At 31.8% G+C, this 121,244-nt stretch overlaps 2 protein-coding genes and 1 long non-coding RNA gene across 6 annotated transcripts; 2 read left to right on the top strand and 1 right to left on the bottom strand.

Annotated features, from left to right (window-relative positions):
- Positions 1–2,072: 2,072 nt before the first annotated feature.
- On the bottom strand, positions 2,073–9,417 carry LOC127711197 (acid-sensing ion channel 2-like). Its single transcript, XM_052217168.1, has 5 exons — positions 9,316–9,417; positions 6,884–6,947; positions 5,579–5,689; positions 4,444–4,519; positions 2,073–2,891 (listed from the first exon to the last, which is right to left on the bottom strand). Exons 1-5 carry the CDS (start codon positions 9,359–9,361, stop codon positions 2,487–2,489), a joined length of 702 nt encoding a protein of 233 aa, XP_052073128.1. The 5' UTR covers positions 9,362–9,417; the 3' UTR covers positions 2,073–2,486.
- Positions 9,418–45,987: 36,570 nt separating this feature from the next.
- Positions 45,988–47,148, top strand: LOC127711209 (uncharacterized). The gene is made up of 2 exons (XR_007986597.1): positions 45,988–46,388; positions 46,991–47,148. It is a non-coding gene; the product is annotated as an uncharacterized LOC127711209 (long non-coding RNA).
- Positions 47,149–48,955: 1,807 nt separating this feature from the next.
- LOC127711193 (NAD(+) hydrolase SARM1-like) lies at positions 48,956–100,171 on the top strand. 4 transcript variants are annotated; one of them, XM_052217163.1, is made up of 9 exons: positions 48,956–49,035; positions 51,594–53,232; positions 55,322–55,498; positions 58,083–58,207; positions 59,146–59,378; positions 60,707–60,851; positions 67,988–68,177; positions 70,369–70,490; positions 95,972–100,171. In XM_052217163.1, exons 2-9 carry the CDS (start codon positions 51,598–51,600, stop codon positions 96,141–96,143), a joined length of 2,799 nt encoding a protein of 932 aa, XP_052073123.1. In that variant the 5' UTR covers positions 48,956–49,035; positions 51,594–51,597; the 3' UTR covers positions 96,144–100,171. The 4 variants fall into 4 exon arrangements, with proteins under 4 accessions (XP_052073123.1, XP_052073122.1, XP_052073120.1 ...); XM_052217162.1 differs by having other exon boundaries at positions 58,080–58,207; XM_052217160.1 differs by lacking the exon at positions 95,972–100,171 and adding an exon at positions 73,800–81,648.
- Positions 100,172–121,244: the final 21,073 nt, after the last annotated feature.

Here is a 121,244-nt window from a genome sequence, read left to right as displayed (position 1 = left end):
AATCTGTTTTTCTAGGGTTATTAATCACACATAACCTGGTAATGCCAAGAATCACACATAATCTGGTAAAGACCAAAGTAAGATCCTACGCATTTTATGGGTTTTGTTGACCAGTTTGTATAACATATTTATCTCTACCAGGTTTTTAAAGTTTTTTTTTATAATTTTCTAGCCTGATGTCTTATATTTTATCTCTGTTCAGTTTTTGTCAAATGAAGGGTCACTGTAATTCTTGCTTTGATGTGACCAAAACAGGCTGTGTCTTCCGCTTAATGGCCTCACTTTAACTACGTGTTTGATTCAAAAGCTAAATAAAGACAACATCCTAGTTACCACAAACGTGCGTTGTTATGGCAAGATATTTGGCCGATTGTGCGTACGTACTTTTCACTAATTCATGTATTGTATTGTCTATTCTAATTTGATTACAATCTATACTGTTGGCTTGGCTTAATCTACAAGACAGAATTTCTTCAGCCATCACGAAGAGGACACTGACAGGATAACCTGAAATAAAATTCTATAGTATTTGCGGTTGCCCTATTGTGGAATGTAGATGAGTGTAGTCAACATTTTCAGCGTTTAGCACCACACGAACTGAATTCCAGGACTAATACTCAATATATTGAGAAACCATGATCCTCAACACATTTAATTCTAGATATTACATGGGCTTTTCCAGAATTATTTATCTTTATTATTTATCTTTCCTCAATCTTTTCACTTATATATGTGTCCGAATTTTTTTATTTATTTCTTCATCATTAACTTTTAGTTTTTTTCGTCTCTTACATCTTACTCTGTCTTTAAATCTTTAGTAGATACTCTTATCATAAGCAACATATTTACTATATTATATTTCAGTAGTAATGAGTTATTTTTAAATGTATTTGGATTATCAATATTAACTGTATGATGACTTTTAGATGTCTTTTGGTTATTTATTTCGTTTAGTTGCTGTCTTATTGGGATGTATCCTTAATCATATACCTTTGTTGGCTAATATATTTGTAATGTTGTCACATAAAATGTTTACACTAATCCACATCACTTTATATATAAAATAAATCAATAAATGCCACATTTTGCAAAATAATACATTTCAATCATAGTTCACAAATAGTTCGCAATATAAACAATAAATTTGTTTGCCCAACCAATGTCAGCTTTCAACGTAACATAATGTCTCCTTAAAGAGAACGTTGTTATGGACCACATCGTTATGCACAATGTTACAATGATTTTGTAAAACGTTATACATAAAAATATAACAAAAATAGCGAACTCATTTAACGTACTGTTTTAACCATATAAATTTAAGGCACAATGTGAAAAGCACGTCCTCAATACGTAACAAATGTGTTGTCAAAAAATAAATTAAGCATCTGTTTTATGTAAAAACAAAATTTATAATTACATTTTGTCCTATCCTAAAACAAGATATTATTTCTTTGTTTGTCATTCTTTTTTATGAAACAAAGTTGGACTAAATCTTTCTACCTGTCTTCAAGTCTAAAGTGAGCAATACTAGTGTAAAAGAAAGAGAATATGAAAATAAGAAGTTGTGGTATGATGCCAATTCTCCACCAGAGACCAAACGTCGTCACAGTATGGCCTTCAACAAGGAGCAAAACCCATACCACACAGCAAGCTTGAAGAGGATCCAAAATGACAAAGGTAAAACAATTCAAACGAGAAATATAACGGCCTGATTTATGTACAAAACGATAAACGAAAAACAAAATTGATATAGAGCACCCAACAACAACCATTGAATAAGAGTCTCCTAACTTGGGACAGACACATACAGAATGTTGTAGAGTTTTGCATGTTAGCGGGCTCCTAACCCTCCCCTTAACCTCGGACAGTGGTGCAACAAAACACCACAAAAACAAACTGTTCAGAACAATAGATGAAAAAAAATATGATAAACGTATATAAATGCCAATCACTCAAATACATGCTCCAAACTAAGGACAAACACATATAGAATGTGGCTGGATTAAACATGTTTGCGGGAACCCCAACCCACCCTCCCCTAATCTTGAATAATTGTGTGATACCACATCATAAGAACCAACTACATGTATAAAAATCAGTTGAAAATGGCTAAACTCATCAGACCGATACAAAGCATAAAAACAACTAACTAAAAACAGAAGACACAAAATACATATCTAAGAGTACAATTGTTTTTTCCGTAATTATACTCTTGACTTCGCCTCTCTCATTCACCTTTTCTCCTGAATGGTATATATTTTGTACTTTTCTAAAATGTCTAAATGCAAAGGGTTTTAGTCATTGTTACTTTCGACGAACTCCTTCTTATGTTAAGCAAATCAAATCAGGAAAAATAACATACAAGTCTTTTCTAACTGAAATATCTGACATATTTAAACATTGTTTATGAGTCCTTAACAGTGCATGAGTTATATATCTATACATATAATTAATATAACTATATATATGACATGTTCATACTTCCACTACAGCACGTGATCTGCAAACACATTGTACTGTTCGGGTTGAACGTTTTTAACCACCGAATCACTATAGTTACCATTCTGGTCATTTTCGCGTGATTGTTGCTCTGAAGTAAGAATATTGATGCTATTGATAATTTTATTCAAACCATCATTAAATTCAGTTCTCCCTTCTTGCTGTATCTCGTCATTCATATCATTAAAACCTTTTATGATCTGATTCAAACCATCATTCAGTTTGTCTTCAGCTGCAGTTCTTTTCAATTCTGTAGTAAGCAACCGGACACTTCGCTTCTTAATGAATCGTAAAATAAGAATTCCAAGCTCTAGAATTTCACCAAGGCTAATTACAGACATGCCGACCCATAGGCCAAGAGATCCTCCAATATCTGACCAAAAGTTCTCAACCTATCAAACATCATGACAATATAATTTCAAAAAAGTTTATTCAATTTTACATGTCTCGATACATTACAATTATAAATACAACAGATAGAAATTCAAAATACAAGGTATACACCTAAACTTAGAGTTTTTAATGAAAGACCGAATGTAATCTCTGTTGGTGATACTAATGCCGTCATTCTAGGATTGTTAAGGAATACATGTGTACATGAACATGGATGTGCCCCATTTGTCTTAAGCTCAAATAGTCCGCCTTTTTTGTGCGTGATTTTAAACGAGCTTTACAATGTATTTCCCGACTGGATTCTACCAGTCATATTGACAACACCTTGGGTCGAACCAGATGTACAAGTTCTACCTACCTAACTGGGACAACTCATACCTAGTTTTTGTGGAGTCCTGATGCACTCTCTACTAAACGCTTTTTATTTGTCGCGTCGATGTTTTTTAACCATAGAGTTGTCGGTCCTTTGTGAACTTATGCATGTTTTCTTCATACTTTTTTATCAATGGACGTTTGTTTCTTTAAATTTAAATGACACGTTCTTGTACGTACTGTTTGTTAGCCCATTGATCATGCAAAAGTTAAAGGGAGTGGATTAAAATCTCAAAACATTAGTTTTACTGATTTCTCTATATACTGTTTCCAACTCAGTGCATATAAAACAAAATCATTGAAAAAGAACAAAAATATGCAGTTTCTACCTGCCATTTTTCTATATGAAAAAGAGCTGGAAGATACCAAGGGATCATTCAAAATTCATAAATCGAGGACAAATGGATGACAACGTTCGTCTAAACTGTATTTAAGAAAGACTACCACCTTAATATTAAATGCGTTATAATTAAACTCGAATCAAGGAAATGTTTACTATTTCATCCCAGTCCCTTAGATAAAGGGGCTACTTTAGATAATGATTCTGTTGGTTTATGGACTCAAACACACTACAAAGTGAGACAGTTAGTTCTTAATAAAAATGTTATGTCACTTTCAAAAGATGTCGCAACATAACTAGGCTCTTAAGCGTATGATAAAACAACAAAACGATAAAAGATATAATAAGTTAAGACTGTGAAGTAAAAGAAAAATTTCGTATACGAAAGTTCAAAATCTTTCAGTAAAGTTTGCATAAATATGGAATTGAATTATGTTTGTGAGTAAATTCTAAACAAATCCTATTTATTGCAATGTCTGATTTGACTTAAGTGTCAATTTGAATTTTTCGTTTTCTCATTTGTGCTACATGTGGAGCAGGATATGCTTACCTCTTTGGAGTACCTGATATCACCCCCTCTTTTTTGATTGGTTCGTGTTGCTCAGTGTTTAATTTTCTATGTGTGTTTTTGTGACTTTTATTTGTCTAATCAGTGTTTAATTTTCTATGTGTGCTTTTGTTACTTTTATTTGGTTTTTTTTTCGCTTTTTTTTTTTTTTTGCCATGATGTGGTCGGTTTCTCTTCAACATGTAATTTTTTATTCTCCCCTTGGTAACTTCCCTCTATATATAATGATATTTTACTACAGAACACTCTAAGTATTAAAAATAAGATATACCGTATACGCAAGTTCCTCTTCGGTTATTTCCTCTTGGAGGGAAGAAAAATATATGTTGATAAATAATAGGCTTTCCCTGTATAAACAAAACGTTTTTTATTAAAACACTTCAGTTGTCAACAATGATAACAAGATCTTTATAAACTGGTTTCAGTGAAGAATAGTACCGCTGTTAACATCTTACAAAATTTTCATTTTAGTAGATTTTCTGAAAGCACATATATCGAATTAAAATTTAGGAAGGATATTGGAACTGCTATTGTATTGATGATGTTCTATAATTTGTTTTCTCAATGCTACAAATACTTAACTAATGATTTGATTAATGAGTGTAAGATGGTATGGTTTTACGATACAATGCAATGACTTTCGCACAAACAATCATATACCGAGTGGGTAGGAGTGCTGAACTAACAGCATAATAGATGCAATTTGTTCTTCATTTTGAGAAATCCAAAATTAGGAGTCTCCGAGATATCTTTAATTTGAGTTTGTAATCTTTCCCATGTGGCTATATATTTTTTACGTAAATGTGTAATTTGCACATTGAACATCTACGGAATGTCTTAAAGACTTTATGGAGGTATCATATCGATGAAATTGAGCACCGCACATGTTCCCGGATTATAATGATCCCGAAATACATTTGTACCCAAATAACCTTCATATTCTATAACAAAAATTGTGTACGGTTTCTTACTACAGAAATATGATTACACTTACAAGTCTTTAGTTTTCTTTGTTTTAAAATGTGTTCCGTTGTGTTTCTTTTCGGTTTTTGTCCTTGTGAGCATGGCTTTCATCGGTTAATAGTTTTAATAGTCCTATTGGCTTTTTAATATTTAGGTGTAAGCGTTCCTGATGAAGACAAATCCAGACACAAATGCTTCGAATGACAAATAAAATGAAGGGTACCTATCAAATATTTACTTGACATGTAATAAGCCACGCATTTCCAAAAAATATACTCAAATATCTCTTCGGAATCATCAGCCTCTCTTTTAAAAGATTTTTTTCTCATTTTATTTTCTTTCCTAATGGTGACCCAAATATGTATTTTAGAGACCTTCCCAACTGTTCATGGAGTTATCGATTTTGGTGCTATTGTTCCTCACATAATTTTAATATTATTAACCTCATATCCTGATACGCCACACCTCTCTGTTTAAGAATTGCATCTAGTACTCCTACATAACTTTTTCCTGGCCATGTTGTCATGGAACGGAATGTAGCATATTGTATTTCGCTGTAATGTAAAAAAAAAAAGTCATGTCAAAGACATTATTTGTTCGCCTACATATGTTAAGGTGGAGTTCCTGGTATAAAATAAAATGTTTTTTATTTTTTTATTATCACATGATTATATCAGAATAATTTGAAATTCTTTTTGAATAAATATTTATACATTTTAAGAAACTTATTACCTATAATTGTCCAACATAGCACTCAATCCAACACCTGTAAGTTTATAATGAGTAGTTTGTATATCATTACAAATAAAAAAAAAATGATGCATACATGTAAGTAAAGGCCCTCCTTCTTTAGCTCATCAGTCAAGACTCAGCTGCTCTCATGAACTATCATCGATAAGATTCTGTTTTGTTAATAAACTATATTTTTTCTACCCAAGGTATAGATGGTTGTAAAGAGATTCAGCACACCTTTCCAGAATTTTTGATTATCAATGTTTTTCCAACATGTAGTGGATTTGGTACTCAAATATATATATCGTTCAATATGCGAAATTCATTTCAGCTTAACGGCAACGGTAGCATTTTTATCAATAGTTATCAATAGTTGTTACTCCTTTATTATATGGTGCTCTTCAAATCAGCACAAATGGTTAGGCTCAGTCACTTGTTAATAGGAACTTGTCCAATATCACTTTATCTTTTATAGATTTTTTGTTTACACTTTATAATTGACCTACCCAATTTGAAGCGCATTAGTAATATTGACCCAGCATAAATCTACATACATTTCTGCCACATCGAAGTCACGAAGAGAGATTAAGGTGTCATCCATGCCCTAATAAGAGCCATAAAATATTTCTACCACCTAAAACCATATTTCCATATACATGTACCATCTATAAAATATCTCAAACTATTCATGATAGGATAATACGACCAAAAAAACAAAAAAGACAATAATTCATTTCTATTATAGAATGGTTAGGTTTTAACACAGTTAGTAAACAAAAAAATCAAAACACTACAAAGTACAGTTATCCCACATGGAGAAAATTGGAAGATCGAAGATGTTCGTGTAAACAGAACAAACAAACACACAAAATATCCACATTCGATTAATAACATTGTAATGCGTCTTCGGTGAATGCTTCATCAGATAGGGAAACAATTTAACACAACATAGATATCTGGTAAATTTGGAAGTAAGTTTGTAAATGGCTGGACTTATCTAATGGTCTTAAACATACCTGCAAGGGTCCTTACAGCTGCAGTTCTCCGTACCCTTTTCAGCATGCGCCATACACTGTAGCTCTTTAAATATATAAAATTGTTTACACTCTCATGTACATTTGTATGATTTTGAGACGTCAATCTATAGACTGCCAATTTTTAACTGAACAGTTGTTAACTATGAGACAACATATATTTGTATGCTACTGTATATCATTAATTGATATCAGCTCCTTAACAGAACAGGCATTGCTATCTGTCATAAAATGTTTTGGAAAAACAAACAAATCCTCATAAAAAGAGGAGAATATATCAAGATCAAAGACGAAAATACAAAAAACACAATGACATCGCTGCGAAAACAAACCTTAGGACAAAATGAAACAGACAAAACATACGAGAAAACATATGTTCTATGAAAGGGTGAAATCATAAAAGATATAAGGCTTACAATTTAGTATTCGCGATGCAAAACTCAGCATAAATGATCGAATCAAAACAATTGTAGGGCAGTTAAAAAGCATTCATAACCAAATATTCCATACAATTTTGCTAGATCGGGCTAAGCAAATCTTTGCCTAGAGGTATGCAAACCTTTTTTATCGATATTATACAATAATCATAAACGACGAACTCGCAGGAAATGATTGTATCACTTATAATTCACGACAGCACATCAGTGCTGACTACTGAGTCGGTGATTCCCTCAGAGGCCAAAACGTCCACCAGCATCTACCAAGGGGGTGTAAAAACTCACCTCAGATATCACGCGCTTGATTAAGTACGCCCGACGTACGTGTCGTTTACACAAGATTATTCAGTGGCGAAATATGGTTAGTTTTACTCAATTTGGCCACATCGTGGTATGTGTACTTTTTTCAATTGGTATTTGTTTAAGTGAGATTTTATTTTATATCGGTAAATCGTAGTCCGTTTTGATTAAAATGTGTTGTTTGGGCGTAACAAAGATGTGCAAAGTTTCCAATGCAGATAATCACATTTTTACACAAAAATAGTATGGATAATGAAATGCAGTTTGTCGATTGGGTAATATTTAAGGACCATTTCTAAGAGGAACATGTAACCTTCAATTATCCCAATGTCCCAATACCCATTTTTGATAAGGTAACACAATTCAGTAATTACAAAAATTATCTCATAAATTCCTTGGACATAACAATTACACATATTACCAAATGGCTACACGGGTACGATATTAACAAATAGCCATGTACAAAAAATATCTACTAGTTGTTAAGTGAAGTAATGATATGTATATATTGAAGGATTGTAGAAATCTGCTGCTAACCTCTAAAGATTAACTATTGGACAATTTCGCACTTAAGTATTTACAAGATAACATATTTATTACATACCTATACTTCAGAGTGTGAACCGAGACTAAACCCTACGCTCCTTATCTTATTCGAAAATCAATCAGAACTGGCACTATTCCCCTAGTAAAAAGTAAAATAACAAAAATACCGAACTCCAAGGAAAATTCAAAACAGAAAGTCCCTTATCAAATGGCAAAGTCAAAAGCTCAAACGCATCAAACGAATGGAAAACAACTAATATATTCCTGACCTGATACAGGAATTTCCTTACGTAGTAAATTGTGGATTAAACCTGGTTTTATAGCTAGCTAAACGTCTCACTTGTATGAGAGTCGCATATAATTCCATTATATTGACAACGATGTGTGAGCAAAACAAACAGACATAGGTAAAAATGTCAAAAATTGGGGTGCAGCAGTCAACATTGTTATAATCTAAATCATAAGTGAGAAACTTCCGATAATATCGATACATTCGTTATGTCTTATAATGTTGACATTGTCAACAATTGCTCATGACGTATAGGCAAAACCACTTATTAATCACTGGATCTGGCTATAAAACTTAAAATTTAAAAAAATGAATGCATTTTGCGGTGAGAAAATAAAGGGATACTAACACTAAATGGTTTTCATTAAGATGTATTCGAACATGACTGTAGAAAGATATTGTTAAGTTGTTAATAAAATTCATGAAGGAATATGCCTCTGACTTTTGTTGCTCATTTGTGATTAAATAATTTTGAAGTTTTGCACTTGATTATTGAAAAGATCAAAATTCTACAAATGTTTTCATTCCTAAATTGCATAGAGCTATAAGATAACAACGCCTAACCACCGTCTATGCAAAATGAGATCGAAATATCCCTGAAACCTACAGCCTAACATGCATTCTCCTATAACTAACTTTTTCTCATATTGATAATTTACTGGTTTAATGTTGTTACATTGTAGCTATCACGAGTATTGCTGCCAAGGTCTTATGAGTTACAAACAAATACTTATACCCAACTTACCGTGACTACTGGACTAATGCACAAGAGGTGTTTTACATGCAACAACAATGTTTAAAGGGATAAATCAAGTTATATTAAACACATGTATAAAATATACCTTCGATTTCATCGCAAATCCAGAGTCCTAGATTAACATTTGACATGGTAGGCGAACAATTACAATTCTTTTCCACAATATTTTCTATACATAGTTCAAAGCAGGTCTACAAACAATTCATAATATGAACATCTAAACATTTGGCTACAGTTAATTATAATAGAAGATTTATATGTCTGCCATATGATGACTAGACATCTTAGCATATATATAGCCTAGACTATTTTAATAAATTGTGATTGCGATACATCAAATCAAATGGGAATATGTTACGGGATTGGAGATTTTTATTGACATCATAAAAATATGTCTCTAACAATGTGTGTCTGACACTGTGTAAAAATCCATCATTGTTTGTATTGTTGAATCCTAACAAAAACTTTGGAAGAACTTAAGTGCAATAGGAGCAAAAGTACTTCCTGCACGAACAGTATTATGCGCTGTGGCAATTGAAACGTTGATACGTCGTATTCTTGAACTATAATCTAAACATAATAACTCCATTGTCCGTAAGATGTAAGATTTCCTACAACCATAGATTGTATATAGGTATATATTTTATCATTTTGTAAATAAATGTAACAATAAAGAGATGTGGTATGATAGCCAATGAGTCAGCCATCCACTAGAGTAAATATTGACGTGGACGTAAGCAATTTTGTATGTCAATACTAAATGTAATGTGTATATAATGTTCTGTCTCGTGTGTGTGTGTGTTTTGTATTTGGTGTTTAGCCATGAACGAGGAAAGACAAACGGGAATTCATCCCTGACAGACGTAAACAATATTATGTGTGACAAAGATTGTTTGTAAACTTTAACTGTTTCATGATGACGTCTATACAAAATAATAAATAAGTGAAAGAATTTACTTGAAAACCCAAACATACTCAAACAAAATTTAAGGTGAAATACTGATCAATCATAACTTTGTTTCCTGCTTTTTTGAATTTAAACTGAAGACAACAAACTGAATCCTTGTTCATTCTACTGGATACCAAAATTGCGCAAGTGTCTTGATAGACAACGTAATAATTCTTGGTTGTCTAAATGCTCCACGAAACCTCGTTTTAAAAGTCACGTATAATGCTTAATGTTGAATAAATTGTTCCCTTACATTATTTGTACCAGGTCAAATAATTTTAGATGAGTCTTAAATGACTTTTCGTGCAAACTTAAAGTATTTGTCATTCATTCCTATCAATAGATAGGAAACAATAATAATAATACGCATAATAACAAACATTTCTGGATTTCGTCTTGTATTTCTTTTAATTCAGTGACAACTTACATTTCAACTTCATTCGAACTTTTCAAGATTAATTCCGTCGTGTACATTGCAGATTAACTGTCATATTTGCCACCGAACATATAACAAAAACAGTCAATGAAATAGATTAGGTTACGCATTTCTTTTGAATATGAACCGCGCCTAATATTTAACAGGAGTATTATTTTGATTTTATCCATACCACTATAGTCTATCTCTTAGTAGTGTACAAACATTATGACATTAAGATAAGACCGTCTTTTCGACAATTTCAGTTTTAATGAACTATTTGTTTTAAACACAGTATGATTGTAGAAACCAGCAAGTTATGCTTGAGTGTATTAACAATAATATTGTATCATGTACACCAAGGTATTTGTTTTTCTAATTTTCACTATTCAATCATGTGATGTTACAAGTTCGTTACCTCTTCGGAAGCTTACAACAAGTGTTGTTTCAATTTCTACAGAATTATATATAATTATATTATGCTATTGGCACAAAGTACTAGTAGATCAAAATTTATCGAGTTACTCAATTGCGTCTCTATTATCATTTAGGTTTTCAAATTGGTCTTTTTTCCAGTAAATTATATGTATCGCATTGTATTTTATTTCAATGTACGAATACCCTCTCTTGTTTTAGGACCATTTGATGTTCTGTCCATACACATTCAAATACTATCCATTAACTGAGTCCGTAGATTTTTTACAGAGGGATTCCGAATAATGTTGATTTGTACTGTGTTTCTAGTGGCTATTTCCATTTATTTACTAGAACCGGAGAGACAATACCATTCTGTCATCTACTCGAAAGTTTCTTACAAGCTGATCAAACGTTGTTACGTATGACTTTTTTTTTTTATTTCCTTTTGGCGTCTTTTAAAGCTGAAACGCATGCCACTTCGACACTATCACCAAAAGGGCATATATTCTTCTCAAAAATAAAATGATGTAAACTCAATTTTAGTCAATTGCGAATCAACTAGCAAGTTATTTTTTGACAATTGAAAAAGAATCTTACCTGGATGTTTGTATATTGGCCACTGTCATCACATAAATCTTTACTACCAAACACCTCCTTTTTCCTCTCTATTCTTTTCTGTTTTACAAAGAAATTAATCTGAATTATGAGTGGCTTCTTAGTACCAACGTGAGCAAATAAAAAAAAAAAAACATAATTTCATTAAAGATGAGTAAAGTATTTTTACCTTGCACTCTGAATGAAACCTTTTCATGTGGTATGATTGCAAATTGGAGACATATTCACCAAAGACGTGAAAAACTACTACAGTTCACTACAATGTTCAGTCTATTGCAGTCATATCGGATCATACATTTAGAATTTCTAATTGGAGGGTTTCACTAAAATATTTTATTCACAGAAATAATAGGGCTCATTGTTTAGTACGGATGAACAGATTGTGTTAAAATTATTCATACTATAGCTAGAGACTCTTTGAAACGTCGTTTTAAACCCCAATTTTTTAGGACTACTTTGAAAACCCTTATGTTTTGGATCCGGTAAACGTTACTATTGTGAATACGTTGTTTATGGAAAAAAGCATTCATTTATATTCATTTATATTATAATCAAAAAGAAGATTGGGAAATTATTTAAACCATTATTCATTTGACTCTGGGATGAAGACAAAAAGCGTTCAATGGTCAGATATGTGATTCGTACAATATCAGTCCTTAGAGTATAACATATCTACTGGATGGTGCAAGTTGAAAAGTATTCGAGATTAAAGATATTGTGGTATTACCCTAAGTATATAAGGTCAGCAATTAAAAATTCACTGTTTCAACAACCATGAGATCTCCATCGATAATATTGAGTTTTAAACATCAGTCCTGATGTTCTCATGGTATTTTATATGGAAATCTTATGGTGTTTTGATTTGAAAACTAACTTCACATTAAAATAAAGATATGTGGTATGATTGTCAATAGGACAACTATCAACCAGAGTTCAAATGACGTGCATAGAAACAATTATAGGTCATTGTACGGCCAAAATTCAGGATCAAATGCACAAGAACATCATAATGTTAATCATTCAAAAAGAGAACAAAGACATGAGACCATTCTAAGAAAACCAATAACCGAAAACAATCATGGATGACAGCAACAAACAACAACGACCGGACTAAAAGCTCCTGGCTTGGAACAGAAAAATAAAAATGAAAAGGGTTAAACTTGTATTAAAAAGCTTAATCCTTCCTAATACGCGACCGTGGTGTAACAACATTGGAACAAACATTCAACTGTAAAAAACTTTGAAAAACGCTTGACTCCTACGATTGGTATGAAACAAAAAAAAAAGAAATAAGCACATTTATAATAAACACAAAGTACCGTTCTAAGAAAACTCGCAGTAACTGAAAGCATGATCAAAGCAAAATTTCAACAAATAAACTAATATAGATAAGAAGATGTGGTATGAGTGCCCACGAGACAACTCACCATTCAAATCACAATGAAAACCTTATTTGTCACAACGAAATATCAATCAGTACACCTCTAACGGACAGAAGACATGGTCATACTGGGTTTTTTAAAACACAATATCTTAAATTATCGTAGTTAAATTACTTAACATGTGTAGATTAATATTCACAACTTACATATTCAAATTAAAACAATTTCCTCGCTGACTTTCAGATTTTTCGGCTGGAATTGTTTTCACTTTCTGATTATACATATTAAGCTATTAACAACATACCTGAAACAATGATATATCTGTTTTAAAGCCAGGTGATACTGCAAAACCATTGCTCTGCAAATATGGTTTATATCCATTTTCATGTATTGAAAGAACAATGCCTGGATCATCGGCAACGTATGGTATGTAATCACTTTGATTCACGTTCAGAAATAGCTGAAATGCTGTGTTGAATGTCATTAATTGAGCAAATTATAAAACCTAAAAAGTTTAATCTGAACCAAAACATTCAATGGTATGCATGAAACTTTTTTATGGCAATTTCACTTTAATCATAAGGTTATCAAATCCATTTAAAACGCATTTGAACAAAACCAAAGGTGCGAGTTGATATCTATTAAAACGGCATACGCATCGAATCACGTATTATTATTTTTAGTGAGGAATTAGCTCTTTTTGGAACTTATTTGTGACTTTTATTGACTTATTGAGGATGATGATCACGCTCGGATCCTGGTTTAAATCAAACAGATACCTCTTCATTTCATTTGAATGAACCTGTGTTGTTGGATTATGGTCCAGGTGGTGTTTAAATCTTATCTCCGTTGATTTATTTGACAGTTGGATTGCAAATTCGTGAATTTTCCCCCCTAACAGTTAAATGCAAATTTGTATTTGCTGAAATGGAATATTAATAAAGAGACAAGATATAATAAACAACGAGACGACTATCCATCATAGGTAGTTCAATACTTACCAAATAAAGGTCCAACGTGCTTGGTAACTAATGGTTGTCTCGGAAACCTATAACATTGTCCATAATAAGGATCATAGAATGGTACAAAGAAACTGAAATTAAAATATCGATACATATGGTTCACTCTTTACCGATATGTCATAAAAAGTGAGAAAAAACATGCTTAATGTTTCAATTATTTTTGGGGAAAATTTAAATACATTAACATGATTTAACAATTACAATGTAATCTACATCTAACTTTCATTCAAAGCACACAATAATAGAAATTCTCATGAATTACACATAGATTAGACCATAAATCTTAAGGTAGCAGGTGTATAATACTTCGATAGGGATTTTTCTGCCAAGTTTTATACTAACAATATATGATAGAGGGAATCCGGTGATGCATCTGCTTTTTTGTGCTAGTACAAAAATAAGTTTGAAATATGGTCAAAATAGAAACGTTATAATAGACCCATCGATGATTCCATTCAAAACCAGTTGAGGTGTCTTACATAAACAGGCATGCTCTCAAGGTGCATTTATGGTCAAGTGTCCATTCATTTCATATCATATATTGCAGATCAATTGAATAGTTGAAAAACGGATTGTTGTTAATATGAATAAAAGTAGGTTTGGGCAAACGACAATTAAAAAAAAACAAAAAAAGAAGTCGTGTAGAAAATCATTGAATCAAAGTATCTTCATTGTACTGATACCGTTTAAACTAATCTTAAAAATCGATATATGTTTTTCTTCAAAAATATTACAAGTAAAATACTAGTTCCCGTGCTAGATCAAGACAATTTCTTTTTTCTAAACAGTTAAGATTTTTTATTTAAATATGAAGTACAAAGTATAGGACATTATCAAAATATTTAGGATAAACATATTTCATGGAACAACAAAAAAGTAGATCCGAAAAAAGACAGACAAAATCATAGCTAAAAGATGTTAAGGAAACATTTAAAAAAAAACATTCGAAGGAAAACAGACAACAACATAGCAACGACGAAAAACCCCAACATTCTACACATGCTAAGCACCAACATGATTTACTGAGTAAGATGAAGTTCACCAAAAGCGGGATTTTTTGTTTCATGTGCTACTAAAAGGTAAGCATATCCTTTTCAACTAGTTGCACCCGTCTTGTTGCTCATGGCAAGTAAAAATGAAATAAACGTTAAGACAATCTCTGTTGAATCACATGTCAAATCAAAATGTAAGAGTGAAAAAACATAAACTCCATACAAATCCGGGATGATACACAGGTGTCCATGCAGGAACAGCTGTTCATCAATTCATTAGCTAGAGTTCATGACATCAGCGTGATGTCCACCTTTACACACTGTATTTTCACCTTTAAATTATTGAGAAGGGTTGAATTCAGATATCTTTCTGTGTCGTTGACTTTCGATTTGATAATTAACTTTTATCCCACATCTCCTTAATTCATATGTAACATCTGCTAATTTAGTTTTCTGTAACATGTCATAAGGAAGAAAGAAGTTATTGAATGTGGATGGTAAATTACAGATGGAAAACATCCGTGATAACGAGTGACATTTATATTCAAAATTATAACTAAAGACATATAAACATGTATAATCATGACATTTCTGCTGGAAATTAGTAAATTAAAAAGCGAATGGTATATCTCCGTTCGCACACGAAATATTTAATTTGGTGGTTGTTCTATCTGGAACTAATTGTGTATGTACATCTTATTTAATTAAATCTTTTGCTAATATGAAGCAAAATAATCAAGTTTATGAATCACTTGAAACGAAATGCAGGATTTTTTCTATGTATTACATTAGTAAAGGATAAGTTTTAACAAGTTCTACCGTCTATATTCTGTATTGATTGTAATACTTTCAAAGTGTCTAATTTAGAAAAAAAATGCCTTTCTAAATAGTCATATAGTTTTTTAATTTATTTTATTTTATTTTATTAGGACGATTGTGATATGTGGTTATAAATGTGAACGTAAGATCGCATGACATGTAACATGTGTAATTAAAACAAAGTGGATTGTGCATACCCTATTTAATCATATGGGATCTGCTTGGCATTCATTTTATTCAATTTTTATTTACTTAAATGTTATTCAATTATTTGTAGACATCATCTGTGTTTAGCAAACATCAAGTGGTATTTAAAATAAGCCATTATGCCAAACATTTTCAAACAACAAAATTGATAGTAGAAAATAGAAAAAAATCAAAACAAAATCAAATACCACCCAAAATATCAAACATAACAAAGCACAGACATGGTAAAGAGAGAACAATGAAATCGAAATAATATAAAGACACGGCAATTGGAACTCTGTTTAATCGCAATATCATATAAAGTTTAGAAAGGTATGAATATAATTACTAATTAATAATTGAATTTACATTTATAAAAAATGTATATGTGTAATGATGTAGGATGTTGATAAATAGATTTACCTTGCATTACATAATTCACCTTCGTATCTACAACTTAAAATGAACTCCTTGAAATCCGAAGATAACTTCGGTACTTCTTCTTTCGTAATGTCGATATCAAAATAATTCATTTCTCTTCGAAATTCTTGTTCGATAGCTACAAGTACAAATATAGTGAAATCAGTAATTGAGAAGACGAATAGGAATTCCTAGGTGTCATGCGTTGATATGAAATAACATTAAAATGTTAAAATTATTCAAAACACTAAGTGTGTTCAACCCCGGGACAATCATAGATTCCTTAGCCGTATTTAGCACAACTATGATCTTCAACTTCGTATTCGATTGGTTTCCAACTGTTTTGATTCGAGCGCCACTATTGAGTTTTTATGTAGACGAAGTGCGCGTCCTGCGTAACAAACTATAAGCCTGGTATCTGTGATGAGTTTTTATTAAACAAATAAAATCTATCATTCATATATAATAAGATAGTATGTTAGGACTTTTAACTATCCATAACTATGAATTGATATCATCTGTTCCCTTATATAGCATATATTCTAAATGTGTTGTCTTGTTTTGGTCCATCTGATGTTAGGTAGTCGTAAATTTTACTGGGACAAATTGAATGTCAGATCTCGGTTTATAGAGTATAAACGAGATTGATGCCTTCTTTGCATATTTACACATCTATGCACTTGTATCAAATGATTAAGATGCCTCATTTGGGGAACTCTTTGTTATTCGTAAAGTTCTTGAATTACAAAATAATTTGCTTTTCAGAATTTAATTTAAAAATTTCCAATTACGTGAATTACAGATATAGCCGTTATTCAGGCATACAAAAAGATATATTAATCCAAACACAGCTTACAATGAGAAAATAACTATCAGCATTTTCTCAAAGGGTATTGAAAACAAGACTATAAATTATTCTTTAATTTATCATTAATATGTGAGTTCCTGTACATACCTTCACTCTGAAGATCCTCCTTATGAAATAATGTCTGGATGTGAGGCATGCAAGTAAAATACAGATACAAAATATATATTTATGGATATGAAAATAAAAACAAACTTAAATTAGACCGTTGGTTTTCCCGTTTGAATGGTTTTACCCTTATAATTTTGGGGGCCCTTTATAGCTTACTGTTCGGTGTGAGCCAAGGCTCCGTGTTGAAGACCGTACTGTGACCTATAATGGTTTACTTTTATAAATTTTGACTTGGATGGAGAGTTGTCTCATTGGCACTCATACCACATCTTCTTATATCTAATTAAAACCTATCGATTAATATGTTAGCTGCATGCAATTATTATATTTTCATTATTAACAGCAAGGTACTCTTAAGTTGTGAAGATTTCAGTATTACTTGTAACCAACTTTGATTATGTTTTTTGGAAAAGTAAAACTGATGTTTTTTAACATATGTCACAAATTTAACAAAAAATGCTTGCATAATGTGTGGCCAATAAAATTGTAAAAAATCAGTGTAAAATAATTTCAATTCCAATTAAACATGACATATAGTATTGATGTTTTAATTCATATTTAGGAATTTCATATCTATAATTTCAAAAGTGCTACAGCATTTTTTTTTCCAATTAAAACAAGTTACAATTTCAAAATAAAATTCGTACATGTATGTACTAGGGAAATTGATTATAAGTGATTTTACAGGTAGGAATGTGTTAATGATTGCATCAAAGTTTGCTTTCCCTTTGTCGACAATAGTAGGATTTTTCGTTAGGAAATTATTTCGGTAATATCATCAGACAACAAAAAACGTTTCCCGTTGATTTCTTAACGCAATTTTTAGTTATAATTATCGAGATTGAGGTTTAAAGTAGAAATAATAATACGCCAATACAAGAGAATAGAGAAAAAGGTTACAAAAATAAATAATACAGAAAAATAGGCCAAAACAATAAAGAAAAGAGAATGATGGCGTGCTAGAATATAAGGAATAGAGAATTATGGCAAAAAAATTTGATAAACTATTGACACAGAGATATGTCTCGCCTGTCGGCAGAAATTTAAAAAAAGACAATCTGATGGACAGCAACACTGCTAATTAATTCAAAGTCACTGGACCAAAACCTAGGAGGTGGAGCCTCGAAATATTCGTCAAACTGATATGAACTGATAGTAATGCAACTTTATACAAAATATCATTGATCTATCACAAGTTGTTCCTATCAAACTGACTTAAGGAGAAAACATTACATTGAAAATTGCTAATTAATTCAAAGTCACTAGAACCATAACCTAGATGGCAAGGCTTCGAAATAGTTGTCAAACTGATATGTACTGATCATGCTGATAGTAATACCACTTTATACAAAACATCATTGATCTATCACAAGTAGTTCCTATCAAACTGACTTAAGCAGAAAACTTAACATTGAAAAGTGATAAATAATTGAAAGTAAGTGGACCATTAACTAGGGGACAGTGTCTTAAAATAGTTGTCAAATTGACATATACTGAAAGTAATGCAACTATGTACAAAATATCATTGATATATCACAAGTAGTTTCTATCAAACTAACTGTTGCACTTAACTTAACAATTGTTGACGCATCCTCCGCGGTCGCCGCGAACGCCGCTGGAAATGCAATCCCTATGTTTCGCTTTCCGAGATTTTCGTTGCAATCGAGACAACGATAGAGAAAAGAATCCTAAAAAAATTAAGGAATACAGAAATGAAGGATACCATCCAGACCCTCAGTTTTCCCTTCCGTATCAATTTTGCATTTACAAATACATGTCGTGTTTCAGATTACGAAAGACTTTTTATTTCTGTTAGGTAAAGAAAAATGTATGATTTTGCCTTTAGAATATGGAAGAGTACACGAGGTGTCTATTTATAGATAAATATCAGGTGCACACCATAATGAATTAGGATAAGTTAATTCAATGTATGACCTAATGATACTCAAATATTTATTTTAACCCAAAGAACATAGATAATATCGAACTTAATGTCTTTCAAAATTGATTTAATTATCATAATCTATCAGACATTCTTCAGTTGTCTCATTAATATAAAAAATAAGGAGATGTGGTATGATTGCCAATGAGACAACTATCCACCAAGGACTAAAAGAGAGGCAAAAGATACCAAAGGGACATTCAAACTCATAAGGCGAAAATAAACGGATAACGCCATGGCTAAGAAAGAAAAAGACAAACAGTAAAACAACAGTACACATAACACAACATAGAAAACCAAAGACTGCGCAACACGAACCCCACCAAAAACTGTGGGTTCTCAGGTGATCCGGAATGGTAAGCAGATCCTGCTCCACATGTGGCATCCATCGTGTTGCTCATGTTAGTACAAACCCGATGATAAGTCTAATTCGGTAGGTCACATTCGGAGAGAGGGGGACGGGATTGTATTTACGAAAATTGGAACATATCCGTTGTCATCTGTGAAAGCCCTGGAATATCGTATCAACTGGGAGATATATACTCCGTATGCAGGTGCTGTTGGAATGTTGCTACATAGAAATGGAAAATTCAAAATTGGGAAGCTGAAATCATCTCTTTTGTCTTAATTTTTTTCTTTTCAACTGACCATCATTAAAATTTCTAGATGTAAGTCAAGATATTAGGTAAACTTAACTGTATCTGTTGTATCCTGTATCTAAAATTCAATGGCTTCAACATAGTCACCAAATTTGAAATTATTTAGTAAGTGAAACTATTCATCAGGGACTAAAGAATAGGGATACAAACAACTCTAGGGCACTGTACGGCTGTCAACTATTGTCAAAATCAAAAGAATACAGGATAGAAAGCGATAACCTGTTCCGGCATGGAAAAAAATGAAACAATGCAAAGTTGATAAACAAACGGCCTGATTTATGTTAGAAACACTAAACGAAAAACAAATATGGCAGATTACTGGTTTGGAACAAGCATATACAGAATATAGCACTAAAAACCTTTACAAAAACACAAAAACACAAAAACACGAGATAGCGATATAGGCAACTCGCACTTACTGAAAGCTAGTTCACAGCATATTCAAACAAATTAATTAATCATGTTTTCCAAAACAAATATATCAGAGTACACATCCCTTGTATTTAGTATATAGAAGTAATACAAAAACCGTGAAAAGCAAGACCTGTTGTCATACCAAATTATAGTATCGACAGGATGTAGAACCAAAAGTGTTCAGAACTGTATAGCCATACATATGAAGGTATTTTTAAATATTTTTTTCAAATGTTCGTACATATACCGATGAAGACAACGTTTAACGATCTTTGTGTTTTAGATTTAAATTAACGTAATTTATATATAAATGGCAAATAATTAAGTCAGGGATTTGGTTATCACAAATCATTTAAAACTATTACTAAATTCTTTCATAGATACTAAGATTTGGTTAGGACGTTTGGCTGTTCCTGAAGATTTCCTATTGAAAATAGGGTATCACATCCTTATTTTTATGGTGATGTTTTTATAGAGTTCGTAAATCTATATAAGATCAACGTTAACTCATTGACCCTTTGCATAAGCTTATTTCTAAAAAGGTTATCAATTTAAAACCGTTACGGTAATAAATTCTTTAAACATTGTTTTTATCGGTACTTACATTGATTTTGTGTTTGATAAATCAAAACAACAAAATATATATTGCTATATATGAACAGTTAGGGTACTCATGATCCTACATTCTGTCGATACTGTGTATATATATTTTGGCATTGCACCAGGTCATGTGTTTCTCTGACTGTTTATGGCGTCTTAAAACTAAGATGTGAACTGATTGATACATTAGTCTGGGAGTAACTTATTTTATTTATCAGTTGTAATTGAATTTGAACTAGTTTTAGTTACTGCGAGTACTCTTGTTTCGGTGTTTTGTGTTATTGTTTTTATGTTAGCTTTTGTGCTTCGTACCGATCTATTGAGTTAACCATTTTGCAACAGGTTTTTTATGTTGTGCTGTTACAACACTGTCTCAGGTTAGGGAGATGGTTGAATATATTTAACCCCGCCACATTATTTGTGTGCCTGGCCCATGTCAGGAGCTTGTACTTCAGTGTTTGTCGTTTTTCGTAAATTGTATTGTTATAAATAACTGTTAGTTTTCTCGTTTGAATTGATTCATATGTTTCATGTAGGGGCCTTGTTTTATAGCTGACTATACGGTATGGGTTTTCTCATTGTTGAAAGCCGTACGGAGATCGATCATTGCTTATATCCACGTCATTTGAACTCTGGTGGATAGTTGTCTCATTGGTAATCATACCATATCTCTTTATTTTTATACAGTGTTGAATTGAAAACTTTTCAGGATAAGTTAATTTAAAGATGTCAATGTTTAATCATTAGAATACAGGTTTGATGTATAAAAAGAAGATTTGGTATGATTGAGACTTTATTGTGACTACTTGTTAAGCTTGAATGTCGTTGACAGATATCAATAAACACGGCTTATGTACTCTGGCATCAAATAAATTTAGAAAACGGAAAATATACTCTCATAACAATGCTTTAATTTAGTGACGATTTTTTTTTTCAACATGCAAGTCATTAGAAAGATTTATTTGACAAACTTGAGAGTAAAATAAGGATCTATTGAATATTCACTTTTAATTGTAAGCAGCTCTTTTCTTTGATTATGACATTTTAAATCCTGCCCAATTATTCTAATCAAACCCATCATACAATATTTTAAGCGTGCATTCAAGACATTCGCCCTCTCTCTTTCTTGTTCAATTTTAATGAGCAGGGATTGTTATTTTAAATTAAAGATAGATTACAAGAGCGACAATGGCCTACGTTTCGTTACGTACATAAAATTGAAATGCGTCGGACAGAAATCGATCTTATGCAGGTGTACATGTATAAGACTTTGATTGATTTTGGACCATTCAAATACGAAATATAAGATGATTTTGTTGTCTGTTTTGTAGGGTTTTATAACAACCCAATTTTCAAACATTTACAGACTTTGCATAGTGATTTTATCAATCTGAAATAGGATAACAGATGTATTGATATTCTTTTGCATGAGGTCGATTTCTATATACGCAGCTCAAATGCGAATATATCTCAAATAGTTTGATAATGATCATGTTTCTGTGTCCAAGATGCTTCTGTAATTAACGGTCTAGTACATATTATTATGTTCTGGTTTAAATAAAAGAGGAAAGTCCTTTACTTCGTCCCCCTATTTCTTCCGTTAAAGTTGAGAATGAATTAAAGGTATATTATGTTATTGATTCATTACATGAAGTTTGAATATGTGATAGCATTCTTTAATATTTTCTTATACTTCTTTCTTTGAATTGTATATGCATATACATGTTTGTTCATCACACATACATTACGTATATCAACCGTTCCATTTTTCAATCCTTGAACTGCGTTGTGGTTTCTGTCTATTATTGCCATCAAATGTTTTGCTAATTGGACGTCATCTTTGTATGCTTCTATCTTTCTATAGCTCAGTGGATTCAAATCGCAAAATGATATGGACGGAAAATAAGGATCCGTATTGAGAATTGACACCTTTCTATTTATCTTGTAACTGAAACAATAGTAGCAATGTATAGTTTCTACTACCTTACACATTTATCATAACTTTTGAATATATTCTATAGCTAACAATTTTAGTTGTTTCATGTTAATTTTAGTCTCTCCCACAGTGAAATAACAAGATGTTAAATTCATTTGTTAAATACGTTTAGAAATAAAACTGTAGATACATTGTTTATTAAACATCTCTATGGTTTATGGCTGTTAATATTTATTTCACATGAACAATTAGATTGCTTTGAATTGCTTCTGCATCCTTAAATGTTTGTTTACCTTCGCACGATAAGCAGAGACAAACAATACACAGTTCACAATGTTCACAGTTTGGTCAAACAAAGTCAAACCGGAAAACAAAGTAACAAACAAGTTAAATAGGAGAGTAAGGTTTACAGAATTATAATACAATTTTATTTTATGTTTATTATGAATCTCTCTGACGTCCATTGTTAGAGCATATATATATCTTTTACGAGCGTAACATGCTTAAGTAAATTGTATTCAATATCTAGTGCTACTGAGGGTACCAGATGTGTCTGTCTTTTCATGTGACATTATTTAGATAACAATGCAGAATAACAAATAGTGGAAGAAAAACAGACTTCAATGTACAATACAATGTCTGAAAGGTTAAATACAGTCAACATTTGTTACCCGATGTTCAAATCTCATAAATCGATAAAGAAGACAAATCACAGTAATAAAGAAAAACTGAAGGAATCGCATAAATTCCAAAAGACGGGTAACCGGGTGCGTCGACAGGGTACGTCTCACCTGCTATGCATGAATAACTCGCCATGTGAATTCTTTCTCAGTGAAATGTCACAATCGGGAATAGGACACACAAAACAGAAACACAACCATTCATTAAAACGGACAACAGAGTACTGATGACACAAAACAAACTGAGGTTTGCTCTATAGATATTTTTTAATTAAAAGATAGTTCATGAATAATAGCCCAGGAAATCTTAGACTGAGCGGCAAAAAGACATTATAATAAAAGATTAAATCATGTGCTTCAGTACAGTAAGCAGTTGCTACTCCAAAGGTTGGGTGTTTTTGGTGGCATATGTAAAACAAAGAAAGGCGGTTTGTTGTTTGGTATTTGCTTATGCATGTACATAATTATGTAGTAGTTGATCAGAGATTATATCATCTGGTACAGACCTTGGATGGTGTAAACTTCCCCAAAAAACGTGTATGGTGTAATGGTGTATGGCATATGGTGCAAAGGTAGAAGGTGTATGGTGCTATGGTGTATGGTGTAAGGGGAATGGTGTAATGTTGTAACGTGCGATCGGGAATGGTGTAAATGAATGGTGTACGACATTTAAAACTATGCAAATTATTGATAAGAACTGATTTTTAATTTTATACATTAATTTACAATATTGTGATAAAAATTCGTTTTTTAAAAAAAAAAAAATAATTTTGTAGTCGCACGCTTTCTTTGGTATTAAATTGCATTATGGTGTAATGCGTGAGGTGTATGATGCAAATGTGTAACGTGTATGGTGTAACCATACAGGGTGTATGGTGTAATGGTGTATGGTGAATGGTGTAATGGTGTATGGTGTTAGTGGGAAGTTTACACCATCCAACGACTGTAATATTATTGTTGTCCAAGTTGTTGGTTTTGTATGTGTATGCGATCAACTTTTAATGTTGATATTATTGAACAGAATAGTATGTCTAGTTTGATTTTGTTGTCCCATTTTAATGGTAATTTTTATTTTCCCTCTGATCAATATAAAGAAACATAAGCTGTATGCGCAGCTACAATACTGGTGTAATCTGGTACAATGTTTATGAAATAGGAAATTGTTTGATTGTAGTTCTATTGTCCAATCTGTTTTCTGTCTGTCAGAAAAGAAAATGAATGTTAATGTCAGTTGTTACTGATTGATTGATTGATTGATTTTTGGTGTTAAACGTTACTTTCGGCATTATTGACTATTGTGGCGATCAGTTTTTATTGGTGGAGGAGGCTGGAACGCCCGGAGAGAACCACCGAACTTCGGTAGGAAAACTAATAATTCTAGTCAATTAAGATTGGAGTCGAAATCACCTGTCGCATGCGTGGTTCGAACTAACAACCTCAGTGTTGAGGTGTAATACCACCATTGATTGTCCCCTATTAGTCTTTGTTAAATTTGCACTTTTCAAAAAATTGTGCAAATTTATCTGTGTTTCAAATAAAGAAATACTTTGCATGAGTAAAGTTTTAATCTGTCCAGTACTATAGAAAAACTTTCACATAACATTTCATTGAGTATAAGAAAATAACCATCACTGGAAGTTAACCAATCAAATTTTCCCCTTTTATTAACCTGTGTACAAGCTTTAGTAACCATGTAACCTCAAGTTTCCAAAATATTCTATAGAAACCCCAAATAAAAAAATAATGGTGCTTTTAAATACCCAAGATATATGTTTATGACCCAGTAATGTTTTACTGCAATGAAATGTAGGCTTAATCACCTACAACTGTCAAATTCAAGGGAATATTTTTTTTCGACCTATTTTCGTATGCAACCGGATGTGACGTATTATGATTTGGTGGTATTACACCTAAAAAAGACTTTTTTGTTGAATAAACTGAATGTGACTTTTTTCCTTTGTAATACTGGTTATTTCAAGCATTCCTGTCAAGTTTTGTCATAATCAGTTCAATAGTTTGAGAAAAATCTAGTATAATGTAAGACGACATCTATAGCGATTCGAGCAAAATGTCTTCGAAAGATCCAAACCAAGTCGCATCATGATAGAATATAGTGTGGACCAATAAATGATCAAATATTTATCTCATCTGCCTACAAACAGTTAAATATGATACAAAAGATGACTTTAGGATGATAAATACCACTAATGGGCTTCTTTGTCTTCCTTATAAGGTCTGTTTTGGTCCATTTATACCTCTCATTTCCTCCAAATTTCAATTTTTTAGGCCAATAGATAAAAATTTTGGGGTAACATTCACTCATTTATAATAGAAATGTTATAATAAATGAGTGATAGAAGTATTCAAGCTGAATGAACTATCAATATAAAAGTTTACAGTCTCCAAGGAGGTTTCAATAAGTCCTTACGTAAAACTTAAATTTACGCCGCGTTCCAGAGAGGGACATAAAAAGCTTCTCTTCTAGTCAATAATTTGTTGTTACTGCTTCAAAAATAATTTCATTTACTTATAACTATATATCTATTTAAGTATTTCTGACGAAAAGTTTTCCATTATAGCAGAATATAAGAAATAAGGGAAAAAACCTCCCCAAAACACTAAGTGTGGCTTGTTCTGTCAACTAATATTCATGGTGGAGTCCTATTTCAAGGAAATTTCTCATAAAATGTGTTTTTGAGACTCATTCCACTCAGAATATTTAATTTTTTGTAATATTTCACTTAAATAGCAAGAAATTTTAACACATGAGAGTACCCACAAGGTTAAAGGCGCATGTACAGCTTCCCATATTAGGTGTAATACCACCATTGATTTTCCCCTATTAGTCTTTGTTAAATTTGCACTTTTCAAAAAATTGTGCAGAATTTATCTTTGTTTCAAATAAAGAAATACTTGGCATGAGTAAAGTTTTAATCTGTCCAGTACTATAGAAAAAATTTTACATAACATTTCATTGCCTATAAGAAAATAACCATCACTGGAAGTTAACCAATCAAATTTTCCCCTTTTATTAACCTGTGTACAAGCTTTAGTAACCATGTAACCTCAAGTTTCCAAAATATTCTATAGAAACCCCAATTAAAAAAATAATGGTGCTTTTAAATACCCAAGATAAATGTTTATGACCCAGAAATGTTTTACTGCAATGAAATGTAGGATTAATCACCTACAACTGTCAAATGCAAGGGAATATTTTTTTTTCGACCTATTTTCGTATGCAACCGGATGTGACGTACTATGATTTGGTGGTATTACACCTTGACAGTCTAGGGATACAGTAGAAAGATGCTTAGACGCCTCGGTAACCGAGGTACCCATGTCAGTTATTTCGTTGTCTTTTATGAATATTATCACTATTTCGTCCTGACTTCGTTGAGAAATGGAATATCGTTGTCACAATTAACCAATAAAATGTTCTGTTTTAAAGCTAGGAGTCCGTCTCTTTTCCTTCGTTTATTACTTTTAACTGAATTCTGATAAAGGTAAATCCAGAAAAGCTCTTCGGCCGCACGAAATTTATAAAGTTTTATTTTCATTACATATATCACTGGCCTTTTGCTTGTTCCTATCAACACAACGGGTGCCATTAGCACTGCAGTAAATGCGTCATCTTCTTCGGTTAATCGTTTATGGAAATTCGAGTTGTTCAAATTTAAGTTAACAAATCATGTAGTGTGTTTGTCGAATGTTTTATCTTTTCAACTTTTGGTCTTAAGATTTGTGTCTTTCTTCGATGGATAATTTTCTTAACTTTAATCTTTTTTTAATTTCAATACGAGCTAGAGTGTATTGTATATGATGAGCGTCCGCCGTCGATAACGACTTTTTCGTGATACATAAATATATGTTTTGGGACCTTATGAAGTTTGGTTGCTTTATCTCATGAACGTTAAACCAATAACTCCTCTTCATAAAGAAATGCAAACTCCTTTGTGATAGAGCATATTACCATATATTATATTATTTACCCCATTCGACTCTTTATAAGTCAGAAAATTCAGAACTTGCTAAAATTTGTCAGACAAATGTAAACAAAATTACAATGTAAATAATATATATTCATTTAGCTTTTACATCTGCTAAGGTGTTGAAAATGAGGGCTCTTCTGGATTTACCTCCATTAGGAATGGCTAAAACGCCAAACATTCGAAAGCCAAGACTATATAAGACTTAAAACAGGTGAAAAGCTTTATGGCCGAAATGTACATGAACTTGTTGATTTTCATAAAATGATATGAACTTTATTAGATTTTACAATAGTAGTGAACTGAAGTGCAAAACAAAATTAGCAATTTTTGTATTTTTTGAATTTGAGGACAAATACAAAAGAGACTGGATAAATTAAATATAACTAAGATGTCCTGTCACTTAATATCTCACATTTAACCAAGTGCTTACATCTCATATATCCAAGTGAACTTGAGATTAAGAATACTACCAAAACTAGAAGGGATGCTTAATATCTTGAACTTTTCCTCGAAATTAACACAGATGGACGACTTCAAATTATGACAGACGTGATGGTTTGGACTTTCCTATTGTCAATTTTCCATTTCTCAGCAGTAGCATATCCTCGGTTTCATCGTATAACGTTTCATATCTCAGTTGATACGTTACGCTCGTGAATGTTAACACTATACGAAAAAAACTTCTCGAACATAATTATGAGGAAGAATAACTGAAATCGACACTACTAGAATATTCGTCTAATCTGTAATTTTTACCGATTGGTCATTTTGACTGTTTGTGGATTGGCATGTCTGTGATGGCGAAATAGCAGGAAGTGCTTACCCTGCCAACGCGCCCGGTTTCGCTACTTTTGGATTTCCTGTTATCATCTCAGTTTTGATTTGTTATCTGGATTTATATTCTTGATCGACTTATGAGATTTTAACATCGGTAAACAGCCGTTGCCTCATAAATTTAAGATAAAAATTATGTAAGAAAACTCATCATTGATACCAGAATTAAAATTGTGTACCCAAACGTGCGTTTCGTCTACAAAATACTCAACAGTGACGCTCGAATCAACAAAGTTAAAAAGGCCATTAAAGTACGGATTTTTAGAGCATCGTGAACCCAAAATTCCTAAAGTTTTGGCAAAAACAGCTAAGGTAATCTATTCCTGGGGTACAAAATCCTTAGTATTACGAAAAATTCTAATTTTTGTAAACAGTTAATTTATAATTATGACCATATCAATGATGATTCATGTCAACACAGAAGTGCTGACTACTGGGCTGATTATACCCTCGGAGTTGAAACCTCCAACACGAGTGGCATCGACCCAGTGGTAGTATATACACTCATCAAATATACCAGGCTTGAAATTTTGTGCGTGCGATTCGTTTACAAAAGACTCATCAGTGACGCTCGAATCTAAAACGTTAAAAGGGCCAAATAAAATACAAAGATAAAGATCACTGAGAATCCAAAATTTCGAAAAGTTTTGCCAAATACAGCTACGGTAATCTATTCATGTGGAAGAAAATCCTTAGTTTTACGAAAAATTCAAAGTTTTGTAAACAGTAAATTTATGATTATGACCATATCAATGATAATTCATGTCAACACAGAAGTGCTGACTACTGAGCTGGTGATACCCTTGAGGAGAAAACCCTCCACCAGTAATGGCATCGAATAGAGCGACGGTCGTCTTTCCGTACTCCTGGTTATCTTAATTCAATTTTCAAAATTGACATTTTTTCAGCGTGACTAAACAATGAACTTGATATATTTTAAAAGAGGCGGAAGATACCAAAGGGATATTCAAACTCATAAGTCGATAACAAACTGACAATGCCATGGCAAAAAAACAAAACCTACCGCAAAAGGAATCAGAATACAAAACGCATAAAACTAAAGGCTGAGGAAAATGAAACCCACTAATAATAGGGGTGATCTCAGGTGTTCTGAGATCATATATCATATTTAGTATTATTCGAGAAGAGATGGTTGATAGTTATTAGACATGTAGTATATTCTATATATAGCTAACTTGTGACCATTATTCCGCACCATGAATTATAATTATTTAAGCTTTTGTGTCACTATGCTATCAAAATACTAGTTTTCCTTCAAAATACAATGGGAATTCTATGACTCTCGTTCAAAACCTTTCACAATGCTTTTTTTAAGATTTAAAACCAATCGATATTTTATTTTTGTTGATACGATGACCATTTGAACACAGTATTAATTGATATTTTTGGTTTAAATACTTGCTATTTATCATTAAATATTATCTACATAGCATCATTCAGAGCGTATTCTCTAAAGACTAAAATAATGCGAATCACAGAACTCATTATTTAACCTATTCAATGCTTGTCTAAGAGTCAGACCAACGATTGTTTGAATTCATTCAATGATAGTAAATACTAGTATTTGTTTATTTTTATAAGATGTTTATATGAATAACAACCTTCACTACACTCTGAAATATAGATTTCCTGTATTGTGTAAATGTACTCTTACAAAGGATTGCTTCAAATAAAGGTTTAAAGAGTCTGTAGCTCTCGTCTGACATTTATTCATAAGGATGACGCACTTTGAGTACCTGAGTGAAAACGCCCATTTTCAGAATTAAAATTTTTTAAGTGAACCTTCATATGAGCTATTTTAAAAATTCTTGTTCGTCTTATGTCGACCAAATGTAAGTCTGTCGGAACAAATTATAAGCCTGGTATCTTTGATGGGTTTTATTACAAGTAATAGTATTATCGCCCCTATTAAATATCATCATTTTCGTCAATTCCAATACCATGGTACTATTCAGTATGATATTAATTGGATTTAAAGTTGACCTTGTTTTTATTATAGTTTCTAATACTGTCTTGAATATTCATGATACATTTACCATTGAGTGTGAAGCAAACAACAATAAATTCACAATTTTTCAGAATCGAAAACGAATAGTTTGTAAGTACCACGTTGGTTAGTATTACTCTACATGATTTTGAATTTTAAAATCATCTACAGTAGAAAAAAGTTCAGATTTTTGTTCGAATATACCGCTCGAAGCTCAATCTTTAGCTTTCTTTGTAGTATTTGTTGGATGTGTTTGTTTGCTTTTTGTCGTATTTCCTTTGGTCATAGTGCTGTCTGTTTTTCTCTCACTTGTGGTTTTGAGTGTCACCTTTAGTGGCGGATCTAGGATAGGGCGTAGAAGTTGTACGCCACCTTTTGATCGCCAAAAAATAATCTCATGTTTCTCACGATTTATATGTGTTTAGCATAAAGTCGTCTACTCTTTTTAATCTAATCACTTTTCTCCAATTATGTCCCCCCCCCCCCTCCCCCCCCCTTTTTTTACACCTGGATCCGCCACTGACCTTGGCATCTTTTGTTCATGAATAGAAAGTGTTGAACCAAAATAATTCAAAGCGACATATTGTTTGATCATATTTTGAGATAAATAATATTAACTTTACATACCTGGAAAATTGAACACTCAGTATATAAATTTGTCTGATGCACATACAAAAACTAATCAATACAATACACAGCCATATAAGTCTTCCTATCATAAGTTTACTAGAGATTATCCTGTTGACGTCATGGAAAGTTGTATACTCTGCAAATCTTCTAAAAAGATTTCCCACTTCAGAATATATGGTAGACGACATTCTTCTATCGAACACTGATTCTGTACATGACAGGAATCATGTAAACAACCTGATTGTTTTCACGCTATAATAGCACTGATCACTTTTAATATCTGTAATTCAAATTTGATGTCATAACATTAATCTCAGGTTAATACTACAATGTATTACACAAAAGAAGCAGAAAGTTATATTTGGTATGTTATTCTATCAAATATGATTCTACAGACTGGAGGCTGTACTAATATAATACTTTTGGGATTCTACGTTATCGCGTGTTTAAAAAAATCTTATAATGAATTTGAAGACAATGATCCAATTGTTAACTCTAATAAGACTACTAGACACTGCCTGTTGAATCCAGAACTAAGTAAAAATATTTATTCTCCCAAATAAGGTAAAAATCCAATATCTATTTAGTGCGGTAACCATAGTGTTAAGAACCACAGTTAAAAAAAGTGATTCTGAGTTTTCAATTAAACTTTGCAATTTTAACCATTCGTGCCAAATAATTAATATAACATCTTTCATATTCACCTAAAAAGATAAATACATTATATTCTATTTGGGTAATGAAAACACAGAAAACAGTAAAACTTCTGGAAACTAAAATGTCAGTTTGGTTTAGTTTTACAATATGACAAACCATATCAACAGCACACTTTTTTAGTGTAAAGGGTTTCACCTTTTTCGAGAAAAAAAAATAAGAAAACAGTTTATAAATTTCATGCGTCCGAAGCGCTTTTCTGGATTTACCTTCATCAGGAACGCTCAAAACTGACTATTTGAAAGAACCGCAACAGCTGAAGAGCTAGTTGACCTCGTAATAACTAGACTACAATTCTATAAAGTGTTTATTATGTGTGTGATTATGATATTGAATCAATTAACAACAAACAATACGTTATTAAAGGCAAGAATGGCACAGTTCATACCTTAAGAATCTTTTAATTTTTGTTATTTCCATTTATTATCTTAATCGGAATAAAACGTATGCAGTATTTAAAATACAACATAACAGAAAATAATTTTGAATAAGATTATACTCATGTTTATTTAAAAGATGTTCTGATTTATTCAAAAAGAGAATAAGATACCAAGGGAGCGAGGGGTGGCAATCCAAAACAAGAAGTCGAAGAAAAATGAACAATACAGTGGCCGAAAAGAAAAAAACGACAAAAAGAGGTAACAGTCACGAAAGATGTCAAAATAAAGAAAAATCCAACGATCGATGTCATTTTGTTTTCAATTTAATTACTCTCTCTCTCTCTCTCTCTCTCTCTCTCTCTCTCTCTCTCTCTCTCTCATAAGATATTAGCCATTTTTGGAACGACATGACAAAGAGTTGAAGAGTTTGTTTGAAACCATTAAATAAAAAAATCTCTCAGCTTATTCTTGAAATGAAGTTTGTTTCATCTACCAATTGAAAGTTGGATTGTTCCACAACATGAATATTACCTTATGTTTCTTCATGAGAGATTTGGCTGCAACCGCTAGAAAAATTATGACGTATATTCTTTAAACATCACAGTGAATTCACTTAAGTTCAATATTCCCTGAAATCCTATTTTTGTACTGTAATTGAAAGGTTTCGAGCGTTGAATGAATATTTACCACAGATATGCACATGTTTAATGTGAATTGTCAGACAATTCAAATATATGAGCTGCATCGAAATTAACGATGATGATGATGATGATCTATATATGGATCTTACGCCATCAATGACTGTAACAGGTGTCCATTATTTTTAGAAACATTTGGCCCTGAATTGTGTACACATGTATAAAAATAATAAGGCGTGAGAAATTCGTCTATGCTAGAGCATCAAAACGACACATTAGTAAAAGATATAATATATCGGTCAACATTAAGTCATCTGTTACACTCTCCAATACTTGGCGATTTTTTGTTATCCTTTTTATGCATTAATCAACAATAGACATGCGTCAATACAATATTTAAGGTTACTATGACATAGCACAATCTCTCGGATATCGTATAAACTGGGAGATATAAAAATATTCCATATACAGATATTGCTGAAAAAAATAATTATAAAATTTTTTTTTATATATATTTTCAAACGACTAATGTTCACATTAAAATACAATAAAATGTGGACACAAATTATAGTATGAACAAATTTTGTTATCCTTTACTTTTATGATTTGGAGATCGAGCGTTCCTGATTAACATAAATCCAGACACAAGTCCTTCGACAGAAACAAATTTTTAAAGTGTTAAATAAACAATGCAAACACCTTTGAAAAACAGCAAGTACTTTGTAAAATCTGTGTTACGACCACTTCTGTGTTGACATGAATTATCATTGATATTGTCATAAGTATAAATTAACTGTATTTTTCGAAAAACTAAGGAATTTTTGCCCCAGGAATAGATTACCTTATCTGTATATGACAAAACCTTTCAGAATTTTGGGGTCCTCAATGCTCTTCAACTTCATACTTTATCTGGCCTGTTTAACTTTTCGATTCGAAGCTTTAAGATTTCTTGGCGTTAGTACTAATATGGAACAACCTTCTTATCATATGTTCTTGTGTAAATGCGTGTTATTATCAAGGAAGCCTTAGGGCACACAATATCATGAAGTAAAATGTCAATAAGATCTTAAAAATACACGGCGGTTACATTTTAAAAATAAACTTAAATATGCTAAAGTTTTAGCAACACAGTTGAACACAGAGGACTTAAAGTCATATTATACTTCAAATTCAACAAAAAAAGGATGAATCTGTTTTAAAAACTTGAATGGCTTAGCTTTACTATAGAACAAGTGTACATAAACTTTATTTTAAAAGAAATATTGAATTGTTGTCTTCCCGTACTCTAATTTGCCGACAGCTTTTGCTTAGACAGAGACCTTAAAATAAAAATAACTATAATTACATCATTCGCCAGAAATTTGGCAATCGCACATTACAAGTGCGAAGGGAAACGCCGTGATGAAAGACAACATAGACAAACATGGAAGGAATAAATACGGATGGAATTTAAAAACGCAACACATATTTTATGGATTTTTTTTTTACCAAATCAAGATTGATCCTCATATAAATGCTGTTCATGCTTATTTACATAAAAAATGAAAACGCATGGAAAATATGTATAAAAAATACACATCGCTCTACCATCGCAATTATTGTTCATTGCGCTCTGTGCTTTTATGTTCATTTGATTGTTTACACTGTATCAAGGTCACGATTCAATTCGGCAAACTTCGGCAACAAAACGCGAAAGTTAATTATTAGACAAAGTTTTCGATCAACATTCACAGAAAGAAATATGTTTAGTTGCTTATTATACGTTATGGATTCGTAATAACTGTAAATAACCGAAGCCTAAGTTTAGAATATATGCATTGGTTCAATAATTTCTTCTATTTCATAATTACCAGAAACTCGTTTAAGGTAGCGAGGGTGTCTAAATGTTCAAGATAGATTTTCTTAAACTTCTCTGAAAGACGTAATTCTAGGTCAATGTACTTTCAAAATTCAAAAAAAAGACCTAGTTTTTTCGTTAAAATACACTAAAATTTACGAAATCACAGTAATTGTATATGGGTTATACAGGAGAAACTTCATTTTTACTTTATTGAGAAGTCATAAAACGAAAGAATTGGTTTGTATTCAATGAGAGAATTGCATTTCATAAACACATCCGGAATATCAAATAAAAATAGGAGGTCGCAGGACTTATTTTCTTGAAATATTAAAAAAACACAAATTGTCCTATCAAATTCAAAAAAAATATCTTCCCTTGATTTTAAAAGGATGTTTTTCTAAAAAAATTAAATACTATGTAGAGGCACTTAATTTTTTTTATCATAGTGTAATCTGAGCATTTCAAGTTTTATATGTTTTTGTTGTATATTGAATGATACTTGGTATAATATTTTTAAACCAAAAAAGTATTTTTGCAACATGACCTTAAGGGATGCTCAGAAAAAGACGCCAGATCTATCGTAATATAATATTTTTAACTATATCTAAAAAAAATATTAGAAAATAAACAGCTAAAAGTCATATGAAACGATTTTCTTGTAACTATATTAATCTTATCGATGCATGCATATATACTACATTATATATAAGTCCTGAATGCACGTGTTTTTACATTTATTACGAATCTATAATGTATTATCGACCAATGATATTTCATTCAGTGATTGATGATTGCAAGCTAATAAACTTTTGATTTTGTTGCCGAAGATTACCGGATCGTGACATTGATAAACAATCAACACAGAGCATGTGGAGCATGTGAAAAATACGTGTATTGATAGAGCCATGAATCTTTTTTTTATTATTTTCCATGTGTTCCCATTTGTTAATTTAACTTTTCCTTAACGGTTGTTAAATGATTTGATGTATTTAATTTGTTCTTTAAAAATCAGTTATTATTATCTACCTTCCACTGCACGTCTGTTTACATTCTTTCCTTACTGTTTTCCCCCCTCGCATGTATGCATGCTGTGCGGTGGTCAAAGTTCTAACGATAAGTCTCGAAGTTATGGTAAAATAAGGGAAAATATCGTCGAATTAGAGTACGAGAAGACATTAATTCAATAGCAGTATATTTATGAAAATTTAGATCATATAATGGATTTTCTTTTACAAGAAAGTTCACGTCCACTTGTTTTATTGTAAAACCTAGCCATTTAGGTACATAAAAAATACTAAACTTTCTTTTTTAAATTTGAATTTTCATATGGCTTTAATCTGAAAAATACTCTTCATTCTAAACTTTGATCTAGATGAAGGCTTAGGTTCTTACGGTAAACAGTATATATGGTTTCAAACTACGCCATTTAATTATAATTTAATTTTGGATGTAACACGTCTTCTGATTGCTGAAATTTTTCATGATTTACTCCTTAACAATGTAATTTAGAATTAAACTATAAGGACTGACTGTAATATTTTTTCTGTCTATTAGAAATAACCTCAAAAATGTGGTGGACATTTTTCAATACGCGGGTTATTCAGTGTGCATCCCATTTTTTATGTTATTTCTTCATGGACAGAAAAAAATGTAACAGTCATTCCTTTAATATTGAATCCAAGCCATGTAGTTTTCAAATCCAGTGATGTATCAAAAAACGCACGGTATTTTTCGACAGACGGTTGCAAAAATCAGCATGGGAAAGTCGAGGGATCACAAGTCTAAATTGCATATGTTTTTTAATCTAGTCGCGTACTTTTTATAAATTAAAGCCTTGTACAAATGTACACTTGGTACAATCAAAAACCTGATAATAAATTGTTCAAATGAGGCCTTTGAAAATAGTGGAATTAACTACTTTTGGAGTGTCAAAAACTCGTTGGAAGTACTTGATAAATTGCATGCATATATTGGTGATTTTGAATCTGTTCAAAGTTTTGATTTTTCTACCCTATATACCACTTTGCCTCATATTCTTATTAAGAAAAAATTCACACACCTAATTAAATGGGCATTTAAAAAGTCGGAATGCGAATACATATGTTCAAACTCTTTTAGGTCATTTTTTAGTAGCAACAAACAAAAGAGCTATGTCAATTGGACATGCTTTGATACTATATCTGCCCTTGAATTTTTACTTGATAACATTTTTGTTCGCTTTGGAGATTCCGTATATCGTCAAGTTATCGGAATTCCAATGGGGACTAACTGTGCACCACTTATTGCGGACCTGTTTTTGTATTGTTATGAGTTACAATTTATGACTAAAATCAGCAAGGACCCATCGAAACAACATCTGATACAAAAATTTAACAATACTTTTAGATATTTGGATGATATATTGGCTCTCAATAATGACAACTTCAGTATGTATACTAAAGAAATTTATCCTGTTGAACTTACTTTAAATAAAGCTAATACTAACAATGACCACTGTCCTTTCCTCGATCTTGATATCTGTATCATTAACGGGAAGCTTAATACAAAAATTTATGATAAAAGAGATGATTTTTCATTTCCTATCGTTAATTATCCATTTTTAGATGGTGACGTTCCCTTGTCACCATCTTATGGTGTTTAAATATCTCAACTTGTACGATTCGCTCGTGTATGTAACAACGTATTAGATTTTAGCGAGCGAAATTTATATATTACTGAAAAATTAATACACCAGGGTTTTCGATATCATAAACTAGTCAAAACATTTACTAAATTTTATCATCGATATAAGGACATCATTCGTAAATATAACTCAACATGCAGACATCTTATACGTTCGGGTATTTCACATCCAATCTTTTATGGTAATATTCTTTACAAAGCACAAAAATGTCAGTATTCACCTCAAAAGCTAACAAAACCTTTAAACAGACTTATTAAGAAAGGATATAGTTACGATACTGTTGTCAGGTCATTAAAGATTGCATATTTTGGCTTTAATATTGATTCACTTATAGGGTCTTTGCATCGGAATTAAACATATTTATTCTAAAACCAGTTGTTGGCATGACACGGGTTATGTTCTTCTCATATATTTTATGATGGTATAATACTAAACCCCTAACAGGAGGGATTGTGCCTGATATTCATATGATGAAGACATAATCTTTCAATCAGTTTAATTGAGGTCTGGAGCTGGCATGTCAGTAACTACTAGTAGTCTGTTGTTATTTATGTATTATTGTCATTTTGTTTATTTTCTTTTGTTTCCTATTCTGACATCGGACTCGGACTTCTCTTAAACTGAGTTTTACTGTGCGTACTGTTGTACGTTTGTTTTTTCTACATTGGCTAGAGGTATAGGGGGAGGGTTGAGATCTCAAAAAACATGTTTAACCCCGCCGCATTTTTGCGCCTGTCCCAAGTCAGGAGCCTCTGGCCTTTGTTAGTCTTGTATCATTTTTAATTTTAGTTTCTTGTGTATAATTTGGAGTTTAGTATGACATCCATTATCACTGAACTAGTATACATATTTGTTTAGGGGCCAGCTGAAGGACGCCTCCGGGTGCGGGAGTTTCTCGCTGCATTGAAGACCCATTGGTGGCCTTCGGCTGTTGTCTGCTCTATGGTCGGGTTGTTGTCTTTTTGACACATTCCCCATTTCCATTCTCAATTTTATTAAAGTACGGATGTGTCTTTCTAGCATAGCTGTGTATCGTTGAAAATCTGAATGCTTTTTTTCAAAATTAGCTGGATCTTGTTTAATGTTTTATACCTCAGTATGTTTTACAAAATGGAGCTTAATCTTATTTAATGAACAAATAATTGTCATACACACCTGTTTTTGGTTTGCAAATTACCAAATCATGATCTCTTTTGAACATCTGATTTGAAATATAATTGGTTTTTTTTGGTGTTTTTTTAGATGTTTTTCTTCCGTTTTTTTGTTTGTTTTTTGTTTTTGTTTTTGTTTTTTATCTTTGTTGCTTCATTTTATTTATCTGTTATAATACTAACACTATCTTCTTTTTTCATTAAAAAAAATCTTCTATACAGAAAAGAACATAGACGTAATACAAAGATTATTAAAGATATAGATCATCATAGTATTAAAAGATATGCATGATACTAGAGGTATCAGAACTAACACTATTTTGTTATTAAGGACTTGTTATGTCCCTCTATATCAATAGATTGAAGATGGTCGTTAACTAGACCTCGGATAGATAAACGACTGCATTGTACTCCAAAGTCACATACTGTATACATAATTAACATGACGTGTTAAATAAACTCTTCATGGTAATTATCGATTTGGACATTTCAAAAATAACAGCTGTTCCGACAATGAATTTGAAATCATATTAAGTGATTTCCTAATGATGAATTAATGATTCAATTCCATTGTGATTTGATCATTACGGCAGCTATATAACATGTATACAAACGAATGTCTTTAATTAAAGGCTGTCCCTCAGGGGCTGACGGTAATAGAATTCCATAGACTGACTGCTTGATTGGAAGAAACAGGCGGTCGGAAAATCCGTATGGAAAGCCGAAGGATCAGAAGTTTAAATTTACATTTCTTCTGAACTACTAACATCGCAAGTTTATCCATTTAGACCGTCCTGGGTATGACAACATCTCAATATTGGACAGCAATTTACCTTTTGTACGTTTTTGTAATGTTCTGTAGAAAACAGTATGCTATAGTCCCCTTTCGGGTATCCAAACTTGACACTCAGAGGAGCAGTATCTGCTTACCCTTCCGTAGTACCTGATCTAGTCACAGTTTTTGATGGGGTTCGTGTTACTCAGTCTTCAGATTTATATGTAGTGTTTTGTGAACAGTTTTGCCTCTTTGTCGTCTTCTATTTTTCTGTTGAATGGCGTTGTCCGTTTTTTCGATTTATCCGTTTTGAATGTCCACTTAGTATATTCCGCCTCTTTTTTTGTTATATTTTGGAGAAAAAATGTTTCGAGTCTATCCTTTGGTCAGAAATATTGGTTCTTTATCAAACACTTACATTATTTACATGTAAATAAATAAAGACAATCACTGATGACGGCTCTTGACTTGGGACATGATTATTTACATGTAACCCGAATAATCTAGTCATTATATTTCGCTCACTACGGTACTCCATTAACTCCTCTGGAGACACTGGCAGTAAGAGGGCGCTGAATTATTCGAGTTGATTAAAGTGGGGGTTAAACTAGATTTTTATCATTCAATCCTCCCCTTTAATTTCAATAAGTGTAATAATAAAAAGGTATAGAGTATTATTATAAAACCAGATCAGAATACGCACTTAAATTAACGATATCGGTATAACAGACGGCAAAAACAACAACATAAAACAAGTCATTAAAGTAAAACAAACTTAAACAATTTAGGATCAAAGAATGTTTGCAAACATGCCGACTATAACGTATGGGTTCTCACATTGTTGAAGGCCGTATGGTTGCCTATAATTGCCTACATCCACTTCATTTTAACTTTGGCGGCCATGATAGTTGTCTCATTGGCAATCATACCATATCTCCTTATTTCTATATTGAAGAATTTAACTACCTCGTGCAGATAGAAACCGTTTAGTCCTGCACTTTAATATTTTGGATTGTAAGACAGAACTCTTGAGTTGATATAACTGTGAATAAATCATTCAAATTGTTCGTTAAGTGACTGGATATTTTGTTTAAATGAAATAAATTATAAAAATAAACCTTCAGTTCCATGACACACCAATAGTATCATTTGTGATTTCTGATTCTCATGCTTAGCATGCTTAGGCACATGGTAGTTTATATGATATAAACATAGCTGCTTTCATTGAACTGTGAGTTTTATTTACTAATTGAAAAGTAAACAATAACGTTTTCGTGGTCTGTTTTAAAACAGATCTTCCCGCTGCTAATCATTTTGTACGTGATGAAGTTAGATTTTCATGGAATTCGATTCTAAAAATGATAGAAAAGACACGTGCAGGGCACAAATAAACCATTATAATTGTAAAATGGTGTGGTTAGCGTAAATTCCTCATTTTTGTTTTAATTCCCTGCGATAACGCAAAACTTGCATGTCATTTTCTGATAAAGAGGCACAATTATTTTTGGCGAAAGAGAGTTACATTAACATGTCTAACATGGTAGCACATTTCGTGTAACCCGCTTTGCTTTTGATGGGTCGATTCACCGTTTTTTGCGCAGCAAAATAAATTTTGTATCTGTCATTGGAACCATAGGTCAAATATTTGGCAGCCGGAAAATTTTAAGCAAACTAAAATTTACCTTTTAATGTATACAATTTGGAGTTATAAAGAATTGATTGTAATGTTAACCATTTTCGCAATTACTTTCACAAACCTTTGAAACTTGAAGATGAAATGATAGAAAGATTACTGTAGAACATGACACCAATCCATGTTTGTGTAATAAAAGAATGATTATATCATCATTAAATGGAGTCAAAATAGCTGCAAACGCATATAATATATATAATTTAGATCCTTTCGCTGATCAAAGCATGAGCTTTTCTGGCTTTTGAATTTTAAAATAAAATAAAATAATGTTAAACTCTATAATTCCTTTCAAAATTATCCTTAGGTTAACGAATAAAGTATTGGTATATATATAGTTAATTAAGTCAAGTCAGAAGTTTTCTTTGTAATATCTCTGTGTGTCATGAACATGTCAGATGAACATATTGTATTGCCGAAATAATGATGACAATAGGCTCGGATTATTTCGATAATAAAATATGTCTAAACTGTTTGTCACATCTGACATGGTCTTGGCACTACACTTAATGCATGAGTTCCAGGTGGTGAAATTGAAATCATCCCTTCGCAAATTTTACGGACGCCATCACGAGTTGGTTGACCGTTATGGGATATCTTTTTCACGTATCCAGTTGTTGTAACCACAATCCCGTGCTCATTTGCTGGAATATAACCTACCGAATTAGACTTATCACCTGATTTGTACTTACATGAGCAACACGACGGGTGCCACATTTATCCTCCTTTTTCTTTTCGTAACGAGTACAAAATTTATAGTCCCTTGTATGGACAGTGTATTACTTCCATTTTTTCAACACCTTCCCAATTTCAGTCTTCGTGTTTTATGCATAAAATAGCCAGAAGGGCCTTAAAATTACACTGTAAAAATGTTGGTCATAAATTTAAAAAAACCGTAGTAGTTAAACTAAATGTGCTTTAAGGTGTTCTACATTCGATTACATTTGCGCGTAAAAATTACTATAGAACATCATATTTTTGATATTTTCAGTATGGTAGAAAATCTTGTTAAACTAGATACGAAACTCCATGGAAAATATTCATGGAATTCTTACACTAAGTCGTGCGTATTTTTTTTTTCAAAAGGAAAGAGTTCACTACCGTAAAATATCTACTGTTAACGGATACAATTAGTCAAATGATTAGGGTATATGGATTTGTGACCTCAAATATGAAAAAAAAATATATTTTACAATTTTTTTTTTCGAAGTAAAAGTTTTTTATATGATACTCCTAAACAATCTATTGTACCTGTGGTACCTGTAAAAAGAATACATGCAAATGTAATAAAATATTCTGTGCAATAGTAAAAATAATCAATTCCCTAATGCGCGCAAATGTAATGCGCCCTTGCTTTAAATATTTGCGTCACATATGATCACAGATATGCTTAACTTGTCGTAACAACAATCTCGTCCTCTTTTCGTCTGTTGTGACATGGTCGAAAGCGAATTATTACCGGATTTTACTTGATTGAGCAACACGACAGGTGCCACATGTGTAGATGTCACTATCCACCCTTCCGGAGCACCTGAGTTCATCCCCGGAATTTGGTGGGGTTAGTGTTGCGCAATCTTTAGTTTGCTATGCAATGTTTTGTTATTGTACTTTTAGGACAATTTATGTCAAATAGAAAATATCAGCAGCTCTTACTCATAATGTTTGTGTTTTAAGTTAAACAGAGGTTTGGAAAGGGCAATCAAAATCCATAAGTCCAATATGATATAAACAGACAACACCATGGGGAAAGAAAACTACGAAATGACAAACAACTACTATATATATATATACACTACACTGTAAAAATCTCTTTGAGATCGAGAAGATGCGATTTTTTTATTTGAGTTTATTATCTAAAAGAAATGCATCACTACGAAATAACTGTGTTCTCGGATGTATGTTTATGATGAGGTTTTTTTACAACCACTGGGTCGATGACACTGCTCGTGGAATTTTTCTCCCTGAGGGTATCACCAGCCCAGTAGTCAGCACTTCTGTGTTGACAGGAACTATCACTGATATGGTCACAATTATAAATTAACTGTTTACAAAACTTTGAAATTTTCGAAATACTAAGGATTTTCTACTCCGGGAATAGATCACTTAAGCTATATTTGGCAAAACTTTTAGGAATTTTGGGTCCTGAATGCTCTTTAACTTCGTACTTTATTTGGCTTTTTTAACTTTATTGTTTCGAGCGTCACTGATGAGTCTTTTGTAGACGAAACGCGCGTCTGGCGTACAAAATTTAAATCCTGGTATCTATAATGAGTTTTTTTTAAGCCTCACAAATATGTAATACAAAAAAAGAAAAAATACAATTATTAACTACAGAGGATAGTTGTTTTTCTTTTCGTCGTTTATAATTGAAACAAGACTAAACTATTCCTGTTGTTTTTGCTGCATTCAAATTCAAAACGCAATTTGTTCTGAACATTGCGCACGATCGTATAGATCTCCTTGCGCTCTTTGTGACATTACTGTATGAAATCACACATAGGAGTGTAGGACGCATGCTGATTTCATATCAGCGGATTAAGAGCTTAATGAGCTTGGATTCTGTAACTGTTAGCATGCTTTGATATAACAATGGTAGTGTGTATTATTGTTTTGTTTCACGTAACGCGTGTTGTACAGTTGTTATCATGCAGTAGGCTATTAACCTGTTAGTGAATAGTGTAGTGCTTTCTCTGTACTGATATTTATTGCTTGCTCTGTACTGATGTTTAGCGCTTGTTCTGTACTGATGTTTAGCGCTTGCTCTATACTGATGTTTAGCGCTTGCTCTGTACTGATGTTTAGCGCTTGCTCTATACTGATGTTTAGCGATTGCTCTGTACTGATGTTTAGCGCTTGCTCCGTACTGATAATTAGCTCTTGCTCCGTACTGATGTTTAGCGCTTGCTCTGTACTGATGTTTAGCGCTTGCTCCGTACTGATATCTAGCTCTTGCTCCGTACTGATGTTTAGTGCTTGCTCCGTACTGGTGTTTAGCGCTTGATCTATACTGATGTGTAGCGCTTGCTCTGTACTGATGTTTAGCGCTTGCACTGTACTGATGTTTAGCGCTTGCTCTGTACTGATGTTTAGCGCTTGCTATATACTGATGTTAAGCGCTTGCTCTGTACTGATGTTTAGCGCTTGCTCCGTACTGATGTTTAGCGCTTGCTCCGTACTGATAATTAGCTCTTGCTCCGTTCTGATGTTTAGCGCTTGCTCGGTACTGATGTTTAGCGCTTGATCTATACTGATATTTAGCGCTTGCTGTGTACTGATGTTTAGCGCTTGCTCCGTACTGATGTTTAGCGCTTGCGCTCCGTACTGATAATTAGCTCTTTCTCCGTACTGATGTTTAGCGCTTGCTCCGTACTGATGTTTAGCGCTTGATCTATACTGATGTTTAGCGCTTGCTCTGTACTAATGTTTAGCGCTTGCACTGTACTGATGTTTAGCGCTTGCTCTGTACTGATGTTTATTGCACGTTCTTTAAGTACATTTGGTTTTTCCACTGTATGATTGAAAATAAAAGGGGTTGAGAATAATTATCATAATTCTCGAAATTTTGTTTCCCTGGTGGTCGTTGAAGAAAAACTGCTGGTTCTCACTATCATTTCTATTGCAAAATGTCATAAGTGTGTCGGTCCTTTGAAATGTTTGGTGATCAAAACCTTAGGACCACCACTTTTCAAGAACTTTAGCTGTGAGAACTAAAAAAAGCTTAACACCGCCATATGTTCATTTACCATTTTAATGTGCATGTCCTAAGTCTGAATCCACATTAGTGGTGGCATATCTTAATTTGTTTAATTTTTTGGTCAATTGTGGTATTTTGTGACACAATGGAAGATCTTTTTAGGGCATAATTAAGTCTCTGCTTAAGTTTACAACCTTCTTAGATTCGGTCGATTTATAGAGCTCGAGATACTGTGTATAGACAAAACTGTATTACGTACGTACGATACATCGACTTTAATTAAATCTGTTATGCTAATTTATATTTTTGCTTTAATTATACAACAATGGAGCCCCCTAACCACTAGAACAAAAAATACAAAATAAAGAGGATACAAAGTAGTGTTAATAGACAGTATGCCAACTGGCCATCACATTAGAAATTGATCAAGTGTCAAACTTAACGGAAATGATTAGAATACTCCGGTACTGGAAAAGTCTCCTGAAAACGACAAAGCAGCTAAACACATTTATATGCTTCAGTCATACAGTAAGAAATAATGTGTGCTAAAATATAAATAATAATACACAAAATATAAAGAATAGAGAAAAATAACCTAGAAATTAAAGAACACAGAAATGAAGGACCTCCATCCCTCCCCAGTGGGCACTCGACGTTGTAACAACGTTGAAATTTGGTTGGAATTTGGTCGTAACGTTGATCAACCTAATTTCAACGTTGATCTAACGTCATAATATTCATTGTTGACTTTACAACTTTGTTTCAACGTTGAATTTACGTCGTTAAAATTAACGTTTAAACAACAACGTTGGTTCAACGTTGGGTTAACGTCTGTCATTCGCGACAGAAAAATCTAATTGTCAAAATCGAGGTGTACAGATATATTTGATGAGCAGATAGGACAAGGGGCAGTTCAGTATTATACACGATTGGATAATCAGTGGCTAATCCAGAACTTTTCATAATACTTATAAGGGGGTCCACTGACTGCCATAAGCATGAGTTCAGAGGGGGCTTCCTGCTGTCATGCTTCCATGATCCCTTTATAATCAACCAAATTTTCCCACAAAAAAGGGGGGAGACCGGACTGTTGTTTTGTGCAAGAACAAGGGGTCAGGAGACATCACAAATAACACAGCTTTTTCCATTTAATTTTTTTTCAAGTTGTGTTTATTTTTTAAGTATCTTTAAATAAACCAATTCAAAACCATTATTCAATAATTTGTGTTTGATGATTCTCTATTTTTTGGGGAGATCTCAAAACCTGTTCATGCTATTTTAACCATATGTGTATCTATATGAATATGATATATTTTGTTATTTATATTTTTAAATCAAATCGATTTTTAAGTTGCTTTCTTTCATTTAAATATATAAGAGAAATTTTTTGATATATTTATTTTAATTATTTTTACCGATTAATATTTAACATATATAAACGATCTTAAAATATCATCGATGTACAATGTATTCAGTATAATAATTGAGTAGTTTTTAAATTTTCGCGGTATTTTAAGTTGAGGTCCGAAAATTTTCTTTCGGATGCGGACGCTAGCACGCGCACCTCCATTCAACATCCGTTTTGAAAATTTTGAAAATTATCCTTGACAAATTATCGCACCATACTGATAAACAAATAGTGAACAACTGTGTCTAAAGAATATAAAGACAAGAGAAGACTTTTCTGTGTAAACCTCTTGATGTTAGCGTAAGTATGTTTTACAGTTAGATTAACAAAGAATCATAAAATATACAAACACATTCAAATGATCAAATTATTTGTTTGCACGTTTACGTTCACACAGGAACATATATATAGATATACTGTTCCCAGGTTCACAGAAATTATGACAAGGTCTCATCTTACTAAATCTGACTCATTTTCGTGTCATTACAGTTTAATGATTTGTTTGCATATAATATCCAATCAGCGAACTAACAATAAAATATCTAGGCATGTTATGATGTACAGAATCAGTCATATCAGAAAAGGGGGAGGGGGTCATCGAATACTAGCCAATTCGTTCAAATACAACTCGATACCACATAGAAATGGTCTGCTCTTAGATACTGTTTTGGTCTTTTTGATATTTTCGAAAAATATCAGTCGTCTTTGACAGTTTCAACTGTATCTGAACATTATGGTTATTACATGTTATTGATGCAAGCTGGGACAATAGTTTCAAATGGACATGTTGCGTTCTATGATTTTAAATATTTTTTTTTGTTATTGGTAGAATTTGATAATATTTCCGGCTTAAGAAAACAACTTTTATTATGTAATTCAAATTTATGTTCTTTCTCTTCCAGGCCTTTAGATGATGTTCTAGACTGCCACAAAGAGACAACAGAATCCAAAATATCTTAGCAGTGTTCAAGACATCTGAAGTGTGAAGAGAGCAGAATGAGTTGCTAGGCCAAAAGAATAGATCTTTAAAACAAAATAAATTTTTCATTTTAAAAACCTATTTATTTATTTCTATAATTAACTTAGTTACTAGTAAAAAAAGGAAGTGAAATTAAGAAATACATTATTTGGTGTTCTTCATCTGTTTGTTTGGTTAACTTAATTGTATCGGGTGTATAGATAATGATTGAATGAGTAAACAGCTTGGTGATGTATTATAATGGTTTGTTCCGAAAGCCTTAAAGATAAATGTAAAAAACACATATCCGGTATACCCACAAAAAGTTACAATTGAGATCGACAAGATATCAATAAAAATTAAAAAAAAAGACACAAAATAGAACTAAATATTGGATAACAAAAACTTAAAATGCGAAGTTATTTTAAGTGGTCCTGCTATGTATTCACATTAAACAAAGGAGGCATTTTGTGTCACTGTGTCAAACTTGCTTCATTTACATGATTTTGAATAAGTTGGAAAACTTAATCAACCAGAACAAAACAATGTGCTGTAGTAAGTTGATGCATGTGTTCCTTTGTTTGAGAAATTGATGTGCTAGAAAAGAAAGCTTTGTTAATATTGAAATACTTGTTTTCAAATAAAATCTTGATATTCTAACTGTTTCTCCTCTTCGGGTTTGATTGTGATTGTCTACTATGCTCTTTTTGGAGTTGTCTCTTGTTGAGAAATGAACTATTGATGGCTGTTCTAACTTGAAATAAAAAAAGTGAGTTATTTCATAATTCAGATATCTTATTATTGTATTTGAACACGTGCCAATAAGGATTAATTTACACTTGAGAACCATCACTTTACCAATCTTCAACCAACCTACAATTGACCTGATTTCAACCTAATTCGACCTGATTTCAACCTAAACCCGACCTGATTTCAACCTAACCCAGACCTGATTTTAACCTCACTGGACCCGATTTCAACATGTTATCAACGTCAATATAACGTTGAAACTGCAACGTTGATTCAACGTCAGGATTTCAACGTCATTACAACTTTCAAATCTAACCCAAGTTTCAACGTTGTGACAACGTTGAAGTCTGACATTGGATCAACGTTGATACAACGTTTTGTGCCTGCTGGGTCATGATCCCCTATTCCATGACCATTATTTATATATCTCTAATACGTCTAATGCAGCAGTAATGCTCGTCTTGAAGCCGGACCGCGAAAATTGTTCCGGCATATACCGACATACATTGTTACTACCATTCTATTTTAAAAGTTTTAATTTAGTGAGGCCTAGAAATACAACTAATGATAACTAGTGGTACGTCGGTGTATGGTGTCAGGTATATCAGTGACCTTGGTGGATAGTAAACTTGGAATTGATAGTAAATAGCAAATACTAATCATTTTTAGTATATTTATGTTCATATAATACAGCAAAACGCGAAAATAATTGAAATTGTTAGAAAAAAAAAAAAAACGGATTTTTGGGCTTAAAAAATTGCCTTTTCCCCAAGTATAAATAATAATAATACTGAATAATAATATTCTTTATTTAAAGAGGGTGATCCTACTTGGGGCCCTCATAATGTACGTACAAAATGATATAGTACAAACACATAAACAAAACAAACAAGCAGTATATATACATGAGTAATATCATTCATAGTGTTCATGTTAATTAACTTACAAATTATCTAGCGAATTATACTGTTAGAAATCGTCAGCTCATCCTGAACAGTGCGTAGTTTTTGCATATCTTTTTTTCTTCAAATTGATCATATTTTTTTTCAAATTCCATTTTAAACTGAATCGTAAATTATCTTCAGACGTATCGAAGGCATGAGATAAAGTGACTGACAGAGTTATCTTTCTTCTTCAAACTCTTCTGTTTTAAAAGTATATAAATGATGGATATTTTCGGGAATGTATTTTACGCAAATTCCACAACGATTTGTCAGTGAATGATAAATCTACCACATTGTAAGAAAGGGGACGATCCACCAATCTCTGTCTTATTCAATTGTAAAAGTTTTGATCACATGCATCAGGTTTCTTGTTCAGAACGTTATACACACAAAGCGTATGTCTGTTTTGTTTACATTTTTGTCATTTATGGTCATCTGATCAATGTCATTTCGAAACAACGGAGTTCTCAACAATATACGTACGGTAATCATTGCGTCCTGCATAGTAATTTATAACACAGCAGTTGGTGTATAGAATTAAACAGTGAACTTCATTTCTAATGTAAAGATCGCAAATTTGGTAAACACACAAATAATGTCTATGGTCAGATCATATGTTTTCGTACATCATATGAATTCGTACTATGCATGCTTTTTCAATGGAAATTGTGTCTTCACAATGCATTCTTAATAGCACGAAAACCCATGAGACGAGGATACATGGTATATTGTATAGTCCAAATAATTATGACGTCTTTTTTTTCTTCGTCGTAGGAAGGCATCACTGAAAAATTTTAAAATAGCCTTTCAAGACGTCATAATTATTTGGACTACATGGTATACAGCTACATGTAAGCAATCAGTTAACCAAAATTTTTGTCTCCCCTTGGATCACACTTCCACAAACATCCTTATTGCAGAGAACTCAACATTTAAAATCATATTATATAATTGTTTTTGTTATTATCACACTGGTACATGTATCAAACATTGTATTTTTGTACTGTATTGTTTGTATAACTGAATTATGATTGCATCTTTGTCATTGCTTTCTGAGGGACCTTAATTGGAATAATCACATATTGTATTGTATTGTACAGAGAGTTGTGAAGAGGGATGTGACATACACAGGCTGGTACCTACATGTAGATAACCCGAAAAACAGTCAAAAACAAGTTCAAAACTTGTTAAAGTTTAGACTCCCTAAAAATGAAATTTTATGTGGTCTTTTATAGTCAACTATGGTATAAAGAAAAGACAATATAATTGTGATTCAAGATGATTTTACTTAATTTCAGCTTTAGTCCACTAAATGATACATAGTAAAAATACATAGTACAAATGTATTACTGCCTATAAATTTGAAAGATCTTCCTTCTCTAAGTCTGATTTTCAGCAACTTACCATGCTTACCAGGGTATGTCACTTTCTAATAACAAGATATGTACATGTACATTCAATGTTAATAAGCTGAGGGTCATAAACTTGTCAAAAACATGAAGACAGGTAGAACTATAGTATTTTCATCAAAATAATATGACAATAAAGGCATGGACTTGCTAAAAAGGGCAGGGCGTCTTAAAAAGTGCACAGGGAGTCATTAAAACATTTGTAAAAGGGCACAGGGCGTCAGTTGGGAAAGGGGAACTGACCACCCTGTGAAAATTAGGTCTTCATTAATTGTTCTTATAGCTTATAGACTTGTTATTAGTTAGTTAAAAAAAATAAATAACAGACAAATGAGATTGTCATTTTCCATGAAATTACACATTTATAAATTTATAAATAGGAAGTATAACTATTAGTGACAGACAATTAAACACTCTACTAGAGAAGTGTAGTCAAGTAAAAAAATCATAAGGAAAAATATGACTTTTTTTACTTACTACTGTACAAATATTTTAATGTATGTATTACAATAATATATAAGGAAAATATCTGAAAGACTTGGTTAGGGAGATAACTCTAATTTATCTGTACAAATAAACAAAATTTACAAAACAATTATGTGAAAGAAGTATTACCACTGACCATGCTGACTGACGGTAACTTCTCTAAAATTATGGACATCATGATGCAATGATGTCATGTCAAACTCTATAGAATGGTTTGACAGAAACTGTAAACTACCAAAATGATCAAGAGCACATGATCTTCTTAAACCCAATAAAACTGAAACTGTCATCTAACAATTTTTTAAGATGCCATTTTATATTATGTTAGAGAAGAAAAACACACATTGTCACATTTTATCAAATTTCAGTTTTTGGTTTAAATGTACATTGATAAAGTGCAACTTTAGCAGAGGGCTTATGGCCCCTGGAAAATAAAAACTGAATAGAGTCAGGCCAAGAGTATTTTCAGAATATTCCTTTGAAATTGTCCCTGAAAGTGTTTATGTATCAATTTCCTGCCATTAACCATGGTAACTGAAAAATTTAAGCTTCAGTAGCTGCATTAGTGACTAACTATCATCACACTTGTAATTGTCAGTTTTATTTCTAAGTACATGTATATATAAAAATAGGAATGTGTGGTATAATTGCCAATGAGACAACTCTCCACCAGAGACCAAATGAGATAGAAATTAACAACTATAGGTCACAGTACGGCCTTCAACAATGAGCAAAACCCATACCGCATAGTCAGCTACATGTATTAAAGTCCCCAAAATGATGTATGTCGTATATGAAGATTTAATACAGCATCTTTAGATACTCATATTAATGTATGGAAAAGGTGGTGGATTGAAATACCCTATTGAATGAATGTTCAAATCCATCATGCCCATATTTAACATGTTTTATATAAAAAGAACAAAAAATGTGTGTCAAACTTGTTTTTTTTTTCCAGAATAATGGACAAGAAGGGCAAATTGAGATCATTGGATGATGATGATGATGATGATTTTGACTCCATGTTTAGTAGAACTGGTCCCCTGTTAGAAAGGAAAGGTATCAGATCCATGAATAAATTTGATCCAGACAAAATGATCGACAAATCTGTATCAGAAAGTTCCTTGTTTAAAGAAGCAAGAGCTCAAAAAGCCAACAAATCAGTATCATACAAAGCAGCTGCACACAGTTCCTCAGATAATATAGACGATAACACAGGAATTTTAGGGAATAAAAAAGTTTCTGAAAGTGCCAAAGTCTATTTTGATTTGTCCAAGTCTGAGGAAATGGAACAAGCAGCTATGAGTATGAAAATGACCAGTAAGGACGAAAGAGGAAAAGGGAAAATGGTACAAGCCGAGGCCAGTAAAAGTAAAGTTCAGATGGATCAAAAGTCATCAGTAGAGGCATACAAACAAGTAGAGAGCAAGAGTAAGGGTATTTTGTCCTCACAGGCCTCTGAAGAATCTAGTTCTTACTCCAAATCTAAAGAAGTGAAATTTCGCAGCTCAGAATGTTCATCAGTGCAGTCATCCATGTCATGCATATCTCAAGATTCTTTTTCCCAAGACGCCATTCTAGATGAAGTAATGGAGAGAGAGGAAGCTGTACCAGCTCTGTGTTTAAAATATCCCCTTGAACTTCCCCCGTCATACTCCAGTGACTCTCATATTTCCTGGCAGTGCCTAACAAACCTAAAGGTCAGTTATCAGAAGTCGTCAAGAAATTTAGAAAAACATATAGAGGCCATAAAAAATGCAAACGGTAATGTCAACGAGGAGATAAAACATTTAAACCTCATTTTAAGAGTCATAGAACATGCATGGAAAATTGAAGTATATGGTCGAGACTTATCCTATGGTTTATGTGATGTAATCCGACAGGAAGGAATCTTGGACATGGTCATTCAAAATTGCTCATCATCAAATAAAGACCTTCTTAAAGCCTCCGCTGGTCTTCTTGAACAAATACTATCAACAGAAAATAGGAAATATGTGGTAGAGAATGGTCTAGAGACGGTTATCAACATGACGTTAAGTTTGAAAGATAATCACGAATTTGCTAAATTTACAACAGGTATCTTAGAGGGATTGTTCAAAGTATCTGCTGAGGCATCATCTAAAATGGTGGCACTCGGTGGACTGGATATTATACTTCATTGGTGTAGAAGTGCCGATCTTGGAGTATTACGACGATGTGCCAAAGCTATTTCTAATTTATCCTTGTTTGGAGGAAGTGAAGTTCAAGAGGAAATGGCAACTCACAATGTACCTGAGTGGTTATTCCCCTTGGCGTTTATGGCAGACGACAATATACGTTATTATGCCTGTCTAGCAATTTGCGTCCTTGTTGCCAATAAAGAACTTGAAGCAGCTGTGATGAAATCTGGGACATTGGACCTTGTAATGCCATTTATAAACAGTACAAAACCATCAGTGTTTGCTAAAAATGACCTTGCACATCGTCAAGGTCGTGACAGTATCTACTTGGAACACCTCATCCCTTTACTTTCAAGTCGAAGAGAAGAAGCCCAAGCCCTTGCTGCTTTTCATTTTGCCATGGAAGCTGGAATAAAAGCTGAACAAGGACGAGTTGGGGTAAATTATAACAATATAGACTTGTTAAAAAAAAAATTTATCACATTTTGTACATCATGCACATTTAGTAGTCATATACATGTACACATAACATTTGAAAGAAATTACATTTTAAAGTAAAAAAATAAACTTTTTGAGAGAAAAAAATAATTACAATGTACCGTGACAATGTTTAGTAAATATCCACAACCAATGATGGACAATAATCATGATAATCATTATGATGAAACATTTGCTGCATGCATTTGCACCTGCCGTAATAACAATTTTATTTTATTAACCCAAATTTTCATTTGATTTATATAGATTTAAAAAGAACAAGAATACATTATTTCTTGTAAATACAAAATTGTATACAGTATACGATTATTGTTAGCATCATGAGCATTTTCCCTATAAACACTATACAGGCAGGATTCCTTTATTATTACGGTACTTTCCTGGTAGATAACATATGGACTATGACGAAGATGCTGTTTTAAGTAGATTTGATATCGACTTAATTTAACAGCAATTTTTTTTATTGAGATCTAAAAATTATGATAATCAGTCAGGGGTACTACTTGTACAAGTAATCTGTATTTACTTGAAGAAGTAAATAATAATATACTTATATAAGCATGATAAGTTAATTATAATGTTTGAATAATCTCCCCTTAATTTTCTCAAAAATTTACTTGTATAAGTAATTTTTTTTTTACAATCCCACAAAAATTCTCAAGTTTTGAGATGTAAAAACATGCCTTTAGCATGTTTAACAATTTTTCTCAGGTTAGCTCATAATTTTTTATTAGAGTTCAATGTTTCATCACATTAATTCAACAAAGAAATTGATTGCGCATAGATCTTAAGTATTTGCGCAAGGCCTTCAAAAATTGCCCCTTGGGGGCTTGTAAAAAGTAAAATCACAAAAATACTGAACTCCAAGGTAAATTCAAAAAGGAAAGTCCCTAATCAAATTGCAAAATCAAAAGCTCAAACACATCAAACGAATGGATAACAACTGTCATATTCCTGACTTGGTACAGGCATTTTCTTATGTAGAAAATGGTGGATTAAAGCTGGTTTTAAAGCTAGCTAAACCTCTCACTTGTATGACAGTCGCATCAAATTCCATTATATTGACAATGATGTGTGAACAAAACAAACACAGTAGGTAAAAATGTCACAAATAGGGGTACAACAGCAACACGAACCCCACCAAAAACTGGGGGTGATCTCAGGTGCTCCAGAAGGGTAAGCAGATCCTGCTCCAAATGAGCAGTGTTCTGAAGATAATAGACAAATGAAATTTTCATTGTCCATGAAATTAGACTTAAATGATTAGTAAAGACATCTGCAAAGGACAGATAATAAAAAATTCTATTAGAGCAAAGAAGTCCTAAGAATTCAAGTAAAGAAGATAGGATGACTTTTTTACTTGTATAAGAAAAAAAATCTGAATGTCTAAGGGACATAACTAAGCCAAAAAATTATTTACCTACATGTTTACAAGTAAACAAAATACACTTGTATAAGTATCCTACAAATTTACTTATATAAGTATATTAATATTTACTTTTTCAAGTAAATAAAAATTACTTGTACAAGTACATGTAGTACCCCTGACTGATAGTTTCAATCCCCAACCCAAAAAATAAACCAGTTATTATCATGTACATGTACCCCTAATTTTTCCATGCCATGTACAAAATGTATATTATACATGGCATGTATATCATGTATATTATACATGTTATACATGTACAGTAAATTATTTTCATTTAAATCATACAATTTATCTTGAAATTTTACCTGTTTCCTGTGAGAGAGAAAAAGTCTTTATCCTAAAATAGCTTTATCCTTACTAGCTTCCAGCCCTTTAGAAATTTAAATTTAAATTCATCCACAATGACCAGTTGGCAAGTACAGGTTCAGCTCTAAATGCAACTCGCCTTTCGTTTATCATGTTTATAGACATGCATTTCCAATAAATATTAGAATAATAAAATTTAACTTATCATGAATTTTGAAATACATGCAATGCCAATGAAACTATATAGGTTCATTTGAACCTTTATTTTTCTATTCATGTATATTATTTTGATAGATATTTTATGATATTGGTGCTATTGAACCACTGAAAACTGTAGCTAGTAGTCCCAATGCCACAGCATCAAAACTTGCAGCCCAGGCCTTAAAGATCATTGGAGAAGATGTTCCACACAAGCTTACACCTCAAGTACCTGTCTGGAACACAGAGGATGTAGCACACTGGATCAAACAGGTACTAGAGTAGCACTTACATATATTATCATGTACATCAATATCTACCTTGTCTACAATGCATTTATAAAAATAAAAAAAAAAATTATGTATGGACCAATTCACTCACAAAATGAACAAAAGAAATCACAAATGTAAAGTTTGGTTGTTTATAATTTCAGACCTGAATCAGAAGTGGTTTGTAGTTCCTTTCTAAGTCAGTGGCATTTCTTTACAGTACTTGTTTTCCTAACTAAATTTTCAGAATCTGTCAATACTGTGCATCTTTATATTACTGTAAATTCAGAAATTATTACATGCATTTATTATAATGATTTTTGAAAAATGGACAAAATGTGAGATTAATTATTGTGATTTCAGGAAAATCTGCATACAGATATATGCACATGAGTATGGCTATACTCACTCAGTCGCATTATGAAAATTAATCAAAACCTCACAATAATTTCTGAATTTTCAGTATATAATTATTACAAGATCTTCTTTCAATTCATCTTCATCATATGTTTTATTTTGTCTTTGATTTCAAGAATGTGGTCTTTCCTCATGTTCCTTGGTTTTGGGCCTTGAATAGAACTTATATAAGTATATCCAATACTTGCACATATATAATTTATGGCAAGCCGTTTTACTCTTTATTCTAACTTCAAGATATCTAATAAACTTTATAAGATATCTCATATAGTTTATAAAATATCTCATATAGTTTATAAGATATCTTATATAGTTTAAATAGGTATCTTATAAATTTTAAAGTTTATAAGATATCTTATGAACTTTATAAGATATCTTATAAACTTTAAAAGATATCTTATAAACTTTAAAAGATATCTTATAGACTTCAGAAGATATCTTATAAAGTATATAAGATATCTTATAAAATTTATAAGATCTCTTATAAAATTATATATAAGATAACATATCTTAAAAAGTTTATAAGATATCTTATAAAAACTAGATTATATAAGATATCTTATGTATTATAGGAAATATCTTATGTTATATGAGATATCTTGAATTTGGATAAATAGTAAAACGGCTGGCCATAATAATTGGTTACATTGTGAGGGATGATCTGTCATATAAATTCTTAGTTTACTTTAAAAAAGAGGTATGATATGACATGTTAGAGCAATTATCTCGGCTCTGAAATAGCAAAATTAGTAAAATTTCAATCCTTTAAATTATGGCCATTTTATGGATGAACAAATAAGATGAAATAATCTAAACTCAAAAGTACAGAAATGTCAGTTATGATGTCACTATGATCATGTGATGATGTCTTAATTAGGTCAAATTGAACTGAAACAGAGATTTAACACAATGTTTTTGGCCAAATTAAATTTGAGCCTCATCCTTTTACTTTCACTATAAAAATATTTTACCTACATTAACATCTCTGAATAACACATCTCGAAGTTAAATATCTTCTTGTGTAAGGCTTTGGCACATATCTAAATATTATTTATGTTGAGGCTTTGAGAAGTGAATTACCAAAGATATCAAAGGAAATTGGGTAATTAATTAAACAGAGACTATTAAAGGTCTGCCTTCGTCACCCAATTCCAGCAATGACAAAAACAAATGAACGATAGATAAAATAAAAGACAACAACTGATGAGATTCCTGACTTGGGAAAGGAACAGAATATTTGGCCAGATTCAAATAATTTACAATACATGTATAACATAGTACAGGAAAAACACTATACTCAATAATTACAGTATAATAATAAAGATTAAAAAAACAACTGTACAAGCAAAATGATAATAAACATTCTCTTATGGTTATGGCCTGTTATCTAGTTCTCGCATGAAGAGATATTTGTTGTATCACACTATACAGAGTGTGATAAGAAAAAGTGATACAAAAAATGTGTTAATTTGATTGGCTTATCCAGCATAATGAAACAGTATCTCTGACATTTACATTTGGTCATTAATGACTTTCAAAGGTCAAAACAATGTTCATTTCCTCCATGGCAACTTAGATTTATGATTTCTTCAATAATATACAAAAGACTCATGCTTTGCACCTGAAAATTGTTATTTTGTCAGATTTTATTACATTCTGAAGTTTGCAAAAAGTTTTTAAATTGCTGATGTTCAAGTTTGACGCCGTAACAGGACATATGATATCATACTGGTATGTGACTAAACCAAGGAATCGCTGACTTTTCTATTTAACACAAAGAGAATGTTTATACCATAAGAGAAATAGGTTTAACAACTCTTTGAGAATTCGATTTTATTTTATTGAAATTAAATAACTTGAGTTGATGTCAAGCAATATCCTATTCTCACTCGTTATGAAATCTATAAATAATGTGTTAAAGAATACTAGAATTCTGATATCAGGTGATGTACTTCAAAGTAGGTTTTATACAACAACGTAAAAAAAACTGCAGAAAGACAAGATGACTAAAAGACTATGTATTGCTCATCATCATGACCTTAATGTGACCTTGACATTTGACATAAAGGTTACAATGAATCATTTTTGGGGACATTTTCAAATGCATGTGTAATGAGATTGAAGTCCGAGTGGTGTCTGTAAGGTATTTATAACATGCTACTTGTTAGCAGGTTGGATTCAAAGACTATGTGGATGCCTTTGTGAGCTGTCGAGTAGATGGAGATATTCTCTTACTGTTAACTGAAGATGAACTCCAGAATAGTATAGGAATGACATGTAAAATAGCAAGAAAAAGGTTGGTTGTACTAACAGTAGACATAGGAAAGTAAAGTACTTCAAGAATACAAAGTCAGTTATTATTTCACCATATCACAATTAATGCATTGTGGGTAATAATTTCAAACATTGTCAAAAGTGTACACAAAAAAATTGTAATTGGTAATTAACATTTAACAACTTCCTAAAACAATTGAAATTAAACCAATGATGTAACCCTATTTTCACTTTAAAATTTGGTATACAAACAATGGAATTACCCATAATCCTAATTATGAAATGGCAAGTTTGCATAAACATGTTCCAATAAGTGTATATGTTTCTGCTCTACAAATATTACTCTGTATCATCAGTCTGAAACTATATATGCTTTAAAAATCTTGTTACATGTATATTAAAAGACATGCACAGTCAGATATACTATATTTCAATTTTATATGACTGTTTTCACATAAATATTTGAATATATTTTTATCTGTTTGCATTTTGTGACACCTATAGAAATATTTTTAAATGTTTTTTACACATTTAAAAAAAGGTTATTCAAATTCATAACATTGAAATTACATGTGGTCGAATGATTGATAGTTGTTTGCTTATAATTATTGTTGCAAAAAATGTGAATTATTGATTGATTGATTGTTGGTTGTTTAACATACAATGGCAAACAAAATGTAATGAAAGAAACTTATACAAACATAACGAAAAACACAAATCAGAAATCAGTGAATATTAATTTCATAAGCTTTAAAATGAAAAGATATCAGGTGGATTTCTTATTTCATGCTTTTTTAATCTGATAAACATTTACCAGCTACTCTTGCTAAATTATCCACTAAATATATAATTCCAGAAATATTATTACTCCCTTATTTTTGAAAAAGGAAATTAAACTACTAGTTAAACAATGATATGGAAATAAAATAATATTCAAGAAATGATTGTTGTTTTTTATAGATTTTTAAGGGAGTTGAAAGGTCTAAAAGTAACAGCTGACTATTCATCATGTGATCGTAGCCAGATAGATAGCTGGATGATGAAAATATTACCTGACCTTTCACAATACACTTACTGTATGCTGAAGAATGGAATGAGTAAAGAATTATTGTCTACTACTAGTCATGAAGAGCTGAAGGAATGTGGAGTTACTAATCCTATCCATCGTAGGCTCATATTGGAACATATTGATGGTAACTTTGTTATATATGAGTAAAAGGAGACATTGAGTATACATTAATGAGACAGCAACAGAGCAACACAAACAATGAACAATTTAAGATATTTATATGGTCTTCAACAAGCTCTGGCCCTAAGTTGCCATTTATAGATGAATTGTGAATAGATTTAACAGATGATACTAAAGATCTGTCATCCACAATCATTCAAAAGAACACTAAGATATAAATAATGATGATGATGATGATGGATGGCTGCTTAACTTCCAGCGGCAAATTAATATGCATATTTAGGACGAGAACATGTTAATTTAGCCCTGCTTTGTACTAGACTGACACGCTGAGTTGGATTTTTAACGTGCTAGTTCACTAGGTAACAGTCTGCAGGAAGACATGTCACCTTACCAGGACACATTATTCTGACTCCAAGCTTACCAGTCTCTGCTCTTACTTCTTAATGCCGCGTGCTTAGCAGAGAAGTAGCAAATACCAATTTTAAAGTCTTTGGTTTGACCCGGGCTAGTTAAACCCACGACCTCACGCACTCGAGGCGAACTATAAATTATGACAAACTTGACAAGGTACCTGAATCAGTACATGCATATGAACATACAGTGGGGTCAAAACTAATTTTTGGGTACTCAACCTTTACTCTTTTTTATATTGATAAGTGGAACAACAAAATAATGGAAAAAACTACAAGAAAAATTCAGATGTTGAAAGGGAATTAACTCTATAATGTCAGTATTACAGACTTAAAAAAAAAAAAAGTACAATAAATAAATAAAAGTGTTCTAAAAAATCCCTGCAGTTATTGAAATGTTTTTTTTTAGATTGTAAACTAGAGAAAGAGGTTCAAATTCCCCATCCTTGTAAAATACAAACAAAAATGATATCTGGAGGTTTATACATGGATGATACACGATCGTTAACAATAGAATTGTATCTATACCATTCATCACACAGTTAATCTATCAAACTCAAGACAAATTGTGAATAAATTTTATCAACTATGGATTCATTTATTTTCATGGATACCAAATTTTGGAATTTTTGTATTTTTGTGGATTGATGGAAAATTGTTTTTTTGTGGATTGATGGAAAATTGTTTTTCTGTGGATATTTGATTTAAAGATTTTTCCAAAGTCAGCATAATATGTCAATAGAAAATTTGTACTTCGTTGTACATTTAAATTCGTGGTTTACTTTTACCCATGATATCCAAGAAAATTGGTATCCCACGAATAATAATGAATCCATGCCATCATCACAACATCGTATTCTGAAACAAGCTCACTGAGGTATAATAAAAAACATATGTTTATTTATGGATTCTTTTGTAGATTTGTACTGTTCTTTACCTAAGTATGGTAGTTTTAACAGTTTACAGCGACAGAAGAGTGTTGATGTATCCAGTATTTCTACCCTTCCAAAGGCTGTGGATGTGTTTATAAGTTATAGACGATCAACAGGATCACAGCTAGCCAGGTACAACAGACCTACCATAGTGAGGTTGAGGGATCTTAGTAGACACATATTAGCAAAACCTAATTGATTTTGAATTGATGTCTCTCAAGCAAAGTTGATTATCTTTTTACCTATACCTTTTGTTATTTTCCAAACTTTTTTTTTTTTTTTTTTTTAAGCTCACAAAACGTTTAAAAGTATCCAGTTTTGAGATAAATTGATCTGATGCATGTATATTGAACTTTTAGATCCAGAGATCTGGAGTCAATTGACTAAATATGACTATATTCTTCAAAAGGAATGAGATGTAGAGTCTCAGTAATTTGACCAAATGCATTTAATAAAATGTTATGTCATAACTATACCAGACCCTACGAATATAGAATATCAAGTCCCAAAAATACGACAAGCAAATGTAGAGCCCCAATTATAAATTTAAAATGTTGCTTCAAAATTATTTTCAATTCATCACTCGGCTCAACAATAACGCTTGTCCTATTGTCCAGTACCCAATACAAGATTGGTCTTACAAGTAAATGCCAGCATTCCCAAGTGAGTGCCCACAGACATGTATTACCCTGTCACATTTTTTTGTTCGAGCCTGCGACTTTTGTCGCAAAAGCGAGACATAGCGATCCTACATTCTGTCATCAGCGTCGTCGTCGTCGTCAGCAGTGTCCACAAATATTCACTCTGTGGTTAAAGTTTTTGAAATTTTAATAACTTTCTTAAACTATCCTGGATTTCTACCAAACTTGGACAGAAGCTTGTTTATGATCATAGATAGTATCCAGAAGTAAATTTAAAAAAAAAATCCTGTTTATCCGTATTTTACTTATAAATGGACTTAGTTTTTCTTCCAGTTAACATTACATTCATTCTGTGGTTAAAGTTTTTTAAAATTTTAATAACTTACTTAAGCTATCCTGGATTTCTACCAAATTTGGACAGAAGCTTGTTTATGATCAAAAGCTAGTATCTAGAATGAAATTTTGTAAAAATTTATTTCCTATTTTTCCGTATATTACTTATAAATGGACTTAGTTTTTCTTCCAATTAACATTACATATTGTCTGCAGTTAAAGTTTTTAAAACATTTATTAGATTCATAAACCATCCTGGATTTTTACCAATCTTGGATAGAAGCTTCTTACAATCGAACGATAGTATCTAGAGGAAAATTTTTAATAATTTTTTCCCCATTTTTGTTGAGCCTGCGACTAACAGCAAAAGTAGGCGAGACACTGGGTTCTGCAGAACCCTTACGAATTTTATGTGCTTCCAACTCCCAAATCGGGAGCCTGTAATTCCGTGGTTGTCGTGGCCTCATAATTGTCCTATTTGGGTTTTTTTCATGCTTTGGTATAAATCAAGCTGTTGGTTTTCTCATTTAAATTATTTTACATTTTGTTCTCTCAGGACCCTTATAATTGATTGTATATATGGTATGGGTTTTGCTTATTGTTGAAGATAGAGCTTTCACCTATAGTGAAACATCCACATCCTTGGTTTCTGGTGGATAGATGTCTCATTAGCAAGTATACCACATTTCCTTATTTTTATAATGATCATGGCAATCAGAAAATTACTTGAAAGAAAAACCATTAAAACTTAAATTTATGATTTTGGTAAACAGTTTACTATATATGTCAGATACCTGTTTCTTATTATACATAATATGTGGAGAGGGGCGGAGCAAATTAACACTGTGAACGAGGTTTACTGATAGGAATCATCTATACAATACATAAAAGGGTTACACTAAAGACCTGAATGTTGACCGAAAAGTATAGGCTCCAACATGGTCAAATCTGACCTGCTACCATGGGGATTTGGCTGGCTACCTGATGTCTCATTTTAAAGTACTTGTGACCTTCACAAATTTTAATAACTGAGAATAAGTTTAGGCAATTTTTAAAAGGTAAGGGGGTACCTCACAGGATCCATACATGTAAATATACTCAAATTCTTAAACTTTTTTTATTTTATGATGGATTTCCTTAATATATGCCTTCTGTTAAAGGAGAACATTTATAGTTCATCAAAATCACTTTTTTTTAAAATGACACATATTTTTTATACCAAAATTTGGATTTTAAGGGAAAGTGAAAAAAACGTAAATAGACCTGAAAACATATGAAAGTTATTTGCCATGCTTGGAAAGTTGAGTACCTGGCCTTTGATATGCAACTTTTACTGATGACGAAGGGAAAGTTTATAAATCCAAGCATGCAAAGACAGTCAAGTTAAATGGAGGACTTTTCTGTTGAATATTTTATTTGAGTTTGATAACTTTTATTATACTTTTTGCACTAGCTACAATTCCATTCTTATAATTAACATTTAGTTACTACTTGTCTAATGGAACAAGTGCACTATAAAGTTATTGTAGAGACCTGATGTCAACAAAAAGCAACTCATTCATTGTAGTCATTTATAAATCAAGTAACATTTAGATTAACAGTTATTTCCCTTTGACAGGAAATTTTCTTTTTATGCACCAACTGTAAAATGAGCAAATACTTTTAAAATACTACAGTTTAATCGTCTGTTGGAATTTAAATTTTGATGTATTACAAAGTAGGATAGACATTATTCCCCTTCAAGCATTATTTATGCAATGATATTTCATTTTAATCCAATACAAAAATGAAATTGAGTGTTTACAGTTGTGTGGAAGTTGATCCAGTGAAATGAAAAAAAAAGATTGAATTTAAAGAGAAAAATCATATAGCAATATGTTATTTGAATGTTGAAATGAGGAACAAAAAATATATAATCAACTTTCCTTGACCTTAGCTTTTTCTTCTTTGTAATTTAGATGTGCTAGTATACTGTTTTTGAATTGTTTTATTGAATAGGATTGAACTAAAAAACTAATCTGTCTTTTTCTTTGGCCAAGAAGATTTGAACTTGGCTACTATCTATATTTAATCTTGAATATCTGTTGTTGTATTTAAAATTCCAAAAGGTTACATAGTTCTCATTATTATAGTGAAAACAATTCTTCTTTTTTTTTTAAATGTTTTGGCTTCTAGCTTCCTTCAGTTCCTATGTCTTTTACTCAGCTACATTGTAGATAAGTGGCATTTTACAAATAATTTAGATTTACCAAGCATGTGACCATTGAACATAGAAACACAAGAGGCATATAGGCCAAAACATCTGAAAAAAAAGCTTATAACACATCAATTATCTAAATCTACCTCACAAAAAAAAAGGGACCAAAAGAAAATATTTACATTTCAGTCCATCATTAATGTGTAAATACACACATGATTGGTTTCTTTGTCATGTTATTCTTATGCTAGACCTTTTTAGTTAGAATCATTTGGTTTTTGTCGGGAGACTGAGGTTGTGGTTTTGTTTTTTCAGAAGTTTTAGACAACTATATTGAAATAAATGTCCATATGCATTAACAGAATATTCCATTTGCCTTGTGTAATACTGATATTATTGATTATTGTGATTTTATTGACATATCTCTGTTTTGCACTTTCCTGTGTACTTTTTATTGTACTGTTGATTAAGATAAATAGAGCTATAGTTCAGTTATAAAAACTAGTTTAACACTGTAAGTTAACCTGTTCCAGATCAGGACCTTTGGAATGGTCTTTTGATGCAAGATCTTTGGTGTTCTCTTAAAATAATTCACATCTTGTTTCGACTTTTAGCTATTTAGAGCTCCTATTTGACATGTGGCATGGACACTTGTATAAGTTACCTTATGTTAACCGTAAGATAACTGTTTTAGGTTTGACTGTGTTGATGGGTTTCTGTCTCATTGATGTTTACCTCCTATCTCCTGTAATTGATGTGTATCTTCTCTAAAGAATCTACTTGATTCTACATGAAAGTTTGAAGTTTGTGAAATTTTGTATGACACAAGACTTAAGCTTAAGTAAACTCTAGATTTATCTTTCTTTGCATGTGTTGATTGGTTGGTGTTTTGTTGATATAAATCCATTATCCCCATAAATTCATATCAATAATATTCAGAATTTCTTGTCCATGAAGTACACTTGGAAATTTAACATCTGATTAGAGCAAGACTAAAATAGATGGAAGTTTTTTGTACATTGATGCTATCCTTTATTGCAAGTTTGTACTTACATAAATTATTCCTGCATTATTCCTATTATTTGAAAACAAACACTTTTTCATTTTATTTTTGCCAACAACAACAAAAATTTTAAACGTGTATTTTGATATTCTAAATAACTTTAATAGATGTTGCCTTTCAGTAAAATCAATGAGATGACAAATAAAAGACAAGTTTTAAGTAAAATCTATAGGTCGCTATATAGCCTTCATTGATGGGCAATATCCAAGCCATATGACTTTAAATTTAACTATAAAGAACAAGTGTCCTATTATTCTCACAAATGACCTCAACATAGATGTCTGAAGGTCAGAAATCATTACCAAGTTCAACCAAAAAACAAAAACAAAACTTAAAAAGAACAAAAGCAGAAGACAAGATTCCTGACATGAGTCAAGATAGGTTGATAAATTTATATAATGATAGTTAGAGCAAAGACTGCTCAGCTCGAAGTCAGAATAATGTGTTCCATAGGGTGAAATGTAAAAATGATGTGCTAAAATATGTTATGAAAATGAATATGATACAACAGTATAAGAAATATCAAACCACATCTGCATGAAAAACTGTTTTTTATCATACAACACATTAAAGAGTGCATACTGGTACTGACAATACTGAACACTTATGTATTTCTACAATTTAGTATGGTCTGTGAAGTGTTTTGTAAACTTGTTTGTTATTATTTCTATTTTTTTCTTTTCCCCATGGTGCTGTCTATATTACTTCAATTGTGTTTTTATTGCCTTCATTGTATTTTCTCCCTCCCTTTTTAGGTTCTAAGAAGTGTTTTCACTTAATAAATCTTCAGAGGCTACTGTAACCGGAGAGCACGCTGCTCTTTAGAAAATCACATTGTTTACTCTCGGGATTTGAACCTTGAAATCTGTGTTTCAAGTCAGCACTCTAATGGACTGAGCTAAAGAAGAACTTCCCTAGATCAACTGCTTATGGCTGGCTAACTAAGTATCTACCACTCAAGGGAAGCAATCTTTCCACACTTGCCCTCAAAGAGTCATCATACCACTATGACTCTCGGAAAACATACCCTGGCTAGATATCCTCTCTGACCACTGTAGGTTTTTTAGTTGGGCACCAAATGTAAGATATAGCATGATTCTCATTAGAAAATCATATTGACACCTCTAGGACTCGAACCCTGTGTTACTAGTCAGGTCTCTAATTGACTGAGCTAAAGAAATACTTCCCAAGCTCAACAGCTAAGAATCTACCACTCAAGGGAAGCAATCCCATCACAATACAATAGTATACAAGGTCATAGAAAATTGATTGTCCCTGTGCCTGGCTGTGTTCTATGTTTGATTGGACATTCTTTCTGCAGTACATTTTTATACATTTATACTATCTGGTGGCTATTAGATTTATTAAAAGGTACCAAAATGCCCCTTTCAACCAGCAATATACCTTCAAAATTGCAAACCTGATCTGTTTTCTGTGAAGGTTGAACTATGAAATTCTAGGACCTGTTTCTAATACAGTGATTTACAAATAACTGTATAAGGTCCTACATGTAATACAAATGTACCCATAAAGATACACATGCACAGATATAATACACATATACTCATATAATAAACAGTAGGTCAACAGAGCTAATGGTCAAAATAACAAAGCAATTTAAGGAAAGTAAACAACCAACATGGACCAATGAAATATGCAAAGTTAAAAATCAAAGTTTGGCTTTGCCTAAAATTCTACTGCAGCATTTACAAAAATCAATTTGTCTCACATTATTCATGTTATTGTTTTGCAGGTATGTTTAAATTGATACACATTATCATAGGAATTTACAGTTATTTATCACAAGTAAATATGGTTTTATATCAAAGTAATTGCCATCAAAAGTATAGGACCATGAAGGCCTAAACTTGGTCTAAAGATTGAACTATTTCATCACCAATTTGAAAACAAGTACTGTAAATTCAGAAATTATTGTGTGCATTTATTATTGCGATTTTTGAAGAAGGACATAAATGCAGGATAAATTATTGCGATTTCAGGAAAAGCTGCATAAAGATATATGCATCAGATATCAGAATGCAAATTCTTGTTATTTGCGATAATCACAGAGAAGCATTATTCGCCTTAATAAAAACCTCGCAATAATTTCTGAACCTACAGTATCAACAGTATCAAAAATATGCAAATTTAAATAAACCAAACATTTTTTGTTTTTATGCCCCACCTAGGGGCATTATGTTTTTCGATTTGTGCGTCCGTTCATCCGTCCATCTGTCCCGCTTAAGGTTAAAGTTTTTGGTCAAGGTAGTTTTTGATGAAGTTGAAGTCCAATCAACTTGAAACTTAGTACACATGTTTCCTATGATACGATCTTTCTAATTTTAATGCCAAATTAGAGTTTTGACCCCAATTTCACAGTCCACTGAACATAGAAAATGATAGTGCCTGCTTCAGGTTAAAGTTTTTGGTCAAGGAAGTTTTTGATGAAGTTGAAGTCCAATCAACTTGAAACTTAGTACACATGTTCCCTATGATATGATCTTTCTAATTTTAATGCCAAATTAGACTTCTGACCCCAATTTCACAGTTTCTAGTTAAAGCCACATTGTGTTGTTCAAATGTATTTTAAAATTTCCTTCTCAAAAGTATTATCTACAACCTTCAATCAAAATGAACTTATTACAGAAAGATTCTTTAGTCACATTTTTTACCCAAATTATGTAAGTCTACAATGGTCTATGGATGTGGCCAAAGTAGTCTGAAGCAAAAACTGTCCCAATTTAGGCAAAAATGAGTTAAATTGTTATTTTCATCATAAAATTGCACAATAATGACATCAAAATGGCATAGTTTGCTGATGAAAGGTATCAAAGCTTGTTAATTTTGTATTATCAATTAGCCAAATAATTTTACATGTCTTTTTTATCAAATGTTTTAGTTAATGATAATTACTAAACTTGAATTTCTTCAAATATTAGGGTCATTATTGAAAATATTCTTATTTAACTGCAGTTAGACAGAAAACCATTTCATTATAAAATGTACATAGAAGTAGTCCTTACTTTGATTGCAGTTTATTGAAAGTACATCTACAGCTACGAGGATTTACTGTGTTTCTGGATATAGACAGATTAAGAGCTGGAAAGTTTGATGAAAACTTGTTACTTAATATTAAAATGGCTCGCCATTTTCTCCTGGTACTTACACCAAATTCCTTAGACAGATGCTTTGGAGACCATGAATTAACAGACTGGGTTCATAAGGTAAGAAAGCAAAGATTAAAATGTCATATACTGTGGATACATTTCATGGATACTAATTTTCATGGATGAAGGAAAAATTATATGTTCGTTGATACTTTTGCAAAAGTCTGTATACACACCTATAGGAAATTTGTACTTCGTTGAACATTAAAAGTCGTGATTCATCAGGCCTACAACCATCAAGTACACAAATTGGTATCAAAGGAATAATAATGAATCCACAATATTTGCATGTCTGGAGTTCACTCCTGCTGATGCTGAAATGTTGCCGTCTATTCTACAAAGATTGGTTTAAAATGAAAAATGCTTCATTTTATTTAAAGGTTGCACTGTTTCTTTTAAATGTTACCAAAAATGAGATCTCTGACAACACAGTTCTAGGTAGAACTAAACATGGCTACAAGCATCCTAATGATGTTTAATTTCAATATAAAAATATCTGTGATGTTACCAACCAACTTATCAACCACCATGACTACCATAACCATAAAAATCTAACCTGAAATTTTTCTCTTATTTATCATTTTAAACACCAGTCATTCAAAAGATCCTAGATTGGATCCTGACAGTAAGCCAATTATTATTCTATTATGGCTTCATTAATATTTGCAGGTAATGTTTTGAAAATGATTGAAAGATTGTTTCTGTAAAATTGATTAAAATGATAAAAATATTTCTAGAATATAGCAATTCCATTTAGATATGAAATGTTTTGTGCTGTTTGACTATTAACAGATACATAAATAAGGCTTAAAACATATAAAATAAATCCTGCTGAGTAGTTTGATCAGTTTAATATTTCAGTATAAAAGTATTTGGTATATGGGATCCTTGCAAAGTCGACATAAAATTGAGAATGGAAATGGGGAATGTGTCAAAGAGAAAACAACCCGATCAAAGAGCAAAAAACAGGCAAAGGCCACCAATGGGTCTTCAACACAGCGAGAAAATCCCGCACCTGCACTAGTTCAATGAAAATGGACGTCACACTAAACTCCAAAACACATAAATGAACTAAAATTAAAAAACATACAAGACTAACAAAGGCCAGAGGCTCCTGACTTGGAACAGGCGCACAAATGCGGCAGGGTTAAACATGTTTTGTGAGATCTCAACCCTCCCCCTATACCTCTAGCCAATATTAAATAAACAAACACACAGCAGTACACACAGTAAAAAGTTTAAAAGAAGTCCTAGTCCGATGTCGGAATAGGTAACAAAAGAAACTAAGCAAAATGACAATGATACATAAATTAACAAAGGACTACTAGCAGTTACTGACATGCCAGCTCCCGACCTCAAATAAACTGATCAAAAGATTATGTCTTCATCATATGAAAATCAAGCACAATCCCTCCCGTTAGGGGTTTAGTATCATACCATCATAAAATATATGAGAACATAACCCGTATCATGCCAACAACTGGTTTTAGAATAAATGTGTTTATTTCCAATGCAAAGACCCTATGAGTGAATGTCTGTCAGACAGGTCTGACCTGACCTCAACCTCATTTCATAGATCAGTGACCTAGCTAGGTTAAGTTTTGGAGGTCAAGTTTGTTCTCAGATACTATAATTTAAGCAATAGGTCAACTATATTTGATGAATGTATGATTGTAAGGTGTACATGTCAGACTGACATGTTTCATCTAACTGTGACCTTTTTTCATGGTTCAGTGGTCAATGTTAAGTTTTCATGGTTTTGTCAGTTTATCATATATACTAATAGCAATAGGCCAATTATATTTTGTGTATGGAATGATTGTAAGACATGTCTGTATGTCATTGTTTATCTGACCTTTTATTTTTTAAGACTATCAACATAAATTGAAATAATGATAAGTAAAGCAGGCGAGACATTTCAGCGTGATCACTCTTGTGCGATATAAGTAGAAACATTTGTTTTAAGGATGGTTAATTAGTTGACATTCGTCTCTGTTGTCAGCACTTTTTGCAAATATTCAGTAAATGTTTTTGTGACTTCAGTTTTTATGTCTGTCATGCAGAAGTAGGAAGGTTTTCCTTATTTTTAAAGTCCTTTGATCATTACATGGGTAGTGTAATCCAGTGTTACATTATTTTTGCAACATTGTACCTTTTAAAGGGACATTACCAGTCTAATTTAGTTCTAATATACAACCTTATGCTAGAAAATTACCAACATGAACATTTGCATAATTTGTATTTTTAGGAAGTAGTAACAGCATTAGATAGTGATTGTAATATTATACCTGTGTTAGACAGTTTTGATTGGCCAACAGCTGAATCACTTCCTGAGGACATGCAGCAAGTTGTTTACTTCAATGGAGTCCGGTAAGATTCATAAATATCTCTAAACTACTTCAATGGAGTCCTGTAAGATTCATAAACATCTCTATACTATACCATACTGAAAAGAAAAGGTGGAGGGTTACATACTGCAAATTCAGAAATTGTTTATGTCAATTTATTGCAATTGTTGAAAAATGGATACAAGATTAGTTACTGCAATGTCAGGATATGCTGCATACAAATAATGCTATCAAAATTTAAATTGGTTTTTATTTTTGCAAAATACCTATCCTGTCGTAATTTTTGCAATCATCAAACACTGCAAAATGTTCTGACTTTACAGTATGTTACTGCTTTAACAGAGATACACATTGAATTATTCACCAACTAGTCAAGATCTTTCCCAAGTGAAATTAGATTAATAAAATAAACTCATTCAAAGGAAATGTGGATGAGTCAAAGATGACTAGGCCAATAGCAAGATAGTCTGAGGTAAGCTGGAACTGCCTGAAATACTTAGATGTAAGTTTCCAGTTTTACATATGATTGATTGAATTTACATTGTATCCATGTCATTTCTACATATGTCCTATCAAATGTAAAATTTGAACTTGAAAAATAAAGCTAACTTTATATTATTTGAAAGAGATGCATGATGATTATACTTGTGTTTCTACACAATATGAAAATGACATTGAATTCCTGTTTATCAACATGTTATACCTCTCAGTACTGAAATGCAATTTTCAAGCACCATTATCAAATTTGTGCAATATGATCTTTGGTGGTTTCTAGACAACTTCTTTTCATGACTATGCTATGTTTTTCTGGTCTCTGCACATGTACATCTGTACATAAGTCCATCTTGTTTTAGGTTAAAGATTTGATTTTAGGTAGTTTTCCTTGACGTTGTGGTCACATGAACCTGACACTTGTGTTCTTTCAACTTCATACTTTATTTCGCCGTTTAAATTTTTTGTTTGATTTGAGGGTAACAAAGGAGTCTTTCGTAGATGAAAAATGTGTCTGGCCTATAAAATTATAAACTTACCTGGTATCTTTGGTGAGTTTTTTAGTACACATGTTCATTAGGATACACATGTTCATTAGGATGTGAAAATAAAAGGAACATATGCCAAGTAAGGGATTTAACCAGATTTCACAGTTCACTGAATATTTAAAGGTGATTTGTACATTCTCAGTGAAAGTTTTTGGTTTAAGGTAGGCTTCCATGATGTCATGCTTATATCAACTTGAAATTTAGTACACATGTTCATTAGGATGTAAACATTAAAAAATATATGCCAAATTATGGTTTGACCCAGATTTCCTATAGCTAGTTCACTGAACATTGAAATAATGATAGTACTAGTAGTTCCTGGTGTCATATAGACACATTTTCATGTTATTTTTTTATTGGCACTTCATATTATTTAATTTATCAGTAAAGAAAACATTATAATGCCAAATACATACATCATGTCTTCATAGTTTTATATGAAATTAGTTATTCAAAACTAGAAAATTATTAATTTAGAGTTAAAAAGGTGAGGATTCATTTTGGTGGACTATTTTTGATGCATTTAGAAAAAGGTGCCAAGAGTCAATAATTACCATTGTTCATCAAATACTTTAGATTGACATGAAAACATATATTTTTATAGTACAAGATTTTTTTTTGCTTCTACCCACACAATCTGTAGACTTTGACACTTATATATATATATAATGATAATACTATTGGCTGTTGCAAATCTCTTTAGTACACAAAAGCAAATTGCATGTTTATAGCATATATAGATGTTGCATGTTATGTGAATTTTTATATTTTTTTTTGCATTGAGAATATCTTGAATTTTTAAAGCTCATCAAGAAAAATCTTTATTTGAAAGAAAAACAGACGATACTTTTGTACATTTTCTTTGTTGCTTTTATTGTCATCACATCAGTTATCATAAAGTCATCATTACTCTTTGTCATCTGAGATTTTGATATTGTTCTTACTGCTAGTCATGATCTGATATTTCATGTCAGTTTAGCCATAATCAACCTTAGCAAGAATACTTTACTATTAATACTTTTTTAGTTTATCAGCTCTTCAAGTTTTTAATAAGTTTTGGATTTTCAAACATTTTGGCCTCGAGCATCACTGACTGAAGAGACATTTATTGTTGAAATGAGCATCTTGTGCAGTAAAATTGGTACCCTTTGTGTTATCATATAAATGATTTTATTAGATAGAATCTCCAATTTGCTGAAAAATATGACTCCCAATGCATTCTTTTTTGTTTGCAAATTTCAGATTTGTTTCTCCTTTGAATCTACTAGCTCAAATGCTTTTAAAATGAATGCCAACTATTATGAATTATAGATCAGATAGTTTGAGGTAGTTTATTTTCAGAAAAAGAAGTAGTAAAGTAATAGGTTTTATTTAATACAGTGATACATTTTGACATTGAGATAAGAAAAGCTAATGTATGGTTGTAATGCTCCATTATTTGCTCACTGTCTTGAAATCATCGTACATATGACTGTGTTCTTGTTGAAGATGTGAAGAGATACCTCTAAATTACATCACACAACAATATGAAAAGATTTATGACTGGTAATCTTAAATAGCCGTAAATTCAGGGCAAGATTTCTTTGACATCCCAATGGGCTATGTTGAGATATGGCTTAAAAATATGCAACATAGATCAAAATATGGAAATGTCTGACACATTGTTAGCGTCATATTGCATTTTAGCATTTAATCTCCTGTCCCTGGCAAGGCAAAAACCCAATCACATCTATATTGGCTAGTTTGACATTAGAGATGTATTGAACAACAATGAATCTAAAACAATTTTATCTTTTGACATTCTATCACTTCTTGCTTTGGGCTTTGCTTTGGTCATGTTACCCAGATCTACAGGTACTCATGCATGCTTTTGTTGTTGTGATTTCATTCTGACAAATCTGACTATTTTTCTTGTTAATCTGAATCTGAAATAAAAAATAGAAGCAATGACTTTGTGATGACCTCAATTTTTCTTCATTAGGACTCCTATCGTCATAAATTTCAATATTTTTTATTATGATAAACATAACATATTTGTCATTCTAACAGAATTAACAGATTTATCTTGAGTCAAGACCCCCAGACATTGCATTCCTCTCAAAGGAGCATAACACAAATATTGAAAACTCAAATTGCTGGAGTCTGAGATTAGTGTTCACATGAGCCATCATTTAATTTTCATATATAATTATGAAAGTTGTAGAATTAATATTTTGTAATTTTGTTAGGGATAACTGAGTAGCAATTTTCATTATTTTCAAAATTTACAACTGTCCACTTTTTGCCTGTAGATGGGTACATGACTATCAAGATGCCTGCATGCACAAGCTTGAGAACTTTCTAAAAGTTGGAAAGAGAACAACACAAATAGAATATGTATATGGCAAATCTCCAAGTCTGCTTGCTAACAAGTCTGACACAGATCTCCCTGCTAGCGAAGATAACATCAGTGAGACCTCCTCGAAGAAAAGCTTCAAAGAGCGATCTACTGGACTGTTTAATTCAATATGGGAAAATATAGTAGAAACATATTGATGAATATTTGTTTGATTGTTACTTTCTGAAATAACATTTTTGGAAAATTGGCTAATTTTTATAAGACTGCAAAAATTTTTTTGGGATCGTATAATGGTATGATGTCATCGTCGTCTGCGTCGTCGTCCGAAGACACATTGGTTTCCGGACAATAACTTTAGATTAAGTGAATGGATCTCTATGAAATTTTTTAAGAAGGTTCAATACCACAAAAGGAAGGTTGGAATTGATTTTGGGGATGATGGTCCCAACCGTTTAGAAATTAGGGGCCCAAAAGGGGCCCAAAACAAGCATTTTTCTAGTTTCAGGATAATAACTTGTGTATAAGTATTTTGATTGCTCTGAAATTGTACCACAATGTTAAATACCACAAGTGGAAGGTTGGGATTCATTTTAGGGGTTATGGGGCCAACAGTTTAGGAATTAAGGGCCAAAAAGGGGCCAAAAACAAGCATTTTTCTAGTTTCCAGACAATAACTTGTGTGTAAGTGTATGGATCTCTCTGACATTGTACCACAAGGTTCCATATAACAAAGGGAAGGTTATGATTGAGTTTGGGGTTAATTGCTCCAAACATGTAGGAATTAGGGGCCAAAAACAAGCATTTTTCTAGTTTCCAGACAATTACTTGTGTTTAAGTGTATGGATCTCTCTGAAATTGTAATACAATGTTCCATACTACAAAGGAAAGGCTGGGATTGAGTTTTGGGGTTATTGCTTCTTGGGGGGGGGGAGGGGATTTTTTTTTTCAATTTTTTTAAGGGATTCATATTTTTTTTTTCAAAATTTTTCAAATTTCAAATTTTTGAAAAGTTTCAAGAAGAAATCTTCAATTACACAGTATTGTGCAATAGATTTGTAAGATCTTTAACCACATTTATTTTGTGTCAGAAATCTATATTATGTCAAAAATTTGATCACAATCCAAATTCAGACAGTATCAAGCTTGAATATTGTGTTCAAATTTGCCCAAACTGTTCAGGGTTCGACCTCTGCGGTCGTATCAGGCTGCGCTCAGCGAAGCATTTTATTTGCATATGTGTAGAAATATGTACAATGACATATATTAATAAGCCATACAAACATGTTAGCCATCACTGTAGAGGAAAAGTTGTTTTTAATCCTACCACCATTTGACCACATGTGTGTTTCATGCACATAAAGCACTAGAATATAAGATTTGCTGTAAACGTTTTATCTTTATAGCCAATCATCATGAGACAGAGCAGTAAACATATAGTACAGTATTATAGAGGTTTTTTTTAAATTGCTGATTGAAATTTAACATTGTTTTATATATTTAATATAGGTGTGTTTAGTTGCATGTTTAAAACATGTTGGTTGTATATTTTATCATGAGCAATGCTTCTGTCTAAGTTTACACAACAAATATTTTTACATTGTTATGTATGAATGACTCTTAATAAGTGCCTGCCTTTTGTACAATGATGGTTGTTTGTGAATTGTTATTGTGATGAATCAGATGTACTATGTATTGAATCTTTCATAGTTTGAAGTAGGGATGAGTGCAATTTTAAGTTTTTTTTAAGAGATTTATTTATGCTTTCTATGCTTTATTAACACATTAGTCATATTTATATAAATTTTAGATATACAGTTGTATATATGTAGACTATTATACTAGAACTGTGTAATATATCAGTGTACTAAAGGTAATTTCAGTGCCATGTATCAATATGCATTTGATGAATTTTAATGAGGTGAATAGAAGGATTGAAAAAGGGGAAGTATTTAAGTAGAGAGTTTTATATTTACTGAGACTGTTCACTGAATGAATATGATCCCTTTTTGGGTTAACAAACCATGAAAAAATTGAATTAGTCAGTAAAGGTTTTATATTATGACACCTGTTGTTTGGCTAGCTTATTAGATGATACAAAACAAGATTTTACAATAATTTTTGCACTGATTTTGCTGTGTTCCAAGTGTTAAATGTTACATTCCTAGTTTGATACCTTGTCAAATAGCAAAAAAAGAAGGACCTTACCCAGCAGAAATCAAGTTGAAAGTGTCACACAGTAATAATTTCAAGTTTGAGACTGGTATTCATAGAATATACATTTTTTATGTTCTGGTATATAAAAATATGCAACAGTAGGTTACTGACGGTAAAATTTCATAAATTGAGTATGAAGATAAAAATCAAGGTAACAAACAAAAACTGAGAGATTCACAAAAGTAGCCAAACTGGGTGTATCCACAGGGTATATAAACAATGGTATTAGTAAAAACTTTAAAAAAAAAGTTTTTTTTTATTTTAAGACAAACATTTTTTTAAAGATGTAAGTGGTATTTTATCATGCTTTGTAAACATGAAACATAGATTATTTTTACATTTTCCTTGCTTTTAATACAAACAAGGAGATGTATGATTGTCATTGAGACAACTATTCACCAGAGACCAAATGACAAATAAGTTAAGAATTGAAAATTTGCAATAAGGATGGAGAGGATACTAAGTTGGCAACCAAAACCATAAGCATAAGAAAAACAGATAATGCCATAGCCAAAAGAAAGAAAAAAACATTCTAAATAACATTATATAGAGACTGAAGATCAAGCGCCAAACAAAGATTGTGATCTAAGGTACTGGAGAAGAGTCACTGTTTCTGCTCCACTACATGTTCACTTGTACAGTAAATATCAGATAATAAAAGAAGTTTGGCATCACATAATATTGGACATGTTATGTCTTCTGTTTAATCAAACATTTTCACAAATTCATAAACTAAATTCAAAGGTACCATTAGTTTTTTTTTTTTTTTTCCAATTCATAAATATGGGTTTTAGGAAGATGTTAATATTAGTTGAGGCTAAATGCTACAGGTTGAAAATGATTGCCAGATTAGAACAAAACAAGTTAATTCCAGCAAAAATTTGGGTAAATTTAATTAAAGCACAAACATTGCCAAAAGAATTTTTTTTCATTCTCCATCCGTTTGATGTTTACATTATTTGTGTAAGGATCATGTTCTTGTAAAAGTAAAAAAAAATTAAGTGAATCTGACTTCATTTTCATCAGAACTCATTCTATGTGTTTTCTGGGGAAAACATTTTAAAAATGAAACTGGTTTCTTTTTGCATGTAAAAACATACTTTAACAATAATTGGCTTCACTTGTATTCTTTATTTAACCATTAGGAATATAACAACAATTCAGAAGGTTTTGAAGGATTATTACACCTTTGAAAGAGGAGTGTGCTCAATACATTTCGGCATGTGTGCAGTTAAATATTCAAGGTGGGCAGTTGTCATCAAATTATTCAGTTTCAATTCATAGCTGTATAACCCATGAAAAAAAGGAATATTTTACAAAAATAATAATGTTTAAAGTCACAAATTTGGTTTGATCTGTATTTTGAATATTGCATCAAGTTAAGTGATGATACTTTCATTGTTCACCTTTACAAAATGATATGTCACTTACAAATCTATAATCGTTTGTGAAAGATCAATGCCACAAACAGTTAAAGAAAATAATATTATGTATATAAATTGTGTGGGTCCAAAAGTTGACTTAAATGTTTAAACTCTATGATTTGGGTTCAAAAAATTTCTATTCAACTGAAAGTCTGGGACTTTGCTATATTCTTTAACATGTTTAAGCAAACCTGGGCAGTTAATCTCTACATATTATCAAAATAAAAAAAAATAGTTTTCAGCACAGCTTATGTGAATGGTAGATTAAACTTGATGTGATTTAAACAGAAACAAAATCTGTGTTTTCTTGACCACAAAGTCCAATGGGTTGTGTTGCTTACCAGTAGCCACTATTCGACAGTCTGAGGCCTTGGACTTAAGGAAATTTTTAGTACCTGCTAGGTTCATTTAAACAAAACTGTTTCACTTTTTATTAGTCCCCTACCGACAAAGTCGAAGGGGACTTTAGGTTTGCACTCCGTCCGTCTGTCTGTCCATCCATCAGTCCATCAACTCAACTTTCCACACTTTTTTCTTCGTTCTTGAAGATATTGATTTGATATTTGGTATATAGTTTTATCATGACAAGTTATAGATCAAGTTCGAATTTTGTTCCGGTCTGATGATTTAGTCCAGAGTTATGGTCCATAAAAAAACTCCATAACTAATGTTAGAGTACTATGTTAAACCATATAATATGTACAAAGAGAGATAACTCATTTTTGTCGAGCCTTCGACTTTTGTCGAAAAAGCGAGACATAGCGATCCTACATTCCGTCGGCGTCGTCGTTGTCGTCGGCGGCGTCCACAAATATTCACTATGTGGTTAAAGTTTTTGAAATTTTAATAACTTTCTTAAACTATCCTGGATTTTTACCAAACTTGGACAGAAGCTTGTTTATGATCATAAGATAATATTCAAAAGTAAATTTTGTAAAAAAAAAAATCCATTTTTTCCGTATTTTACTTATAAATGGACTTAGTTTTTCTACCAGGAAACATTACATTCACTCTGTGGTTAAAGTTTTTGAAATTTTAATAACTTTCTTAAATTATCCTGGATTTCTACCAAACTTGGAAAGAAGCTTGTTTATGATCATAAGATAGTATCCAGAAGTAAATTTTGTAAAAAAAAATTCCATTTTTTCCGTATTTTACTTATAAATGGACTTAGTTTTTCTGCCAGTTAACATTACATTCACTCTGTGGTAAAAGTTTTTAAAATTTTAACAACTTTCTTAAACTATCCTGGATTTGTACCAAACTTGGACAGAAGCTTGTTTATGATCATAAGATAGTATCTAGAAGTAAATTTTGTAAAAAAAAATCCAGTTTATCCGTATTTAACTTATAAATGGACTTAGTTTTTCTGCCAGTTTACATTACATTCACTCTGTGGTTAAAGTTTTTTTAAATATTAACAACTTTCTTAAACTATCCTGGATTTGTACCAAACTTGGACAGTAGCTTGTTTATGATTAAAAGCTAGTATCTAGAAGGAAATTTTGTTAAAACTTTGTTCCATTTTTTCCGTATTTTACTTATAAATGGACTTAGTTTTTCTTCCAGTTAACATTACATACAGTCTGCAGTTTAAGTTTTTAAAACATTAATTAGATTCATAAACTATCCTGGATTTTTACCAAACTTGGACAGAAGCTACTTACAATCAAAAGATAGTATAGAGAGGAATATTTTTATTAATTTTTTCCCTCATTTTTGTTGAGCCTGCGATTAACAGCAAAAGTAGGCGAGACACTGGGTTCCGCGGAACCCTTACAAATTTTTTAAAAGACATTCTTTGGTAAATTGTTTGAGGAATTTTGTGGCAGGTTTATATGTCATGTATGTTATTTTGTATAAACTAACTTTCTGAATGCTACATGTATATATATATTTTTTTTTTATTAAGTGAAATCCTTTAATTAGATAATAATCTATTTTTATTAAGGTATATATTTCATTACATTACACTGTGTAGATAAAAGTTGTTGACATTTTATAGATAAGTTACAAATCTATATTAGTTTGTGACAAATGAAAGAAAAAATATTTGGAACTATTAACTATATTTGATTGTAATTTAAAAATAGATATACATTGTATTACATCATATCTAATTTTAGAGAACTATTAATCATATCTAATGTTAGAGTGTTATAGGTTTTCCACACTTTTTTTCATCATGCTTGAAGATATTGATTGACAATTGGTATATAGTTTTATCATGACAAGTTACAGATCAAGTTCAAATTTTTTGTTTCCGTCTGATAATTTTGTGCAGAGTTATGGTCCTTGGACTTGAAGAAATTCACTCATATATTCAGTTTTCCACACTGTTTTTAGTCATGCTTGAAGATATTGACTTGATATTTTCTTTTTGTTTACACCATGACAAGTTATAGAACAAGTGAGCATTTTGTTCCAGTATAATGAATTTTTACCCGGTAGGGGACTATGTATTGCCATGCAATACTCTCAGAATGCTTGTTATTTTAAAAGTGCTGATTGGAATTTTGTTAATTTATCTTTGTTTGTTTTGTTGACCAATTAAAAATGAGTGTATTTTTATTCAAGGTTGAAATATATAGCGTTATGGTCTGGGTCACAAACTAGGCCTTTGGTAAATGTTTGAATAATTTTTTTTCCAATGAGAAAGCAGTAAAACAACACAATCAAAATCAAAAGATACCTTATGCATACTTTATGGTGATCTATAGTTGTTAACTTCTATGTCATTTGGTCTCTGGTGGAGAGTTGTCTTATTGGCTATCATACCGCATTTTCTTATTTTTATTTTATATAATTATTCATCATTTTAGAAGATCAATCAGGAATTAGGTTAAGGTCACACACAAATAAAGGTATTTGTTGATAATAGATAAAATGATAGTTATCCTTCAGTCGATTAAATCTGTCATAAAATAAGGATTAGAAAATAATGTTTCTGAAAAAAACTTTAAAATATAAAGACACCAAAAGTATAAATGCCATTACCTTAGCTATTCATTTAATTTTTATCATGAATAAGTTTAATGTCACAAATGTATATATTGATTTTATGATAAACAAAATGCTAGTTACCCTTCAATGAATTGAATCTGTTATAAAATAAGAGATTAAGAATAGTATTTAAAATAACTTTAAAAAATAGAGAAACCAAACATATGAATATAAATGTTTCGGGTATTGATCTATTGTTTATTTTTTACCATCCATTCCATTCTTAAGGTAAACATCTTAGTTAGTTAGTCCCTATTGATACATGTAATCAGGGTAATTGACAATAATGAAATGCATAATATACCTCAAATCAGTTCATCTTGATAACTTAATGAATATTTGTTAATTTGACAATTACATATTTTATGTAGGCAGATGATAATCCTTTTTCTTAACATGCAAGGTATGTTTATTATTTTTACATAATATTTCTTTTTTTTACAAAGACTAGTCCTCATTGAACAATCTTTTCTTCGTTCAATTGGTAAATTTGTCAGTTTGGTAATACATTGCAAACTGCAATCATATAATGAATTTACCTTTAAGAATGTGAATGGATTATTTGATATTGGATATAGACATTATACCCAATCATTAATTTTCATTGCTTGTGATTGTTGTTTAGATATTTTTGAAGATTTTTAATTGTAGATAAATATGTACATGTGAAAATAGTAAATTATGAAAAATATTTGAGAGTTGGGATTGGAAAATATATTATTTAAATTATCAATATTTAATGTATTGTGTGAATAATTATGGCAGAATTAGTCACTAAAATCACTGTATTGCTGGAAAAGTGTAGGTACATGTATTAACTGCGGCTTTACCATTATTCGTTCGATACCAATTTTCGTTGATCTCGTGGGTATTACTTAACATGGAATTAAAATGGTCAAGAAAGACTAAGTAATAATTCTCTATATGCTTGTATGTAGACTTTGTCAAAACCACGAAATAAAGTATCCACAAATGTAAAATTTATCCTCAATCGTGGAAGATTGGTATCAACCTAAAGAAAAGAATCGACAGTATAATGTTTAGTGATTAAAACATATTAAAATTAGATTACACGTGCCTCATAATCAACAGAGACATACAAAATGTAGATAAGGTTGTTTACACTGCTACTTTTGCATAGGTACTATTTATGTACTAAAAATCTTAAGTACTGGAAATTTACTTTTAATATTTAGTACTATTTCTTTACTTTAAAATTATTGTAATATTTAGGTACCTGTATTTTACAGTACTTGATTGGATTAAATTTTGGTACAGAAATAATATCCAACAGTGATTGCAATATTCCATATGTTTGAAAATCATAACTTAAAGAGATTTGAAATAGACAAACTTTCAAAATGCTGAAAATGTAACGGTATAACCCAAAATCTGTAGTACTTAAATTTCAAGTACAAATCAAGTACGTACTGTAAAATACAGGTACCTAAATATTACAATAAATTTAAAGTAACAAAATAGTACTGAATATTAAAAGTAGATTTCCAGTACTACAGATTTTTGGTACAGAAATAGTACCTATGCAAAAGTAGCTGTGTAAATGCATTTTAAGAATAATTTGTTCATGCAATATATATACTCTGTACTTATATCTTCATATATCTTAAACAGATCATTGCTAAAAAGATACGTAATTAAGAGTTCAAAACTCTTGCAGTATATTTAATTTTTCTTCCTGTGCGATGCTTAGATGCTTTTGTGTTAAGATCAAGATTGACATATAATAGAACTGAGCCATGGATTTAATCAATTTAGACATGTTTTGATACAAAGGTAACTGTATCAGCACTGGTTTAAGGGATGATTCATTCGTACAAGGTTACCATAAAAGTAAAAACGTTTTATGATTCATTTGTAATATGGTACATAGAAGTGCAAAGCTGAGCTATTAATGTTGAAGTCTTATTAATATTTACCAACAATATGTGATATAAGTTCAGAAAATATACATCATCATTTCTTGAGTTTGGAATAATAATTTTTAATTCACCGCTTTTATCTGATTTCATTAGATTAAATATTTTGATTTAAGCAAACATTTATACAGAAAAATATCAAAAGCATTTACTTACCTTTAAAAAATGTACAGTACGCAGTATAAATGTGGTTGTTGACAATCCGGTGTATATGTTTGTTATTGTTGATGTTTTACATGTTACATGTTATAGATTCATTTCATAATAAATATCTTGAATCTCTTCATAACATATATATATACCTGAAACATACACGTCTTCCTTAGATATGCATAATTTCTTAATATGAGGAAAACAAATATTGAGAATGAGCTGCTAAAAAAATATTTTATATGAATAAGTTTCAATACCATTAGTGTACATATTGTACAGATTGGTTCACTTCCTGCATAACATAGGGAAAAAATACTGGATCTAAACGTAATACAATTTCGGCTTCATATCTCTAGTGTATCTCGCAGTAAATGGATGTTTACTGAAAAAGAGACAAAAGACACCAAAGGGACAACCAATTATTATAATTTGAAGAAAATCTAACATTACCATGGCAAAAATCGAAATAAAAAGCTATGACGACAACAAACAACTATCAATTGCGAGTAAACTTTAAAAAAGAATATTTTCCCTGTATGTTCAACAGAAAGTATAAATTACTTCACAGTGGAATATTTCTAGTTTTAAGGTGATAAAACCACTCTAATTATGATGAAACCGGTATATATTTGCATTTGAAAGTTAGGACTCATTAACTCGTTATTTTGACCTAAAGATATGTAATTAACTGGATATGTGAAATATTTTTTGTATGAAAAAGGACTAGATGTAGAACAAAATAACTGAAATCGAAAATATGCGTCTACCTTACGTTATGGGGAACGTGAACATGACTTTAAACAAGATATTTCATAAGTTACATGTAGCACTGAGAAAGAGGAGGATTATAAAAATTAGTACAAAGAGTTAGGGCCATTTACACATGTTACATTATCTTCTTATATGTAAGGCTTAGTCTGTACCCATATCTTTATTGGAATCATCTTGTATATTTGTCTTAATGGGTCCGAGGACACAGTCATCGTCCTTTGATTTTCGTTTTCTACAAATATAATCCCTAGTGTGGAAAATGTATAACTTGCAAATTTTTTCATACACTTTCCAAATTTATTTCTTAATATTTTATGCATGAAATATTAAGAAGGGGATGAAATTACATGTTAAAAAAATTGGGTGATCGATTTTTATGTAAAGTAGATTTGGTCCAGTTGAAAAAAGGTAAAAAATTAGTATGTTTGAAGCTGACCCCCTTAACATAGAATTGTCCATGTTTTGAGTTAGAGCTTGTAGACTTTTCTATGATTTTGATATTATTTGTCCCAAAAGTAGTACACTACACTGTAAAAATCATTTTTGAGATAGAGCAGGTGCGATTTTTTTTAATTTGAGTTTACTGCCTAAAAAAATGCATAACGAAATAACTGTTCTCGGAATTCATGTGAATATTGTGAACAAGAGGGTAACATTCTACGCTAAAATGTGGTTAAGGGGTAACTTTTTCAACGTTACTTTTTCGCAATAAGCAATTAACAACTTGAAAAACAACAATCAACAATTTGTAAGAAAAAAATAACAGGACATTCATTAGCCTTCTGCTCAGTTATGTTTTATTTATGCACTTTAGGGAGTGTCACTGATGAGTCTTTTTCAGACGAAACGTGCGTCAGCGTTCTAAGCCATAAGCCTGGTATCTTTGATGAGTTTTTAATCATTAATATGTTGAGTTGCACTGTGAAATCAATTTCCAGGTCTACCAGGTAGTCACTCCTTTTTGACGAAACTTCGTTTTTTTATGATTCCCGGTAAGAATGGAATTTTCTGTTCGATATTTTTCAGATTCTGTATTGAATGAGTTGATATTTTGTCGTGATCTTTATAATGTTGAGTTGTACCGTATAAGCGATTTTCAGATTTGTTGGTCAGTCACTTCCTGTTACGATATTTTTAATTTTTCGCTATATATACTGAGCATGGGTTATTTCGTCAATATCTATACATTGCAGGACCTCTTGTGCAACTTTTTTGTTGGGTTTATAGTTGCATAAGCATAGTTCAGTGATATATAATTAATCTGATTTTCATACGACCGCAAAAAAATTTTTGTGGTCGTATATTGGTATGACGTTGGCGTCGTCGTCGTCGTTGTCGTCGTCCGAAGACACATTAGTTTTCGCACTCTAACTTTAGTTTAAGTGAATGGATCTCAATGAAATTTCACCATAAGGTTCAATACCACAAAAGGAAGGTGGGGATTGATTTTGGGTGTTATGGTACCACCAGTTTAGGAATTAGGGGCCAAAAAGGGGCCAAAAATAAGCATTTTTGTAACTTCCAGACATAACTTGTGTGTAAGTGTATGGATCCCTCTGACATTGTACCACAAGGTTCCATATCACAAAGGGAATGCTTGGATTGATTTTGGGGGTAATTGCCTCCAAATTTTAGGAATTAGGGGCCAAAAAACAAGCATTTTTCTAGTTTCATGACAATAACTTATGTGTAAGTGTATGGATCTCTCTGACATTGTATCACAAGGTTCCATATCACAAAGGGAATGCTGGGATTGATTTTGGGGATAATTGCCGCCAAATTTTAGGAATTAGGGGCCAAAAAGGGGCAAAAAACAAGCATTTTTCTAGTTTCATGACAATAACTTGTGTGTAAGTGTATGGATCTTTATGAAATTGTACTACAAGGTTCCATATCACAAAGGGAAAGCTGGAATTGAGTTTGGGGGTAATTGCCCAAAAAGTTTAGGAATAAGGGGCCAAAAAGGGGCCAAAAATAAGCATTTTTGTAGTTTCCAGACAATAACTTGTGTTCAGGTGTATGGATCGCTCTGAAATTGTACTGCAAGGTACCATACCACAAAGGGAAGGCTGGGATTGATTTTGGTGGTAATTCCCTCAAAATTTTAGGAATTAGGGGCCATAAAAGGGCAAAAAAACAAGCATTTTTCTAGTTTCAGGACAATAACTTGTGTGTAAGTGTATGGATCTTTATGAAATTGTACTGCAAGGTTCCATATCACAAAGGAAAGCTGGGTTTGAGTTTGGGGGTAATTGCCCTAAATGTTTAGGAATTTGGGGCCAAAAAGGGGCAAAAAAACAAGCATTTTTCTAGTTTCCAGACAATAACTTGTGTGTAAGTGTATGGATCTTTTATGAAATTGTACTACAAGGTTCCATATCACAAAGGGAAAGCTGGAATTGAGTTTGGGGGTAATTGCCCAAAAAGTTTAGGAATAAGGGGCCAAAAAGGGGCCAAAAATAAGCATTTTTCTAGTTTCCAGACAATAACTTGTGTTCAGGTGTATGGATCACAAAGGGAAGGCTGGGATTGAGTTTGGGGGTGATGAATCATAAGGGGGTTCAAAAAATTTGGGGGGGGGGGTTCCTTTTTTTCTTTAAAATTTTCCATTTTAAATTGGTTATTTCTGATTTATATATAAAAGCAAATAATAATGATATGGTTTGAATAGGTAAAATTTTTTAAGTTCTTAGACCACTTTCATTCTGTGTAAGAAACCTATGCTGTGTCAAATTACAATCCAAATTCAGTGAGTAAAAATCGGAAAGTTGACAGTGGGAAATTTTAGCTATCACAATGTTTTTAAAGTTTAGTTTTCTTATACCTGAAATATCAATACAGGTGCAAGTCAAGATATGAAATAAACTACTGTGTATGTGTGATATTCTTTACTTCATTCAATGGGGATAGATGCGATAAATTTAGTCGTTTATCTGATTATTCAGTGAAAAAGATATCATCTTGTAAGGGAATTGTGGGCAATAGGGTAATACCAGTTTCTTTCATTCTCTAGGTGAAGCCGATGAGTAGATTATTTTATCATTGCTGACATGGTCGTTTTCTGTTGGTTTGCTGTTGATGGAATGTAAGGTTCATTTCATGCACTAGATAAGCTGGCCTATGCCCAGATGACTTTGACAAGCAATGACAATGTTTTCAAGTGTCTCGCATCGGTGAAGTCGAAAAAACGAGACCTAGGCGTGATGCTTCAAGCGTCAGCGGCGTCAACATTTTTTTTTTTTTGTTTTTTTATTAGGTCAGTTTAAGGGAAACCAGTAGTGTAAGGTCAGTGATATTTTATATGCAGATGTATGAGCATTGGTACATCTTATTTCCATGGAGGTGATTTGGCACCTCCACCTCAGTCTATTGGTCTATTGGCTTTGAAACTTTTGCATACTTTACATGTGTGATTATGTCAGTTTAAGATGAACCACTAATGGTAGGTCAGTGATATTTGATATGCAGTTGTAATAGTATTTGCATGTCTCATATTCATGGAGAGTATATGGCCCCGGCTCCTTGTCTTGGTTCATTGACCTTGAAACTTTTGCATAGTTTACATTTTCGTTTTCGGATGATATCTTTTGAATCTTTAAGTCGATTTTTGAGCCATTCGTTCAATTAAAAGAGGAAAAAGATACCAAGGGGCAATCTAAAACCGTACGAAAATATGATCAAAGGATAAACTTAAATTTTGGGAAAAGCTGAAAGTTATCCTTTTTGTCGAGATTTTTTACAGTTAAAGGGAAACTCCGCAAAAAAATGAAAAATTGATATTTTGTTCTTTAAGCATAAAAAACCACATGTTCATAAATAAAAAACTTTTATTCTCTTTGTAAAGAGATCAAAATCGATTTTTGAAATTCACTATCAGTTCTCGACATATCGCCATCTTGTCGGCATGTTCGATCTAAAAAGTCACGTGATATCTATAAACCACAAAGAACAAAAAGAATCGAGGATTTACCGACCGTGCGTTAAAAACTCCCATCATCAATTGGGGATTACCGTAGACGGTTATTCAGTGTCAAATGTCTTGTCAAGCGTACGGTTGTTCTGTCAGACAAGGTTATGACAAAAGTCTACATAGTTTTCCCAATCCCACAAAAAAAGAAAGAATTGTATCAGACATGGTTGTACAACCTTAAACTAACAGTAAATAGTTGCATCTATAGCAAGCACAAGTTGGTGTGTGAAGACCATTTTGAACAATATTGTTTCGAGGGAGATTCGATGGTAATTATCCTTTTTTTATAACAAAATAACCTAGAAGTTCTGATAGCTATAGTTATCAAATCCTTATATGATAAGATCTCGTTGAATAAAAAAATATAGATTTGATGAGGAAGAACAGTTTCAATTATAAGAAAGACAAATGCAGTGTTCTTGTCACAATCACTGATTTACAGAAGATTCATTAGTATGGTTCTTTTATATAAAGTGCATTGATTTGTATAAAGAATAGTTCCGTATTTAGACAAGATAATTTTTCAATTAATAAAGTTATACGATATAAAATAACATTTTTTTAATTATGATATTTAACGGCTATTGACAAGGAGCAATGTTAGGAAGAGGTTTTAGCTGGGACATAATATGTTGATATAGTATAATATTCCCAGGTTATAGATATGTAAATATCGAAATATCGGACATCTCAATTTTTTTTATTAAAAGTGGTTTTTTTTAACTAATCTTTAAATTATATCAAATTGATACGGGATCAATTCGGAACGGTCACTTATAAAGACACTTAGCTTTACAGTTAAATGTGTGACTCTATCTGGTATGTTCGGTGAAAAATTTATAGGTTTTTTTCTTTTTAAATTATATTTACGTTATCTTATTATATATATTTTTTGGCTTCCTCCCGAATTGATAATAGGTACATGTCAGAATTATTGATAGATGTCGTGTCAGAGCGACACATTCAGTTAGGTATTCCAAGGACGTATATTAGATACACGTCCCTGGGTATTCCAGTGACATCCTGTCAACTAAAAATTCGTATTACACAATTATATAATACAGGTTCATGCATGGCCTCTTTATTGAGGTACCCGGTGTGCACAGGTAACATTTATTGAACCATATATTTGTGTCTTACGTTGTTTATCTTGTGTGTGTTTGAAATTATAATTCCACCTTTTAATGAATGATGTTCTGATAATAATATTATCCACTATTTTTGCTGATAATAAGTTTAAAAAAAATTTATAAACATGACCTTCTAACATTTTTGTGAAATGAATATTGTTTTGTCATGATTCTGGACCATATTTTTGAAGAAAAAAAAATCTTCACGCAAATACAAGCTTTTGTCGATTGGCAAACATGCAAATATATAAAGTAATGCAGCACTTATAGTCACTATCAATATTAATTCATTGAAGATAAGAGAGCCCCTTCTATGTCTAATGTCTCTATCTTTATAAGGATTAGGACGACAGGGGAAAAAGGAGCGGAGATAGAGTGGCATAGTGAAAAAAAAATAACCGAATAGAGAACAATATAGAGAATGATCGACGAAAAGCGAAATAGTTATTGTAAAGGAGCGGAGATAAAGAGAGGCATAGTGAAAAAAAAATGTTTGCTTGACAAAGTTATTGCTCGCTTTGATATTTTTAGTTATACAAAATCACACATCGTGTACCTAATTGGTATTCACGTGCAATAACTTGATGCTGGGAACAGTATATTAATATATATGTTCCTGCTTGATGTGTAAAGTTTCTGCATAGCATGGTTAAAAATAATTAGTATCCCATTTGTTATATCGTAGTGTCACGGTGTTACTTTGTTAAATTTATTTAGTTTGTTAATGATTGTGTAAATAAGAATAAATCTGTATAAAAACTTCATACCATTTTAGTGATTGCCTATAGGCGTTTGATTATTGTTACATTTAAGATATATATATATATTTAGAACCTTTCATACATCTTAAAGTAAAAGATGTGTGTCCGAGTTAAACGACACACGAACCCTGTAATACTAGTACGAGAGTATAGCATGTAAAAATTCCTACTCAATATGGTTGTATTGGAAATCTTTTCATACAGATTGACAACTCATGGTCCGACATGCATGTAATATTTGCCACATGACGCTCATAGTTCTTTCTACCATCATCATCTTATTCATTAAATATTGCTGTAACATCGATGGTTCACACCCAAACAAAATGGGAGTAATATACCTTCAGATCTTTTCCGTGGTAGACGAAATTCGGTATTGAAGTGAATCTACATCTCTGGTTTGTGAGAATAAAGATATATATACAAACACAATTTTTGAATTACGATTTTGAGTGAACACCCACCAAACCAATACAAACGTATGGCAAGATATAACCATGCAGGCATTGATTTTTCGTCAGACACATGATAAATAATCACTCTCATAAACGTATATATGCATGCAGTTTCAAATATCAAGAACAAGCGATCGATGTCTATAGATCATTGTTAAGTCCGTTTACTAACTGTTCAGAGTCAGACATGTCAATAGTTCATTCTTGGAACCTTCATATACCCCATCCGACGATGGGAACTCTTTCTGGTAGTGTTGACAACATAAGCTTGTTTATCTGTACAAGTGGTTGCATGGCCTCTCCTGCCCCAACAAACAAATACGCTACTAGTCTGCTATCTCTGGAGCTCATCCTCAATGGCGCATATACGTCAGGAAACTTACAAGTATACTAGTAAAGATTGTTTCAAGAACAACGAGGTTGGGACGAACTGTTCTAAAATCGTCAATATCAGTAATAAATTACTAAGATATGCCTTTAATTACAACAACTGTATTACTAATTTGGATTAATGACGGCTATCCTAAAAAAAATCCTCAAACAAATTAATGTATTAGCTTAGATTTATAATGGATGTATATTCATTAATGAAATAAACGATAATTGGTATTCTTTTCACAAATAATTCATCTAAGTGATTGTCAAATGAATTTAATTATGTAAGAATGAAATGTTAATAAGAAAATAAAAAAAAATCATGCATGTTGTACTGTTGTATTTTTTCAATTAAAAACTTTAAAATTGCGATAGTTTTACGATTGTTAGCATTTAAACATCTCCAGATTTAAATACAAGTTAAAGAATTCCGGTAAAGTAAATTAAACAGATGTGAAATGATTATTAATTGGGAAATGTAACATTTAATTTTTAAGATTAAAAGTACTATTCTTTTAACTTCCTTTCTTAACTTTATGCTAATTGCATAGAACGTAACCGAAAATTGGTCCATTTTAATATTGTAACACTTCCGGAATTAAAAAGTTGAAAGTTAATTTTCTATTAATTTATACAATTTATTTATTGTTTCTCTATTGTCATCGGGTATTTCATCTGGGTATATTAAACACGCTATACTCTTTCTGTTAATCCATTCAAAATGACAATATTCACACCTGTGTACGCTTGAATTCACACCTGTGTACACCTGAGGCTAAATTGCTGCAAGGTAAAGTTCAAATGAATTCTCAAATCGAGAAATAAACAATGACTTTACAAAATAATATACACACTCTGTTCACAAATATTTTGCATTGAAATGGTAATCAAAGTTATAACGGTAAATAAAACTTAAAATATTTTAAGTTCAATATCAGTAAAAATGTTCTATAGATATTTTATGAAAAAATCTCAATAATTTTTGAAATTTATTCGAAAATATTTATATTTAGATAACTTCATATAGGAAGTTTTATTCAATCATTACAAAACGGTACACACATATTCATTTTCTTTCATTCTTATATTGTGGTTATTGACTACGACCAACGGTCATCTGTGCGCTTTTAATTACGTAAAATTTTGATAAGCAATTAAGACTTTAACAGATTTTATTTTTTCCCATGATTCAACAAATCGGGTTAAAACGTCACAACCCAGTGACGTAGGTCAACCAAAAAAGTTACAAATACTTGATTTTCTCCGTTATTAGAAAGAATATAAATTTAAAACTTTGTGAATGTGTTTTTTATGTTAAGATGAACATATTGAGATGATAAGTAAAAAATCGCGGACTTTCCCTTTAACAAGTAGATACAGTCGGAGGTTAAAGTTTTTCATTCATCAATAACTTTGTCAAACCTTCATGGAATTTTAGGAAATTTGGACAGAAGCTTAATTTTGACCAAAATACAGTATAATTTGTTTTGAAAATAATTTGTTTTCATTTTTTTTGTTTTAACTGATAAATGTACTTTGTTTTTATACGACCGCAATTTTGGGGTCGTATATTTGTATCACGTCGTCGTCGTCGTCGTCGTCCTCGTCAGCGTCGTCCGAAGACATTTGGTTTCCGGACAATAACTTTAGTAAATGTAAATAGAAATCTATGAAATTTAAACACAAGATTTATAACCACAAAAGGAACATGAGGAAGGTTGGGATTGATTTTGGGGGTTATAGTCCTAACAGTTTAGGAATTTGGGGCCAAAAAGGGGCCCAAATAAGCATTTTTCTAGTTTCCAGACAATAACTTGTTGAACGATGTATGGATCTCTCTGAAATTATACCACAAGTTTCCATACCACAAAGGGATGGTTAGGATTGGCTTTGGGGGGTTATGGCTCAAACCGTTTAGGAATTAGGGGTAAAAAAGGGGGACAAACAAGGGTTTCCTTGTTAATGGACAATTAAAAAAAAGTACAATGTTATGTTTGGATTACCTCCCTTATACTGCTTTTAAATTATGTATAAAGAAATGTTGTATTGTCTTGAGGTGATTAGCTGTCAATTTATTTTTGGGATACGAGTGCCGTCAGGCAATCTGTAGACTTTTACAATTGACTCCCTTCCAAGACTCTCACGTCAACCGTTTTGTGTTTACATTAATAGGAACAACTCAGATTCTTAAGATTGTCCTGTTATAAAAAGTAAAAAACAAACAAGAGATTGAATTTAAACAACGTTCTGTTAAATTTCTTCTCATAATCCTCCTGTTTTGATATCTCCCTTTTTCATTTGCGTTTATTTTCCAATACGGAAAATCAGAATTAAGCAGTATTTATATTTAGGGTTTGATATATTTAGAATCACGTCAGAGAGGGAATTCCGTAACCCGAATAATCCAGTCGTCATATTACGATCACTTCGATCTCTCCATTAACGCTGGTCAACCGGAAATTAAAAATTAGCTGCATCATGGGATCAATGTATCCTGACGTATGGCACGAAAAAAGGAGGAGTTTAAAATTGTTTTACACATGTGCAATGGAGCACGAAACGTGTTTTCAATGTACACTCGTGTTTGAACAGAAGAATTTAGCGAAGGAATGCAGACGAAATATTCAGAAGATTCACGGTGAAATCGATATAACTATTAGAAATTTTGAAGTCAATTTACGTTGGTGTTGAACTGCATGATGGTTTTGAACAAGAATGTTTTGTTTGCAGTAAGAAGTGCCATAATGTCATACAGGGCATTCCGAATAATCCAGTCTTTATATTACGATCACTTCGATCACTCTATTGATTTGAATTTTCCAAATTTCATGGAATTTTATTGTACTACCTGGATTGGGTAAATTTGATCAAAAGGTCAAAATTTTGAAGGAAAAACAAATTTTAATGTAATTTTTTTAGTATTTTACTGACAAATTAAAATGTACTCAGTTATTTGTAATGGGGCAAAGTAATTTAGACATCAATGAACATGATGAATAGCTTTTTTTTTAACAAGACATCAATGAATAGCTAGTATTTATATCTCAGTCATCAAAATGTCTTTAAACATGTTAAATGTATTAAATGAACAGTGGACATAATCAAGAAATACATCAGAAGAAAAAGGTTGATTATTTCATACTGATAGAAGATACAGAAGCATGAGTAGCAAAATCTCATGTACAAAAAAATATATGGAACTTATAATTTGGTACGCTAGAAATGCTACATAAAACTCATCAGTGCACATGAATCGAATCAAATACAAAGTTGAAAGTTGAAGAACATAAAAAACAGGGTTTAGTTTAATCCATTAGATTTTTTGTTAAATTGAGATACCGTTTTCCAAAAAGCTTTTCATTAATGATAGAATTTACAATCTTGCCCGCGATCATCATTTAAATGTGTGCAATTTTGGAAGACGTCTAGGATTTTAACATTTTAGGCCATATGAATCCTAAACCCAAAGAAAGAACCGATTGACTTTTGTGTACTTGTACAAATGTATATTTTTGACATTTAGTATGTGGGATTGATAACATTTAGAAGGAATCTATACTACTAAAGGAAGAGACTTATTTCATTGAGCCCCAAAATCCTCTAAAACCATACAAAGTCGGTAATATTTGTGATATCCTGTATAAATCTAGTGTTTTGTTCTTCCTAAATTTGTCTTTGAAACACTTGTTTTTCCACAGAAAATGCCAATATTTGAGAAAATAGTCAAATTTCGGAGAACGTTTTCGATCTTTATCTTATACGCTGTCGTGCATGCTCAATCGACGCACTGCACGCGAAATCTTACTAATATAGGACAATGGTGTTGATTGAAAATTACGACATTCCAGGCCCGATCCCAATAGCCTGTTAACTGTTGCATAATCTGTACTTTCCGACTGTCAAACGGTGTATATAGGATCAAAATCACACCTGAACTTTGTCATTTTACTGACTTATATCAATGAAAACAATGGCAATTGTATCCCTCAGAGCAATCATGCTCTTTGATTAGAAGTTACTATTTAAAAGTGTTGATTAAGGAATATTAATTTTAGCCATGATTATATATGTCATTTTCTATTTTAAGACTTTTATGATGTATTTAAATGGGTAATTATGGTTGCAAACTCCATTGGAAATTTGAATTGAGATTATGACCATATCTTGAGGGAAATAATTTTTTTTTTGGAAAAAGAGGGGGAGTAAAAAAGAAATTGTGAGGAGGGACAATTTTTTCTCATTTCAGATTTCAGAAATTAAAAAGAAAACTTCTTCAAATATTTTATTTAAAGCAATTTATTTTTTTTGCAATTAACAAATAGATACAGTCTGAAGTTAAAGTTTGTTTCACATCAATTTCTTGATCAAACCTTCATAGAATTTTATGAAAATTTGGCACAAGCTTTTTTATGATTATCAGATAATGTCTGAAGCAAACTTTTGAAAATATATTTTTTTTTTCCTTTTCAGTATTTTTCTGATAGATGGACTTAGTTATTTACAGTTAACATTTACAAACAGTCTGGGATTAAACTTTTTGACATGATAAATTTTTAAACCTTCATGGATTGTTATGAAACTTGAACAGAAGCTAATCTTCAAGATCATGAAATAGCATCTAAAGAAAATGTTTGAAAATTTATAAAATTTTGTATTTTACTGATAAATGGACTCATTTCTAAAGTCAACATTACACTTTTACACTGATAGCAGCAATTGTAGGCGAGACACAGGGTTCAGCGGAACCCCTTATGATCTTTTTGTTATAGAACAGGGCTTTAGAGTAGTATTTAATATACTAAAATTGAGAATGGAAATGGGGAATGTGTCAAAGAGACAACGACCCGACCATAGAGCAGACAACAGCCGAAGGCCACCAATGGGTCTTCAATGCAGCGAGAAACTCCCGCACCCGGAGGCGTCCTTCAGCTGGCCCCTAAACAAATATGTATACTAGTTCAGTGATAATGGACGTCATACTAAACTCCAAATTATACACAGGAAACTAAAATTAAAAATGATTCAAGACTAAACTCTTTGGTTAATGTTTTGGTACAATAAAACCTTTTGTACCATACACCAAGTCATTACCAAAGTTAATTTGATGATGTCCCTTAGGTATGGAGGGAGAGAAAACATTGGGGGTAAATTTTGTTTTTTGGCAATATTGTTTAAGCTATAAAAGTATCTCTAGGTTTTTTCACAAGAACCAAAATAAAAACAGTACCTAATACAAAAAAGCTGTTTTTGTACTACTGATTCATTATTTAGGTCACCGCTAAGCTTACGAAGCAATGTTGATTCTGTTATTTTAAAGCGTAAACAATCTGCAAGTACAAATAACGACATTGATTCCCGTGTAGGACTTTCTCCAAATTACGGCGATATTCATTGTGTGGTTTGAAAATAGTAGCAAATTTGTTAGACCCAACTCATCTTGTCTTTACGTAAACAGTAAAGAAAAACATCCGAACGAAAATATTATAACATTTCCGTTATGTCAAAAGATTCTAATAAAAGATGTTTTTTATTGAAACAATCACAATGTGCCTGTATAGAATGCACGGTTGAATAGGAAAACCAAAATAGTTCATCCAATATAAAGCAGGTGCTTTTCGTTGTTCTCTTCAGATATTCTGTCACTTATGTTTGGTTTTCTCTGTGTGGTTAAGAAGGGAAATTTGATTAAAGAAAGTGTAGCAATGTGTGACCATTGCAGACATTTTACGAAATTACGATATATCAAATTAGTATACTAGGATTTAGCAGAATTTCAATAAACATGAAAAATTATAAATATTTCATAATCATATTATTTATTTACTTTCTGTTTTGAATTTTCATTGGAGTTCGGTATTTTTGCTATTTTACTTTTTATATGTATGTTCATGTGTGATAATAAATTTTAATCCAAATATTTTACATACTGCAGGTGGGTTCATGACTACCAGGATGCATGTGTTGACAAGGTTGAAAAATTTCTTCTTGGAGAGAAGATTCCTCATATGGATAAAATTCCATCACAAGGATCCATTCAAGGAGACAGTAGAAATTCCCCAGGACGAAGTAGCCATAGGAGTTCCTTAGACGGCAGCATGCAATAATGGTGCAGATTTGGAAAAGGCCATGTTAATTTTATGTGGGATATATAATATTTTAAACTAGTCTTTTGATTATATTGAGTAAGTGAAATATGACTTTGTTATAGTTTTTAAATTTTTTAGTAATTGCCAGTAGGCATTATAATACAGTATTGATATTCATTTTTAATCATGAATTTGTTATTTCTTGTATATAACTCTAATAAGGAATATGTTCTTGTTTTGGCATTATTAGATACAATTAGATATGAGTTAGATGACTAAAGTTATAGACGGAAAATAGGTAAATCATGAAGTATCTTGTATGTAGTATTACGTGTTCATGATTTGCAAAATTACAATTTGATAAATTTGTATACATTTTCGAAATCTTGAACTGGTTTACAGCTAGAATGATCGGCCTAGTGTGCATTTGCGACAATAGTTTCTACATATATATGATATAAATCTCGCAGTCAGTAAATATAGTTATGAAAGGGAAAATCCAATGATATGCTTTAATCTGCAGCTTATTTCAAGCATTCAGTTTAAATATCATATTTTCATTAAATTGTTGTTAGTAATACTTATGTGATTTTCAAAGTTATATTTTTTTTAATTTTAGTTAGTTAATAAGTGCAATTTGATACGGATTTGCATAAAAGTGTACAAGTTATATGCAATTGTTGTCTTTCATGCAAACATATTGCAAATTTTGAACATATTTGATTGTTAAGATGATTTTTGAATCGGTGCTAATATGATACCTCATGTAATGTTAATTATTCAATATCTGTTCTATACAAAGTTGCCAAATACTCATCAAAATACATTTCAAATGTTACATAGAACTATGTTGTATCAGATTATGTTATCTGTAGCCTTTACTGTTCAGTGTTCCCATGGATGTTTTTTTATCAAATATGAAAATTTAGGACGCTAAGCGTTTTGTAACAAATTTAGCGATGAGTCAATGAAAGACATGAAATCAGGATTCAGAAAGAATTATATGTGTATGTTGTTTGTCTTGTGTAAAGTTTTGTATCATTACATTGTAACAAATTGTCAAAATATAAAGTTAGATTAGTTATCAGATCTAAGAAGAACAATTGATGATAATTATAACAATACTGATGATATATATTCATAAGTTAATATATGTGGGGACATATTCAGTTTTATAACATTTTGGAATAATTTAATAGTTTTGATTATTGGTAATTTTTTTAATTTATTCACATTATCAAGTTTTAAAAAGATTTCGTGTTTTAGACAAGTTGAAAATGTTCGTTGAGATGACTTAAATGACTGAATTTGGACCTAAGAAGCAAATGTGTGAACGTTACATGTATGATGTTATGTAGTAGTTTTTTTTCTTTTTCTATTATATTAATTATTTAAACTTTGAGATGTTTTAAACATTATATTAACCATTATGTAGCATTTTACATGACGTATTGTTTAACTGACATACACAGTATGCATTTTTATGAAAAATGTTCATGCATTTATATTTTTAATATTTCATCTTCTGGATTTCATAAGAGGGCATATTTGCTAATCTTATCAAGATGGCTACCAAAACTACAAACAGGCATTAGACATGAAAAGTGACTGAAAAAAAAACCTGAATTTTTATCTGATTTAGTATATTCTAACTTGTTTTAACAAACTATAAATACTGGTCAGACAGTAGCTCAATGTTATCAGTATATAATATGATAGATATAGTTTATCATTTGAAAGGCATAATTTTAAATTTCTATATTTTATGATATAAAGATTTTGTTATTTTTTCTCTTTCTTTTATGACAGATATCTTTTTCAAAATAACATTATACTCGTACTTGTATTATAAGGCTGTGATTAAGAATGACTATAGGACAGAAAGTCACATAACAAAAAGTCACAGGCAAAAATATGGACAAAAATAATTTGGTCTATGAATAGCAAAATTATTACTTACATGTATTTAAAAAAAAAAAGTTTTTGTATTTTTCTTGAACTTTTATCATAAAATATCTTTCTAAACCAAATTTAATGATATAATAATTGTGAAGAAACCATTCTGTCAAAGTAGCTTGGTACTAAACTTGAGTTATGGTGCCAATATATATATTCTTTATATGACTAAGATTTGAAAAATATACATTTATCTAGACTTATGAACAATTTTCTAAACTGTAAAATGAATTTATCTTATAAAAAGAAACTTTCTTTTATATATTCAAACAATTGTAAACAATTAGTTGTGACTTTTTGTTTATGTGAAATTCTATTTTCCTGTAGAATAAATGTATTGAAATAATTTAACTTTTGCTTATTTAAATTGTATACATTATTTATACATGCAAGTTTATTTTTATTAAAATTATTTGGGATCGTATAATGGTATGATGTCGTCGTCTGCGTCATCGTCTGAATACACATTGGTTTCCGGACAATAACTTTAGTTTAAGTGAATGGATCTCTATGAAAGTTTTAAAGAAGTTTCAATACCACAAAAGGAAGGTTGGGATTGAATTTGGAGATGATGGTCCCAACCGTTTAGGAATTAGGGGCCCAAAAAGGGGCCCAAAACAAGCATTTTTCTAGTTTCAGGATAATAACTTGTGTATAAGTATTTCGATTGCTCTGAAATTGTACCACAATGTTTAATACCACAAGTAGAAGGTTGGGATTCATTTTAGGGGTTATGGGGGCTAACAGTTTAGGAATTAAGAGCCAAAAAGGGACCAAAAACAAGCATTTTTCTAGTTTCCAGACCATTTCTTGTGTGTAAGTGTATGGATCTCTCTGACATTGTACCACAAGGTTCCATATAACAAAGGGAAGGCTGGGATTGAGTTTGGGGTTAATTGCCCCAAACATGTAGGAATTAGGGGCCAAAAAAGGGCCAAAAACGCATTTTTCAAGTTTCCAGACAATAACTTGTGTGTAAGTGAATGGATCTCTCTGAAATTGTACTATAAGGTTCCATACTACAAAGGAAAGGCTAGGATCGAGTTTTGGGGTCATTGCTCCAAGGGAGGTTTCAAAAAGTAGGGGGGGGGGGGGATTTTTTTCCCAATTTTTTTAAGGAATTCATATTTTTTTTTCAAAATTTTTAAAATTTTGAATTTTTGAAAAGTTTCAAGAAGAAATCTTCAATTGCACAGTATTGCGCAATGGATATATAAGATCTTTGACCACATTTATTTTGTGTCAGAAACCTATATTATGTCAAAAATGTGATCACAATTCAAATGCAGACAGTATCAAGCTTGAATATTGTGTCCAAATTTGCCCCAACTGTTCATGGTTCGACCTCTGCGGTCATATCAGGCTGCGCTCAGCGAAGCATTTTATTTAGTTTTATATCTACATTAACCATATTATCAAATGTATCAAATCACGTGAAAATACATTAATTCATAGATACAGTGTAAAGTTTGATATAACGAGTATATTCATTATTATTCAAATTGTTGACTTTTCGTTTCCATTCTCTAACTTACGTTTGCCAAAAACCAAATGTTATTAAACTTAATATACACAAAACTAAGATCAAGTTGGAATTTGGGTGGCGTCACTTTTGCCGTTATTGAGTTTTGTCCCTTTATAACATTATATGCAAGTGGGGCATCATCATTCAATATTGTCTTCGATTATACCATTAAGGACTCTTCGATTATACTATTAAGGAAGTTTTGTAAAGACTTTTAAATGCATTTTTAAGAGTGAAAACAAAAACCATCAGCAGAACTGATAAAAAAGGTTTTATTATTTTATAGGACAAAAGTGCCATAGTATTATTAAAAACTGATTTGTTTACTTTTTTCTCTTTTTATTAACAACATCTTTGTTTTTTGTTTCTTTTTTATATATTTATTTCAGGTGCTTGAATTTATTACATAGTTAGGAACATCATTTGAGATGTTGGTTTGTCATATATTTTTTTTTTTAATTATTCTGACATGAATTAAACAAATTGTTGAAACTTAAAAAGAATTGTCTTTAGGGATGTTATGTATGAAAAGTATTTTAGGCCTTTAATAAATATTTAGATTGTTTATTTCTCTTGTTTGTATGTAGCCGTGATTGTCTAAGTTTATGTATAAGTTCAGTTTGTTCATTGCATACACTACCTTTTTCTTTTATCAAATTCACATACTTAAGATGCATTATCTGAACTAGTATACATCATTGTTTTGGGGCCATCTGAGGCCCGCATCCGGGTGCAGAATGTTCTCGCTGTGTTGAAGACCCATTGCTAGCCTTGGGCTGTTTTCTGCTTTTTTTTCCGGTTTTTATATGCCCGTCAAAATTTTTACGGGACGTTTTATGGTATACAAATGTCGTCTGTCCATCTATCCATCTGTCCGTCTGTCTGTCCGGCGTAAACATGTTGCACTGTAAATTGAGAATGACATATCCAAATTTCATGAAACTTAAAATAGTTGTTTCTTATGATGGTCAAATGATCTGTATACTTTTTGGTGAAAATAAGATTAAAACTTTTTGAGTTACGGGACTTAGTAACTTAAACAGGTGTGTGTTTTTTCACATGTCGTGCCGTATCTCAAAAACAATTTATGATTATTGCTTAAAACTTTACACACTTCTTATTTATATTAATCTTAAGATCTGTATACTTTTTGGTGATGATTCAAAATTTTATTTTTGAGTTATTGAGTATTTTGTAAAAAAAGGGGGAGGGGTTTTTCACATATCGTGCCGTATCTCAAAAACGATTTATGATTATTGCTTAAAATTTTACACACTTCTTAGTTATATTAATTTAAAGATCTGTATACTTTTTGGTTTTGATTCAAAATTTAATTTTAGAGATATTGATTTTTTTGTTTTTAAAAGGGGGGTTTTCACATGTTGCGCCGTATCTCAAAAACGATTTATGATTATTGCTTAAAATTTTACACACTTCTTAGTTATATTAATCTAAAGATCTGTATACTTTTTGTTTTTGATTCAAAATTTTATTTTAGAGATATTGAGTTTTTTGTTAAAAAAAAACGGGGGTTTTCGCATGTCACCCCGTATGTCAGAAACTATTTATGATTATTGCATAAAAATTCACACACAAGACGAAGGGCGTATCATGCGCTCATGGTGCAGCTGTTTATTGTCTCTTTGACACATTCCTCATTTACAATTTATTAATGTTTTGAAAAGGTATATCAGGGTGTAAAAGTTGGAATCTTTATTAAAGTTGAATGCAGATGATTTTCATTTCACATCCATGAAGTAAGGTTGTTCATTATACCAGTATATTTCTGATTAAGTAGGTTGAGTGAATGATTGATTAATTGTTTGATTATTGTTTACATTACTTTTAGTGACAGATATATCATGCATATATTTGAATAAGATATGTGAAAGATACCAAAAGGATATGTAAAGTAGAGAGAGTTCAGTATCTTTAACACCGTAACATCAAACTTTTCGTATTGATTCTTTTGAGGGACGTTACTTAAGTAATCAGGTTTTGATTCAGAAGAAGACTAGACATATATATCTTCAATATTGTTTCAATAAGGTAGGTTCTATACAGTTGATAAACGGGGACGAAAGTAGGTTTTATTTTTGTTTATTTGATGGGGGGTTAATTTTGATTTCCATTGAAAACTAAGTTATGTAAATTAGTTCGACAGTAGTTTACCGATGTTCAAATGTCGTAAATCGGTTAAAAATCGGTTAAAAATAAAAAGAGATGAAGCAATGTAACAAACAAAAACTGATGGAATCACAGGAGCGAGACCATGTGCGTCGACAGGGTAAGCGTATCCTCTAAGGTAGGGAAACGAGTGAGACCATATACGTCGACAGGGTAAGCGTATCCTGTAAGGTAGGGAAAAGAATAATGTCTGCAACAGGTCGACTGTGTACCAAAATTTCTGTTTAGAGTAGAGAGGGTTCGGTATCTTTAAACACCATTACATCAATATTTTCGTATTGATTCTATTGAAGGACGTTACTTACTAATTTATGTAATCTGAGTTATATAAGAAGAAAGCTTCAAAAATGATTTAAAGGTCAGCTACTCACTCCCATTTGTATTTTGTTGGAATGGCACTATGATTTATTGTGCAGAGTGATCTAAGGGGCGTGGTTTTCGTAGAGTGCAATTTATTGTCTCAAATTGGATAACGTTGGTTAAAAAGAAAGAGTATACAAAGGGTACAATAAAATCCTCGGAAGAAAATAAAGGCAAACTATGAGCAAAAGAAATGAGAAAAAAAAAAAACAATCAACAAAACACTATATAAAAAATTACAGATTTCACTGAGTAATAAACCCTGCAAAAATGGGGATAACGCTGGTGCACAGAAGGGATAAACAATTCCTGTTCTACTAGAGCAACCGTCGGCAATTCAAATAAGTTAAAGTCATTTATGAGAAAAAGAGGTCGGGTGGCTGGGACATATTGAACGTATTCGTTGTCATCTGTGACACAGATATTCAATAACAGATACCAAAATCATTAGTGCGTCCATAAAACTTTCTTAGACATAGTGTGTTTTATATGTAAAAAGCATTACCTTTTTTATGAACGAGTAAGGCATTTAACAATAGACTTTGAAGTCCTAAACATATACTGTAAAGACTATATAAAAGGATAAAATATGCTCAGTATGTCTGTATAATATTACTTTGGGTTATCTGTGTATGGTGAAAATTACATTCTTTCAGTTTTTTTTTTGGATCCCGAAACTTCTTAAATACTCTAATAGGTCATTTTGGTCATATTGCTCCTACCGTTTCTACGTATTTATACGCATCCTGACTTTCAAATATTTAGGTTCAAGCGTTCGTGATGGAGGTAAGCGCTTCAAAGGTACGAAATTTATAAAGTGTTATTTACATTTGCTAGCACTTGGTCGATGCCACTGATGGTGGATTGTTAGTCCCCGGGGTATCATAAGCTCGGTAGTCGGTGCTTCGGCACTGACATGATTTATATAACAAAAAAAATCTCTCTTGTATTGTCCCTTTACATTTTCAAATCTCATATTGTTAAAATTTGCTCTACGGTAATCAACTACCAGAATTTCGTCAACCTAATGAGGTTTAGTATTTATATTTTTTTTACGCATGAAATTCCTATTATGAGTTACCTGCTGTATCAGGTACATGCTGTTTGAGGTCAAGGCTGAATACCTTGCAGAGACATTCCCACAAAACACAAATATTGATCTCCTGTAGAGTTATTTCACTGTTTGTTCACAAAGAGACATTCAAGAAAATAAGTCTGCATAATAATATACTCTGACGAAAGGTCTCAAAGCATTGATATATGCTCATTCGAAGTATTAGAATTGAAACATGTTTGAATGAAGGGATATATGAATACCATGGGACTAACACCATCATGGTATTATATGTCTTTAATGGTATCATATGATTCTGGCCAATGGTATTAGCGGCTCAAAATCAGTGTTCTTGAAGTTTAAATGTAGTTCATTCTATGAGGTAAATATAGATTTTATCAATTTAAATAATATTAAAAAATATTCCTGAAAGTTTGATTATTAATCTTATAACGCTTGACTTTAAAATTCAATAAATCCTATACGGCATATTTAATGACTATTTATAGATGTTGACATCTTTACAGAAAGTATGGGATGGTGTAAAATTATAGATTGTTAAATTATATAACATTTTGAATAATTTATTGTTAAGTGAGATATCAACTTATTTTTTTTTAATGAAACGCATTAACCTAAGTATGATATTAACATCCACAACTTCTAGTATTCTTGCACGATATTAACATACTAATAATCCTCTTTTATTCAAACCTTTTTTGCATTCAACTGAGTTTTAAATACAAAGCAAATAATAATCCATGAAAGAGTGTCATGCTAGGACTTCCTTGTATTTGAAATAATATAGTAAAAAATTGAAATGTTACAGAGGTATTGGATTAGATAAAAACAATCGCCGTATCATAAAAGTTAACCTGTTTTAAATCCATTGGATAGCCCTCATTACCCAAACCAAATAAACAACAAACACACATAACAGAAAAGGACTAAACAATCAAACACTAAACAGAATAAACACATATTATAAAGCAAACAGCAAAATGTAAAACATATCTATCGGCTAGACAGGTTCCCTGTCCTTTATCTATTTGGCTCTGACATATATTAAACAAAGGTGTCCTCAGATACCCGTATGTTGCAAGGGTGAGAACCGCCTTAATAAGTTATATGTTTTGACTATTTTGACTGTGTTCTCGTGTAGCCAAGCAAATATCATGAATTACAAAAGAGACTGCTGTTTTAAGTAGATGGTGAGTATGAGTAAATAATCACTTTTAAAATCTATTTTAAACGGCAGAGATGTCTCATTCTCTGATAAACGACGCTACATCAAATCCGCAAGACGCAAGTTTAGTGTAACTAAACGGTTGGTCCTTACAATTTTGCGGAAACAGAAAGTGTTTTCTACAAATGCATACCTGTTTCCAAATATCACCTGAACGGCAAGTATTCTTAATCTTTGAACAGGGCAGTATACTAGAATTCCAATTTCGTGGATATGTCTATAACATTCATAGTGCGAGATTTAAGACACTCTCTGAATTGAACATGTTGAAAACAATAATATGTATGAATTATATCTTAGATTTTAACTGATTTATAAGAGTAGCAGCAGATACCAAAGAGATATTCAAACTTATATAAGACAAACTGACAATGCCATGGCAAAACAGAAGACAAACTGACAATGCCATGGCAAAACAGAAGACAAACTGACAACGCCATGGCAAAACAGAAGACAAACTGACAATGCCATGGCAAAACAGAAGACAAACTGAGAACGCCATGTGACAACGCCATAGCAAAACAGAAGACAAACTGACAATGCCATGGCAAAACAGAAGACAAACTGACAACGCCATGGCAAAACAGAAGACAAACTGACAACGCCATGGCAAAACAGAAGACAAACTGAGAACGCCATGGCAAAACAGAAGACAAACGACGAAAAGACAAATAACTGTCTACAAAACACAACGTAGAAAACATAAGACTGAGCAACACAAATCCCATCAATAACCAGGGTATATTTAATGTGCTCCGGAAGGGTACGCAGATCCTGTTCTAAATCTTGATATACTTTGGTGTTTAGTCTTTTAATTAAAACTACTCCAGCACAACTTCATGCCCGATATTGACATTCAGTTCTGTAAAAACATACGCGTTTTAAGAATGTATATATAAGAGGTGACGGATCAGTCTTTCTGATAATAAGCTGGGTGGAAATTTACATTAACTTTTAGTTAGTAATCACTGATCTAATAAAAAAGGCTAACATTACTAGAGAATACTACAAACTAGCAATGTACACATATATACAGTCAAGTCCGATAATTTATTCGTCCGGTAAATTCATTCATTTCATAAAATTGGCATCAAAAGAACTTTTAATGACTAATGGGACAGACAAAATTACCGATTTTCCCCCATAAGGTACATGATATGGCTTTTCGACATAAATATATGTATGAGTCGAATAATCTATAATGGATAGTCCGTGACATTGCTTTTTTTCATCAGACCCATATTATTAGCACCAGAGACAATTAAACGTTTATGTTGATATTTGATGTCAAATTCGCAATATAAGGCTACAAGACAAATACTATGCCATTGATTTATAAACTAATACGTATTTGATATTTGATGCTCACTTTGAACTGCTAATAGCCTCATAGGCTTCAAATATCTCTGATAGGTTATATAAATATTTTGAGGCATTTTGATACACTGGATAATTGGATTCCGAGCACTCCTAAACTTCATCAAAATTATATTACATTTTATAATTCTCAAATGTCAACTTTAAAATTTCAATTAAAGTAATAAAATTGTCTTCTTAATGATGAAGTACGTGTACTCTCATCAAACTGCATAGTTAACAGAATTAAATCTGGTTCTTTATAAAGAGTTCGTTAAATCTAAATTGAATGTTCGAGAGCTGTATTGAATATTTGATGATTTTGCAAGAACGTATACTATACGGTTTAAAAGATAAAACTGCATAGAAATAATTACCAAATGGACCAAGTTCGTGGTCATCTGTATTACTGATATTCTATAACGATCATCCAATTTAAGATGGCGACTGTGCAACTGTTGAAAATTACTTCAGTTTTACAATGAAGAACCTTTGATCCAATGGCTTTCTTGAAGGCAGCAACCCCCAATGACATCCTCATCGGAAAAACAGGACCTGGAATATCATATAAAAAAACTCATCAAAGATACCATGCTCATAATTTTATAATCAACTGTCAGATATACTTCATATGTGGACTGTAACCTTGTGAACTAAAACGTTACAAATCTGGCGCAGCGGGTCGGTCTGAACAAAGCAGGGTTTATAATTCATATCACATAATCATGTTTTCGCTCTGAAATTGCATTTAATTTGCCACTGGACATCAGCCATCCATCCATCCACCATATGCAGGTGCTGTCGTAATCTTTGTACATAAAAAATGGAAAGTTCACAGTGGGAAAATGGAGACATCTCTTTTGTCGTTTATTTTTCTTTTGAGTCGACCCCCACTATCAACTTCTGTTTGAAAATCAAGATATCCCTTATGGAAGCGCACCTAGTTGTTCAGTTGCAAAATTTGATTATATATTGATTTACCTAAGGACGGACTGGTAACGGAATACGAAGATAGTATGCCCACGTTTTGGAATGATTGATTATTTTTCCCAGCGGCAAATATTTCATGCATATTAAGGACGTCGAGAACAAATTAACAATAACTCCAGTAGGTATATTCTGAAAAGTTGGTTGACTGGAATATTCGTCTGCCATTAGAAATCAGAGTATGTTGAATAGGGGCAGAAGTTTTGTCATGCAATATTCTACCTATATATACCCCAACGAGTTGTTGTAAGGGTTTTTAAGCGCACAGAGAGCGTGACAATCTCCCTACAAGTCCCCTTTTCGATCGAACGTGGCTGTGTATTTATACATCCCGCACTTGCAGTCAAACGTAAGCCCCTCTTTAGCATGGGTTTAACTGCTGGTTAGAGAAGTTCAGGAACTACCACATTTTAAAACCAAATAAACCGTTGGTACTCCCGTCTGTTGTAAAGCTGAACAAAATGGAGAAAAAAAGAAAAAAATAATTTTGAAAAAGACAACATGAACGTTCCTTAATATAGTTATATTAAAGGAACATTCATATAAGATAAGGAGATGTGATATGATTTCCAGTGAGACAACTGTCCAACAGATTCCAAATAACTTGGATTTAAGCAAAAATAGGTAAGGTATGGCCTTCAACAATGAGCAAAACTCATAAATGTTCCTTAATCCCGAATTGTATGCATAAAAGATGCATGCATATCAGTCAGGAACTTAAATGTCAAACACAACATAAGTAATTAATAAACCATTAATTTGTATAGTCGTCCTCAGTCCTTCCTTGTAATCTCAATATTACCCTCAATGGTACCAAACATATATACAGAACCTTTAGTCACACACGTTTTCACAAGTTAATTATTCCAGTGAGCTTCGTATGCTTTTACTGATTATTTTAATAATGTCTATTATCTAACTTTTATTACTTATTTTATGTATTCTAAAGAATCAGACGACGGTCGTAAATCTTTGTAGTCATAAAGTAATGCATAAAAAGTTCCCCTGAAACATTTGCGATAGTTTTCTACTGAGGAAAGTTTGCGTGCACAAAAAATGATACATATTTTTTCATTGTTGTCCTTTTCATTTTGTTCGCTTCCTAAGTAGTGTTTTCAATTGAAGCTCACTTGCGGGTAGCCGTCGATTTTCGCAACTAATACAAACAAATTTGAAATGGCACAATCAGCATTAATAATATTTTTGATTACACTTTGACGCCAAAAATAATTTAAAAAAGAATATTGATGATGATTGTGTTATTTCACTTATTCTGTATTTTTAGTCTATTTATATCTAATAGTGGTTATTACAAGTTCTCTCGTCTCGATTGGTTCATATTTCCGCGGGTACTGGTAACCGTAACGGAATGCGTACTGGTAAATACCCAATACGTGAAAACAGTCAGGATAACAGTCCTACATTTTTCTAGTTCACAATTTGTTTTTAAACTAAACATGAGTATTGAAGAAATACAGAGTCCTATAAATTAAAAACGAAATGCATATTTCGTGTACGAACAAGTTTTAGATAAGTTGTCCGCCCAAGTTTCAAAGTTCCGCGCATAATTCCAAAGTTCTGAATACAAAAAAAAATGCCAATTTGTTTTCTTTGGCACAAAAGCGAGTACGTATAAAGAAATGTTCTAGAAAAGCATTCAATTCAATTTTGAAAGGTTTACTATCTGTATTTCTTATCGATCACATGATGAAAAGAAGTACGTTTACTTTTCCCTGTGTTTCTTTCACTCATACAGTCCATATTGAAAGTCTTGATGACCTGAGCACCCTTTTTTGTGAGATTCGTATTGCTCCATCTTTAGTTTTCTTTGAAGCGTTGTATAGAGTGTTGTTTGGTGGTTCGTCTGTTTTGTTTCGGTCAGGGTGTTGTCTTGTAGCATTCTGTAGAGTGTTACTTGGTGGTTCGTCTGTTTTATTTTGGTCATGGTGTTGTCTTGTAGCATTCTATAGAGTGTTACTTGGTGGTTCGTCTGTTTTATTTTGGTCATGGTGTTGTCTTGTAGCGTTCTATAGAGTGTTACTTGGTAGTTCGTCTGTTTTATTTTGGTCATGGTGTTGTCTTGTAGCGTTCTATAGAGTGTTACTTGGTAGTTCGTCTGTTTTATGTTGGTCATGGTGTGTCTTGCAACGTCCTATAGAGTGTTACTTGGTGGTTCGTCTGTTCTATTTTGGTTACGGCGTTGTCTGTCTTTTTTCTTTTGATTTTGATGCCCCTTGGTATATTTTTCCTTTTTAACGGTCGCGGGTTAAGGGGACAGACATAGTTTAAAAATTAAATATTTGCGGATTTAGTCAAAATTATTGAATTTCAGGAGCTCCTGTGACAATTCGATTTAAAAGGTAATCCTGTTTTTGAATTGTGGAAGTTCTGAAATGTATAATTAAGGAGCTCCATCCATATTAAGGATATTTTAAAATATTCAAGAACGTGATGAAATAAAGCAATTTTGACTGATGATTTGTAGATGTCCTGAAATATTTTAGGATATCCTGAAAACGAGGAATGGAAGTCCTGAATTTGAATTATATAGGGAGGTCTTGAAATATTTCCAGTGGTCCTCAAAGATTTAAGGATATCCAAAATTCGAATTGGGGAGGTCCTGCATTGTATTAGGAGCTCAATAAATACAATATTTTTGACTAAATCCGCGCCTAGCTCATAATTAATTGCAACCCAAATTTTTATTCACCCATAACATTGCTGTTGCGATAGTTACTGAACAAGAGCAAAAATCATTCCAACTTGCAATATTTAACAGTCTGTTTAAAATTGTATAGCTTAAAAATATAACTGAATGTTGCAAGAACTTCAAGTTACACAGTCACATGCAGCTATGATACTGTGAATTTTGGTAATGCTGCAATGACTTTTGCATTTATGAATAAAAGGAGATGCATGTATGGCGTATATGCCCATGAGGCAGCAACCCACGACACAAACATCCAAAAAGACATAAATTTAGAATACGACTTATCAATGAAATAAACAAGTGTTTCTCGTTTCTCTTTTTTTATATAGATTAGACCGTTGGTTTTCCTTTTTGAATGGTTTTACACTAGTCATTTTTGTGGCCCTTTATAGCTTGCTGTTCGGTGTCAGCCAAGGCTCCGTGTTGAAGGCCGTATTTTGACCTATAATGGTTTACTTTTACAAATTGTGACTTGGATGGAGAGTTGTCTCATTGGCACTCATACCACATCTTCTTACTTCTTTCACTGGTTTTAATTTTTTCTACAGAATGACATTTTCGTTTTGATGACGCCTACTATCCTTTAACGGAAAACCAAGAACTGTGTTTTTATAGAGTATAACCACATTGCCTAGACCTTTAATGGGATGTAAAAACAATCAAAACAATTGTACATTTCATATGTCTTGGTATTGATTCATTTTCAAACTCGACGAAACACAATAAAGGGGAATTTCCCTTCGGATATCACTGGTCATTCCGGTCAAGTTTTCAACACTTCGTTCTTTACTTTGTTTACAGTGCCAAATACGTCTTTCTAAAGGCTAAACAATCCGTGTAATCTGGCGTACAATTATTACAGAAAACCACTGGGACTTCTTATATTCAATTATATATCATGATTGAAGATAGAATAAACTTTATTTGAAGCCAACATGAGACCAATAAATGACTAGCTGATAAATTTATAGAAACGCTGGGTCAATAGGCACTGAATCATAGCCTTATCAAATATTGTAATATAACATTTATTTGACGGTCGTTACTGAAGAGGAAATACCAAATGTTTTTTGCCGACATTTTGAAATATGACTATTAAATGATAAAGTCTCATAAGGTTTGAAAATATATTTCGCAGCAGTTATAAGTTTATGACAAATGTTATTTTTTGTATCTACCAGCTGTTTTTTTTTAATGTGAAGCGCTTATTGTTGTTATTATATAATACGCTGTATAAATATCATATTTATTATTTTTATAATTTCGACTATCGGCCTTTTTGTTGATTCATTATATCTAACGACTAATTACATACGTTACTATTATACCTGACATAAACATAGTCCTTGTTTTACTATATGTCTAGTAAGACGGACTCTTTAATATGCAGCATAGACAACTACTCCTAAGTTTTTTGAAAATACATGTCAGAGTAAACAATGATGTACATAACTGATTAGCTTTCACGACGAATACCGAATTTGTTCCCTTACGACTACTATTCTCATAACTGGGTCAAGATGCGCAATTTATTTCAGACTTAATTCCCCTGCCCATATCGTAAACTTGGATATGTATGATGGCTTGTTTCCGGCGAAGCTGAGACATTTTCACATATGTGGTTAAATTTTCGGGGTACGATGTGTGATTTATTTTTCGTAATTTAGCATACCCCGAAAAACCCTTTGTGATGCGGCTTCTCGAGGTAAAAAAATCCTTTTTTTCACACAATAAATTCTTTGAAAATTTATTTCTCTGCATACATTTAATAGCTCTTCTCTTCAAGTCAATACAAATGATTAAAAAAAAAGATTTTTAGTTTCCGTACTATGTTTATGTTCCTCAATAAGAGGCGCATAAGGGATATTGACCCAACTATATAACAAAACATTGAGCCCATCTCAGGGGATGATCAAAATATTTTTAGGGAAAGGCATATTACCGGAGCTAGAAATGTGAAATAAATGTAAACATGAACAAGTAAAACAGTTACACTCAATTTGTCAAAGATACAGCAACAACCATCAATATCCGAGCAAAGCCAATGAATTCACAATATAGTCACAATGTTCACTTTGATATGCCGGTGTCTATACAATATGTCTTGACTAATTGATTGATCGATTGCTTAACGTCCAGTGGAAATTAATTCATGCATGTTCAGGACGAGAAAAAAAATAATTATATATACAAAGGTAGGTTCATCAGTAAAGGCTGTCCGGGATGATGGCCGGGAAAGTTTTGACCGCCACGGGAAAATGAGGATATATTGGATAGGGACAGGTATTATCTTTTCCACATGCCACGTGCGGACCCCTCAAAGAGTTGTTTCAAAGGTTCTTAACGTGCAAAGAACTCTCTTAAAACGAGGCGTCGAGTATAACGTCCATATTCTGACCGCACAGCAAAATGGACGCCCCACTTTGGCGAGAGTTTTACTGCCAGTTTGAAGAAGACCAAAGTGACTCAATCGGCAATCCTCGTGTGAATCCGCTACTATCCTTCTATCCCTAGACGGAAGAACGGAATAGGCCGAGTTTAGACGAGGGCAAAGTGAACATATTTTTATTCCGTCAGTGGAGTATATATACATATCTAACAGACGGCATTAAACCGTAAGAACTACATGTATACATCTTTCTATTTTGACGTGTGTGATTACATACTTAGTCTGAAAATTATTTAAAAAAATGAAAAACTGTTTTATCGTCGTGAATAATCACTTCTGTAAACAAATGTGAATCAAAATCAAGTTCTAAAGATAAACTACTTTAACAGTAACAGTACGAACGAGAAATAAACAAAGACAATGAAAACTATTGCTTTAACCTAAGTTCATTTTGTTTTTCTTTGTTGAAATAGTTATTTGTTATTATAGTGATTGAGATTATAACATAATGATGACTGCTGTACCCCAATTTTTGACATTTTTACCTATAATGTCTGCTTGTTTTGCTCACACACTGTTGTCAATATAATGGAAGTCTATACGACTGCCATACAAGTAATAGCTAGGGTTAGCTAGCTATAAAACCAGGTTTAATCCTCCATTTTCTACAAAAAGAAAATGTCTGTACCAAGTCAGGTATGACAGTTGTTTTCCATTCGTGTGATGTGTTTGAGCATTTGATTTTGCCATTTGATAAAGGACTTTCCGTTTTTTTAATTTTTTGGAGTTCGGTATTTTTTTTTATTTTACTTTTTACTTGGGACTAAATTGTACAGTCTACAAGTTCCATGCTAAGGCATAGACACTTTATTTAGTCTGAATGTTCTTTACATTGGATGTAATATACAGTCTTATTTCTAGGCTACTCACTTGGGACTTTCACATAAATAATCAAATGAATATTATGTGACATGCCAAATATTTGATAATAAACAAGAAAATATCGTTGAAGACTCTCGTGATATCATATGTCACTAGCGACCAACCTTCGCCTCCTTTTATCAGGTTTTTGTTAGTAAAAATGATACACAAGGAGTCATGGCAGCCATAGGGTGTTAAGTGTTGTGAGACAGAGAGAGACAGAGAGAGAGAGAGAGGGGAATTGCTTACTTTTGTTCTTGCACTTAGTTATCATTCAATCTAAATACGTTTAAAAGTCAAAACTGTTTTCTTTTATTTTAACGTTAACTATCTTTAATAAATGAAAATCGATGATTTGTATGGCTAAAAGTGATATGATTAAGATTTAGCATTTTGCTGCGTCCTTTTCTTAGATTGACTCTCTTCTACAAAATTTATCATTATTTAAAGCGCCTCCGTGATTTTGCACTCGGAATTTTAATTTTTAGAAATTTGTAATGATTGGATGAACGTGCTTAGACAATCATTATTAGTAATAAGGAATTCAAACATTATACAAAATAACATGTTGTGATGCGTTTAATTTATTCCGTGTTAAGTAATGTACCACAGAGTATCTGTTCTTAGACTACTTCTTTTATTATGCAGATTCAAGCGCTGTTAAACAATGTCGATGGTATGACAGTCGCCATATTTGTAAAATTCAATAAGAAAATGAATAAAATATAAATAGTTTCAATACAAATTTGAATTTCTACTTTCCTAAAGATGGAAACAAATAAGGCGAAATCATCAAAATTTGACACTTGTAAATGAATACTTTATTGAGTTGTCGTATGCAGTGGCTGGCAAGCTTTGTTGTCTTCTATTGGTAATTTGACGCTCGTTATGTGGGTTGTCTTCCTATTTTCATGAGTAAACAACATTTTCTTTCTTAAATGTCAGCTTTAATCCAGTAATTGACAAATTTTCGATAATAATTCTTAGAAATCATTCAGAAAATGGAACGAGGACACTTCAAGCTTTTGAAGAAATTATCATTCTTTTCACGGTTATTGAAAATCTCTTTATACACAATATTTAGACAATCAAGTGGTAATTAATTATTTATGACTCAACAGGCGGAATACAATAAGCAAGAAGAGGAAGAATCCTGAAGTCCGCTGAAGGTTTTACAAAGGAAAATAAAAAAAGTCAAACAACCAATAAAACGATAAGATTACACATAGTTTTTTACAAAACGAACTAAAACTGGGGCAAAACTATACAAACTTCTATTTACACATAAAATAAACTAGAGCTATCGAACTGTACGTTCCATACTGGTTTAAAAAAATGTCTGTAAAACATACGTTTTGCCCATGGAATACGCATCTTTTAGCCAACAGATGTATAATAACGGATGAAAATGTCTCTTCAGAAACAGATGTAACACATTACGTCCGTAAAAGATATGTTTTGAAAACGCATGTAAAACATATTTTCCATGTGTTTTATGTGTATTTTCATTACATAAAAAGTGCTAAGTTTGCCAACGAGACAACTCTCCATAAGAGCCCTACATGACGTAGAGGTGAAGCGAAAGATATCAAAGTGATAATTAAACTCACAAGTTGTTAACAAGCTGAAAACGACAAAAAGACAAACAACAGTACAAAATATAGAAAACTAACGAATAACGTTTATATCTATTTCTGTTACGAAGCCAAGTTTTGTTCATGTTAGACTCATTTTGTAATAGGTAGTCACATTTGGTGGTGTAACATCTTACAAAGTCTATCCGAATTATTTTGCAAAGAATTCCTCTCAAACCGGTGCTAGAGTCGTCTTAAACTTGCAGTGAGGTGAGGGTTATTTTGCTCCATGTTGAAGGCCTCACTGCGACTTTGAGATTAAGAACAGCAATAAAAGCGCTGTTCCTTTGCTTTTTGAGTGTTTTTTCTGTGCATTTACTGATTATGTGTCATGGATGGATACCCATTATCCTTTGTTTTTCTATAACGTATAATTTATTGTTAAAGATATGCAAAAATGATTTATTGGTATAGGTAGGAAAATACAAATATAATTAATTTTAATTGGTATAGGTAGGCAAATATAATAAATTGGTATAGGTAGGAAAATATAATTAATTGGTATAGGTAGGAAAATATAATTAATTGGTATAGGTAGGCAAATATAATTAATTGGTATAGGTAGGCAAATATAATTAATTGGTATAGGTAGGAAAATATAATTAATTGGTATAGGTAGGCAAATATAATTAATTGGTGTAGGTAGGCAAATATAATTAATTGGTGTAGGTAGGCAAATATAATTAATTGGTGTAGGTAGGCAAAAATAATTAATTGGTGTAGGTAGGCAAAAATAATTAATTGATGTAGGTAGGCAAATATAATTAATTGGTATAGGTAAGCAAATATAATTAATTGGTATAGGTAGACACATTTAATGTTTTCGTATAGGTTTAGGCAAATTAATAAATATTTGTATAGATAAGCAAATATACTTTATACATGAGTAGCTGAAAATTTGGTTTTAATCACATTTCACTTGATAATTTCCTTTTGCAACTCTGGTCCCTTCTATATGTTTTACCTTCTGAAAATTTGGTTTTAATCACATTTCACTTGATAATTTCCTTTTGCAACTCTGGTCCCTTCTATATGTTTTACCTTCTTTCTATATCACAATGGCTGCGGTGACATCATCTGTAAATCAGTAAAACAAAAACAACATAAAATAATGGATTTCATACTAAAATTAATACAAACCTAAAAAGCATCTCATTTTATTTTCATAAATTACTCTGAATATAATAATTCTGAAACCGACACTTATCAATTAAGTCACTGTAGTGTACATAAGTTGCTCCCAAGAAAAGGAAGGAAACAATACCATTAGTGATCACGTGATCACTGAAAAGACAAGCACGCAAGTGAAATTCACATGAAAATGTTCACGTTAGTTTCATGTATAAGCTCGTTTGAGGTGAATCTCACGTGTAATTTTCAGGTGAATTTCATGTGAGATTCATGTGAAATTCACGTGAGCAAATTTTGCCTGTGTAAACGGTGTCTTCTGGCTATTCCTACATTTTATATTTTACTATTCTGGCTATTCCTACATGGGAGATTATGGGAAGAACAATAGATGTTGTTATTGCAAAATATGTTGTTTTAGTCATTAGTGTCTAATTAGGTCACAGGTAACTTTACCTGTAGAAATTAAATGAATATAATTATTTATATGAAATTTATGTAAAAAATGGTTGTCTTTTTGTTTGTTTGAAAACATGTATCAAGGGTTATAATTAAGTGTTTCTAATATGGAATTTCTTGAAAATAAAATTATTTAAAAGAAAAGGTAGTAAAAGCATTTAGTAGTCTGGAAAATAAAAATATTTAAAAGAAAAAGTGCTCTCACACTTATCCAATACAGAGCCGGTGGGAAACGTGTTCCAAGAAAGAGAAAATACAGAGAAATAGATGACAGACTTTATGACGTCTTTACTTTAAATCCATTGGATGTTGGATGTGTACTGATTGATATTTTAGTCTTAGATGCATGATTTTTTTTTTATTAGTTGTTATTGGCTTTGAACTAGCTACCAGTAACTGCGAGTACTTTCAGATCTGTACTTAGTGTCATTTTGTTGTGGGGATATATAAGTACCCGTCCACGTCCACTCTGTTTTTGTTAGATGTATTTCTATTTGTATCCATCTGATGAGTTAAACCTTTTTCAACTGATTTTTATAGTTTGTTCTTATGTTGTACTGTTACACCACTGTCCCAGGTTAGGGTAGGGCTGGCGCCTTCAAACGAGTTTAACCCCGCCACATTCTGTATGTGCCTGTCCCAAGTCAGGAGCCTGTAATTCAGTGGTTGTCGTTTGTTGCTGTGTAACATATTTGTTTTTTATTCATTAGTTTGTACATAAATTAGGTCGCTAGTTTTCTCGTTTGAATTGTTTTACATTTTTCATTTCGGGGCCTTCTATAGCTGACTATGCGGTGTGGGCTTTGCTCGTTATTGAATGCCGTACGTCGACCTATAGTTGTTAATTTCTGTGTCATTTGGTCTCTTGTGGAGAGTTGTCTCATTTGCAATCATACCACATCTTCTTATTTTTATATTCGAACACTGAAAACAAGGTTACAGAATGGTGAACTTACGCGAGTCCAGTATAGGGATGCTGCTTCTCATCTACTGCACATTGATTAAGACTTTGTTTTCTCTTGTGTGTTCAATTTAATGCAATGTTTTACTGTGTTAGTGTCTGTTTTAATGTCAATTTAGTGTACTTTTCGGTGCTTTGTTTCGATGAATAAGAACTACAATTTTAATATATTTATATTTCAAATGATATTATTTACTTGTATATATTAATATTTTCACCTAAATAAATTTCACCTATGAAACTGTTAAATAAAAATATTGTAATAGAAACTATTCTTTTTCTTTATTTTCCACAATAATTACCTTGTTTCATTAGTTTAGTGTTGTTACAACATAATCCTACATAATCCCATTGTTTACATAAAAATTCTGGGAACTCCAACATAAAATTTTACTATTTTACCTATAAAATTCAAAATGTAGGAATAGCCAGAATGAACCGTGTAAATGACGCCATTTTTACGGATTTTTAGTTTGCTCGATAAGAACGTTTTAACAGAGGGAAGACTTCATAAACTTGATTAAGTTGTGTCTCATCCCTTTTCCGTATTTACGCTATCATTTTTAACCACAACAAAAGTTATTATTTCAATATTAGTAATAATGATAATAAAAAAAATATTACCACCATAACAAAAATTCGGGGACCCGCCATACCATTATAATCTATTTCATATAATATAACCTAGCGGAGTCGAAAAAAATCGTAAGAAGTATTACACGTATCAAGCCTTGACTTTTTGTAATAACATATTTTTCTATGTCACATATATGTCAACGAATTATATAAGTAATAATTCTGGAATGTATTGCTGTTATATGTATTGATACCTGAGAGCAATGTTGCTATTTGAGACAAACATTTCCCGTCCGCTGTAGGCATTTTAGCCTGATATTGAATAACCTGTGCATTTTGCTATTGATAACATTGACGATTGTATTATCATTGGTAAATATTGTATCTAGGATACAGATGCACCAGGTTTAGTTCTTACATATCAAACTCTGTTTTGTACATATTGTTGTCTACTCTCTAGATTAAAATAGTAAAATCGCGAAGGCAGATTACAACAGAAATATTTTATAATGATTCTTAGCATAGTGTACATCAATTTTGAATATATAAAATTTCGAACCAATGAATTATATCGAATATCAAAATTGGAAAAGGTGACAAAATCATTATAATTACGTATTTAAAGTAGATATACAACTGTACATCGATTAACGCCTTCCCATGCAACTGAATATAGATCCTTTATGACAAACACAACAAAACAAAACTATGACATTAAACATCCGTTCATGTATTCATATGAATTAAAGGAGATTATAGATACAAGTAAATTAGACAGCAATCTAACAATACAAACAACCAAAACACATCTAAAGACAAACAAGTCTCTCACAATAGACAGGTGCCTATATTATTTGTCATGGTCTTGATCCTCCCGAGTCTCAAAAACTATAATCATAACAACCAGAAACTAACAAAGAACAACATTAAAATAACAATAAGATATAAATTTCAAAATCATACAACATTATCATCAAGCGTAAGATATTCAATGACAAATTATTACAGATATATAAGTATCGAAAATTCCTCCGTACATGCCTCTGGCAATTACTATACTGAAGGAACGTGTCATTTGGCTCGCGTTATCGCCAGCAATATGATTATAAAAATGGCTTGATGGACAACAAAAACACGACACCGATCGTTAAACATCCAATAAAATTCTCATATTTCTTCTTTATTAATAAGGTGTCGTGACGGAAGTTAGCAATAATTGCACAAAAACAATTAATTTACCGGGAACAAAGGTGTTATTATGTTTATTTTGGTGATATAATTATAGACAGTTTATTAAATCACATTAGTTAATTTGTGTCATTTCAGGTAATTTGGAAATAATTAGATGTAATGGTCGATAAATTGAAAACAGTTTCTAGATTTTCCAAAAAGATAGAAAGCACATCTATCACAGCTCCTCTTATTTGACCGTTTCACGCATACACGCGATAATCTATCAGTACAATCGATATAATATGGATTCGTTTTAATCATTTGTTGGCTTTCGTCGACTGTTTCCCCCCTCTCTCTTTTCTTGTTTTTTCTCCTTTTCACGGTTTTTCTTCACTTCTTATGATCTATTGTTTCAGTATTTCTGTGAAAAAAGGAAAAAAATAACTTTTTTTTCAAATTGCTGATCAGTTATGATTGATATTTATTTGAAAGGACCGACTGTGTTTCTAATTTCTTATTTTTTTTTTTTTTTTTTTGGCATATGGAAGTAGCTTCTAGGGTAGAACACACTTTATTCGTGTTTATGCAAAGCTTATTGAAAAGGCATGTTTTGAATTACTTAAGCTTTAATGAATTTCCACTGCTTAATCCCTTTTATTTCACAATCCAATTTTTATCATTCATGTGTAATGCACTGACAAGTCTAAACATCATATCCAGCACATGAATATGACATCCTGCTCGACCCACTTGCTTTGTATTGCTATGTTTAGTGTATATGTAGGTTCTCTGATAATACATTGCGGTAGCCAAGGACTAATAATTGTAACGATCTTATCTGACATAATTGATAATTAATCTAAAGTTGTCATTTTTTGTACATTAATTATATCAACATCTATTTTTGTTTATTTTCCGTTAATTGAATGTTACTATGCTTGAATTTCTATTTCTATGAATTAATAGCTCATTTTTCATGTAAAATACAATTCAAATACCGATTAATATGATACAAAGGTTGATCCAAATCGTCCACTGGGAGATATATTAAAAACACGAACATTATTTCAGATAAATTGTTCATCCATAAAGCTTTACCTTTTCAATTATTATTGCTTGATGTTCGATATTTTCAAATGTAATATTAGAAAATTCTAGTTTAAAGACAATTGGGATCAGTATTAAAACTAACGTTTGCAATCTTCCCTACTAAATCGTATGTATGGTTTTATTGATGCTGTATAATTTACAATGTCTGATTTGTATTACAAGTTTTCCAGTTATATATGGTATTTGCCAAAGTCATATAAATTACTTTAATACGGATAACATTTATTACAAATGAACAATGTGTGCAAAACCACTCATATTTTTATTAGTAATTTTTATTTAGCTCATACCGATAACGTAAAACAGATCTCCTTTCCTCGTTGTTCAAAACTGTATAGAAGCTTAAGATTTATATCGTGGCAGCAGAAACTTGCATGTATCTGTCACCATATATCTGTTCTTATGTCTTTCTATCTTACTTTCATTTGTCATAATTCGTCCTTGAATTTCCAAGTTCTTTCAGGCTTTCGGTATTATACTAATTTGTCTCAGATACAATTACAACAACTTTTAGCATAAACCTACGGTACTAATCTTCACATTCTCTTAGAAAGGTCAAAGTTTAGTTGCGGGAAAAATGAAAAAAGTTGTATGCATTACAGCTGAAACTCGTCAGAGATCAGTTTTAGTGTTATGAAGTATATTTTAGAAGATGAGAATTGATTTAAAATAATAAGCTTAATTCACGAACCAAATTCTTTTAAATGAATCAATTTATATAAACCTAGAATCATTCTGCAATTTTTGCATGCTAAATTGACAATTATTCAATACAGGTAGGTAGGTATATAGACAATATATTGTAACTGGACACAACATACATGATTTTTTTTTTGATGAATTATAATTTGAACTAAATATTTCCTTAAAGGCGACATCATAAGTTGTGTGCATTCCAAAGTAAACTCGCATATAAAAAATTAAGATATCGAGATCCAGGTTAACCTTTAGAAGTACCCAATAATGTCAAAAGACAATGAAATTTAAACGCTCTGATAGAATGAAAATTGTGATGCAATAAAATGAATATGGTGACGCCTATTCGAATTTCACATTTACATCATATAGTGTTTTCAATGATTTTCTATCCGCTTTTTATTATTGTTCGCTGTGTACCCTATAATTAGTGGATATTTGCATTAAATAAAGCACTAATTCCATAGTGTGTTTGAAACCAAATATCTTAGGTACCTATTATAGATGTGATGTGTTTCAAGGTAAATCAGTAGTGTCTTTCCCAAAAAAAGGTATTAAAGATGCGAGTTTGATATTTATAAGAAACCATATTTCACTTATCATATCATAAAATAATCCTTGATTGGTTAGGTGGTCGGGATTGACAGGACAGATAATGCAATGATCGACAATGATGTAGTGATCATTAAAT

Source organism: Mytilus californianus, unplaced genomic scaffold (genome assembly GCF_021869535.1).
Source record: "Mytilus californianus isolate M0D057914Y unplaced genomic scaffold, xbMytCali1.0.p SCAF_8, whole genome shotgun sequence".
NCBI lineage: Eukaryota > Metazoa > Mollusca > Bivalvia > Mytilida > Mytilidae > Mytilus > Mytilus californianus.
Note: the sequence above shows the minus strand (reverse complement) of the source record. Positions and strands in the feature narration are given on the sequence as shown.

Coding starts and splice junctions, on each gene's coding strand:
- LOC127711193 (XM_052217159.1), top strand. CDS start 51,598: ATGGACAAGAAGGGCAAATTGAGATCATTGGATGATGATGATGATGAT. Junction 58,208..59,145: donor TGTAAAATAGCAAGAAAAAG/GTTGGTTGTACT, acceptor TGTTTTTTATAG/ATTTTTAAGGGAGTTGAAAG. Junction 70,491..73,799: donor GTTTACTTCAATGGAGTCCG/GTAAGATTCATA, acceptor TTTTGCCTGTAG/ATGGGTACATGACTATCAAG.
- LOC127711197 (XM_052217168.1), bottom strand. CDS start 9,361: ATGTCAAATGTTAATCTAGGACTCTGGATTTGCGATGAAATCGAAG. Junction 6,948..9,315: donor GATTTGCGATGAAATCGAAG/GTATATTTTATA, acceptor ATATATTTAAAG/AGCTACAGTGTATGGCGCAT. Junction 2,892..4,443: donor AAGAGGAACTTGCGTATACG/GTATATCTTATT, acceptor GATGTTTGATAG/GTTGAGAACTTTTGGTCAGA.